General features: G+C 49.0%; 2 protein-coding genes across 7 annotated transcripts; one reads left to right on the forward strand and one right to left on the reverse strand.

The window, feature by feature from the left end:
• The first annotated feature begins 17,760 nt into the window (after positions 1-17,760).
• Positions 17,761-57,681, forward strand: Adcy7 (adenylate cyclase 7). 5 transcript variants are annotated; one of them, XM_027939137.2, is made up of 26 exons: positions 17,761-17,863; positions 31,567-31,968; positions 34,058-34,261; positions 35,151-35,312; positions 36,027-36,176; positions 36,473-36,621; positions 37,538-37,649; positions 40,424-40,551; positions 41,830-41,988; positions 42,190-42,322; positions 44,970-45,161; positions 45,527-45,561; positions 46,038-46,121; positions 46,322-46,394; positions 47,427-47,524; positions 48,325-48,409; positions 48,677-48,802; positions 49,558-49,659; positions 50,760-50,953; positions 51,704-51,794; positions 52,059-52,214; positions 52,826-52,972; positions 53,781-53,885; positions 54,143-54,257; positions 54,814-54,938; positions 55,157-57,681. In XM_027939137.2, the coding sequence occupies exons 2-26, from the start codon at positions 31,798-31,800 to the stop codon at positions 55,301-55,303; spliced, it is 3,243 nt and encodes a 1,080-aa protein (XP_027794938.2). In that variant the 5' UTR covers positions 17,761-17,863; positions 31,567-31,797; the 3' UTR covers positions 55,304-57,681. The 5 variants fall into 5 exon arrangements, with proteins under 5 accessions (XP_027794938.2, XP_071460780.1, XP_027794940.2 ...); XM_027939139.2 differs by lacking the exon at positions 17,761-17,863 and adding an exon at positions 22,692-22,711; XM_027939138.2 differs by lacking the exon at positions 17,761-17,863 and adding an exon at positions 22,723-22,865.
• Positions 57,682-58,803: 1,122 nt separating this feature from the next.
• Brd7 (bromodomain containing 7) lies at positions 58,804-97,420 on the reverse strand. Of its 2 annotated transcripts, none has more exons than XM_027939141.3 (17): positions 97,173-97,420; positions 96,562-96,770; positions 82,523-82,652; positions 82,169-82,226; positions 78,262-78,406; positions 75,130-75,240; positions 70,560-70,744; positions 69,451-69,574; positions 68,750-68,825; positions 66,532-66,639; positions 65,855-65,990; positions 63,941-64,052; positions 62,495-62,551; positions 60,213-60,327; positions 59,768-59,911; positions 59,405-59,548; positions 58,804-59,026 (listed from the first exon to the last, which is right to left on the reverse strand). In XM_027939141.3, the coding sequence occupies exons 1-17, from the start codon at positions 97,219-97,221 to the stop codon at positions 58,965-58,967; spliced, it is 1,965 nt and encodes a 654-aa protein (XP_027794942.2). In that variant the 5' UTR covers positions 97,222-97,420; the 3' UTR covers positions 58,804-58,964. The 2 variants fall into 2 exon arrangements, with proteins under 2 accessions (XP_027794942.2, XP_027794943.2); XM_027939142.2 differs by having other exon boundaries at positions 60,213-60,324; positions 97,173-97,418.
• Positions 97,421-141,816: the final 44,396 nt, after the last annotated feature.

Here is a 141,816-nt window from a genome sequence, read left to right on the forward strand (position 1 = left end):
TGTGAATTTTGCAGTTCTGCTAGTTTGTTCTTCCTTTCCAAGTTTTTTTTTCCACCCCCAGATGTCCCTCATTTAAAAAAAAAAAAAAAAATCCAGTGGCTTGTGCCTGTAATCCTAGCAATGTGGGAGGCTGAGGCAGGAGGATCACAAATCTGAGGCCAACCTCAGCAACTCAGTGAGACCCTGTCTCAAAAAATAAAAAGGGTTGGGGATGTTCAGTGGTGAAACACCTCTAGATTCAATTCCAGGAACCAAAAGCCAAAAATATGGTTTCAGTATATTTTTGGAGTCTCTGAGGATGTGAATGATACCATTTTGTTATCAAAAGTCTTTTGTCTTTCATTGTTTTGAACTCTTTGGGGTTAGAGGCTTTCCTTGGATTTCTGGTTGCCTTTATTAAGAACCAGGGCAAGCTTCGTGAGGCAATGTGGCCCTTCATAGGGGTGAGCAGGTTGTGGGGATCCCCAGAGAATCTGTCCAGCCTCTGGGGTTTGGCTGCCAATATCCTGGGAGAAGGACTGCATTGGAGATGGGGTCTCAGCTTTCCATATAGAATTAGCTTCTCAGTGTCCCTGTTCTCAGTTGGGTAGCCCTGCCTGAAGCTAGGCTTGGTTTTCCTCCATTCAGAGATTCTTTATTTTACCTTTTCCCAGAGAAAACCTCTCCAGCCTTCTGCCAGGCGTGGGAGACACTGGTGCCCCTGTGGTTTAGATGTCCCACCTGTGACCATCGTTCCAGCTCCTCCCTACCCCCACTCCCCCCGCCTCCTGCCAGCCTCCTAATTCTGAGAATTTGGAGCTTGCCCAGGACAACTGGGTTGGATTCTTGTCCCAGCCACCAGCGTGGGCAGGACTGTTTGCTGAGGCACTGAGTCAGTAACCCCAAACCACCTGCCTCCCCCTTCCAAAGCTCTCTGATTTCTCCATTCTTTGGGCCTTGAAAAAAAAAAATCCTCTTATTGCCATCTGACTGGTTTGGGGAGGCAGCAAGAATAGATCAGGGCTCAGTCTGCCATCTTCCTGGCCAGTTTTCCAACTAAGTATGGATTGGCTGGAGAGAGGAGTGGGACCGAGCATCTCCCAACCTTTAGAATCAGCGTCTCGGGGAGTGGCACAAAGGAGGGATGGGCGGAAATGGCCACTTCTTCTCTGGACTGTTTGCTTTTCTACGGTGAAGTACAGAATCCCCTTTCTGGTTAACAACGTGAGCCGTATTGCCTGCGCTCAGGTCCCCATGAGCCTCGATAATCACCAGGCGAGCACTTCTGGGGGGGGAGGGAAAGAGGAGACCCCTTCCTCCTCAGAGGTGGGCAGCAAGGGCCACTTGGCTGGGAAGGCCATCCCCAGGCCCCCCGAGTGACAAGAGACAAAGTGGAAGGATCTGGCAGGACACCAGGCTGTGTGCTCGCGTGCTGTCCACCTGGTTGTGATTTCCGTTGCCTGGTAAAGGGTAGGATTGAGTTGACTGAAGTGGTTTTCAGCTCCCACTGTGATTGGTGTGGTGGGCGAGTGGGCTTAAGACCCTCTCCCTGCACTGTGAGGCCAGGCCCCCAAACTGCTGCAAACCCCAGACACTGACCTGAGCATTCAAAGATCTTCAACTTTTTTTTTCCTTCTTTTTAAAGCATGGGTATGAGGTGGTATCAGACAGTTTTTCCTCAAATGGTGGCCGACTCATTCAACAGAAACCATGCCTTGTTTGTCCTTCCGGTCTGAAGTGCCATCCTTAACTGAACTCACCTGGGTTTTGAAATAATGCCTATTCCCTGGGAGCAGACTCTGGCAGTAGGATCCCAGTCCTGCTGGGAGACTGAGCTTCAGAGCCTGGCTCCCCCATTTCTGACCCGAGGCCCCGAAGTGGCAGAAGGCTTGCTCTCTCATCCCACATCTACTGAATGAGAAGTGGGGCCAGGCAGTGGGTTTCCATTAAACGTCTGGGAGACTGCTGGTGGCCAGTTTGAGCTGAGGAGCCCCAGCAGAGGCAGGAGGGGGATGTCTTACAGCTGACCGGGGGCTACCTCACTTTCTCCAGGTCTTTTTAACTGTCTGCTGTCAGAGGAGTTGGTCATGGGTTTGTGGGAAGATGACACAGAGGGCAGGGACGGAAGTCACAGCATTGCTCCTGGACGAGGACCAGGAGCACCTTGGGCACTTGCTGTTCTGGAGGCCTTGGGCCAAACAGGTGGGTTCCCTGCTGCGTGGGTGCTGTTGGAGAGGGCTGCGGGTGCAGGATGGGCTGGTCAGAAGCTGCCCTGATGAGGGTCACCATCTGCCTACTGCCAGGGTCCCCTCCTGGGAGGCCTAGCTGCTCAGGAGAGTTCTTGGGAATGCTTTGGTGACCTGGCCAGGGTTGTCGGTGGTGGGGGTTGACAGTGGAGCGGCTTGAGCCCAGACAGCCAAATGTCTTACCTTGCCTGGCGCTCAGAGGAGGCCAGAGGAGGTGCCGTGGGGGAGCTGGGAGGATCTGCTAAGGACAGGGGTGTAAGCCTCAGGGAGGACATCTGGAGTGGAGGTTAGATAGATCTTCACTTTCCTGCACTCCACCATCTGATTCCTCAGCGTGGTTTCAAAGTGAGTGTCGCTGGGCTGGGTTCCAGGCCCGCTGGGGGTGACTGACTGTGATAACTTAGGGTGTTTGGCCTGTAGGGAGAGCTAGGGTGCCTGGTCCCAGTGTCCCACCAGAGAGTTCCAAGTAGTCCAGGCTTCCTTCAACCTGTGTGTCACAAGATCGCCTGGTACTAGCTGCCTGAGCAGCTAGGCCTCCATTTCCAAGGAATGCCCTGGGAATCCACCCGCAGTGAGGACCTCACTCAGGTATCGGGAGCTCTGGACAAGTTGGGCCGGAGGGACCTGGGGAGTCTCCAGTTAAACACACCCCTTAGGTTGATTACTCCTTCCTTTCATCTCCAGCCCTCCCAGCCTGACTCAGAGGTGCTCTCCCAGCCTGGGTGCCTCGGAGGAAACCCAACAGAATTTTTTTTTTCTCTTCTGCCAACTCTGGGCCCCACCCTGGTTATAGGGCTGGGTTATAGGGGTCACTATGCGGTTGCACACTACTTTCTTAGGCAGCCTTTGTCCTGGTATCTGCGAAGGCCAGGTCTACAAAGCCGGTACTCACCAGGGCGGCGAGTGGGCGGCTCCCACCCCTGGACCCTCCCGGGAGGTCAGGGCCTGAGTCAGAGTTGGGGCCAAAGCTTCCTCACCTTGGCCGGAGCGCACCCCCTGGAGCGCCTTCCAGAACGCGGCCTTACTGGAGGGCGGGCCAGGTCTGGAGCGAGGGCTGAGAAGCGTTTGCTCCTGGGGACCGGGCAGGGCACGGGGCGGGGGCGCCGGGAGCTCGCGAGCCAGAGCGGGAGCTACTCGGAGAAACAGTTCCGAGGCCGCAGTCCTGCCGGCCAGCTCGGGTGGGCGGCGGCGCGGAGCGGGATGGCGGTGCGCCCTCCACCTTTCCGGGGACGCGGCGCGGGGCGCGGCGGGAGGGGGCCCGGCCACCCCGGGCTGCGTCGCCTGGGCAGGGCGGCCAGCGGGGGGCGCCTGCGGCCTCTCCGCCCCCGCCCGGAGCGCCGGGCCCGCCCGCGGCCACTCGGGCGGCCACTCGGGCGGAGGCGGCGGCGCGGAGCGGCGGCTGCAGGTGAGCGCGGGCGCGGGGCGCGGGGCGCGGTGGCCGCGGGCGGGGGCTCCGGCCAGGCCCGGTGGGAGCGGGCGGGACCCGGGGACGCCCGAGTCGCGGGGGGAGGAGGCCCGCGGGCGCGGGCGCGGGCGGGCCCCTCCCGGGTGTCCTTCCCCAGCCTTGGGGTGCGGGACTGAGCGGGATGCCCGGCCACGGAGGCTTGGAGCCCTCAGGTGGGTCAGGGCTTCTCTGTCACCCCCTCCCTCTCAGACACTGCCCGAGAGGCTTCCCAGACGGTCCCCAGCGGCAGGGACTGGGGACGCTCCACCTTAGGATGACAAGACAGAGACCTGAGGGACAGCCGGGACTGCGCTCAGACCCTTCCCTCAGGATGGCACCGGCACCGAGGGGCCTGGAGACAGGGGCTAGGATGCAAGAGCTGCTGTCGTTTGTGGGCGGGTGGCCCACGGGGGACGAGCTTGTCCACCTTGGACCTTGGCTTAGCTGGGGGTGGGGGTCAGACCCAGTTCTATGAGAAGGTCCCGCAGGAGTGGCAGGCGGAGCTTGGGAAGAGCCACGGGCAGCGTCACCTTGGTGAATAGGGTCCCCATGTGTAACCTCTAGCCCTAAAAGGTGTGCGGCCACCCTCAGGCAGTAGTAGATCCATGCGCCTGGACATTTGAGAGTGGGCGCCCCTGGGCCTGTCATGGAGGGCTGAGCGGTGGGACCTGCTGGGCCTCCCGTGGAGGCTCTTTGCTTGTAGATTTTGCACATCCTTTGATCATAAGTTAGGAAGGGGGTGGGGGTGAGAGCACTTGCCCAGCAGGGTGAGATCCTGGGTTCAGGCCCCAGTACTGGAGAGAGAAAAAATGTCGGGACTGGAAGCCCTGTTTATGGGGAAACCCGTCTCATAGCAAGTTAGTCCTTCACGCAGTTTGAGTCGAATACCCACAAGTGAGCCCAACTCACAGACCTGAAGGCTGAGTCCCAGATGGGCCTGTTAAGTTACCCACCAAGGGAGATGTGCATTGCTTCTGCCCGTCCACCTCTCCCATCTTCCTGTTCCTACCTATGACCTGGTGGCAGTTCGGGCCTTTGCTTCCCATCCCCACCTCTTGGATCCTCTTCCTCTGCAGCTGAGCAGACAGAACTGCTGATGCTTATGTCAGGCCCTGGCTGAATGCAGCTGGGGGTCTTAAGTGGGCTGCCTGAGCCAGGTGGGGCCTGCCCTCTGAAGGCCACTGGCCTATGAGGAAGATAGAGTGCAGCCTGCAGGCCAATCTGTCTACTGTGAACCAGAGGAGAACAGGGAGGGGTCTGTTCAGGGGTATCTTTGGGGGGGTTGTTGACAGATCATCTTCTTACTTATTCATGCTTTTTGTATTTTCACCACATCAACAATAAGGAAGAAAAGCAATTATTCCTCTTGTGTTTGTTTTAGTAAGTTCTCAAAAGCACTGCTGTAGTGGCTACTTGGACTTGGGTTTGCAGGTGAGGTCTGGGGGCTGACGCGAGCTTCTGGTGGAGTCCCAAGGTTGTGAGGTGTTTCCTTACAAATTAGCTGTGAAACCTAACAGAAGGGCCTGGGACTCGGCAGACCCGTTGGTCAGTTGCAGAGCTTCTCATTGCAGGGTCGCCTCCTCTCCTCCGCTGTGTAGCTGGAGAGCCTTTTGATGGACACGGCCTGGAGACTGGCTAGATGGGGAGTGAGCGATGGCAGGTCCTCTCCTGGGGGGCACCAGGCCAGGGGCAGTGGCACTGAGGTCATTGACAGCTCCAGATTTGGGAACCAGTGTTGCCCAGCCTGGAATTGTGGGGTGGAGCTCTGGTCCCCAGGGGACTGGATGATTTCACCTCCCTGTGGCCTGGGCTTGGGTCAGGGACCTGCCGATCTTGCTGAGGAGGCTGAGTTTGCAGGATCCACCTGCAGGCCCCTCTCCTCTACCCAGGTGCTGCGGACTGTGTGTGACCCCCGTCCTCTCGCCCCTCCCGCCAGCGCAACCCTTTCTAGTGCCATGACGGACCTCAGTGGGCCCTGTCAGCCTGGGTGGTCTGTGGTGAGGGGCAGGACCTGGGGACTCTTAGGGCTTGAGGGCTTCAAGCCCCGTCTCCAGGGCGTTTACCACCTCTGCCTTTTGGACATTTGGACCCGGACTGTGACTTTAAGAGAGAAACAGGGCGGCTCTGCCCTACCCTCTCTGTCCCCCAGTTTGCTAGAGGCAGGTGGCTCCCTCCGCACCTGAGCACACTATTTGGAAATGGTTAAATGGGGCCCACGGGGTCGAGGCGTGGCATCCAGCCAGGGCCAGGTGCAGGGAGCCAGCAGCGGGAGGCCCTGTCATTGTGTGCGGGAGGGCCCTCTTTCAGCAGTGACCACCTGTTGCATGAGGTGGCTTCCACGTGAGCAGAAGGGGCCCCTGTTTTCAGTTATGAACACAAAGGCTGCTATCTGCCAGCTCCGGGGCCTGGGGATGAGGAGGGAGTCCCCAGGCTCCACACTTCCTAGCTGTGTGACATCGGGCAAGCGCTTCCACCTCTTTGCAAAATGGGAATGAGGAGGACGTCTATCTTTAAGGCCTAGGATCAGTTCCAGATGAAAGGAGGCCAAAAGTCATGGCAGTGAGATGCAGAATGTGAACTGCAGCTGGAGAAGACCCTAGAAAGCTCTTGTCGACACTGACGTTGGTAAGCCTGGATACGGACCACAAAGTACTAACGTTGGTGTCTCATCACTGTTCATGTGGATCCACGTTCTTAGGAAATATGTGCAAACATATTTAGGGGTAAATGGACACATCCTAAGTCATCTATGCTCAAATGTTAAAAAGAAGCCCGTAAGTAGCCATAAAATAAAGAAAATGAGGCAAAATAACATAAAGAGACAAATCTGGGTAGAATTCAGGAGCGTTCTTTGTACTTAACTTTTCTGAAGTTTTTAAAATATTTCAAATTCAGGGCTGGGGTGGTGGCTCAGTGGTAGGGTGCTGGCCTAGCATATGTGAGGCACTGGGTTGAATTCTCACCACCGCATAAAAACAAATGAATAAAGATCCATCAACAGCTAAACTGGGGCTGGGATCTAGCTCAGTTGGTAGAGTGCTGGCCTCCCTGGGTTCAATTCCCAACACCACAAAAAGAAAAAACAAAACAAAAAAAACCCTACTATTGTGTATAATATTTCAAGTTCAAAGTTGTGATCCCAGCAACTCTAGAGGCTGAGGCAGGAGGATCATAAGTTCCAACCTCAGAACAGGACTTAACAACAATTCATGTCACTTAGAATGGTGCTCAGCCCTCTGTGAATGTCAACGTGTTATTGCTGCTTTGTTACCATTAGCCTTGGCAGTTTGACTTGTCTCATTGTCACAATAAACCAGAGGCAGGTTTTGGTTTTCCCCCTTACAGATCACACTACTGAAATCCAGAGAGATTAAGTGGCTTGCTCAGGGCCACACAGCACTAATAGAAGTTCAGGCACTAACAGAAGGGCTGCAGAAGTACAGTGTATTTTGGATAAATGGCCAACATTTGAAAACCACAAGATTTTGCATAGAAAACCCAGATTTCTAGTTTCCTTTGCCAAACTCAGAAGGCCAGCACCTCCAGCCATGTGGCTGTGTGGCAGTTGCTGGCTCATGCTCAGCGGCCTCTCCTCCTCACACAGGACCTGGTCAGTGTCCCCTATTGGCGTCCAGGGGTTCTGGGTTTGCCGTCGTGGGGAAGGGACCCCAGGTTCTTCTCTCCCCCGCCTGCTCCTCCATCCAGCCGTGCTCCGTGGCCATGTGAGCACGCAGGGTATGGGTGCAGGGCTGGGGGGCCGTGGGGATTGGGGTGCTGTGGGGGCTGGGCAGGGGAGCTTGAGGCTACAGTCTGCCATGTCCCCTTGTGTTCCTGGTCCTCGCATCCTGCCCGCAGCCCTGTGTGCCTGGCTCTGAAGAAGGGGTACAGGGTGGATCCCCGTGAGGAGGGTACAGGAGGGGCTCCCAGAGGGGTCCCGCGGTGGCTTTTGCCATGGTCTGCTGTGTGAGCCTCTGGTTCCCTGAGCCCCGGGGTCTTTCCCTAAGGACTGGGCATCCTTGGGCCTCCCTGGAGGGTGGCAGGGTCCTCTCTGCATGTGAGGCTGGGATGGTGGCTTTCTTCAGTACTGGGCTCTGACACAGCGACTCCCACCAGCCTGGGTGAGGGTGAGCAAGGCTGGATGTGGGCACCCCTGTGTGTGGGGTGGGCAGTGGCTGGGTGGCATTGTCTGGGTGCCCTTGCAGATGTGCCCTGCGGTCCCCATCTCACAGAGGCATGTCAGTGCAGGTGGCAGGAGGAGTGTAGTTTGGTGACAGGGGACACTGGGGTTCAGAGGCCACGTGACCCTCACAGCTCTCCCAGCCCAGGCAGCCTGGTGCTGGGGCGGAAGCCGAGCTCTGCCCTGTCCATGGCTCTGAGCGCCCCTATTGGGAGGAGGAGAAATGGTTCGTTTCTTATTTCTAAATGACTTTAGTATGAATTACAGAAAGAATTCACATTTGGTTCTTGAAAAATCAGAAAATACAGCAGGTGGGGGGAAACCTTAGAATCTTTGCTGTTTAAATAACCCATTACATATTGACATATGTCCCTGCAGATGACTTTTTTTTTCTCAAACATATGATAAGAAAAAAAAATGTTGAGCCTCACAACCCACCTTATTGTCCTCTGAGGAGGGTTTTGTGTGTCCCAGGCTTTGTGGGGGTTGGGATGGAGAAACCAAGGTTCTCAAGACAGACTTCAGGGTCAGCTCAGCACTCCACCCAGGAGGAGCCCCAGATGATTTCCTCTGTCCCCTATTGCTGGACATATAGGTTGTTTCCAGGATTCCTGATGCATGCGGCAGCCGGTAACTACTACGGTCTCCATCCACTGGGGATTCTTAGGGTGAATAAAAGCAGGTCCGTTTCCCAACTGTGGCGCCCGCAGACTGGATGCAGGTTTGCGGTAGGCCGTGTCTGGAGGCCTGTCTGTCCCAGGCGCTGAGCTGGGAGCTTCCAGCTCCTGGGTAAGCTCTTCTGTGGTCAGAGGGTGAGCTGGGGAGGGGCTCCCAGGAGACAGCGCCACCAGGAGAGGTGTTAAGATGCCGCCCAGGCAGCTGCTCGCCGCCTCTGAGCCCCTGTGGGTGAGGTGGGAGGCCCTGGGGAGAGGAAGGTGGCTGGCAGGTGACCCGGAGGCTTCTAGGAGGCAGTGGGGAGGGCCTGTGTCTGTGTGTCTGTCTCTGACTGCTTCTAGGAGGCAGTGGGGAGGGCCTGTGTCTGTGTGTCTGTCTCTGACTCTACTCTGTCTCTCCCCGACTGTCTTCCTCCCTCCAGCCGGGGGCAGGGCTGACGGGGTTCTGTGCTGCTGGCTTGGAGTCCCCCGGTGAGTCACTTCCCTCTCAGGACCACACATTCCTCATCTGTAGAAAGGGGCCAAAAATGACCTCTTCCCTGTATGCCACTCGGATGAGACAACAGATGGGAGAGCTCTTGTGCTGGCAGGGTTTCCACATTTCCTGATGGAAAAATTAGACCTACAGAGAGGGAGGGGGAGAGTATGCTGACCCCACAGACTCCCCCGGCCTCAGGGTCTCCAACTCCTGACTCTGGCCAGCCAAGAGGCATCTCTGTGTCCCCCTCCAGATAGCGTATCACTGCATCTGTGAAAATTGGCCCTACGTTTTGAAAAGATAAGGACGCTTAAAAAAAATACAAAACTTGTGACCATCAAAAAACTGTTAGAACTGATAAACGAATACAGTAAAGTTGCATGATACACAATCAGCACACAAAATTCAATAGAGTTAAAATAAAATATCCCAAAGAGAAAAATGTAAAGACCCTATTTATAGTAGCGTCAAAACCAATAAAAGTCAGGGGGACGGAGGCTGAGGCAGGAGGATCACGAGTTCAAAGCCGGCCTCAGCAATTTAGCAAGGCCCCAAGCAACTCAGTGAGACCCTGTCTCTAAATAAAATATATTTTTTAAAAAAGGCGGGGTGGGGGTGCTGGGGTTGTGGCTCAGTGGCAGAGCACTTGCCCAGCATGTGTGTGGCACTGGGTTCGATTCTCAGCACCACATATAAATAAATAAAAAAGGTCCATTGACAACTAAAAAAATATTAAAAAAAAAAGGCTGGGGATGTAATCCCAAAGACTCAGGAACCCGAGGAAGGCGGATTACAAGTTCAAGATCAACGCGGACAATTTATCAAGACCCTGTTTCAAAATAAAAAGGGCTGGAGATGTAACTCAGTGGTGGAGCCCTGGGGTTCACTCCCCAGCATGGGGAAGCAGGTGGGGAGGAAGCCAACAGACTCATGACAAACGCTGAATGTCGCTATTCATCAGGGAAATGCACATTAAAAGCACCACGGAATGTCACCTCACAACTGTCAGGATGCTGTTAACAAAAAATGAAAGACACGTGCCGGCGAGGATGTGGAGAGAAGGAGACCCTCGTGGGCTGCTGCAAGGTGCCGGTGGGAATATGATTCGGCCTGGCCATTGCCAAACAGCACGGAGGGGCATAGAGCGACTATGTGATCCAGCTGTATCCCCTCTGGAGACCTCCCCAAATGATTTGAAATCAGTATGTTGAGACGTGGGCGCTTCCGCACTCACTAGCCAAGCCATAGAATCAACCCAGTGTCCATCTAATAAAAGGTGATGTGGATTCATGGTGGAATACTATTTAGCCTTTAAAAAGAGGGAGATTCTGTGATTCACACCAACATAGATGAACCTGAAGGGCATTTTGCTAAGTGACATGAGGTGAGCTCAGAAGGAAAAATGCAGCATGATCTCCCATACATGTCCTCTGAAACGATCAAGCCCAGAAGCAGAGGTATGATGTAGTGACCAGAGGCAGGCAGAAGCCAGAAAGGTGTTTGTGACAAGATGCAGTTTCAGTTAGACAAGGAGGAATTAGGTTCAAGAGTACCATGGCAGCTGGGTGCAGGGACTCACGCCAGTAATCCCAGCAGCTCCAGAGGCTGAGGCAGGAGGATCATGAGTTCAAAGCCAGCCTCAGCAATGGCGAGGCCCTAGGCAACTCGGTGAGACCCTGTCTCTAAATAAAATACAAAATAAGGCTGGGGACGGGGCTCAGTGGTTGAGCATCCCTGGGTTCAATTCCTGGTACCATTAAAAAAAAAATAAAAAGCATCACAGCACAGCCCACAGTGTATATTTCCAAATTTTAAATGTTCTCACCACAAAAATATGGTAAACATCTGAAGTGGGGGATATGTTAATTAGCTTGACTTAATCATTCCACATTGTATAGAGAGAACTTTGTATTCCATAAACACAGTCAATTTGCAATAAAAATGTAACATTGTGTCCAAAAATTAGCAATAGTTTATAAGATCATAATGAGTCAGGGTTCCAATTGTTTCATAAATCTCAAAAAATGTACTTTTTTAGTTTTTTTTTTTTTTAATAAAATCAGGATCCAAATCCTAATGCACCTAATGAGGTGGTTCTCCATTCTGTCGTCCGTGGAGGTTTGGTGGAAGCAGGTGTCTTTACTGCAGCAACTTCCTGTCTGCATGGTCCTGCCTCCTGCATCCTGTAACTGGGTTGTAGCCATAGGCTCTGTCTAACTTGGAGATGGCATCACACACTTCTGGAAGATGGGCTTGTCTTGTGGAAGCCCCTTGTGTAGTCCGCCACTGATATTTGATGGCTTTAACATAATTTTTTTTTGGGGGGGGACTCCAGGTTTTGCCTGGCCTTGGAGGGATGCCGAGTTTGGTGTTGGCTGGGGGACTCCTGATCTCGGTGCATTCTTTCCCTTTATTCCTGCTCTTTCTTCCTTGTAGTTGCTTTTCCTCCTGTTATCTTTTAACTGGTTGGTGTAGTTTTATTAGAGAAAATTTAAAAACAGACAAGCAAAGAGTGATGTGAGCCGGGCGCGGTGGCGCACACCTGTAATCCCAGTGACTCAGGAGGCTGAGGCAGGAGGATGGAGAGTTCAGAGCCAGCCTCAGCAAGGAGGCTCTAGGGAACTCAGTGAGACCCCATCTCTAATCTCTAAATAAAATACAAAATAGAGCCAGGGATGTGGCTCAGTGGTCAAGGGCTTCTGAGTTCAATCCTTGGTACCAAAAAAAAAAAAAAAAAAACAAAGATGGAATTTAAACAAAAAACCCTTCTAAATTCTATCATTTAGTAATAATTCCCAAGATTTGGAATATTTTTTTGTGGGGTGCAGGGCCCGTGCCCTGGCCCTGAGCTGCACCCCAGCCCTATGTGCCGGGCCTGAGCCGCTTTCTTTCCTTGGCAGCATCCGTCCCCCCTTTCCCAGGACCTTCTGGGAGGACGCCATCTTCCTCCCTGCTCTTCTGGGGTCACGCCGGGCTGGGTGCAGGGAAGGACAGGCGTCTGCCCAGCTGCAAAGTTTTCAAAGGACATGGGCCTCCTGGTTGGCAGGCCCTCGCTCTCACATCTGTTCTTTTCGGATTCTCTGTTACTCAACCCGCCGTGACCCCGGCTGCCCTGGCCCTCTCCACAGTCCTGTCCCCCACGCCTGGCAGACCCTGGGGCCCTGGGCTGTGGGGCCACCCCCGCTCCCCCAGGCCGCACCACCCACAGGGTGCGGGCTGCATCTTCCTTCTCCTGCTGGGCTGGAGGCCGGCCGTGGCCATTCAGAGTCCTACCTGGAGGGAGGGCTTCCAGGGAGCTCATTCTGATAGCAGAGGTGTGGGGCTCCCCAAGGACGGGGTCCCTGCTCATCCCCGAGCCCTCAGTGGGACAGAGGACAGAGGTCCCAGAGGACGTGGGCGGATGCCCTGGAATGCCACCCAACCCCCGGGTGCAAAATCGGTCTGAAAGGACACTGAGTGACGGGACCACCAGGCTGGGCCTGACCCAGCGAGGTGTCCCAGTGTGGCGGGGCTGGGGACCCGAGCCAGGACTGAGCCTGCTCTGTCCTCTCGCCTGGGGGGGGTGAGCCTCGGGAGCCCTTGCCCCTGGCCGCAGAGCGGGCTCCGTGTTCTCACTGGAGAACCTGGGTACACAGTTCAGTCTGGCAGGAAGGTCCCCAGGGCTTCCTGAGCCCCGGGTGCTGGGGAGCTGTCCTCGCCCTCTGTGAGCGGGTCAGGTGGGGGAGCCAGGCTACGTGAGAGAGCCGGATGAGACCAGCTTCTTTGAGCAGGAAGAGCCAAAACCCTCCTCTGGCCCAAGGGCGGGGGTGAAAGGGGCCCTCGTGGCTGCTGTAATGAAGGTCTTGGGGAGCTGGTATGAGTGACCTGGGGCTCCCCGTCTCCCTGCTTCATTTTAAGGTGCCCATTGTCCACTGCTGCGTGACATTCTGCAGTTATCCACAACCTCTGTGGGTCAGCAACAAGGCTCGGCTGGGTGGCCGTGGCTTGGGTCCCTGCTGAGGTTGGCATCTGAAGGCTTGGCATGGGGCTTCCCGGGGGCTCAGTCTTGGGGGGGCAGAGGCCTTGGCTCCTCCAGCACCACCCTTGCCACAGGCCTGCTGAGCGGCCTCCTGCCGTGGCGCCTGGCTTCCTCTAGAGGGGACCATCTAAGACTAGGGTGCAAGCCGTGATGCCTTTCAGGACCTCAGAAGCCACCCGTGTGACGGGTCACAGGTAGTGTGGGGACTAAGGCAGGAGGCTGACCACCAAGAGGGGCCCGGGGCTCCCGGCTTCCATCCTAGCAGCCTGGTGAAAGGGCAGTGGCTTAGGCCTCAGTGGCCCTCCCTGAGTCCCACACCCGTCCCTCGGGTACCCTGGTCAGGAGCCCACCCTGGAGGGCTGAGAGCTACTTCCTGTAGGAATAGGAGCTGCTGACAGGAGTCAAAATGGCCGCCACAGAAAGGGTGACCATGAATGTCCTCCACAGGGGGGCCAAGGGGAGGTCTGTGGGACTGTGACCCGGTGATGGTGACGATAGGACCCTGGGGGACATTTTCTGGAAGAGGTGGCATTTCTGCCAGACCCTTTCAGGAGGTAGAAAGGCCTGAGAAAAGGCCCAAGGAGAGTCCGGCAGCTGGACAGTGGGTCAGGGGACACAGGGTGGCAAGGCGAGTTGGGCTGGGTCTGGGGGCCTGAGGGGCCAGGACCTGACTCAGGAGGCATGGGCAAGCCGTGGAGATAGGCAGGAAGTAGAGCCCGAGTCTACAGAAGAGGTTTTGGTGGTCCTCCCTGGCCTGCTGGTGTTAACTGAGCACTTACTCTGTCCCCCCACGTGCTTCTCACTTGGCCCTTGAGCCCCCATGGAGCTGGACTGTGAGGTTGTGACTTCACAGATGGGCTCCCGGGGTCCTGTGCCTCAGCTGAGGTCATCCACGGAGGCTCCGACTGCAGGGTGCTCTTCATCGCCCCTGGGCCGGGGGCTGGGGTGGTGGCCAGTGGCCAGCCTGATTGCTCAGACCCCTGCCAGGGCACTGCTGGGGTGTGGGGAGCCTGCTCCCTGCCTGATGGCGGGAGAGAGGTGACTGGTGGGGACCCTTGTTTCCCTCCCACACCCCTGCCCCCTGCAAGGCGCTGGGGGGCGATGGGCTTCCTCCCGCGGGGGAGGGGCTGGACATCTGGGTTTGTCGAAGGCGCCAAGCTGTTTGCTCAACGCTCAGCCTCATTTGTCCCTTGGCCGACTGACAACTCTGTCCGCCTTGTTTTTTGCTGCAGTTTTATTCCTCCTGCCCACTATTTCGCGGCCTGGTCTTGGCCCCCCCAGACCTTCCCCTGGCGGCTGAGGCCTCTCTCCTGTGTGTCGGACCCCATCACTTGCCTTTAGAGCTGCCTCTCTGCCCTCTCTGTGCCATGCTGTTGGTGAGACCCTCCCCCAGGCTGGGAACTTGCACAACAGGGTCTGTGCCCAAGTCACTTCTGTGTCCCTAGCACCAGGAACAGGGCAGGGGGCGAGGAGAGGGCTGGGCTATGCCGCAGGCCCTGGCCCCTTGAGCACACAGAACCTGACGCTTCCTGATGCTCTAAGGGCCGGAGGCCCCCCTTCTTGGGGGAGCTGGAGGAGAGGGGGCTGCTCTGTAGACTTGGGGTCACCACCTGTCAGGGCTTGGTGATCTTGTTGGAGGCAGTTAGTCCCCAAGGAAGCCTTTCCTTTCTCCCGGGAGGGTCAGCGATGAGAGTCAGAGAGCTCAGGCTGTGGAGTGGATGGGGTGAGACTGAGTCCCGACTGGGCTTCTGTCTGTGCACTTTGGCAGGTGGCCTCTCTGAGCCTCGGTTTCCTCTTCTGTGCAGGAGCGACGGTAGCAGGTCCCTCCTCGTGGGGTTGATGAGGGATCATGTGGACCCATGTGTGTGAAGTCTTGGCGTGCCGCTGCTGACCACAGGGGCCCTGGCCTCTGCACACTGGGAGACCTCATGGTGGACACAAGGTGTGGTCTGTCAGGTGCAATCGGGGTCACTTGCTCCCCACCTGGCCATTCCCTGGAGAATCCCCAGCCCCCTGGGCTTTGCCTGCCTTGGAGAAGGACAGCTCACCCCTGCTGACCCCCAGCCTCCCTGCTCGCTGCTGTCCCTGGTCAGCTTCCACACACCCTGCCCCCCCCCCCCCAAGCCTCTGGGCCCGGCTCACCCTGGCTTTGGCTCTGCACCTGGCTCTGGCCAGTCAGGCCCGTGTTCCCGCAGCCTACAGCGAGCGCCACAGCCTCCAAAATAAACAAAGGGATCAGGGATTAGTCAATCCTGTTAAAAAGTGTGATTTACACACAGTCAAGAGTGCACACTGAGCGGCCAGAGCGGTGACTTTTCCTTCTCACACACCCACGTTCCCAGCACCAGCTTGAGACTGAGAACATCGTCAGCCCCCAGAAGGTCCCCTGTGTCCCTTCCCAGTCAGCATCCTCCTGGGGTGAGCCTGTCCCGCTCTGTCACATCGATGAGGTCGACTTTTCTGAAGTCTCATGTTAGTGGAAACAGGTAGGAATGAGCGGGTCCTCTGGCTCTGCCCATGGCGTTGGGGGTGACAACCTGCTCCTGTCTGTGGCTGATTTTCCACTGTATACATCTGTGAAACGTGTTTCTCTGTTACCCGTCGCAGGGCATTTGGATTGTTTCCAGTTTACTATTATGATGGAGCTGAACCTTGGGAGGCAGGTCTTTTGTGGGCACATGTACCCACTTCTTTCGGGTAAATGTCTGAGCTGGATTGCTGAGTCACTAGGGAAGCCTATGGTTAGCCAGTCCACACTGCAGGAGGATTTTCCAGTGGGGAGGCACTGTTCTACATTCTTACCAGGGTACGTGGGATTGGAGTTGCTCCACATTCTTGTCAACACTTGGTATTTTCCTTTTAATTTTAGTTATTCTAGTGGTGTAATGCATCCTTAGGTAGGGTCCCCCTGCCCTGGTCCTGGAAATCAAACCCAGGGACACTCTACCACTGAGCTACATCATTCCCAGCTCTTTTTATTTCATTTTTAAAGATTTTGAGACAGGATCTTGCTAAGTTGCTGAGGCTGGCCTTCAGTTTGCAATCCTCCTGCTTCAGCCTCCCAAATCATTGGGATTACTGGTGTGTGCTACCATGCCTGGCATGGTGCCTCCTCCTCTTCCTCTTCCTCCTCCTCTTCCTTCTTCTTTTTTAAATATTTTTTTTTTTTAGTTGTAGATGGTCACGATAACTTTATTTTATTTGCTTATTTTTTTATGTGTTGCCAAGGATCAAACCCAGGGCCTCCCACATGCTAGGCAAGCCCTCTTCTTCTTTTTTTAAAATATTTTTTTAGTAGTAGATGGACACAATATCTTTTATTTATTCACTTTCATGTGGTGTGGGGATCGAACCCGGTGCCTCATGCATGCTAGGCAAGCGCTCTACCACTCAGCCATGACCCCAGTCCCCCAACCTTCTTCTTGATTTGTGGGTGATCTTTATATATTCTGGAGAGGAATCTTTGGTCAGACATATCGACTGTGAATCCCTTCTTTGGGTCCATGGCTGATCTTTCTCCTCTAGTGATGTCCATTCCTTTTCTGTTTTGGAATGCCCAGCCCTGGGAGATGGGTGTTAAAAGGAGGGAGAAGCAATGGCCAGGCTCCCTGTGAGGTCCTTCACCCCCTCCTTTGGCTTCTGGAATAGCCCAGAGCCCTGTGCGAATCCCATGCTTGTCTTTCCCCCAAGGTGACAGACCCTTAGGTCACCTGCTAGTTCCCAACACAGGGTCTGGCACTGAAAGAGCCTTGCTGTGTGCAGTCCGACTCTGTGTCCGACCAGGGCTGGGCGCCGGGGACAGAGGTGCTGGTGGTATAGCCACCTTCTGGGGGACAGAGCAACAGAGAGGCTGTGGTGGGACAGGCAGGGGCGGGAGGCCCAGGAGTGTCTGACACCAGAGGTGGGATGTGGGGAGACCCAGGCGCATCTCAGCAGGGGTCCCTGAGGAGCAGCCGGAGCCCCCCAGCCCCCCTCTGTCTCGGAGGTCCCTGGTCACTGCTCTCTGGTCCTTCCTGGTGTCTCACCACTGGGCCCCCCCATGACCCAGCAGGGAAGCGGAAGCCCAGCAGGATGGAAGGGGAGCTAGGCTGATCCCTGGCCTCATGCTGCCCGTCTGCGGGGCTCCCCGGGCTCCAGTGCTGGGAATGGAAACTCCAAGGCTGAGCTTGGCCTTCCCCACCCCCTGGCCGCCCTGGCCGCTGCAGCCAGGCCGATGTGAAGTGGGGGGGCAGCAGGCTGTCCTGGAAGACTGTGACCTCTCAGGCCATCTCCTGAGCACCCCACTGTGGGTGGGGAAACTGAGCCCAGGACACGGAGGGCGTGAGAGGCACGGCCAGGCGCAGGCCCCAGCCCAGCTGTCTGCCTCGGGCCGAGGAGGGTGGGCTTCCTGCCTAGAGCAGGCGTCCTGGGGCCCCTAACGGAGGTCTTGGTTCTTTTTGTCCCTGTGGTGTCGGGGATCAACCCGGCCTCGCTCACCAGGCGGGCGCCTACCCGGGCTGCAGCTCCAGCCTCTTGGTTTTTGTTTTATTATTTTTTTTTTCAAAATTGTTCCAGCTTCGAGCTTCAAATTTCCGTGAAGTCACTGGAGCCTGGCCTGGGCTGGCAGCTGCCCCGCTCCCGTCGAGGGCCCGGCTGGCCAGGCGGGGAGAGGGGCCCACACACCCCGCAGCGCAGGGCGCAGAGCAGCCTTCCTGGGGCGCCGCCAGAGCAGGAAGTGGCGGGTCGATGTGACTCACTCCCATTAGGTAGCGGTGGAGGGCCTCCACATGGTGACCCGGGAGCCCTCTGAGGACGTCCCTGCAGGCACAGAGCCTGGCCTGACCACTGAGGGGCACCCGGAGAACCAGGTAAAGCCGGGCACGGGTGTGGGGACAGCGTGCCGTCTGCCCTGCCGTCTGGCCAGGGGGACGGGCGGGACAGGCCCTGTGCCCTGGCGGGTGGCAGGAGCTGAGCGCAGCGGGCCTGGCTTGGATGGCTGGCGGGGGAGGGGGCTTCCCGGGGCTGGCCGGTGGCTCCTTCTCAACAGAGGACCGGAGATGACAGCCATCAGGCTCTAATCGTGGTGCTGCGCCTTGGGCCCCGGCCTCCTGGGTGCTGGGAACCTCGGTGCTCAGATGTTTGCTTTCAGGATGGAGATTTCACGTTTTCGAGCACATTTCACTGTTTTCAAAGAAAGTAAAACCTGGCCAAGGATCCGACTCAATAAAACAAAACAAAAAACCCTCCGAGAGTGGAGGCGGGGGTGTAGCTTGCTAGCCCTCGGGGACCGGGTTCCATCTCCAACTCTGCAAATCAGAGAAGGAAACAGCTTTTAAACCCTGAGCGTGGCACACACCCAAGACAGAGGCGGCTGCAGCTGCCTCGGGAAAGGGAACAGCCCTCCTTCTGTCCCTCCCAGCCCAGGGCCCTGGAACTAAGGTAGACCATCAGGACCAAAAGGGGTCCGTCTTCCAGACCTTTCCATGCACTCATCAAAGCACATGTGTATGGACACACGGGGAGCAGGTCCCTCCTCTTCTGTCGTCTCACTGGGCTTCAGGGTCAGCACAGCTTGGCTAGGGTCTGCTCCCTGGCCAACCCTTGGGGCAGTAAAGAGCCTGAGGTGCGGAGGGTCCCTGCTCCAGGGCCTGGACTGGAGGCCATAGTGGGCTGGCTGCTTGGAAGGGCTGTCACTCAGCTCTCAGGCAGAGGTGGCCAGGCGGACGGTGCCGGGGCGGGGGTCTTTGCTGTGTGTGGGCGGCACACTGAAAGCTTCAGGGTTCGCATTCGTGCTTGTTAGGGGAAAAGGTCTGTGAGGAGGGCACGGGTCTGCGACACGGTGAATGTGCTCTGGTCTTGGACCAAGCTAAAGGGGCACTGAATGGCAAGCCCGCGCGCGGGCTGAAGAGGAGGCCAGGGCGCCTGAGCCTCTCCCTCTGCTGGGGGTGTGTCCTCCCGTCTCCGAGAACCTGGGTATTCTGGAATTTTGTGTGGGAACAGGGGTGGGTGTGGACAGGTGCGATGGGGCAGGAATGATGGACCAAAGGAAGACCAAGGTCCACTGTGGCGTCGCGTGAGGGGCGGGCACCACCCTTTGCCATCCGTAGCTGTTAGTCTGGCCCATTCCCCGCCTCTTGCCCCTGTGGTGGGTACCAGTCACCCTGCCCCAGGTTACGGAGGTGGACGCAGAGACCCGGGGTACCGTCCTCTCTCGGATCACCCCATGAGCTGGTCTCTGAAAGCCTCCCCATATTCGGGGTCTGGAGTGGGGTCTGGATACCACCCCTCATGTTTGGCGAAGCTGGGACAGGGGCTCTGGTTGGTGCTGAGGAGTTAGTGGAGGGGAGGTCCTCCCCGGCCAGGTGAGAAACCAGCTTCCTCTAAGAGAGTCCCCTGTGGCTGGCCCAACGTCACTTCAGGGCAACTGGGATCACACAGGGCCTCTCAGGTGGCTGGGCCAAGTGAGGGCCCTCATGCCCCCGCTGGGCACTGCCTTCCTGGACATGAGGTCAGGTCCCACACATCAGGGAGGGGGATGATCCGGACACTGGGGTTGTCTGCCCTGCTGTTCCACCACTGCTCAGGGTCACCCCGAGTGGCTGGTGGCCTGACCCTTGTGCTGCCTTCCTCCCCCACATTCCCGGAGGAAGAGGAGGTGGGGCCCATTCACACTGAGGTGGTGGCCACCTACCCTCTCCTCTTGCCCAGGCAGAGGGCTGTCCTTAACCTGGCTAGAGAAAGTTCCAGGGCCTCCAAGGGAGCAGGCCGAGGGGCAGTGGTCTGCCAGGCCCTCCTTCTGCCAGCCCTCCCCACGCTTCAACAGAGCCGCGGAGCCAAGAGCTGGGGTCAGTTTGGACCAGTGGGTGGGGCGGTGCACGACCACCAGCCGGAGAGCCAGGGTCTTGTGGAGGTCACCAGTCCAGCCCCCACCTCCCGAGACAGCCAGGTGGCACCCTGGTCTGATTCAAGTGCCACTCTGCCCACGGCCAGCAGCGTGTGATGGAGGTTGTCTCGCATCTGTGACATGGGGCTGCTGGTGGTCCCCAAGGCCTCAGAGGGCCAAGGGATTCAATGGGGTTTATGTACTGCCCTGGCAAGAAAGAACTGGCACCTAGTGGAAGAGCTGTCATTGTCATGGCGCTGTCCTCTGCCTTGGCTGGACACTGGGAGACTCTGGGGGACCTAGGAGGTGGGGATGGGGGGGCAGGACCTCCCCGAGAGCCTGCATTTCTTGGGTCAATCGCTGTGACTCTCTGTTCCTCAGTTGATCTGTAAAATGGGGCTGATGCAGCGTCCAGGTGGGTTCATGAAGAGTCAGATGCATGAAAAACACTTCCCCGTCCCCGAGAGGGTCCGCAGCCCCCGGAGCCTGGGTGTGGGGAGTTCCGCCAGCCTCCTCCGTCCAGTGGCCCTGGTTCCACTAAGGAGGGTGGCACAGCACCCTGGCTAGCCATAGGCATCTGGCCCGACCTGCCACTGCCTACGGCTGTCACCTCCTTGACCTGGCCCACCTCCCTCTCAGCTCTGTCCCTGTCCCTTCTCATCCACTCTGGGCCAGTCCCTCCTCAACTTGCTCCTCAGACCACCTGGCTGTCCCCTGGCCTCGTACCCTGGAATGTGTCCCCTTTCGGGGGGGTTTGAGCCCGGGGAGAAGGGAGGCCCATTGGCACTTGAGTCAGCCCAAGTGACACCCCCACGCCCGCAGCCGCCCCTGGCCGTTACTGGTGCCGGGGTGCTGGGGGGACCCTCCTCTCCGCTCCTTCCCTGTACCTCTGTCCCTCTGTCCCCTCTGCCATGCTGATGGTCAGAAGGGACTCCCCCCTGAGGGAAAGGGGCCCGGTGACGTCCTCAGCTCTGAGCCATGCTTCCCCTGAGGCCCACCTCCGCCCCTGGGCGATGGCACCCTGGTGGTGAGGACAGGGAAGGAGTGGCCACAGTCTTTGGACGGAGTTTGGGGAGCGTGAGGTCCCTGGTAGGACTCCTGTGGGTGGTGTCACTGCTTGGCTCCGAGGGCCCAGAGCCCCCGTGGTCACGGGGACCCACAGTGCCCTGCTTGGGATCTTTTTGTTTTTCGGGGTCCAGGCCCCTCTGGCCCCCCCTCTGGTTCTGTCCTGCCCCAGGTCTGGCCAGCCCGCCCTGCGGTGGGCTCTGGGGCTCAGCCTCGGCCTCAGTGGTGCTGACTGGCTGCCGAGGAGAGCAGACAGGACAGGGAGGACCAGGCGCACCTCAGGCGCCAGCCCAGGGTGAGTCTGCCGGCTGGAGCCGAGTTGGGGGCGCTGGGCCCTCGGCCCCCTGCCCCTTCCCCCGGTCTCGCTCAGGAGGAGGTGAACTTGGGGCTGGTCACCTGGGCTCCTCCTGCCCTGCTCCATCCCCGGAGCCATCGCCCCTCCTTCGGGCCTCAGTGTCCACCTCTGCAGTGGGCAGGCTGGTCCTGCATCCTGGGAATCTCCTGACGGTGTGGGCGGGGGCTGGCCACCGGGCTGGGACCGAGCTCTGCCTGCTGTGGGCCCAGCCCTGCCGCCTCCCACACCTGTCTCCCTCGGCCCTCGGCCCTCGGCTGGGGGAGGAGCCCTTTGAAGCCACTGGAGGCTGCTTTAATAGGGGCCTGGGCAGTGGGAAGTGGCCTCCTCTGAAACACCCAGACTCCCTGGAGCCACCACTGTGTCCCTGAGGAGGGGGTGCGGTGGTGCCAGGCAGGGCCTGGGCCAGGGCCAGCACTTCAGCAGGCCCAGTCCCTGAGGGAAGAGAAGAGTTACTTCGGGGGCTGCCTGGAAGTGGAAGGGAGACCCCTGGGACTTGAAGTGTGTTGCTGGAGCCTGTTTCCCAGGCTGCCAATCCCTTGTGTCTGGAGCCGGCTGACATAATGCCGTGTGTTGGCACTCACTGCGTACCCTCCTCTGTGAAGCCCCTGAGAGCTAGGTACCATTACCGGTGCATTCCTCTGGTGAGAAAACTCAGGACCAGAGAGGTTAATGAACATGTCCAAAGCCACACAGCTCCTCCCAGGTGGATCCTGTGTTTCCAACCACTAGACTCTGCGGGCCCCGGCTTCACCCCGGCTTCACCCCTGCCCACCTGGGCATTTGCCTTTCCTCACTCAGCTCATCTGTGGTGTGCCTCCCGCCCCAGCGTGGACGGCACAGGGACCATGTCTGTCTGTCTGATTGTGGCTTCAGCTGCTCCCCTGTGCCCCGTGAGCCCTTGGTGGGCGGGGCCTGGAGGCCCTAGGCCGACTCCCTGTGGCAGGTGGGCCCCTTCCCTGGGCGGTGTTTCTGGATTTATGAGGAGGTTTACAGCCAGGAGGTGATTTCACCGTCAGAACAGGGCGTGGCGGGAGGGCAGGTTCCTCTCCATCACTCAGGCGAGAGCTTGGGTCCTCAGAGGCTAGTGACCTGCCAGAGCTCAGGCAGACAGGACGGGGGCCCGGGTTGGAGCCTGGCCCGGAGCCGTGTGTGGCCGCGGGGTCTGATGGTCCACCTGGTGCCGTGGGAGGCTCGGAGCTGGGCGTGGGCAGTCGGGGGAGGGGCCGGCCGCCTTCCTGGAGGAGGTGGCCGTGGGCCTGGCTGTGACAGGCAGCAGGAGTCCTCCCAGCCGTGGAGGTGGGAGGCGGCAGGAGGAGACCCAAGGGTGGGGCTTATTTGGGGAAGCGAAATCAGTCAAATCGCACACCCACCCAGGAGGCCTGGGAAGCTCTGGAGGAGTTTTTGGGCCAGGGGGTGAGCCGGCACTGGGTGGTGGTTCCTGGGGCTCTGGACAGGTGTGGGGAGCCCTGGCGGGCCGCCTCAGGGGGGCCTGGGTTCGGGGTACACGGGCTGCTGTGGCCTGAGGCTCCATCAGCCCTGCCTGCCCGGCCTGGAGGCCACCCTGGAGGTGAGAGCTGAGGGCAGGGTGAGCTCAGGAGCAGGGCTCGGCCCGCGACGTCTGTGGTGGGGCCTCCCAAGCCCCCGTGTGGCTGCAGTTCCGGAAGCCGGGGCTGTGGTTTGGTGGGGGAGGCCGGGTGGGGCTCCTTCCCCTGCACAAGGCTCTTCCGGCCTTCAGCCTGGCCTCCCAGGGCAGCCCCTGTCCCTCACATGGCCCTGTCCTGAGGGAGGTCTCAGGAAGCCCCAGCAAGTGGGCTGGGAGCTTGGGCAGGTGGTGGCTTCAGGTCTGCTGTTGGGACGGGGAGCCCGGCCAGGCAGTGACGTCTCAGTGGGCTCGGGTGGGCTGCGTGCTGGGTGGCGGGTGCCTCTGCCACCGACGGGTGGCTTCTCTGCTGTCTGAGAGGGAAGGGCCTTAGGGGGCGAAGGAGCCAGCCTGGACAGGGTGAGGAGCTGTCCAGGTCACACAGCTTGGGGAGGCAGAGCGGGGACAGGACCTCGGGTCTCCTGGTGCTCAGCCCAGGGCTCTGTCCCCTGCACCGACCTGCATGGGGCCCACGGGGAAACTGAGGCAGGGGGCCATCTCCCTGCGTGGCACGGCAAGTCAGGAAATGTTGACAGGAGCGCTTAACTGGTTGGCATTTAGAGTCCTTTTCCGTCTGGCTGTCCCCAGGGGCAGGTCACTTCCCACCTGAAGACTGAGGGGGAGGTCTGGGAGGGAGGCCTGGGAGGGAGGCCGAGCCCACTTGCGCTGGAGAGCCCTGGAATGCTTCCCAGGCCCTCTTCCCCAGTGCCCCCTCGCCCTCACCCAGGGAGGCCACGGTCAGGACTGGTCCCCGGCCCACAAGTAGGGGCATGGGCCTGTCCCCCTCCCCACCACGCAGCCTTCTAGCACAACCCAGGGTCAGGTGGAGGTGGGATAATGGGGCCCCAGCCTGAGGGAGCTTCCCAGCCTGTCAGAAAGGGAGAGGATAGTGGCCAAGTCACCATGGGAACTCCAAGTGAGCATGTCCCTAAAGGAAGTCCACTAGATATTCATTGCAAGAAATGAGTCCCGTGAACAGGGCGTCGCTGTGATTGATTCAGGGGGTTTCCTGCAGGACTTGTCAGAGCCTTCGATTTGCTAATATGTGCAGGGGATTCCCCCACCCCCCAGTGCTGGGGGGTCAACCCAAGGGCACTGTGCCAAGGGCCGTATCCTCCACCCTTGATTACTTTTTTATTTTGAGACAGGGTCTCCCTCAGTTGCTGAGCAAGGCTGGCCTCAAACTTGTGACCCTCCTGCCTCGGCGTCCCGAGCTGCTGGGATCACAGGTGCGCACCACTGTGCTGGCTGCCCTTTAAATTTAAAAAAAAACCTTTAAATGGGAGAGAGGAAGGAGTGCGCCCAGCACTTCCTTGATTGGGGACTGCGTGGAGGTGTGTGCTCAGTGGCGTCACTTTCCCTGCTGTGGGGCAGAGGGTGGCACAGGACGCCCCGGTGGAGAGTAAGAGGCCCTGAGCTGGGACTTGCAGCAGGGCAGGCCTGGGTTCCTGTCCCAGCAGGAGCGCTGTGTGGCTGGCAGGGTTTGGACCAGCGGGTTAGGATCCGGGGAGGTGGGGGGGGAGCCCTGGGAGGGGAGGCCCCGCCCCCCGCCCCCCCCACTTGGGAAGGTGAAGAGGGGCCAGGCTGGGGGTTCTGCTGTCCAGTTTCTCCCCCTGCAGGGCACGCCGCGAGGGCCCCGTGTTGTGGCTCCTGTCTTGCTGGTGGCCTGGAGCTTGGGGAAGGCTCTGTGTCCCCTGGGATGCCATCGGGGAGCCCCCCTGGCTGGGGCCAGCATCCTCTCCTCCCCCGCCCTGGGTGGGCTTCAGGGCTGCTCCCTGGCCCAGCTAGTGTCACCAACCGGTGGGGCCACGCATGGCACCAAAAGCCATCCCGAGATGGTGACCCCGGCTCTCTCCAACCAGAGGCCCCCGGGGGCAGAGGGGGGAGCTGGGCCTGTCCCACCCTGCACTGCCACAGGCTCAGAGCAGGCTGCGGGTGACGGGGAAGGGCTGCTTCTGGGCCACTCACTTCCACGGCCCTTTCTGCCACCTCGACAACAGGGGCCACCCAGATTGGGCATTCTGTGACAGACGCAGGCTCAGCACCCTCCCTACAGGACCCACGGAATCCTCTCAGGGCCCTGGGTGCTCAGACTGGTATTCTCTCCCCTGTATTTCAAAAGTGGAAACTGAGGCACAGGGTCCCGCAGCTTAGAAAGGATAGACCTGGGATTCTTTTTTAAAAAATATGTATTAAGAATTTTTTTTTTTTTACACTTGCACAAGCAACACAACAATAGGAATGGAAACTGAAAATGAGAAGTGCGATCTGGCCTCTCTGCCAAAGCAAGTTTTGGTTTTCTGTGTTCCTTCCTCTGCTCCTTCCTCTGTTCTGCTCCGTGCTTTGACTAGGAGAGGTTTCCACAGGATCTCAAGCTGCATAGTATTCCACTGTAGGAATGTAGGGTATCATGATTCATGTCGCCAGTTCCTGACAGGTAGACACCTTGTTTCAACCATTCACTATTATGAAGAATGCCATCATGAGTCACCTTGCACGTATGTCATTGCACACAGGTGAGAGTGTCTGTAGGATGAATTACTTGAAGTAGATTTGCTATGTCAAAAGGTATGTGTATACAGTGGTGCCTTTGTTAGGAATCCCCAACCTGCCTTCCCAGGGGTTGTGCTGACTCAGTCGTGCCCAGGAGGGGATGTAAGTACCTGTTTCAAACACACATTTACGGCCGGGCACGGTGGTGCATGCCTGTAATCCCAGCGGCTTGGGAGGTGATGGCAGGAATATTACAAGTTCAAAGCCAGTCTCAGGAATGGCAAGGCCCTAAGCAACTCAGTGAGACTCTGTCTCCAAATAAAATACAAAATAGGGCTGGGGGTGTGGCTCAGTGGTTGAATGTCCTTGAGTTCAATCCCCGGTAGCAAAAAAAGAAAAACCAAAAACAAAGACCTCATTTAAGAAATGCAGTGATCTTTGCCAGTTGACAGTTTTTCATGGTAGTTTTGTGTTTATTATTATGGGGTAAAGTCATCTCTTTTCCAAATGTTTAAAAGCCATTTTAATCGCCTTTTCTGTGAGCTTCCTGATCATATGTTCTCCTACTGGGTTATGGTCTTTATTTAATTGCAGGAGCTCTTTACATATGAGGGAGATTAGCTTCTTGTGTATGAGTCACAAATTTGCTTCCCTTATCTGTCACCTGTCTTGATTATGCTTTTGTTAGTTTTTTTTTTTTAACCATGTAGTAAATTGTTTACTTAAACAACTGGATTTATCCGTCTTTTCTCTAGAGATTTTGGGTTTTGTTTCAGGTTAGAAACAGCTTACAGACAACAGCATTATAGGAGTCTTCTCGGGGTCTCTTTGGAATTCCTCCTGTTTAGGTTATTCCGCTGTCTGTCTGTCTGTCTCCTGGACTGTCACTTTCCAACAGGCTGCTTCAGTAGGAGTTGAGACTCAAATGTGCGTCCTTCCTGCCCTCCAGGTCCCTGGTGCCTGTCTTTCCCCACATCCCACCCCTCTTCATGCCTCCTGGCTGCGTCCTGGGCAGGCCGGGCACCGAGAGCTCCTGAGAGGCCTTCTGGACTTCCCCTTCTGTTCTTCCTTATCAAGGGAAGGGGGGTCAGAAATCTGCTCACTGTGGCTGAGAAAGTGTTTCCAGTCTACAGAAGTGAACCCTCAATGGTGGAGTTGGGCTGAGGATGGGGTACATGCAGCTGCTCCTCGCAGCAGGGGAGCCTGCTCGATGGGCCGGTCGCTGGAGGAGCACTGTTGCCCGGGCACCCGCCACCCACAGTGTGCAGAGTCCTGGCTGATGGGGTGGCGGCAGGGGCCAGGTCTCTGCCTTCTGGAGCTGGTGCCTGCACAGCTAGATGGCTGCCTGCGGGTCCCAGGCCTGGTGCCCAGCACATAGTAGGTGCTCATGCACATCTGCTGAAGGAAGATGAAGAGGGGAGAATGGATGGCCGACCGCTTCCTGAGCAGGCTTTGTTCACGGGAACTGGCAGAGATGGCCGAGCTGGACTCATCGTGTTTGCATTTTAAAGGAGAGAGGACTTCAGGTCCTGCTTAACCCAGGGAATGACGCAGAGGGAGCATTTCAGCTGTAAAGAACAGCTCCCCGCCCCTCTGCCCGTAGAATTAGTCCTTCTCGTTCGGTCCACTCCCGTCCAGAACCTCGTTCTCCACGGAGCCAGTTGGCCTCCCCCAGCCCAGTCTGACCCAAGTGCCCCTTAGCAGGAAGGTAAATGGAGGCCAGGTCGGGCCAGGGGCTTGCTCAGGACCACGGAGCAGGTTGGTGACGGTCCTCAGGTCCAGAGCCTGGGGGCTGAGGCGGAGTCCGCTGGGGGTCCTGCAGGGTCTGGAGGACAGCAGTGCTGGCCCGGGTCACTCACAGCTTTGTCCCTAAAGCCTCGGCCCGACACGTGCAGACCACTGGGTCATCAGTGCCGAGGGGAGCAGGGCCCAGGTCAGTGGCGGCAGAGCCGGGCCGGGATCTGGGCTCCTCCCTCGGGTGCTGGCCTCCCTGGGAGAGGTCGGCGGCAGGTGCCCCCATTCCTCTGCCCCGCGCCCGCCCTCCCCGCGCCCAGCTCGCCCACCCACGGCCGCTCCTTCCCCACCCTCCGCCTCCTGGCCCTCACTCTGCTGGCTCACCCCCAGCAAGGGACAGGGGTGTGCAGCCCCTGCTGGGGGCAGCTGCGGGGGTGTGGAGGAAGGGCAGGGGGAGCAGAGGTGGCAGAGGCCTGAGGCCAGGGCTCTGGGGACAGGGGGTGAGGACAGGGAGCGTGCGATCCCTCCGACCCTGTCGAGGTCGCCCCTTGCTAGGCCTGGTGCTGGGCAAAGCAGCTTCCCGGAGTTCAAGGTCTCTGAGGCGGGTGACTCCTCAGCAAGACCAGGAATCTGCCCTTAGTCCCCAAGGGGGCTAAGGGCCCAGCCAGCCTGGAGGCCAGACTGCTGTGGTTTGGTCACTGGTGTGATTGCTGGGCGGGGTGTGGGCCCCAGGGCCTGAGCAGAGCCTCCCGCTGCAGGCCCGCCTGCCCTCACGCCTCCGGGCCCCCACTTCCCTTTCCTGAGGCCACCAGGGCCCCAGGCCCTGGGCAGCCCGGGGCCTACGGAGCGTGGCCAGAGGAAGCAGCCGGGGTTCCTGCCGGCACGTTGGGGTGAGGAAGTGAGGGCCCGTCTGCATCTGGGACAGCTGGGGGTGACAGGAGCACAGCACCCGCAGCGGTGGGCTGAGGGAGCTGCCAGATCAGCCAGGTCCTCTGCAGAAGGGGCTCGTGAGCACCTGGGGACCCAGCCTAGGGGGTCCCAGCCTCCTGTTTCCAGTCCTTCTTCCAACTGGGGAAACTGGCCTTCAGTCAGCATTTGACAGAGACCGTGTCCCCCGCTGCAGGTAAGGGAGGAGTGAGGGGAACTGGGGCTCCCTGGAGGAGGAGGCCTTCCGGGATCTCAGTGCTGACCTCGCTCCTGCAAGGCAGAAGGGATGGTCTGATGTCTGCTTAGCTCCCCACCAACACCCCTTGGCCATAGTTCTATCCTGGGCCTTCTTGGGGCAAGAGCAAGGAAGGATTTGGCATCTTCAGATGTTAGGGCTTTGTGGATATCAGCCCCAGAGGGGGGCAGGCAGGACAAGGGGTGACCTTGGGTGGCCGGTGTTCAAGTCCTACCTCTTTTACCGTCTGTGTGAACATGGGCAGCAACTGAACCTGTCTGTGCCTCAGTTCCCTGTCTGTGAAATGGGAGCAGGCGTCATGCCTACGGGGCAGTGTGCAGGTTGAAGGGTAGAAAGAGATGTCAGTATCTAACAGGAAGACGCTGTTCAGGACCTGGGCTGCAGGGAGCTGAGGGCCACCACTGGCAATTCTCCTTTGTGCCTAAGGCTCCCTCTGGGCTCCCTAGGTTCTCCCCGGGGAAAGCCTCTCTGGAGGCCCCTGGAGAGGACCGGAGAGCTCCTGCCTGCCCCAGCCTCCCGCAGCCCTGGGTCTCCTGCTTGTCTGCTGCCTCAGGTCTTCTGTAGCCTGGCTGAGCCGAGACTGCGGAGCCTGGGGCCTGGTGACAAGGCCTGAGCTGGGGCTGTGGGGGTGGCCCAGCTCCCTTGCAGAGCAGGACCAAGCCAGAGTGGGCTGCATCTGCAGGTCACTCTCACTGTGTGCTAAGTGGGTCCCTTGGTTCTGGACACACGGAAGGGCCACAAGTGCTTCTGGGACAGAGTAGACCGGGTCAGGGAGCCGGATGTGAGGCCTGGGGCTGAGTTGCAAGTGACAGAAACTCACACTGGCTCAAGCTGAAAGGGACCTCGATTACCCAGTGTTTGAGGGGCCCTCGGGGGCTTGAGCTTCAGGCCCTGGGGGGTCAGGCCGCTGGATCCCCAGTTCTCCATTGGGTGTCATTTCCAAGGGGACTTTCTCCTCATAGGGGCTTGGGGACCTGCTAGCAGCTTCATCCCTGGGGTAGCAAATGTCCCAAAGAGGATTCTCACTGGAATGGCCTTGGTGACTGGGGCTTGGGCGGGCCTGTGCTGATGGGCCACACCTCATCAGGTGATGCTGGAAGCAGGGGTCCAGGGGCTGCCTGGCCAGAGCAAGAATCGCCGTGGCAGCATCCCCTCCTCCATCAGGTGGGGCCACTCTGCCAATAGGGTGGTCAGGAGGTGTGATGGCAGTACGGGTCTCTGGGACCACAGTCCCTCCAAGTGAAGGGGCCCCAGCTCAGCAGGTGGCTTTGAAGTTTGGACAGGACTGTGGGGTGGGGGTGGGGAGCAGCAGGGAGTCAGGGCTGGGCTCGGCCTAAGGTTGGGCCAGAAGAAGTACCCGGAGGGGGAGCTGCCTGTCAGGAGTGCGCAGGCCGAGGCTGCAGGGCCGCTGGTGGCAGATGGGACAAGGGGCCTCCCCGTTGCTGGTAAGTCAGCGACTGGTAGGAGAGCTGCTGATGGCACAGGGGGGCTGGAGCCCCTCCCTGGCCGGGGCCTCTGGGTCTGGCGTTGGGGGCAGTGCGCAGAGGAGCTGGCTGTGGAGACGCCCCCGGGGGTGGCCCCGGGTCTTCTCTCCAGGACGGCCTCCTGCCGCGCTCCTCCAGCCCCCAGCCCTGCGCGCACTGCCCGGCTTGTGGGGGAGCTGGATGAGGTCCCTGGATGGGCTGATCCTGTGCCCGGGGCTGCCCATTGTCCACCCCTTTCCCTCCCACCGTTGCCCAGGAAGTGGCCCAGTTAGAGGCCGAGAGGAGGGCTGGCTGGCCTGGGTTCCCACGGCCCTGGGACCTTGCTCCTGTCTCTGTGCCCGGCTCCGTGGGCCTCGAAGGGCAGGTCAGTGTCTGGACACTAGGTGACCCAGGGTGAAGGGATGAGCATGTGGGTGGGGATGTGCGCGTGTGCACTCTCACGCCTGCGTGCACGCGCCCTCGGCCCGTGGCTCGGTCTGTTTCGTGGCCTCTGGTTTGGTCCCCTGGGATGTTTGTGGGGAAGCTTGGGCTGAGGATCTGTGATGGGGAGCTGGTAGACCTGGGTCTGACTCAGCCCTCCCCCAACCGGCGCCCACTGTGTGATCCTGAGCAAGCCACTGTGCCTCTCTGGGCTCAGTTCAGCATCTGTAAAATGGCTGGCCTCTGTAGGTTGCGAAGTATGAGCGTGTGGGCAGAGGCCTGGAGTGACAGGGCTGCTGCCTTGGTTACTGCAAAGAGCTATTTGGATCGGGCAGGGGCCACATCTCGTTTTGCGGGCCCCACAGCATGTATGGCCGGGGTGTCTGGTAAAAGTTCAGGAGACGCCTCCCGTGGAATAAAGACTGATTACATTTAGAGGTGCTTTTGGGGGGTTGACGTTTTCCCTTTGGACCCTGGGAGTCCTGGAGAGAGTCAACCAGCCACATACATCAAGACAGAGGTGTCATTAAAGCCTTTTGGGAATGAATGGATGTTCTGATGAGTGGACGGTGCTGGGTCCACTCTGCTTCCTTTGACTGGGGCTTGCAAACCATTTAAATTTATCAGTGGGTTCTTTTAAGAAAAGCAGACTCCAGACTTCCTGTGAAAGCTTAATGTCTCTCAGATGCAGGGGGATTCCCTGGTTGAAGCAAGTGTGGGGCTCTGAGCCCGGGCCCCTCAGCCTCCCAGTCCCCTCTGGGCCCTAGGCAGTCCCCAAATCCCAGGGCTGCCAGGATCATGATTGGGATCCCCTAGACCTAGAGACCCAGACTCACTAAAAAGCCCCAGGATCCCAGGGGACAGGACAGAGCCTGGACACAGCCACCGGCCCGTGCTCCTGATTTATGTCAGAGGTAGCTCTGCCGAAATTCAGTGACCAAGGATTTGCACCTGACCCCGGGTGCAGAATTCATCGAGGTGGGTCACAGTCCGACATGGGGACAGTAGCAGACCTCGAGAGCAGCAGCGTGCTGCCTTGCCTGCCGGGTCCCCTCCGTGGTAGGAGGGCTGTGTCCACGGCACCCGCTGCAGTGGCTGCCAGCCACGTGTGGCTTGGCTGTGGGACCTTTGAAAAGTGGCTTGTGCAATCTGATTTTTAGTTTTATTTTTAATTACTTTAAATTCACTTTCAAATAGCCACACGAGGCCAGCAGCTACTGCACCGGACAGTGCTGTCCTAGAGAGGCCCAGCCTGAGCCCCGGGCTCCCCTGATGCCAGCCCGCCTCCAACCCCGGGTCTGCTTTGTCTCCGCAGAGCTGAGGACGCGGGGTGTGCCTTCAGCCGGTCCTGGACACCAGGGAGGAGGCTGGAGCATTGCAGGTCTGTGTCACCCATGGCGCTGCAGGCTCAGGGGACCGCTGGCCAGCCCGGATCGCCAGCTGGGGAGAGGCCCTTGGCCTAGACCTGTGGGGAGGCCGCTGCAGATGCCCCCGGGCTGCGGGGGCTCCCGAGTGGGCGGCAGGACCACGGCTCCAGAGGAGGACGATGCCGGCCAAGGGGCGCTACTTCCTCAACGAGGGCGCGGAGGGCCCCGACCAGGCTGCGCTCTACGAGAAGCACCGCCTCACCAGCCAGCACGGGCCGCTGCTGCTCATGCTCCTCGCCGTGGCCGGGGCCGCCTGCGTGGCGCTGGTGGCCATCACTTTCAGCCACGGGGTGAGTCCAGGGGTGGCCCGGTCTCTGGGCTTCAGATCTGAGCTGGGACGCGGCTCGAGAGGCCTGGGGCCAGTTGTCATCTTCTCGAAGCCTCGGTCCTGCTGTGTGAAGTGCTGACCGTGGCGGCCAGGCTGCTGGGAGACGGGCTAAGCTGGATTGCACCTGGAAGTCTGAGTTGGTTTTAGACGCCACATTAACGGGGCCAAAAAACTACCCTCGCTTTTCTCCACCATGAAACTGGGTTCTGCGGGGACCTGATCGGGGACGGCCTCTGAACCACGTCCCCAGCCACAGCAGGCGGCTCCCGTCATCCCCCGGCCGGGCTCTGGTCTCACTGTTCTCTGCCTCCTCCTTTTGTTCTTTGGTACTTGGGACGGAACCAGGAGCAGTCTGCCTCTGGGCTACCTCCCCAGCCCTTCTGTTTTTCATTCTGAGATTGGGTCTTGCTACGTTGTCCAGGCTGGCCTTGAACTGGTGATCGCCCTGCCTCAGCCTCCTGAGTAGCTGGGAACTAACTCAGAGTGCGCCTGGCTCAGGATCCTCCGCAGCGCAGCTCCCCGGGCAGACAGCTCCGACGTCCTCTCTGAGCCGGGTGCTGGCCTTGCTGCAGCCACGAGCTGTGTGCGGCTGGTGAGCCCCTGCAACGTGGCTCGGGTGACTCAGGAGCTGCAGCTTTCATTTTCTTTTTAATGAATAGAGATTTAATTAGAAATTTCTAGAAGAAAGCAGCAGAGACTACAGGGTGTCCATCTGTGCAAGGTGGCTGGAACCCTTCAGGCCTTCTGTTAGCCTGGCCCTCTGTGTCTCTGACTGCAGGGCACTTGCTTCCTGTCACTCCCCAGACAGCTAGCTTTTTTTTTTTTTTTTTTTTTTTTTTAGAGAGAGAGAGAGAGAATTTTAATATTTTATTTTTTAGTTTTCAGTGGACACAACATCTTTGTTTGTATGTGGTGCTGAGGATCGAACCCTGGCCACACGCATGCCAGGCGAGCGCGCTACCGCTTGAGCCACATCCCCAGCCCCCAGACAGCTAGTTTTTGAGGGCTGACTGCATGGCAGTAGGCCTCTGCCCTCATGGACCTTAGGATCTGTGCGGGGACCTCTTGGCACAGTGCCAGCTATGCAACTTTCTTCCCAGGCCCCTCCTGTTACCCTCTGCCCTTGCTCCAGCACCTTCTCTATGCAGGATGCCTGCTTTCCTCACCCAGAAACCACTATGCACTAAGTCAGGCTCCATTTCCCTTCTTCCAGGCACTTTCCAAGTGTGTTAGTTAGGTTTCCATGGCTATGACAAAATACCTGAGAAAAACAACTTAGAGGAGGAAAGATTTATTTTGCTCATGGTTTCAGTCCAAGACTGGCTGGCTCCATTGCCTTGGCCTGGGGTGAAGCAGAGCATCATGGTAGAAGGGTGTGGTGGAGCGGAGCTATCACCTCCTAGTGGCTGGGAAGCAGAGAGAAGGACCAAGAAGGGGGCTGGAGACAGGATGCACTCTTCCAGGGCACGCCCCCATGATCTTCCAACCAGACCCCAATTCCTACAGTCTCTGCCGCCTCCCAACAATGTGGTCCCTTTATTAATGCGTCATTGGGTCAACCTGTTAATGAGGTCAGAGCCTCCTGATCCAGTCACTTCCCGGAGCCCCACCTCTGAACCCTGCTCCTTGGGAACTAGTCCTTCAACACATGAGGCTTTGGGGGACAATCTAAATCCAAACCATGACACCAAGGCTTTGCCGGGGGAGGAGCCCTGCCCTGGGCTCCTGTGGTCACACCTGTCTTCCTCAGGTATGCACAGGGTGCCGCGGAACTGGAGGATGTAGAGGCTGCCTCGTGGGGAGGTTGGGTGGAGAGTCCTCACGGGGCCTGGGAAGGGAGGACGCTTAGGCCCCCGAGGTAACTGGGGAAAGGAAGTCCTAGTGGAGGTGACAACTCAAATACAGGCCTGAGGGGTAGGAAGAACCAGGTGTCGGGGCACCGCCATCCCCCACATGGACGACCTCAGAAGTGAGGCTGGGTGGGCTTCCTGGAGGAGGTGGCCCTCCGCTGGAGAGAGCCAAAGCATTTACACGCCTCTTGCTCTGTCCAGGACCCCTCCAGACACCAGGCTGTCCTGGGCACGGCCTCCTTGACCTTCGCTGTGTTCGTGGCTCTGTATGTGCTGGTGTATATTGAGTGCCTCGTCCGGAGGTGGCTCAGGGCCCTGGCGCTGCTCGCCTGGGCCTGCCTGGTGACGCTGGGCTACGTGCTGGTTTTGGACTCTTGGAGGAAGGCAGCCTGTGCGTGGGAGCAGGTAACAGGGCAGGGACCGTGCCTCTGGGGGTTGGATGCTCCCTGCCACCTGTGCGCCCCGCAGCCCTCACCGGGCAGCGGGTCCCTTCTGGAGAATGCGTCTGCGTGGACACATTGGCCATGGCCTTTCCGTTCCACGGGCTGTGACTCGGAGACCTGGGGTGGGCCCAGCTCCCTGCAGAGGGAGGGGGCTGAGGTGTGAGGCGTGTCCACCTGATGTCCGGCTCTGGCATTTCAGGTGGCCCCTGTGTGGTCAGCTCTAGAGGCAGGGCGCACCCTGGCTCTCATGCCAGGAAGGGTCAGGCCTGGGCCAGCAGGATGGCCAGACCTGACTATCTCCACTCAGATGGCCGCAGCACTCCCGGGCTGCTCACCCATCCGTGTGCCACCCCAGCTCAAAGAGCCCTTTCTCTGCTGGCTCGAGTCCCAGACTTGGGTCTGGGCCTGGCCTGGGTGGCCTCTGTTGCCACGGGGTGGCACACTGTGACCAGAACAGCCGGGGCCCGGGACCCTCCTGTGGCTGGGTGGGCTGAGGCCCAGGGAGACCATAAAGACTGAAGGCTCCTGGCTGGGGCTCCACTCCCAGCAGGAGTCAGGGCAGGGGCTGGAGGGAGGGCCAGCGTCTTCACTGCCCTTCCTGGGGGAGGGTGCGTGGCAGGGGGAGCCAGGCCGGGGGTCCCCAGGTCACAGGGGTGAGGAGCCTCCCTCCTGGGGAGGTCGGCAGGCGGGAGACCAGCAGGGCAGGCCAGACCTTGCTCCGCTGTCTGTGGCTGAGTCACCACACGAGAGCCGCGGGGCCATCCAGAGGACCCAGGGATGAGGCTGCAGGGCCCCCGCTGTCAGCTCCCCCAGGCCGTGCCCAGGCCTAGCCTCCCGCTGCCTGTCCCCAGGTGCCCTTCTTCCTGTTCGTGGTCTTCGTGGTGTACACGCTGCTGCCCTTCAGCACGCGGGGGGCCGTCGCCGTGGGGGTGGTGTCCACCGTCTCTCACCTGCTGGTGTGTGCTGCTCTGATGGGGGCCTTCACGACCCCCAGCGTCTGGATGGGGCTGCAGGTGAGGGGCAGGGGGGTGGGGAGGGGAGGGGAGGGTCTGGTGGGGGGAGGGTGGCTTTCACCTCAGGGCAGTCAGGGGGGGGATGAGCTGCACCCCAAGGCCTTGGGGCCATGCTGACGGATGGACGGCTGCCCAGAACTTCCCTGGACAGGGCTCTGTCCCGCTGGCCTTACTCTGCTAGCCTAGAGTGTCCCTGTGGCCTCAGGCCGACCTGCTGGGTTAGGCGCTGCCTGAGTGACATCTTGCTCCCGAGGTTTCTCTCTCCCCCGGCTCCGGCCTGACGGGGCTGGGGAGTATCCTGGGGGCTCTCTGGGTTTGTGTGTTGAGCGAGAGAAACCTTTATTATAGTCAGTGGGGACTTGGAGATGTGTTCTCCTTCCTGGCCTGGGCGTCCGCACGGGGTAGAGGCCAGAGCCCCCGGAGAGCCAGCAGGTGCTCTGCTCCTGTCCCTTGGATGCTGCCCTTGGGCCCTGGGCTCCATGAGCCGGCTGCCTCCACCTCTCGGGCGCCCAGGCCCGGCCCCTGGTCCCGTGATCCCAGCTACTCATCAGGAAAGTCCCGGCCTCCCTGTCCTGGCCTGCCCCGGGAAAAGTGCTCATCTGACTGCATTGGGGGTCAGGGATGTGAAAGGGGGCATCGTCACCCGCCCAGGGGCCTGGGCAGGGTGAGGGTGGACAAGCCAGCCAATACCGAGCCCTGCCCTGGGTCTCCCAGCTGCTGGCCAATGCCATCATCTTCCTGTGTGGGAACTTTGCGGGCGCCTTCCACAAGCACCAGATGCAGGACGCATCCCGGGACCTCTTCACCTACACCGTCAAGTGCATCCAGATCCGCCGGAAGCTACGCATTGAAAAGCGCCAGCAAGTGAGGACCCCCTTCCTCTGTAGCTGACCCCTGACTTCTCCTGGCTGCCCCCCAACCCCAGAACACTCTAGTTCTCCTGCTTTCTCTGTTGGGCTGCGGACACTTGGGCAGCTGTGCTCCTGGGGTGCACACCAGACCCACCCAGTGTCACACAGGGAGCTGCTGGGGAGGGCAGGTGCCTGGCTGGGTTGGTGCTGGACGTCAGTCTGCCAAGAATGAGGGAGGGGCCAGGTGGGCCAAGCCTGGCGCCTGATGCCACCCTGCCAGTCCCCACTGCCCCCCGCCCCCGTGCCTAGGAGAATCTGCTGCTGTCGGTGCTGCCCGCCCACATCTCCATGGGCATGAAGCTGGCCATCATCGAGCGGCTCAAGGAGCACGGGGACCGCCGCTACATGCCCGACAACAACTTCCACAGCCTCTATGTCAAGCGGCACCAGAACGTCAGGTGGGCAGCGGGCCAGGGCTGCATTCCGAGTGGGGGCTTCCTGCCAGGACACTCGGAGGCCAGCCCACCCGGGAATGGGGGGGGGGGCTCTCCCTGGTCTCACTCTTCCCTTGTCTCCCCAGGAGTAGGATCAGGTCAGGGTTCTTGAACAGGAGGCTGGGCTGGTGTTGGGGGAGACCGAGTGTCTTCCTGCAACCATAAAGCCCGAGTGAGCAAATGTGGCTTTGGGAGGGAAGGGTCCTTTCAGGTGGCTCTCCACAGGACATAGCCCCAAAGGAGGTGAAGCCCCCAGGGCTCAGTGAACAGGAGCCCCCCAGTCCCAGTGCCTGTGCTTGGCTGATTCTCAGGGGCCACAGAATCTTCCTGGGAGTTGGCAGTCGGTGCGGCCCCTGCCCAGGGCTCAGCGCTGGGTGCCAGCACCCCACCCCACTGCCATCCATCTGGGCTGAGGATCGGTCAGGAGATCACAGATTTTGGCACAGGGAGATGAGGGGGAAAGCACAGCTGTCCCGCCTGAGCCTCAGCCTCAGTTTGCTGACCTGTGGGATGGGAACCCGCGAGGGCTGGGTGAGGACGAGGTCCTGTGAAGAGCCGGGCGTGCAGGTGGCTGGGGCAGCGGGAGCTGCATCCAACCAGGGGGTGTGTCAGGGGGTGTTCCTGCTCAGGGCCGTGATCCAGATTCAGGGAGGGGGCGTGCCCTTGGCACTGCAGGGGCCCTGCAGCCGTGGCTTCTACTCCGTTTTGCTGTGATCCAGAGCCTCTGGAGTCTTCGGGGTCTGTGGCTGGGAGGGTCTCTCCTGTCCCTGGGAGAATGAGGAGTGGCAGAGGCCCACGGTGGGCTCTTGGAGACCCCGATGGCACCCTGTTTGCTGCCTGCCTCGCAGGGCTGAGCCCTCACGCCCTGCCTGTCCCCCAGCATCCTGTACGCGGACATCGTGGGCTTCACGCGGCTGGCCAGCGACTGCTCCCCCAAGGAGCTGGTGGTGGTGCTGAACGAGCTCTTCGGCAAGTTTGACCAGATCGCCAAGGTGAGCCTGCCCGGCTGCCCCACTGCCTTGGCAGGGAGCCGTGCACTCAGAGCTGTGCTGGGCTCAGGGGCAGGGGGACCTGCTGAAGTCGAGCATCCCGCCACCCTCTGGTAGAGGTGGGGTCCAGTGGTGGCCGCAGCAGTCAGAATCCTGTGGCCCCAGAGTGCGAGGCCGTGGGGAGGCCAGCAGTGCGTCCCTGGGGATGGATGGGGCTCAGGAGCTCAGGTGGGACTCCGGGCGGCTGCCTGGAGGAGACGGCTTCATTCTTCTGCATATAGCCACAGCTTCAGCCTCACCTGGGAGGCCGGGAGGACTGCGGAATGTCTGGCCTCCCCTGGGTCTGCTTTGACAAGATCCCTGGTGAATCGCCTACGCGTGAAAGTTTACAAACCTAAAAAAAGAGACCTGAGAAAGAAAGGGAGCAGAGTCCCAGGCAGGGGGACAGCTGGAGCAGAAGCCTGGAGGGAGTGACCGCTCTATGTGCCCATGGAATGAATGTGGCCGTGTGCATGGAGCAGGGGACAGTCACCAGGATGCAAGGACCTAATGGCTGAGTGAGGAGTGTGACTTGTTCCCAAGATGCTAAGGAGCATGACCAGTGCCCGGGGAGAACCTGGCCCAGCCTAAGGTGGTCAGGGCCAGTTTCCTGGAAGCGGTGGCTGCTGAGTAGAGATGGAAGGGGACGTGTAAGGGGGTGACTGTCTGTCCTGGCTGCACATTGGAACCACCTGGAAAATCAAACCTGCCAGTGCCTACACCCTTCAGGGCTTTTAAGAGCCTCTTGGGCCACTGTAGAGGGTCAATGTCCAGAACTGGATGAGAAGCAAGTCTGGCCCCACAGTCTTTTGTAGCCAGATGCTCAGTCCTGGGAGGGACTGCCTGCCCAGGAGTGGGCTCCCCAGTGCAGGGGGCAAGCTCCCACTGCTGACGGTAACCAGCCGCTGGGGGCCTGCGCTGGCCAGGGGAGCTCTGGTGGCTGTCGCATTATAGACTGAGGACTCCGAGGGCTGTGTGACCTGGGGCCTTCCTACAGGAGCTGTCCAGCTCCAAACCAGCAGGTGGGGCACCCTGGGTGGCACCATACGTGAGGTTGCACCCCAGGGGCCAGGGTCTGGGGCACAGCTGGCCTTCCTCTGACAAGAAGTCCAAGGGCCTGCCTGTCCCCTTTGACACAGCCTTCCCTTTCCTAGCGGGGCCCAAGCTGCCCTCATTCATATGGAACGGGAGGCCCTGGCAGGTGCAGGCCTCCCAGCCTCTCCTCCTGTGAGTGATCAGAGTCTAGAACTTTTCCCTCCTCCCAAGAGCCGGGGCCTTGGGACCCTGCCCCCCCCACCCCCAGCTTCCTAGTGACAGCCACATGCAGGAGCAGCTGGGGACCTGTGGCGTCTCCTGAATCCTGACAGCGGGGGCTGGGTCCAGGGCAGTGCCTGGCCCTGAGCCTGTGCTCTCCAGACACCTGCCCTCTAGCCAAGCCACTGTCCTTGTGCTCCTCTGGCCACCCAGTCAGGACCCCGCAGGAAGTGTGGGCACACAGTCCAGTTGGGTCACTGGAGGAGGCTGGGTAAAGGGCAGCTCTCAGGGCTGGACAGGTGCTGGGAAAGGCTGAGGAACAGCTGGGCCGTACCTGGGCGTCAGGGTCAGTGACACTGGACAGTCACTTCCAGGTCTGATGGATGACGGAGGGAGGCTGGGCCCAGCACAGGGCCAGACCTGGCGACGGTGTGTGGCAGCAACAGTGGTGCTGGCCAGCCTGCGGGAGGGACTTGGGGTGTCCGTACTCCAGCCCCTCGGCTCCTCCCTACCTGGAGCGCCCAAGCACGAGGGCAGAGGGCAGGGTACAGGTGAGATTGCACGTGAAGGCTCGAGTCTCTCTGAGGCTTCTTCTCAGATCCCCCCATACCCCACCCACAAGGCTGGGGTACCTGTGGCTGCTCTTGCTGAGGGCCTAGGGGGTCTGCTGGCTGAAGCATGACCTCAGGTGGGCCCAAGACAGTTCTCCATGAGCATTTTCCTATGAGGACTCAGCCTCACTGTCTTCTGGCCTCCCTCCCAGCCTGCCTTTCCTCTCTGCTCTGTCCCCACTCCCCAGAGCCTGGCAGCAGGGCCATCGCTTGGCTTAACCCACTGACCCTTGACTTGAGGTCCCTGCTAGCTCTTCTCCTCCCTGACTCCCTCCGCTTTAGCCTTGCTGGCTGCCTGGTTGTGTCTCAGATAACTTCCTGGCCTCAGGGCCTTTGCATGTGCTGGAATGCTCTTCTTCCCGGCCTGGCTCACTCTATCCCTCCGGGTCTTTCTCATGTTCTCTTCTCAAGAGGTCTCTAGCTTCCTGGGCACTTCCTCTCCTTCCCGGGCCTCCCTTTCCCGTAGCTCTTCTCACCCTTGGGCACCCTACAGATGAATCTGTCTGTGTCCAGGGCTCCTAGATGCCACAGCTACAGGCATCTACTCTGTCTCCTTCACTGCTGTGTCCTATCATCTGACCCAGGGCTAAGTATACAGTAGGTGCTCAAACATTACATGGACAAATGAAACCAAGGCCCCCCCTCCCTAGAGGCCCTTACTAACATTTGCTTTCACTCCCCGGGCTTCCTCCTGGTGGGTTGGGGTTCCTCCTGGTGAGTTCCCATGTCTCCAATCCTTTGGCTGCTTTGGAGGTAACCCCTGGTGGCTGGTACCCTGCCAGCAGCCCTGGGCAGAAAGGCCTCTGGCTCCCCCAGAAGGGAAGAGGGGGCCGCGCACAGCTCCCACCAACCAGGCCTCTCCTCGCCCCGCAGGCCAACGAGTGCATGCGGATCAAGATCCTGGGCGACTGCTACTACTGCGTGTCGGGCTTGCCCGTGTCCCTGCCCACCCACGCCCGGAACTGTGTGAAGATGGGGCTGGACATATGTGAGGCCATTAAGTAGGTGCAGGCCAGGCGCTGATTCCGCCTCCCAGGGCAGGACCACTGCTGTTTTACAGATGGGGAAACCGAGGCCCGGTGGGGGGTGGCTTCCCGGGCAGGCCATAGCAGAGCGTTCAGACCTGGTCCTCTCGCCTCTCTCCCCTTGGCCCCCTGGTGGCTCTGAGTCTCAGATCTCAGAAGCTCAGAGCCTGGTGATATGAGAAGGAGGCAGCTGGGCCCAAGGACTGAGTCTTAGCAACAGCATGAAGGTCTAGGGAGACAGTGGAGGACCTTCCAGAGTTAGAGTTAGGACCCCAAGGCTCCATCTGCCTCCTGCCCCCTGGAGTTGGGGGACCCACCTCAGGCTGCAGGGAGACTCCAGCCCCCCCGGGCTCCTGCCTGCACCATGCAGCTCCCCATGAGGCTCTCTGGGAAGCACTTGCTCGGTGGTCAAGCAGTGGAGGCCAGGTGGAGGCCAGGTGGAGGCCAGGTGGGCTTGGTGAACTGCCCAGTGTTGGTGGGGCCAGCTGCCTGTGGCTCCCAGGTGTCAAACCCACACCAGTGGACTCTCCTGCCTGAAATCCCACCCAGAATGACTGTTGCTACAAGGACAGTCGCTGGACAGAATCAGCCTGTTGCATCTGTACCTGGGGCTGTACCCCCACCGTGTACCCCCACCGTGTGCCCTTGGGCAGGTCCTGCCCGTACCATGTGCGGGTCCCCCATTGCTCCCTGTGCTTATGACCTTGGTGGGCTGGGCCCACCCCTAGTCCTGTTGGTGGATACATGGTACCAGCTGTTCCCTGTCCCTCACCCACTCGTTAAAGGGCTGCAGAGGCCCTGCTCCTGTTTGGGGGTGTCACATGAACTCGATGCTCCTTGTACCAAGTGGTTCCAGGGCTGCTTTTCCCAGATGCTGGGGGAAGGGCAGGCCCCTAAGGGCTGACCCCCACGTCCTTTGTCTGTGCTGGGTAGTGGGTGGTGCCTGGGCCCCCTCTGTCCACCCTGGCAGCCTTTTCAGACTCAGAAGTGCTACCAGGCAGGGGACACCCGGGGTGGAATGGATGGACACCCAGGCCCATCAGAATGAGCCACGGTGACCAGAACATTGGAGTCTCCACTCCTACCCTGCCCTCAGGGATGGCCGTATCTGCTTGTGCCCTCCCAGGGACGGGTGACAGCTGTGTCAGGCCAGCCCTCCCTGTTCTGGGACCTCCAGCCTCTGAGGGCTCAGGAGGCTCAGGATGCACCCTGCAACCCCTGCTAAGGTGGGGTAACTGGGCGGCTCTGCCCCAGGCAGGTACGGGAGGCCACGGGTGTGGACATCAGCATGCGTGTGGGCATACATTCTGGGAACGTGCTGTGCGGGGTCATCGGGCTGCGCAAGTGGCAGTACGATGTGTGGTCCCATGACGTGTCCCTGGCCAACAGGATGGAGGCAGCTGGAGTCCCTGGGTGAGGCTCATTTTGGGGGCAGGGACAGAGGCCAGGGGCTGATTCTGGGCTGGGGGGGGGTCAGGGTGGGGTCAGGTGTGGGGTAAGGGGGGAGTCAACGTCCTTGCAGTGGGGCAGCTGGTCTGGGGCCCGGTCCTGCCTGCTGTGCATCTCAGGTGGGGGCCAGCCCTCTCTGGGTCATCTGACTTGGGTCTCCCCCAGCCGGGTGCACATCACAGAGGCCACGTTGAATCACCTGGACAAGGCGTATGAGGTGGAGGACGGACAGGGGCAGCAGCGAGACCCTTACCTGAAAGAGATGAACATCCGCACCTACCTTGTCATCGACCCCCGGGTACGAGGGCCCTGGGCCTCAGGATGAGGAGCTGGGGGAGGCTGGGATGGATGGTCCACGCTGGGGAGATGCCCACAGAGGGAGAGTTCTTTTCAAGGCTGTGGCCAGGTGGGAAAGGGACCAGCCTGGGCTGGGGGTGAGCTCCCTGTCACTGGGCCTCAGTGCTCTTTGCTGTGAAATGGGAATAATGCCAAGGCCTCCCTCCCTAGGGGAGGGGCTAAGCCAAGGGAGGCCTTCCCCGCTGTCACGGCACATCCTGAACCTTTATACATAGTACTGCCCGTAGCTCATTTTCCTGAGGTTACATACTCCCCAGTTTCCAAAAGACATCTTTTCAAAAGCGTGCTTTGGCCAAGACTCGGGAAAGCAGGTAGACAGACACCCCGAGGGTCCTGGGCTCTCAGCTGTGCCTGGCCCTGGCTGGCTAGTGCTGGCCACCCTTCTCCTGGGGCCCAGCTTGCCCCAGGCTGCTCTCCATGGTGGGGCAGGTGGGGTCAGCAGATGGGCCTCCTTGGCCTGTTGGCTGCCTGCCCCCAACACAGGTCCTGCTTTTCTGCTGGAGGGAATGCCAGCCATGGTGGGCTCTTGCTCTCTTGTCTTGGCTTTGCCTGGGAACAGCCCAGGGGGCACCCAGCATCTACTGCCTGACTTGGCTCCTCCCAGGGTCCCCGCTGGCACATCCCATTCACGTGGAGTTAGCCTCTCAGATCCCTCCTGGTCCTCCTCACTCCTCCTCTGCCCCGGAGGCTCCTGCTCAGTTGTCCTTCCCCGTGTGTGTCCTCCTCTTGAGTGCCTATGGGCAGGTTCCCTCTCCAGCCCTGCAGCCCTGCACCCAGGCAGTGCTCAGCACAGAGCAGGGGCTTACGTGGCTTCAGAATGAACAAAGCAGCGCCCCCACCCCAAGGGCAGCTGCGGCCAAAGCTCCAACCCCCCCCTGCAGGGCTGCCACATTGAGCAAGTAAAACCGTGGGACGCCTGCTCAGACCCGACTTCAGGTGAACAGTGATGGCGTTCAGTGTGTCTTGTGCAGTGCGTCTGCGTGATCGGCCACCCCACCTTCTTCCCATCTTTGTTTAATTCTATTCATTCACATAGTTGAAAATTTAAAAGGCATCCCTGGAATCCCAAGGACTTCAGAGGCTGAGGCAGGAGGATCACAGATTTGAGGCCTGGACAACTAGTAAAACCCTGTCTCAGAATAAATGAAAAGGCCTGGGGTGTGGCTCAGTGGTAGAGCATTTTCCCAGCAGGCATGAGGCCCTGGGTCAGTTCCCAGCACCCGCACCGTGCTCCATCCCTTGTCTGGATGCAGCTCCCCTGGGTGGACAGAGGTTGTTTGCCAGATCTGGCATCTGAGGCCTCGGGGGTGGGCCGCCCACAGGTGCCCTCTGTGGGGCAATTCCCACACGGTTCTGAACAGACACATTTTGACTTGGGTCTTTAGTATACACTTACTTTTTTAATTCTTACGCTAAGTCAGTGACCTTGAACTTGAACTTGAGTGGCTGGGTGCTGTGTAGGCAGAGTTGCCAACAGTGGAGGGGGTGACAGAAATGTCCCCACTCTAGACCAGTGTGTTCCTGCTTACTGTAGGGCTTGGTGCCTCCTCAGACCCTGGAACCCTCTCTGAGGTCCACCTCGCGCCTGTTCCTTGGGGGGCGGGCAGACAGCTGACCGAAGGGCTTGAGTGTTTCATCCCCAAAGGAGGCTAGAAGTTTCCAGGAAAGTTGCCACTTGTGGCTTAGCGAGTGTTTGCGGCTGTAGGTGCTCCTTCCTGTGGGTATTGGCAGGGGCCCAGGGGACAGGGCTCCTAGAGGGTGAGACAATGTTAGGAATGTTGGGGTGGGGTGAGGGGACTCTCAGAAGGCCTTAAGGTGATCGGTTGGCTCCAGTGACCTCAATTTCCTCTTTTCCAGCCCCACCTGGCCACCTGATTGGAGGAGGTCCCAGTGGGTTGTTTTTATAGGGGGAGGGGCTGGCCCAGTGGCACCAGAGGAGGAGGCAGGACTGGCCCCTCATTCAGGGCCTGGCTCAGCACTGGGTCCCTGGCATGGTGCCAGCCCTTGCAGGCACGTGGCAGGTGATGGCCCCATGCTGTGGCCGGGGCCGTGCCAGGGGAACTCCCTTGGAAGGCTGCCCTGAGGAGGCTGGCACCTCGGTTGGCCAAGTCTCCGGGTGCTGGCCGGCCCGGCTCTTGCTCCTGCTGCTCCCCTCAGGAAGGAAGGAACACGCGCTGAGCACACAGGGTGGGCACGGCAGGAGGCCCGCTGCCTGCTGCTCCTCCCGGGTCCTCCCTGGAAGGGGCTCTGGGAGTTCAGGCCCAAGAGTGGCACGTGGCCTTAGGAAGAGGACCTTAGCCCTTTCTTTCCCTGTGGAGGGGAGCAGGGGCTGGGCACGGGGTGTGTGAACACCAGCCTTTTCCTGGCCTGGGACAGGAGCGGAGCCGGGGTCCCCACAGCCTGGCCTGACTCCTCATGTGGGAGAGCAAAGGGACAGATGAGTCCCACTAAGGCCCCCAGAGGGCAAGTGAAGGTCATTTCCCCTTTTTCACAGATCAGCTAGTGCTCCAAGCAGGGTCACACTCTGGAGAGCTGGAGGGTGGGCTGGGGGAGCAGGTGGGACAGGCCTCCTCTGTGTCTGCCTGCAGAGCCAGCAGCCGCCCCCTCCCAGCCCACACCTGCCCAAGCCCCGGGGGGACGCGGCCTTGAAGATGCGGGCTTCCGTGCGCATGACCCGCTACCTGGAGTCCTGGGGGGCTGCGCGGCCCTTTGCACACCTCAGCCACCGCGAGAGTGTGAGCAGCAGTGAGACCCCTGTCCCCAATGGGCGGAGACCTAAGGTAGGTCCCTCCTATCCAGAGAGCTGGGTTCAGGGGCCCCATAAGGGCCTGGGGGAGCAGAGGCAGAAGGGGCCCCTCTCTCCAAGCCTCACTTCTCCAGCCGTAAAATGGCTGTGGTCTCTGCCCTGCCTCCTCCCCCGGGTCTGCTGGGGAGGTGCTGGTGTTCAGAGCCTACTCCGGGGGCCGGCAACGTGCCTGTCCTTCCGGTTGCCCAGTCTGAATTCAGAATGCCTGCCACTTGGACATTGCCCCCACCTCCACCCCTGTGACCCCTGTCCCTAGCTGGCAGTGCTAAACCCAGCCCGTGATGGACCGAAGGCCCAGGTGCTGGGAATAACTGTCCCCGCTTCTCCCTTCCCTTTCAGGCCATTCCTCTGCGGCGCCACCGGATCCCTGACAGGTACGTGTGCTGCCCTCACCTTGCCGCAGTCACCTCCTCCCGGCTGGTGGCCCTAACCAGGAAGGCAGCTCCTCAAGGCCCAGCCCAGGACCTCTGTGGAGGCCAAGTCAAAGTATTCTAGCACTTCTGGTCCCTGGCTCTTCTGAAGAGCCATGATTGAGCGCCTGTTGTGCGCCCACCCTGTGGTGGGTCAGTGGGAGGTGCCTGGGAGGGAAGGACGGACCCAGTGCTGGCCTGTGAGAAGCAGAGGTGGCCCTGGGGGCTCTCTCCTCTGCTTCTTGCTGGGAGATGCTGGACTTTCACTTGCCCTCTGGGGGCCTTAGTGGGACTCATCTGTCCCTTTGCCCTCCCACACGAAGCTGGGGACCCCTGTTGGACACCTGGTGATCCCGTGGCGACTCAGCTCATCCACACTCCTGCCTCTGGGCCAGTGGGTGTGGCTCCCAGGATGATGCAGTTGGGGGGTCTGATTCCAGGAGCGCATCCCCCAAGCGGCGGGCAGAAGATGACTCCTATGACGATGAGATGCTCTCAGCCATCGAGGGGCTCAGCTCCACGAGGTGAAGCCCAAGACCTGTGCCTCCCCTTCCCCCTCTCCCATTGAATGGGGTCCCCCTGTGGGTAGGCCCACCTCATGCCCTGTGGCAGGTGGCCTAGCCCCAGCTCTGGGCCCCATAGCTCCTTCCCTTTCCTGGTATGGCCTCCCCTCAGGGTATGGCCTCCACTCATCCAGGCCTCCATTTCACGCTGCCACCCCCAGGCCCTGCTGCTCAAAGTCTGACGACTTCTACACCTTTGGGTCCATCTTCCTGGAGAAGAGCTTTGAGCGTGAGGTGAGGGCCCTGGGCAGCCACCACTCCAGAGGAACAGGGTTGTCCAGCCTGGGGTGGGAGCCCGAGCCATAGGGCAGCCAACAAGGTCATGGGAGTGTCCACAGCTGGCTGCTGGGGGTGGGTGGGGGCCCAGGACAGCCCCAGCTTGGGGGCCGCCTCTCTTTCCTATCAGCCTCACTCCTTGACCTGGGACCACCCCACTAGGGATTTGCCTCAGGGTCTGGAAAACTTGCTCCATCCGAGGCCAGAACTTAGCTGCCGTGGGCCAGGGAGGCCTCAGGGATGGCACGGTTCTCCCCATGAGAGAAACCACCCCGGATTCAGCCTCGGGGGTGGGACCTGCAGGGTCTGCGTTTTGTCCAGTGGTGCTGTGCTCGTGGGGTGCTCTGGGTTCTGGCAGGTCCTGGGCACACATGTCATTATGTAATTAAACTCTTGCCCACATGGGGGCCGCTCCCCATTTCATAGACAGTCTCAGAGGTTCCAGAGCCTGTCCTTAGCCTTGGGTGTGGCTGTAGGAGGGGTTCCCATCCCCGGGGACCTGGATTGAAAGGGAGGGGCCTACTCTTCCCTGGGGCTCCCCAGGGAGGTTACCAGGAAAAGGGCCCTGATGGTGGAGGAGGGCCTCGGCTGGCTGGGGAGCCTGCCCTCTGAGCCTCGCCTTCCTTACCAGCGCCTGGCGGGGCTGTGACTGTGCAGTGGTACCTGTGTAGAGGGCTAGCACTGGGGTCTGCCACCTGCCAGCTCAGGGACCCAGGCCCAGCTTGCCCCTTTGGTGTATGGTAACTTACTGACCAGGTTTCTGTCCGCGGGGACATGAGTTCTAAGTCAGAGGCCTGGGTGGGAGGGGGAGGGAGGCAGGGCTCCCCTCTCCACATACAAAGAAACTGAAATGCCAATGGGCGAAAGTCATCAAATGTCACGTCCCTTGGAGCTGGAGGAGGGGTGTGAGGTAGTTCTTAAGGTGTCAGCCTGGACTGGGAGGCACTGGGCTCCACAGGCCGCCGCCCCTCACAGTCCTGTCACTCTCAGTACCGCCTGGCCCCCATCCCCCGGGCCCGCCATGACTTCGCCTGTGCTGGCCTCGTCTTCGTCTGCATCTTGCTCGTCCACGTCCTAGTGATGCCCAGGTCAGTCTGAGTGGGGGCAGATGGCCAAGCCCGCTGGGGTCCTGCTGGAGGGGTGGTGATCTGGGCAGGACCCAGCAGGGACACCCTCCAGGAGCCTCAGGTGTCCCTCAGGATGGGGCTGGAAGCACCTGCTGTTCAGAACCCACAGACCCTGGAGTCCCCGCAGCTAAGCCCAGGGTGAAGAGCTCTGAGCCCAGGACCTGGCCCTGGGCCTGCGTCTGGCATTGCTTTCTAGTCCCCTGTCATCTGTGAAACCTGCAGGCATTTTTGGGTTTGGAGTCCCTGAGGGGCGGATTTGGAAAACATAGGTAACGTCACCTCCCTCTCAGAGGTGGGAGATGGGGCCTAGAGGGTTCATGACATCCAGCCAGGAGCAGGAGTCCTGAGACCTCTGGCTGCTAGCTCTGGGACCTGCTGGTGAGGGACAAGAATGAGGGGACAAGCCACTAGTGGTTTCTAGAAGGGCAGTTAGGCCAAAGGATGGACTGAAATTGAGGTTTGGGATGCATAAAGACAAAATGGGGAATGCTTTTCTACAATTTTTGTGGGCCAGGGTCCACAGTGCCACTCGTTTCTTGCATACTTGGCCCAAAAGGCACGTGACATTGACCTGGATGTCGTGACTTGGCCAGGCCCTGAGTTTTATTAGCGGGGCAGTCGGACACAGGTTTCAAAGCTCCCCTTGCTGTGTGTGCAGTGGCAGTTGGGGAGGAGCAGGTGACTGTGGGCTGGAGGAGTGGAGCCATGGGGCAGGCCCGGGGCACATGACCCCCTGGCACAGGTTTTTTCCTCCCATCTAGGATGGCAGCTCTGGGTGTGTCCTTCGGGCTGGTGGCCTGCCTGCTGGGACTGGTGCTGAGCCTGTGCTTTGCCTCTGAGTTCCTGGTGAGTGGCCGAGGCCTCTGTGCTGCGGTCTGTGATCACTGGGTCCCCGTGGCCCTTCCTTCCCTCCTTGCCTGGGACCCTCCCAAAAGCCCACCCTGGTGAGCTCTGTTGGTCTGGCCCCTTGCTGTGTCCAGGGGCTGGGGGGCTGCTTCTGCCTCAAGGACAACCTCCCCCGCCTGCTAGTGGCTCTCCATGGCTCCCCCCGGGTGGCCTGTCCCTCCTGTCCCGGCTGCTAGCTCTGGATGACTTGACCTCTTGTGTCCACAGAGGTGCTGCCCAGCCCGGGGGGCGCTGCAGGCCATCTCTGAGCGGGTGGAGACCCAGCCCCTGCTGAGGCTGTCCCTGGCTGTGCTGACCATTGGCAGCCTGCTCACCGTCGCCATCGTCAACTTGGTCAGCTTGGGGTGTGGGAGGGAGGCCCTGGCAGGGACCTGGGGTATGCTTCCTGGGTGGAGGAGCCGTCTTTGACCCTGGGACCTGTAGATTCTAGAATCCTCTAGCGGGTTGCCTTAATGGCTGCATCTGTTTAGCTCCTCAGGAGCTCAGTGGGGGCCCTGTGAGGTCCTGGGCTCAGAGCTCTTCACCCTGGTCCAACAAGGACTCGGGACACCCAGGGCACTTTTGTGGCTGGCTACACAAGGACATGGTGCTTGAGCCACAACAGTGTCTGATGTTCCTTCCTCCTCCTGTCAGAGGACAGCCTGCCTCACTGTCTCTGGGACTTGGTGTCCTGGGCTCTTGCAGGCTGCTGCGGGGATCATGGCCAGCTCCCTCCTCTAGAGCCCAGGCCCCTCTGCCCCATGCCTGACCCTCTAGAGCGTGGTGGGGGAGTGTGCTCCGTGTGTCTCCCTCAGGGTCCCTGCAGAAGGGAGCTCCTGGGAAGTGCTGACCCTCCTCTCTGCCTCTGATGCACCAATGATTTTTTCCGATGCCCTTCTCTCCCCAGCCCTCTCTGCACTGTGACGGGGGGATTGCTGTGGAGGGCGGGGGAGCCGCTCACAGGACTTAGAGCTGTCTGTCGCACAGCTTCAGGCTGCCTGGGGTGCCCGTGGTGCCTGTGATTGTCTTGGGCCGGCTTCTCTTGGCCCTGGCAGGTCCCAAGATCCATCCTTTGGATGTCCCCTAATGAGGACCTGTCTCCTCTGTAGCCACTGATGCCTTTCCCAGCTCCGGGGCTGCCTGGTGGCAATGAGACGAGCCTGTGGGCCACAAGCAGCAGCAGAAACAGAACCGTGTGTGAGCTCCTGCCGGTGAGTGTCGTTCTGGCTCCAAGTGGAGCCCAGACCCCAGGCCAGCCCTTTGGGCACTGTGTCCTCCCTGGGATGCTCCTGGCACGGGATGCAGTCTGGCATTAAGAGCCCTGGTTCTGAGTCCATGTGACCATGGGGTATGGAGGAGTGGGTCCAGTGTCTCCCCAGAGAGGCGGAGGAGACGGCTCAAGCAGGTGGTGCTGGGCTAGGCCTGGGGACAGGGAGGGTCTGGGTCCTGGCTGCTTGCTCTTAGCTGTGAGGCCTGGGCAGGGAGGGAGGGGTGAGCGTCAGCTGTGCTGGTGGGTGTATCCCAGGTCCCTTCCCCTGCCCAGGCCATTTTATCAGAGGTCGATGGATGAGGTCCACAGGGCCCAGGCAGGTCACTACCACACCAAGGTCTGTGTGGCAGGGCTAAGACAACCTGAGTGAGACCGTGGGACTGAGGTGTGGGGAGCGGCCATGAGTTTTGAGCAGGTCTCCAAAAGGCAGACAGATTCTTGATGGGAGAAGTGAGGGGACAACGTGAGAACTGGGTGCCTCGGTAGGGTTTCAGGGCATTTGTACCCTGGGTGGGGAGAGTTGGGAGACACAGCCGGAGGGGTAGGTTTGGTCCAGGTTGTGTGGGGCAGGAATGCCAGGGAGAAGAGCATGGTCTTTCTTCTGGGGCCAGTGGGGAGCCACAGCATGATCTTGAGCAGGAGTGTCCTATGGATGGAGAAGCCCTTGGGGCAGGTGAGCTCCAGCAGGACTTGACAGGGAAGCTGACCAGGTGTGCACACCCCTGCCTCCACCCTGGTCTGGAGTTTTACTTACCAGTTTTTTTCCTTAAAACAAGCTCACTTGCCACAAGTGGCAAAACCACAGAGCAGTGTCCTGCCACAGACTCTCCGATGTGCGGCTGCTTTTTGTTGAGAGGTGGTCAGGATGAGTCATGCTGCAGACACCTGGCTCTGTGAGCCCACAGGTGGAAGGGACCGGGCAGCTGGGGTGTGTGTTGCTATCCTATTTCCCTTTGGTGACTGCTCTGGAGGTGAGCTTCCTGGTAATGGGACTGGTGGGGTGACTTCTGCCACCCTGAGTAATGCCTCCCATCTCCCCAGTATTATACCTGCAGCTGCATCCTGGGTTTTATCTCCTGCTCTGTCTTCTTGCGCATGAACCTGGAGCTGAAGGTCGTGCTATTGACAGTGGCGCTGGTGGCCTACCTGGTGCTCTTCAATCTCTCCCTCTGTTGGAAGGATGACTGCTGTGGCCACGGTCTGGGCAACCTCACCAAGACCAACAGCACCTTCAGGTAGGGCCAGATGCAGCCTGCTATAAGGCGTGGGGTACCGCTGCCTGTGTCCCCGTGGCCCGTTGTGGCACACTGGGTTGTCTTGGTGCGTGGTCAAGCTGGGGCATGTCTGCATTCATGGTCTCATTTGGGCTGGACATTTTTGAGAGATGGCAGGGTTTCTGTTTTATTGAAGGGACAGTCATGGCATAGGCCACAGGTCTCCTGTACTCAGAACTGAGAATGTGACTCACTGGGGGATTCTCTAGGGGAAGTGCTAGTCCAGCAGAAGCCACCAGGGCCATCTATTCTGGGCCAGCTTAGGGGTGAGGGGAGACTTGAGCCAGGTCGCCCGTCTTTGAGGCATGTCCTGGATTACCTGTTCCGCAAGAGCAGATGCTTTTGGTCCCTTCTTGGACAGGTGCTGATGGGGAAGCACGGGGAAAGCTGGGGTGGGGGCTCCCTTGCACTAAGAGGCCGGGAGCTTGGAGACACAGGGAGAGATCTGTCTGCCCTGGCCCTGCTGGGTCCTTATGCCCATCTGCAGGTTCCTGCCCTGACTGCCCCCTCCCTCCCACAGGGAACTCTTGGCTGCCTTCATATCCCCACCACAGCTGCCTCTGGTCCTTCAGGGACGAGCTCCAATGTCCCCTGGGGCCCCCACCCCTTCCCCCATTCCGCTCACCTCTGCCCGCCCCACACTTGGCATGTGCAGGGCCACGCACACTCATACTTGGCCGATGCTGACTCCTACCCTCCTGCATCCAACAGTACCACTGGCTGTTCTCCGAGTGACCTGAAGACCATGATCAACTTCTACCTGGTCCTGTTCTATGTCACCTTCGTCATGCTCTCCAGACAGGTGCACATGGGCCCTAGCTCGGCCCCTAGCCTCCTGTAATGGGCAGGCAGACAGGGCCTTTGGGGGAGGGGTCTCGAGCATGAAGACAGCAGAATCCTGTCGTAGAAGCTCTGGTCCCCAGTCCTGGCCTCCCCAGGTCACAGTGGGATGGGCTGAGCTGGGTTCAGGCTGGGCAGCACTGTGGGCTGGGTAAGGTCAGAGCTGTGCCCACCAGCTCCTTAGGTGGGTGTTGTCCTATGGATGGACACTGTTTTCCATTTGCAGATTGACTATTATTGTCGCCTGGACTGTTTGTGGAAGAAAAAGTTCAAGAAGGAACATGAAGAATTTGAAACTATGGAGAATGTGAACCGCCTTCTCCTGGAGAATGTGCTGCCGGCCCATGTGGCTGCCCACTTCATCGGCGACAAGCTGAATGAGGTGCAGTGGGAGGAAGGGGCTCAGCACGTGGTTAGGAGACAGAAGGTGCAGACACGGAGCCTGGGCGCAGGTGCAGAGCCGCTGAGCGCTGGTTTGCATTCCTGGGTCTTGGCCTCCGCCCCCGTGCCCAGGAGTCGGGCTAGACGCCTTACTTCCCTGGGTCTTGGTGTGAAAAGTGGGCTGACTGTCCTGGATTGCTGTGAAGTCCATTATGTGTTCCAGTGTTAGTGATCTGCATGTTCCATACTGACGAAAACATCTGTACTCCCTCCAGCTCTGTGTGCAGAATTTTCTAGATAAGGAAACTGAGGTCCCATGACTTGCTCAGTATAAACCCATCTCGTAATCTAGGGGCCTCAGCCCCAGCTGTACACAAACACCCAGGGTGCTCACAAGAGCATCACATCAGCTTGATCCTGCTCCTCGACCAACCAATTCAGAATCTCCCCGGGTTCTAACAATCCTGGCATACTACCTGCGCGACCAGGGCTGGGAACCATGCTCCGTGTCCCTTTCTGGAAGCTCAGGGGCAGTTTAGTATTGTCTGCATCCCTGTCCCCTTCAGATGCTATGTAGCCATCAGGGCCTGTTTCTTCCCTACCCTGTGCCAGGACTGGTACCATCAGTCCTACGACTGTGTGTGTGTCATGTTTGCATCTGTGCCGGATTTCAAAGTGTTCTACACAGAGTGCGATGTCAACAAAGAAGGGCTGGAGTGTCTGCGCCTGTTGAATGAGATCATCGCTGACTTTGATGAGGTACGCGTTCGGCCTAGTCCTGGGGCTCTGGGCCTTCCTGCCTGCACGAAGAGCAGGGTTGAGGCTCAGGCATCTGAACTCAATTTAAACACGTGACGTCACAGGCACCAGGCGTAGCTCTGTTGGCAATGTGTGTACCTAGCATGCATGAGGCCCTGGGTTCCATCCCAGCACCAAACAACACAACATGAGGCAGCTTCCCTGGGGAGGGGAAACAAAGGAACACATTTGCCGGGTGCGATGGCACATGCCTGTAATCCCAATGACCAGGAGGCTGAGGCCTCCGGAGGAGGATCACAAGTTGGAGGCCAGCCTGGGCAACTCAGTGATGCCCTGTCTCAAAATAAAAAGGGCTGAGGATGTAGCTCTGTGGTAAGATGCCACTAGATTCAGAACTCAGTACTGCGAACACATTTGTCTTTCTTGTTTTACTTGGCAAATGCTTTGCCAAGATATTAACCTCTGCGACAGGCAGCTTGCTAAGATTAGATTCAGGTTCTTACTGAACAGGCTGATTTCCAGTTGTGCCCAATGCTATCGGCTGTTTCAGAGGTCTGTTTGGGTTCAACACTGCTGGAGACAACTAATCCACCTTCCTAAAGCAGCTGTGTGTTCGATGCTTTAAAGGGTTGAAGAGAGCTGACGGGAATGGAAGGGGTGAGGGAGGCAAGGGGAGGCCATGTGTAAGACTATACTTAGGTCAGAGCCTCAGAGACATGGCCACTTAAGTGGGGAGGGAGCAGGGTCACATGTTCTTTCTTAGCACCTGGGTGCCTGGGGCTGCAGTGTGCCTCCCCTCTGTCTGCAGCTGCTGTTAAAGCCCAAGTTCAGTGGCGTGGAGAAGATCAAGACCATTGGCAGCACCTACATGGCAGCTGCGGGGCTCAGCGTCCCCTCAGGGCATGAAAACCAGGTACTCAAGCCCCAGGAGGGAATGCCATCTTACTACTTAAAGGAGATGCCTTCCTAACACTCCTGTCCTGTGAGGGATGGGCAAAGGAACTTCCATGGCTCAGCATGGAGATCTTGACTGTGGGACAACCCTCTGCCCATAGTGGCCACTGTTGGAATTCACACTGATGCCGGGTACACCAATGCCCACAAGCCTGATGGTCGAGGGATCTGTGGAAGGAATGGTGGGGAAGGACTTTGCATGTCTGTGCCCTGCAGGACCTGGAGCGACAGCATACCCACATAGGTGTCATGGTAGAATTCAGCACTGCCCTGATGAGCAAGCTGGATGGCATCAACAGGCACTCCTTCAATTCCTTCCGCCTCCGAGTTGGTGAGTGTCCGGGTGGGCTGGCAGGCTGGCCTGCCAGGATTGGGAGGAAGATGGTGCAGCTCCTGCTTAAGCAAGCCTTCTCTCAGTCTGCATGGCCAAGCTGCACTGGCCATCACATTATTAAGTTCCTGAAATCCCTCTGATCTGATGAGCCTGGCAGCTGCATTATTATCCTGACCTTTGCATATTGCATGTATAGTTACCTCTGGAAGTTTTCACAGCTGTAAAGAGGTGGCCTTAAAATACACTAAGAACAAAGCAAAGTTATTAAAGCTAACTGGTGACTGCTAGCTCAAGATTGGCCTATTTACTTGTTGTTAAAAGGGAGACTGGCAGGTACTAGAAAAGTGTTAGCAACAAACCCAGACTTCCTGTCTTGGAGAATCTGAACAAGAACAGGCCAGGACTTGCCTTTCTTACATTCCAAGGGCTGTATCACATTGCAGACTGTTTTGTTAACCCTTTCTGTGGTTGGGGACAACTCTGTGGCTTCCCCTAAGGGCAGAGGCCTGAGGCTTTGCCTCTGTGATCAGCCAACTGTAAACATTACTGGCAGGCATAAACCACGGGCCTGTGATTGCTGGAGTAATTGGGGCACGAAAACCACAATATGACATCTGGGGAAACACGGTCAATGTTGCCAGCCGCATGGAGAGCACTGGAGAGCTTGGGAAAATCCAGGTAAGAACCCACTGGGGAGCAGTGACAGAGGGGGAAGACCCTCCCCAGAGCTGAGGTGTCCTGAGCCTAAAGCTTAAGTCTACCACCACTTAACTGTGACTCTTAGCCATCACGTTCTTGAGAGAAAGCAGACATGAATGCTGCTTGGTGGTCAACTTCTATTTGTCCCCATCACCATCTCCCTATTTCTGAGGACCGGGCTTTCTTTTCCTTTTCAGGTTACTGAAGAGACATGCACCATCCTCCAGGGACTAGGTTACTCTTGTGAGTGCCGGGGACTGATCAATGTCAAAGGCAAAGGCGAGCTGCGGACTTACTTTGTGTGTACAGACACTGCCAAGTTCCAAGGGCTGGGGCTGAACTGAGGGCTTCTGGTGCAGCCAGAACGCACTGGGAAGCCGACTTCCTGCCCTGAGCCAGCCAAGGAGAGACTTGGCCCCATGCCAGTGGCAAAGGCATTCAAACAGGTTGTAGCCGTTGCCACCTCCTGGCCGATGGCTTTGTGTGGCTTCTCTGGGCTTGCACTAAAGGGTCACTTAGACATACACCAGATCCTGCCTGAGTGACTGCTGGGTTGTGACCTGGGGCAGCAGGTGGGGCCTCTGTGCCCTCAGTCTGTAACAGTGTCTAGGTTCTAGGTAGCTGGAAGAGGATCACTGGGAGGTTGTGCTTGTGACTTTGAGAACTTTGTTCCCAGGGTGCTATGGAGGTGCTCAGAGGATGACTAAGGCAGATATCCACTTTGGTGACCTGTAAGCATGTGCAAGGAAACTCACTTTTCCTAGGTACTTAGCCAAGCCGCCTGGCATGGGCTGGAGCCGCCCTTCTCCCTAGCAGGGCTGGCTCTGGGCTTGTTTTTCACATAAGCATTCTGGTAACTGGAGTTGACATGTGTGAAATCGTTATGCTGACACGAAACCAATGGTAGAGAAAACCTGTAAATGACACTTGCTACTTCTTGTCATCTTTGGCATGCGTTTGCTTTAAATGGATACATTATTGGAGTTTCATCCTTACTAATGACTTCTCAGACCCTAGACAAAACTCTCCTCCTTTCAGTGAATTTTTTAGTCAATGACTCATGTATGCAAGACTACTGTCCAGTGTCAGTGTGTGGATAAGCTTGGCTGTAGGGACAGAATTCCAAGGAAAGCAGCTCACAGAAAGCAACAGTGGCACAGGCGTGTCTCTGAACCAGGCAACCTTGCTGCAAGCCTTCTGATCAGGTTCAGTAAGCTGAAAGCCTAGAACGGGGGTACAGTCATGTGCTCCTCCCTGACCACTCATGCATTTTTACCTCTGCCCTGCAGTCTTCACCCGTATCTTGCTTTTCTTAGTATAGTGAGAACCTGGACAACCTGCAGCACGTGTCTCCCTTTCTTTAGTCTGCATAGCTAACTATGAAGAGCTTTAAAACCAGAGGATCTACTTTAAATGAGATGTGTCAAGGTTCCTATTCCTGGAAGCCAGCCCCTCATAAATGCTGAGATGTTCTTGCTCTAAACCAAATGAGTCTTGACGCCAGCTTTGTGAAATGGCGTCTTATGGTGCTTCAACTCCACAGGGAGCCAAAGAAGTCTACCTGTTTCAAGGTGAGAAATAACCAAACTGCCTGCTCCTGCTCGGAAATGACTTCACTGCTACCTTACAGCCAGAGCCTCCCTAGGATCCAACACCACTGAGTTTCACTACATTGCAGGAGATCCATAACTAAAAGTCATCCACAACCCCCCGCCCCCGAAGTTATTCATAAAATCTTACTGGAGCCTTCAAAAGATTATACAGGGTTGCAGCAGTGACGAACCAGCTAGGTTTACCTGTGACTGGAGATCCTGGAGGCTGCTGCCACCCTTATTGCAGAGCAGCGTATAGCCAAGTGGTGTTGGAGGGGATCAAAATGTAACCTGTCTGCTGTGTTGTCTTGTGGGGCTTTATCTGCCTGAGGAAGGCGGGGGGGCTGATCTAATTTGTAAAAGGTGCTGGGGTGGGCTTGTGGCAGTCTGATGTATTATATACAATCAGAATCAGTATGCATTTGTTATAAGAATTTGCTTTCTGAAAGAATTTTCTGACAAAAATGATGGTAAGGGAAAAAAGCCTTCTTTGACCCTGACATTTCAAGTAAGGGCTGATTTCAGGTGAATACTATACTGAAATCTGTGTTCTCAAAACCTAGCAGCGTCTAGAGCTCCCCTGAAGAATCCAGAAGGTTTATATTGCTGATGAAAGGTAGACATGTCAGTACATTGGCCTCAAATTTCTACTTTCAATATTCAAGTTACTTTTTTCCTTCAGTAACAGAATCCCCAGACAGGAGTTTTCAATTAAAGTGTTGTGCTCAGATAAGAATACTTTAATGTTCAGGTTGTGACCATAAAAATCACTTGCAGGTTTTTTTTTTAAAATCTGATAGGAATAAATATCTTTTCTATAGGTCGAGCACTTGCTTAAAAATTTCTACTAAGGCAGCGTCACTGCTACCGAAAATTAACACTGACGTCTTCTGATTTACTTACCAAGGAAATTTCCCAACAAAACAGATGATCATTACCCACTGTATACTTTGTGTATATAATAGGTCATTGTACAGAAATTTGCTCACAGTGCATGCAAATAACAAGGATTTGTTCTGTATATTGAATATTTGTAGATCTATAATATTTGCTTTAAATCTTTTATTTTTGTAAACTGCCAGTGATAGGCTGCTTTTCATACATTAAATTAGCAATGTGGAAAACCTGAACGTCTCAAGGTGTTCTGATTTAAAATATCCTTTTGATCTTTAGGAACTTACTTAAGCCAAGTAGATCTAAGTGAAGGATGGTCCAAAATTATATTTTAGAAATAAAACACCTGATTAAAAAAAAAAAAATTTCAAATAGGTTTTTTTTAACTTTAACACAAACTAGGTCATGTTTTAACTTCCTCAAGAGAATCAATTTTCCTTTACAAAATGGATTTTCTGAGTTTTTACAGAACTCTGTATTGAACTTTATGCTATGTTTTTTCATTTCATTTTTACAGTGCTGGGGATCAAACCAAGGGCCTTGAGCATGCCAGGCAAATGCTCTCCCATTGAACTCCACCCCAGCCCTAATTGCCTTTTAGTTTAGACAGGTTACATTCAGAAAAATCACCATTCATCTCAGCCTAGTGGCTGGTGATAGAGGGGTGTGTTTCATGGTCTCTGCTTGGTATGTGACCTTTGTATTTTTGATAAAAATGATTATTAGTTTAGGGGGCACTGCTGAGGCACAGGTGATCTTTGAGAAATAGGAAATAAACTTCCTTTTAAGTTTGGTAATTCCCTGATCTATTCTGGGATGATTTAGTATCTTATCTGGTTTATCCTTTAGCAGTTCCCAATTACTGAAAAATGAAAAACAGAAAATCAGTGTTATAAATCTCATCTGCTTATTCTAAGGGGTGTGGGGCACCTAATTACCACACAAGTACATCATTCCCATCAGGTATGCAGGGAGCACAGCACATCCTAAAATTATTTTAAGGATTTGTTTTCATGGTATAATGATGGAAAATCTTCACTGGATGGGGCTGTTGAAAAAAGTACTAGCATTATTCTGAAAGAACGCTGCCTAGGTATGCAATAGCCCAAAGCCATATTGCTTCTTCTGAAGGCCACTTTAATCGAGATGGAATCTGATAGGTTAGGAACTATTGGTTTTGATTTCTTTAGTGAGAAATTAATTATGGAAAATGTGAAATATGAGGGATTTTGATTATTTTGAGGACTTTCTTTTTAAGGGATGACCATGAAAAAGGCTATGTTTCAAGGTTTCCTATCACATCCTCAGATATACTCTGGGAAAAGGCCAAGAGGTAACTTAGCTGATATGCACAGTAGTCTTCTCAGGTTCAGCTTTATTACCTAATAGAAGTTCAATCTCTGGAACATTAAAATTAACTGTTCCAAAGTTTAATTAAAAACACAATTTACAAATAGTTAATATCTTCTCAAATGCATTTTCAAGTTCAGAATGAAAAAAATATATACATAATATATAATCAAATACCAGTGGCTTCAGGTCCACACTCAGCAACATCAGTCTTCTTAGGTTCTTCAAAATCTGAAAGACAATACCACATCACTAAGTTTTTTTCCTTTTAATTAGAAATGGGAAGTGAAGACGAAGGTAGCATTGAGTAGACTATTGATAGCCCTCTGTACCATACTCAAGGATAGAGAATAGGTGGCATTATTAGGTCATCATTGTAAAGTAAAAGTAGATTTATACCTTAAAATCAGACAGACAAGGTCCTAGTTTAACTTAGTATAGGGCACTTGCCTAGCATGTGTGAGGCCCTGGGTTCTATCTTTAACGACAAAAACCCTCGACATATTCAAAAAATCCCAGACAAACCTTTCCAATGCTATCTCAAGGGAATGGACCGAGACGTTCCTTTTACTTGCACCTCCCACACTCACAGGGAAACAGGGTACGTACCTTCTGTTAAATCTACGAAGTTGTTCTCTATGATGGGGGAAGGAATGGAAATCCCCATTGCTTTTCGAACTCCATACATGCTTACAATGTCACCTGGAGTTACTTGCTGGGCAAGTTCTTTAAGATTATTGGTCACCTGTTCAGCTAGAAATAAAAATAAAAACAGTTTCAGGCATTGAAAAGCAGTTTTTTCAGATAATTAAAAAATAAATAAAAAAAATACAACAGAACATGAATGCATTAATGCAAAAAACACACTTTCCATGGTATTCATTCCAGAGTCACTTTATAGTGATGTCATTACTTGGAAGTTTTTTCCTTTAAGCAACCCCCAACTCTCCTCTTACTGGAGGTGCTACATACCGAGGTGCATTTCTCTGTATGATGGACCCAAAAGACAAATCATATTGGGAGGGGGTCTGGTGCTCAGCCGCTCATTCTGAGCTTCCTGAAGCTCCCTGAGCAATCTCGTGGTATCATCGAGTTTCCTCTGGAACACTTCAGCCTCTGTGAGGTAAGAAGAACCAACACACTCAGGAAAACCTAGGCATACTTGTGTTTGATCTTATGTGATAAAATGAGTCCAGTGCTTCAAGGCTTAGCTATTTATTGGTTAGACTTCTCCCCTCAAAGAAGTAATGTCCCTCCAATGAACCCAGTACCACAGCCATGTTTTACTCTTTGTTTAACTTGGCTACGCAAGATCTTGCTGTGGCGAGTGGCTTGGTTAATTTGTACCAACGTAGCATTGGTCTCGACTGACTGTGGTGCACAGTATTTCCAGCAACCTATGGTCTGCGACCCTCACCTTCAGAGTCAAAGACTTCAATTGGAGCGCCAAAGTTTGTTACTGCTTTGAGTGCTGTGAGCCTGTCGTGAGTGCCAGAGTCCAATCGCCCTGCTGGCTCTACTTCTGTAATCTGCTTCAAAAGAAAAAAGGAAATTATTTGAACTTGCTAAGCCATGAGAGTGCTAAGTAAAAATTAGTAAGATGGCTACGTTTATAGGCAGTTATTTTACTTCGTTATGTCGGAGTTATCATTTTGATGACTTTCTAAAAATGTCTCCCCAGCATACCATTTTAAAATGCTATTCCCAAATTTTGGCAAAATAAGAGTTCATAAATCCACGCTTTTCTGTAATGTAATGAGGTCTCATACGGTTTGCAGCATTTGCTTCATATGGCAACCATTCCACATATAAAGTAATGAGAAATTACCTAAATTATGAAGTACTTTTATCTGATGTCTCTGAGACTCAAAGTCCAATGTTTCGGCCCACCCAGTCCATACACTTGCATCTCTATAGTACATCTTTAATATAAGATGCTTCCTGGGCCTTGTCCAGGACCCAAAGCTAGGCTATTGGGATTGCATGGAAAAAACAAAATCTTATGCAGGGTGGAGTTTTATTTTTGGATCCTAAGACTCAGAGTTTCCATAACCTCAACACTGCTTTTGAGGAGTACATCAATCCAGATAATAAGTAACCAAAAGCTGGTGATTCCATTTATGTTTGGTATTGTAGTCCAAATGCAATTTAAAAACCTGACTTCTCTACCTTCATATATACGGGCAGAAAGTGTACAGTGGAGAAAAACTCTAACTACAACCTGGCACTGGTATTATGGTTTGCCATTTCAGCTGGATAATCTTTTTTATTTCTTAACCAACTTCCTTTCCCAGTCTTCAAAGATTTTTCACTCTTGTTCCCTAAGCACACGATCTTTCTTGGCTCCTTCCCTGAAAACAACATGGCTGTGTAAATAACAGCTTTATCTCTATTACTCTCTCAGAGAACTCAAGTCTGTACAATTTTTTTTTTTTTTTTTGGTGGTGCTGGGGATTGAACCCAAGGTCTTAGGCATGTGAAGCAAGCACTCTACCAACTGAGCTATATCCCCAGCCCCTGCACAATCTTAAATCTCCATTTAACCCAATTTTCTTCCACTTACTTAATTCACCAAAGTCTACCTTTGGTCTCTACCATTGTACTGAGATTGCTCTGATCAAGATTACAAATACACTTGTGGGCCTCCTGTTCTTGGGTTTCCATGGCATTTGATATTGTAAACTCTCTCCCTGCTTAGCATTCTTCCATGGTTTTCCTTCCTGACTCAACTACTTGTCTTCTCTAAGGTTCTGTCCTTCAACCTTTTTCCATATTCTCCCTGTAGTCTCTAATGACTGAAATAAATTCCACCTTTACACCAACAACTTCCAGATCCAAACAACAGCCCAGATTTTCAAGTGCCAGGCCCATACCTCTGGCAATGTCCTCACCACACTTGTCACATCTGAAACCAAATATGACTTCTTTCCCTGTCAAAGTTGTGCTCCTTTTCCTTCACGTCCTATGAGTTAATAATACTATCACCAATATCAGGAACTAGGTAATTTTAATTTTCATCCCACTGCATTTCCCAAATTTTATTCTTTATTTTTTAAAAATATTTTTTAGTTGTCAATGGACCTTTATTTATTTGTATGTGGTGCTCAGAATCAAACCCAGTGCCTCACACATGCTAGGCAAGTGCTCTACCACTGCCACAACCCCGCCCCCCCATCCTTATTCTGTTCCTTTATATTGGTATACTAGTCTAAGTCACTATATGCCATAAGATTTCAGCTTCTCAGCACTATAGAGAAGACTTCATCATGGGGTCCTCACCTACACAGGCTTACCACCTGTCCTCCCCAGGGACTGCTGGTTATATTTTCTGAGCTTGCTGTGCACATGCCCTCCTCTCTCAGATTCATCTGTCACATTCACTGTCAGATACCTGCTCCAGATATCTGACCCCACTGCTGGGAGACGCCTTTGCATCCTGCTAGCCCTGTTCAGAGCTACCTGACCAGTGAGCTCCTCCACCCTGGGTGTCCACACTCCATGCACTCACTCCATGTAAACTGGTTTTGATTCCATTGTTTACATGCCCGAATACCTTACAAGTACTGCTAGGCTCCACAGGCCAAGATAAGCTTTTCTACCATAGGTAATACTGAATATTTTTACTTTAAAATACATCACTTAGGTCTTTCAGCTTATTCTTCATTTAAACATTTCTTGAAAAGAATAAAATATAATCACCTCCATTTCTTTTGCTGTGTCAAGTGTCCTAGCCTGGACTTCATCTTCAGGCAATGACTGTAAGAATAAAGAAAAACAACATTTTAAGAAAAAAAGTATGGATTGACAAATAGAGAAATGAGAAAACAAAGTTTTGTGGCAAGAGAAAAGAAATTAGAGTGTCTATTATTAGAATATAACTTTTTAAATAAAAACGAATTAAATGTAATTAGCATTTTGAGAGTACTCTGTGAGTTGTTGTACTTTTATTGGTGATGCTGAGCTCCATGCCTGAACAAAAACCTATCCATATATTTAAGAAGGTGTTTGGTAAATAGCATATAACTAAATAAATGGAATCTGTTTTTAACAATAGGTTCAGTCTCTTACAAGAAGGGAACTCTAGGGACTACTGGGTAGCAATCAAGCAATATTCTCAGACAGTAGAGAATTATTGTAAAATATGCAAATGTTAACAGAGAATATAGTTAATTCCTATAATCCTACTTGTTAAGAGATTATGCACACGTAAACCATGGAAATATGCATCATGGACATCAATTAAAATTTTATCTTTCTTTGAAAGGTTGTATTGTGATATAACTAATTTCCAATTCCTAAAAATCATAAACAATGTATCCTCATATAAATCTCTTATTTTCTAGGATAAATTATGAAAAGAGGAACAGCTGGATCAAAGGGCAGAAAAATTACATTTTGAAATATATTGCCAAAATCATCAAAGGAAAGTTCAAGGATCACAAGTGCCAGGCCCTAAGCAATTTAGCGAGACCCTGACTTAAAATAAAAAGGACTAGGGAGGTAGTGTGTGTAAAGCATCCTGGATTCAATCCCCAGTACTTAAAAAAAAAAAGAGAGCAATGATTTCCAAGACGTGTAGGGTCCTCTAATTATAATGACAAGAACATTCTGAAAATACACTCTCCTATACATCAGTAGGGACATATTCTGGTTCCAATTTTTGAGCTAAGATTGAATTACTCCATATTATGAACTGAGACAGATTATAAGTGTTAATATAAAACAGTAATAAGGCAGTTTTTACTTTCTAACCCAAGGTTCCTACCACTAGGCTATTAACTGTATAGTAAGGAAAAGGGCATTTCCTATTGTTTTAGTGAACCTAGTTTCAAGCCAGTGAGAAGACTTTCCCCTTTTTTGTTAGGGTACACAGTACCCACTGACTTCTGAGTTGTAAACCCCAGTTTTGAATCCCACATTCCCAAGATCAGGAGATATTAGCATGTTCTGCCCTTCCCAGGTCCTGGTAGCTGGTGACTCCTTTCCGCTCATTGTCTTCCACCATGGCCTCCACCCAGGCTGGGTTGTCTGGGAGGGCCATGGAGTTCAGCTGTCACACTAGCTAATCCTTGGTTTCATAACACTGAGTGACTAATGTTTCTGAGCCAGTAATAAATCGCCCTGTTTGTTTAGCAGCGTTCTTACCGTCTCCAACTCCTGTAGGGTCCTGGAATGCCCTCCTTTTGTTAAAACATCCAGTAAACTATCTGCCATAACATATGGATAATCTTGGCATGTGGCCAAAAACTCATGGATGCTGAAAAAGAGAGAGTTGAGAAAGTCACTTCCGCATAAATCATCTCCATTGTTAATCCTTCTGTCATAACCAACTGTTTCCATTAGATGTCCTTGGTTTATACATCATGATATAAAACTTTCTCTCTAGAAGCAAGACTATACTTACATATTTACCAGTAATAAATTCATTGTCACCAGAGAACTAAACAATATCAAGATCACAGTGAAAATGAAATTATTCTGAAGGCTCTCCAAGGAAAAATAAGACCTCAGAGATAGCTCAGTCCTTGGGGCTTCATGTACTTCCCTTTCACACCCTGTCCCCTTACAGATATCGTTCACCTCAGAATTTTCATGTGTACTAAACTGTCCAAGTCACACCTGGGTTTGAATGTCTCACCAGCATCTCATGCTCATGCACTGAAAGCCGAAATGCTGAATCCCAAGCAGTGCTCTAAGGCCTTCCCCTTCTCAGCATGTTTCTTCAGTGAATGGCAACTACATCTTTTAAACTAAGTCTGAAAATGCTGGACTCATGCTGTCTTCTCTCTCTCATACCCCACTTCAACCAGCTGAGAAATCCTACTAATTACTGATCCTTTCTTAACACTTCAATGGCTACTCCCCTGGCCCATTTCTCATCTGGTTTATGACAGCAGTCTCCCAACTTCTGCCTAGTGGGTGGAAGCCAGAGGAACCCTTTTAGAATTATAAGCTCACAATCTACCAGTGGACTCTCATCTTATTTAAAACTCCAAGTCCAATCTATTCTCACCTATTACCTCTCTGACCACTTTCCCCTTCACCCTAGCATTCTATCTTCCTTTTTCTTTCTCCAAAGCAATGTTACCATCTGACAGGAGGGCACAGGACTCTGACACTATTCTTTCCCCATGGAATTCCCAGCATCTAGAATAGTGGGCATGCTACTGCCTATTTGTGGAATGTACAGATGAATAATCAAAAAAAAATCTGTTTAAGCTGCTGAAGTCTAAGTATATAGATGGCTTGATCTGAAACAGCCAATCTCTAACTTAGGGACCTACCTATAAAAACAGCAAAACCACATATTTCTGTACAAGTAAACAGACTTTCCCTTTGTCAGAAAACTAGGGAACTGGTTAATCTTTAGCGTCAAGTTCTTTTACATAATAACAGTTTACAAGGTACCAGTGCTGAGAAGGAAATATCCAAGCTCAATGCCTCACACTAAGCCACAGTCCTGGTAAATCAGCACCGTATCTCATTATGTTAATGGGATGTAAAGCGTTCAGTATCCTAAATAGGATCACAGAAGTTACTGTCCCACAGAAAAATGCAACAAGGGATGGATGAATATAACTGCAATGGTCTGTCTGGTAGACCACTGGTAGGTGCACAGTAGGCAAACAAGCTTGTATTGGGTTGCCTTAGGAATCAAGTCATCGTGTCCTATGTCTCAGAGCTTGGGGAAAACGTGCCATGGGTTTCCAAACTGATCAACTGTGGAACATAACTCATTGACACACAAAATGTCACAGTAGAGCAACATGAAACACATCAACATTCTGAGGTAACAAGCTCCTAAACTTTTGTTATTAATCAAGGTACACAGCATCTGATTTCTGTAAGAAACACATAAGAAGGACATATGTTCTCTTTAAAATATTTTGTTTCCATCAAAGGAAGGCAATTATGGGTCTATTATTGTCAACTTAAAAAATTACTGAGCACATTTTCTACCTTTTGGATAACTCTGTAAGTCTATCCACAAGTCACATATTGTATATTAATATTTTAGAGAAATGTTGTGTTCTGAACATTGATTAACTAGTGACTCACCTGAAATCACTTGGAAGGTCAGAGTCTTCTCCATAGGTTGAGTAGATTAAATCAGAATCATCCTTGCTGATATTTGCAAATGTGGAGTCATAATGTGGGGCATAAGAACTGTAGGGTCCATAATTCAAGTATAACACTGTTGAAAAAATTAAACACATTATTATAATACTATTTTTTAGTTTATATGACAATCTAATTTCTTACTTTAATAAAAGTTTATTCTCTTCTAACTTTTACTACTTCACTGACTGGTATACAAATCTAGGATACAGATGGTAAAATGGTTGTTTTATATTATTATATTATTTAGAGATAATAAGAAAAAAGGCTCACAGCACAGACATGATTTTTTTTCTGAATATTTTTGATCTGTATTTGGTTGAATCCATGGGTATGGCATCCACAGACACAGAGGGATGACCCTACCTGTGAAGTTGCAATTCAAGTGAATTATTTTCCACAAAGGGAGAGGAAAAATAGAAAGAACAAAACTCATTTTGAATACTAATACCTAGTTTTCTAGTTTCTTTTGAAGTTAATGAAATATCTAATTCATATTGCAAAAAAACCACCAAGAGAGCTGGTGAATAAAGCAATGAATGGTAATTACGTTTCCTTTCTCTAACTCCCTGAAGCAAGAGTAGAGAAAAAACTTGGTAACTATGTAGAAGCCTCACCTGGGGTTACTTTGTTCCTTTTATCCTCTTTGAACCCCTGCAAGGTATTCACTCCAGACTGAAGTCTTCCAGTTGTCATTCCCAGTCTTACAGGGCAGTAGCCTGGTTCTGAGACATAAAACCAAGTACAATGAAGGAGGCATACATGGGAAAGATCCATAGGGTATTCTGCTGAGTGCTTTCATGTACTTCATCTTGTCTACACGACTGTGAAGGAGCTGGGTAGCTCTTACTATATTCACTTTTAAGACAAGTAAATTTCAATTCAGAAAGGCAGGATTGTGGACCTGGGACCAAAAATCTGGACCTTTTCATCATACTCCATTGCTTCCTAGAATTCTTTACAATTTTTTTATACTTCATCTTTAAAGATAAGATTTTGCTGGGGAGGGGGAGGGTACTGGGGACTGAACCCAGGTGCACTTTACCACCCAGCTAAATCGCCCCTTTGTGTATATGCGTGTGAATACATATTACATATATATGTATGTGTGTGTGTGTGTATGTGTATGTATGTGTGTGTGTGTGTGTGTGTATATATATATATATATATATATATATTTTTTTTTTTTTTTTTTTTTTTTTTTTTTTTAATTTTGAGATAGGTTCTCACTAAGTTCTGGCCTCAAACTTTCAATCTTCCTGCTTCAGTCTCCCAAGTCGCTAATTATAGGCATGCAGATTTAACAGATTTAAAAGCTGGGTCTTTTAATGTTAAGAAGATGGAGGGAAAAGAGTAGGAAGGTTAGAAAAGACTAAGTAAAGAAAAATACCTGGATTAAAAATAAGAGCTCATAATGCATTAAGGATAAATTAATGTCTATAACAGGTATACTTTTACTGTAATGACACATAGCATTTAAAAAATGTGATCTTGGTAAACCAGGAATGAATTCCTATACTGGAACTGGGAATATATGATATAAGCAGAGATCATGAGGAGGGCACCTAGCAGGATGATTTCAGGAGAAAAGTGGTCCCCAATAATTTCCAATAGAAAGAGTGATTTCTCTCCTAAAGCTGGTTTGAGGTTATTGCCACAAGTGATCAGTGGGATGAAAGCACCTATAAAAAACTTCAAACACTGAAATCAGAAGACCCTATCTTCTTGGTGAATCATCTGCAATATGTCTTCCTAATATGTACTGGCACCTCCACCGGGAGGCTAAAGCTAAGATAATGAGCAGGGCTGTCTTCCACCTTAAACCAGCCAAGTGGCCTCTTGAGAGAGCTGGCTGTATGTGTGACTCAAGTTAGCTTTGGCCATATCTGATTATGCCCACAGGAGCAGGAAACCAGACTGAGAGCAAAGACCAGACAAAGAAACGGGTACATCTCAGGGAGTCACTTAAATCCAGGTTAGCTGCATTTTCCCTTACCAGATTTTCACCACAGCTACACTACAAAGAGCAATGTTTTCAATGCTGTGGCATCTTTTGTGGCCAAAAACCATAAAACTCTACTATGAAAAGTTCACATGAAAGGAAAACATGAGTCTTGTTAAGAAAAATGCATTCTGGCTCCCTTTCTTCTAGTGATGTTCAGGGAGCATTAATATTAACAGACTTGCCCACTTAGTCTTCAGCTGCATTAAACTCTTCCCTGCTTCAGGTTTTTTTCACCTGTGGTTCTGATAGTCCGTTACCTGTTCCTTTGTCCCTTACTTGCTTAAATATCATCTCCTAAGTAAGTCCTCCGGGACCCCCAAACACTTGGGAGGAACTTTCTCTTATATACAATCATGGCTGATCTATTCCTCTCCAGTACTTTGTTTATGACAGACAAGTGTGTAGTATTTACTACAGACATCTCCTTATATAATTAGTTTGCACACCCTCCTTCCCCCACCCACAGAATCTAAGGGGAAGGGACCCATCTCTTCTGTTTTGCTCCCCACTACACTCCCAGCTCCACCTATAGTTCCTAAGACAGTGCTTTGCCACAGTAAAGACTATTAGAGACTATTTCCTAAAGTGTAGGAATTGTGTCATTATCAATTTCTGTATTCCCAATTATCTTTCTTATAACATTATAAAAATGGGTATTTGTTATATAAATTAACACTAAGTGAAGGCAAGCCATTATCATGAAATGCATGATGTCTAATTCTTTGAAGATAACGATATGGTTGAATTTAGGTTTGCAACTTTAAGATGTTAACCCAGATTACTTTTGCCAAATAGCATAAAGTTCATGTGCAGTCTTGCTGTGATCCTACCTCCTACAATGGGATCCACAGGATGGATAAGTCCCAATGTTGTTGTTCCATCTGGTTTTCTTCTTTCAAATTCGCACTGCAATGACCCAAAATATTCAAATGGAATAAAGTTTTACCTATTTCCCACATAAAAGAAGCACACTAGAAAGTCATGCTTTAATCAAAGTAACATTATAGGTGTCTATTAAACTCAAATATTGACTTTCACACCTGTCTTCCATGTATATAGGTGTTGACAGGCTTGACAGTTGGAAGGTAAGGACATCTCAGAATTTTAAAGGACTGTGTAGATTATAGAAGGCCACCTCCTGGTTCTCCCCAACTCTCAACAAAGGAGAATACTGCAGACTGGAGAAGGGGAGTGACTTGCTCACTCAGGTCTGAGTCCACTTGGTGCTTGACAATGTGCTCAACAGTATGATTTTAAAGGGCCAGGATATAAATGTTTTCTTGTAAGTTTAAAGTATGTGGTTCACTTTCTAATTTTGGAGCACATTAAATTCACTGGAAAATACAAACAATAAAACAACATCCTACCAAAAGAGGACACAGTAATCATAAATTTTACAAACATATTCTTTTTCTTCTGAGTGTTCCAGTGATGAAGAGCTCTATGGCAGCATGAATTAAAAACACAGAAGAAATTTAAAAGCTAACAGTTTTAGAGGCTCCAAGTTGGTGGGGGAAGAAGAGTCCCTTACCTGACTGTTGGCTGGCCGCCGGGTCAGCTTCCCACCAGACTCCTGGACGGCCCGGTCAATCTGCTCCTGTTCCCTTTCTGAGTTGCTGCTTCTCCACTTATCTTCAAGCACATCTTTGTCTTTCCTAAAACACACATTAAGTTAAAAAGTATAAGTAAGACAAAACATCAAAATGAATTCCAAATATGAATATAGTAAGTGGAGACATCTGCACCACTGTCACTATTTAAGCTTTGCTCTCTAATGACCTGATAAGTTCCTTAATGATGCACAAACAGGAAGACAGACCTAATACAGTGATTACTTCCCTCCACAATTTTTGTCCAGTGTTACTTGTCTGAAATATTTTTCTGGGTACATTAACAAAAATGAATTCTACTTCAGATATTACCTTGAAAGGGAGGGAATATACAGTTGTTTAAATTCAATTTTTAAAAATTTAAATAGAAAACAAGACATTTGAAATGGGTAAACCTTAGAAACAACAAAGAAACTTGTCACATATTTACTTTCTTTTTATTCTGATAGGAGAAATCCCAAAGTGCTAATGTGGGCCCTCCCTGAAGTGCACAGTGCAGTGCTGGGCAGTCAGGGCTGTAAGCAGGTGGATATGCCTGCTGTTCAGCCATGCTGGACAGTGCCAGGAGGACCAGAGGCTTTACTGCTCCCACTAGCTGACGTTTAGTGGAAAACATGCACACATCTCAGTGACAGACCATCTGTCTAGGAAGGCACTCTAAATGTGCTTATGCTGAACTCCTTTCTCATTAGGAATGAGGTTATAAATACACATTTTTTTCCCCTGAAATAAATAGTTCTATTTAAATAAATTTCCTGACAATATGAGTTCCTAAAGATTTTTATTGGCTTTAAAAATAATTTAGTAAATGTATATTCAGAACTGTTTACTGAACTGTCTGGACAACTCCATACAGTGCTCTCTATGAGAAGGAGGAAACATCAGATGATCCAAATGGACATTCATACAAAGCAACGGCCACCGATAGACTGGGACTTATCTTTCCAAGTTAGGTTCGAATCAGTATTCCCTCCCCCCTTTCACTAGCTTGAAAATGACTGTTTAACCTTAATATTCCAAAATTCTTTACTTTTTATTGTCCTTATTGGGGCTTTTAAAGGCTTGTGTTTCAGCATCTCCAGAGTCTTCCCGCTCTCGTAACCAGCAGCCGCTGTCTTCCCCACTCTGAGAGGCCTCTGTTCTATCTTTCTGCTTTCGAGTTTTCTGCAAGTCTGCCATGAAGTCTATGCTCTGCTTCAGGCTCTGGATTCTTTCCTAAAAATATTCAAAAATACTTATTGTATGGCTGTCACTGACTTTAAAAATAATGCATTGTTTTTCCCCAAGAGTTTGCACTCATCCTATCATTAAATAGGGAAGAAAAATAATTAAATGTAATTACACCATAAGAGTATTCTATTTAGGAACCAGGACAATGATGTCTATTCCTTTAATTCAGATCATTTAATTTCCAATGTAAGAGAAGGCTTTACAACTTTACTGTACCATTAGAAAGTTAACAGAAGAGTGTGAATTAAGACTAAATGTTCTTTGTTATTAATGAAATTAAAAAGTAAATTTTAGCTTAATAGTATATTAAAAAGAGCACAGTAAAAAAAAGTATATTTAAAGTTTATATTTAATAGACTGGCCTGTCTTTTGAAACTTAAGAATGATTAAGTATTTAAAACATGGAGCATGTGAAGGAGTTTTATAATCTGGTATCCTATAGGGATCACTGATGACTTTGCCATTTTGCTTTGTGTGAAAATGACATGCCTCTGGGAGAACAAATGGTTGCTAGCATAATTCCTTTCTTAGAGTGCATAATGTTCTTACCTATCAACAAACCTTGTTTCTACTCTGTGAAACATGCTTAATTTTCCACTGCAATGATGTGCTGTGAAATTTTCATTGTGGTTAAGGGTTGAGGTTTCTGGGTAAACTTTAAAGACGCAAATTTGTTCTTATTGACTGTTCTGCCTTTTAACTCTGAGAGTTGTCACTGGATAAACTGCAACAGTAGGGAAAACTTTCACAGAATAATAAAAACTGGAAAGAACTAGAGGTCAAACAAGAAATGTAGCACCGAAGCTCTAAATGACTCACCAAAGGTTACAGAACCAGTGAACTAGCATCACACCTCTTGTCACTCATGGGGGCCTCTTCTCATCATGCTATGCTCTACCAGTAACACAGATGGTGAAGTTCCCCCCAAGAACATGCATCCTGCCATTTTTACTGGACTTTTAAAATAATCTTAAAACTATTGAAAAAAAAAACATATTTTACATAGACAAGTAACAATATAAGTAGAGAAAATAAAACCTTGTTAACTGATCATCTAGAAGGAACAATACTATTCTAAGCTATGATAAATTTTTAGCAAATTAGAATTATACTAAATATCTGGAAAAAAAAATATTTGTTTTAGTTAATAAGTTACAATCAGTTCCTCATAATATCTCATTAAATATTTTTAAAAATGTTTTTAATAGCTATAAAGTATTTAGTCCTATGTAACTATAATGATTTAATAAACCCTATAACTGGACATTAAGATATCCAAATTTCCACATAAATATTATAAATAAATCTCTATAGGAATTTTTTTCTCTCTTTGGGATAAGTTCCTAAAAGCAGAGGTCAAAGGGAATGAGTATTTTTAAGACTTTTGATACTTACTGCCTTCCAGAAAAGTTTTATCAGTTTATACTAGTTATAAAGTTTCCTGGAATCCTTGCCAAATTGAATAGTATCATTTAAAAAACCCTGAAAGACCTCAAAAATCCCCTACCCAATTTTACTACATGTCTAATTTTACTACACACTTAAAAAAAATACCTAGTACCTAAAATAGGTTGGCGCCAGGTATGGTGGCACACACCTATAATCCAAGCAACTCAGGAAGCTAAGGCAGGATCATGAGTTCACAGCCATCCTTAGCAACTTAGCAAGGCCCTATGCAATTGAGCAAGATCCTGTCTCAAAATAAGGGCTGGGGATATGCTCAATGGTAAAGCACCTCTGCATTAAATCCCCAGTACCAAAAGAGCAAAAATGGATTGGTACATAGTAGCTACTAATAAATCATTAAACAACTAAGCTCAGATCACAAAGTTCTAAATAACCTTTTTATTTCCACTTTATATTTTATGAAGCAAAAACTACAATAAGAATACTTCTGAACTTTAAAAAACACAACATACACAAAATAAATTCAATTAGAGAAAATTTTCTAAATTTACAAACAAGTCATAGGGAAAAGTACAATAATTTTACTTTGCAAGCATGTCTTTTTCTCCAAATTAAGCATACTGTTGTTTTTTTTTTTTTTTTTTAAACACAGAAGAGTTTATTTGTCAGAGCTGACAAATAAAGGCTATCTCACGGAGAAAGGCCAAGCATATTGTTTTGATCCCCAATTTTACAATATTAAATGAAGGAGTCTTTGTCATGAATATAGCTTTTATTGAGTGCTTCTCCCAGACATAATTCTATGAGGTAAGTGATATTACTTCCTTATAGGAAAAAGGCCTAAGGCATACCACTTGTAAATGGTGAGGCTGGGACTTGAACTTTGACCTGTCTGATTCCAAAGTCATTATGTTAAGAATAGTACTGTTTGTACTATCATTTAGAACTCTACTCAAGTTATTTATTCAGGAAATCAAAAGAATTATTCATCTGTACATTCTTTATAAAAATAACACAACTACTAATAGTCACTATCTGGGTGTAACTGAAAAAAAAAAAAAAAAAAAGACAATGACTCTAGTACAATCTTTTCAATGGACATTCAAAAAAACGTTATCTCTGAAAAGACCATTCACAGAAGGATGTGATGGGCTCTCTTGGGCATACTTTTATTAGTACAGTTAACTCTAACAGTTAAGTCTAAATTTAAACATTTTAAAATCACTGCTGTAAGGATCCCTCCCATTTAGGGTGGAGAGAAGAGTCAACAGGAAACTATAACACAGGATGGGTAGGGCTCCTGCCCAGGAAGACATCTGAAAAAAAGGGAAGACAACTAAAGGGGGAGAGCGGGGGTGGAGAAGAAATGGGGGAGAGAAAGAAAGAGGAGGAGAAGGAGGTGGGAGGGAGAAAGGGGAGAAGTTTACTTTCTGTGCTTCCTACCATCTCAACCCTAGTGAAGTTCAAGAGATATCAGAATCTTTTTCATGTTATATTAACTGCATTAAAGAAAAAAAATGGTAAATCAGAGTTGTTAACAAAAAAATTAGACTTTCCCACCAAAATTCAATGTACATATTTTAGAAGGAATAACTGGCTGAATGCACTTTTTTACTTTGAATATAATGACAACAAGCAAGCACTGTCAGGTTTTGAAACTTGGAATGTGACTAAGATTCTGAGCATCTTCCTGTAAAAAGTGGAACAAATATTTTATAGTGTTGTTTTCTGTGCAAATTTTGTCAAAGATGTATCACTGGCTCACATCACAGTTTCCCAAGTCTTTAGGAAAGGGAGGGAACTGATGTTTAAATATTAGGAGTGCAAATATAATCATCAATCCAAATGTTTTTCTTTCCTTAGTTTAAGTGGATCCAAGAATCTCTCAGAGAGAAGCACACAGACACTCAGACATCAGCACACCAAGGCATATTTTTAAAATATAAAACTGTAATACCAGCGAGCACCATAAAAATCAAAAAACCATATGCAAAACACATGGTTCATTTTTGCCATTCCTTAATTCTCCAGGGCCTGCACTCAAGCTTTTAATTCAGATTCCTTTCTCCTGTATTGTACCTTGCCCACTCACTTCTTTGCAATATCCTTCCTGTAGCTGGCTGTTATCTTTCAGTCTTCCCCTATTCTAGTTCTCACCTGGAATAAGAACTTTTATGCTAAGCATCATCTTGGAAATCACAATTAAAACTTTCTTTATGTATGGTGCCAGGGTGGACCCTCAATTTCCTTGAAGTAGTTTCTAAATAGTAGGTTCATCCTACTCAGAGCTGTGAGAAAACCTCAAAGATGAGACTTATCTTGCAAGTTTTTCTCTTCTCCCAGCAGATGCAAAGTGATCAACTTGGCTTATTTGCCAAGGGCTTTCACGTAACTTTTTGTTATTATCTGAAGTATCATATATTTAAGCTCTCTTATGTAGCTTGACAGTGATGGGTCTGTGCTTTTGCAAACCTTCCTCCCACCATTCTATGCACTAATTCGTGTCCTTCAAGGTATGCAGAAGCACAGACAATTCAAGTTGTGTGGCTGTGAGACAATTCCAAATTACTTCTCATTTGTTTATTTTGTTTCTTTCCACTAGAAGGGAATTAGAAACAGGACTGAACGCAACATTAGATTCCATCACTATAAAGGGAAACAGCTTTCCTCTGGAAAGGTCTCACACTTTATCCAATCTTATCCTGGAATCCAGTTTGATGTTTCTCCCACAGCAAATAAATCTGTCTGATGAGTAATAATTCAGGAACCTCTTAATTATAAGTGAATGACAATATTTATGTATATCAACTCCAAATGAGAACCTTACTACTTTAAATTTCTTTATTGAAATTTTGTTTCAATTTTTCCTACTTTAACATGATCTGTCAACAAGACAAATCTGTATCCTCATAAAACAAAGGGATATAGATTAATAATTATTTATGACAAAAAGTTTCCTTTACCTGGCTAAGAATTTTCATTCCTGAGTGTAAAAGCTTCTTTGCAGCTTTATAGTAAATGGTCTCTGGCTTGTTATAAATCATGGCATTAGTACACATTAGTTTGAAGTTATCCTACAGAGAGAATATTAAACGAGAAAACACATTAGAACAAAACAATTCCTGGCCTGAAATTACCCAGACCCTGCAAGAATTTTAAAAACAACATTCTTTTCTGTCAGTGTTTCTTAAAAATATACTCATAGCAAATTATTAAGTTTTAAGACTCTCCAACAAAGCAAATACTGCTAAATTTGTTTCCAAATCTTAAGCATTTTATAGTACCTCTGTATAAACTTTAGATACAGATGAAAAGTTTAAATAGGTTTTCAGTATAATCTAATGTACACAAAAAGAATGTGAAGAAAACACTTCTATCTCATATTTAATAGTATCAGCTGAATAGTTTCACGTAGTTAAAAATATTACTATTAATTTTAAAACATATATTTTAAGTTTCCATTTGGGTATTAAGTATTTTATTTCAAATTTTGACTGAAAACTGGGAAGGGTCTAAATTACCACAATATTTCCTGTCAAATTCAAGTCATCTGACCAGAAATGTCAAACATACTATTTTTCTTTTAAGTGTTTGGATGCCATCATAAATATAATAATTGCAAAATATTCTAAAATGCCAATGAAATAAACTATACAACCTCAAGGAGTTTAAACATGTTGACTAGAGTAGCCAAATTATCAAAACTGTATTTTTGGCTTAAATTGCAAAATGTGTGTGTATACACACAAATACACATACTTATGCTGAAGCACTTGATTCCACTATTCTTTTCATGTTTAAGAAATTTATATATCTATAAGGAGATTGATCATGCCAAGGCCCTACTAAGTCAAAATGTTAAGAACCCAACAAAGAATTGCTCCTATAAACTCCTCCAAATTTAAAACAAAACATTCAAATCTCACTATTTAATAGCTAATGATGATAGCTTAGATATCACACTTAAATGGAATGAGACTAGGTAGACCGAATTGTATTTAAAGTAAATGAAAAAAATAAAAAATAAAAAAATAAAGTAAATGATAAGACTGGTTCAAGGGTCAAAATAAATTTGCTATTACATTTAAAATAGATGAAGAATATATGGCCAAGTCTCTAATAACTCAGGATTTTGCTGGATCCTGGACTTCTAAGAATTTGATGAAAGATACAGAGGTAGGTACTCCTCAAGTGTTACATATGTATGTATCTGTATATACACACACATGTACACAAGAAAGAATTTTCATGTAATTTTAGCAGGCTCCTGGTTCTTCCAAACACTTAGCCACGGCTACTCAGAGGACCCCAGAAAAAACTGTGGCTATAGGTTTTCTAAAATGCTTCCATTCCATCAAGAATTATTAAATATATATAATATATATAATAATTTTGGGTCAGGCAAATGAGCAGACACCAGACGACTATGACCTTGGCTCAAACTGGCAAGAAAATAAATAAGCCTATGAAATGACAAGAAAGTACTGGATCATACTAATGATAACAGGTCTGATCTGTTAAGGTGACTTTATTGATTGATTTGTTTTGTGTTTCTGGAGCAGACCCAGGAACTCACTGAGCTACAATACCCAGCCCAAGGCAACTTTTAGATTCCTTTTTCAGTACCAGGGACTGAACACAGGGGTTCAACCACTGAACTATACCCCAAGCCCTTTAATTTTTGTTTTGTTTTGTTTTTTGAGATAGAGTCTTGTTAATTTGGTGAGGCTGGTTTTGAATTTATGATCCTCCTGCCTCAGCCTCCGGAGTTGTTGGGATTACAGGTGTGTGCCTCAGCCTCTGCATTACGACATTCTGTTGCTCAAAAAGACGAATCTTCCTACACACTTTTCTTAATGTGGAAAACTTCAATCTTAAAAATGCCTTATTTCAGTTATGCTTAAAAACACTCAGGGGACAAACTTCTACTCCTTCCTGTTATATAGGCAAAAGATCAGAGGAAAACTGTTAACAAATACAAAAAAAATCCCAGACTGTGAAATTCTTTTCTATTAAGCAACAATAACATCTGAAATATGCTGAAATATACATTTTTAATCTAATTTTCACCAGATGAAACACTGAGAAAAGTTTCCATTTCTCCAAATAAGAGATAATGGATTTCAGGCTTTTCAGAATTAAGCAGAACCTTACCTACACATAAGAATTAAATGTTGTTGTTTTCCATAATTTCAGTTGATCAACATGTAAATGAAAAAGAAAAAAGGAAACCAAGTGAGGACAATGTTTACCATTTTCCTCCTGTAAATGATTTGGATCTAACCTTTACATCAAGTGAGCAACACCATGTTTATGGGGAAAATAAAGGTAAAATAGTTATTATCTAAACCATTGAAGTTTGTTGTGGTTCTGTGCAGATTTTAAACACATATGGTTTCTTTTTTTCTGTATAATTAAAACAAAAAGTGTAACCCTGAAGTAAACAAGTACCAAAATGACTTAAATATGAAAAAAACTTCAACTACAACATTGGACATATACATTAATTTTTGGTTGTATTTCAGTTCTTTTACGTATTTTATTTTCCTCTTAAAGCTGAAAAAAAATGTGCTCAGCAAATACAGCAGAATTGAACACAGGGAGCAATTCACTTTCATCAACCTAGAAAATGTAATTAAACTTAGTATTTTTACATAAGCCAATTTATTCTTTTATTAGAAGACACACACATCTTTTATGTTTAGAAATAGAAAAACTCAACTTTTGTTAAAATATTAATTTACTTATATTGATTTCAAGTTAAAAATCTAACATCTTTTCATTATAAATGTTGGGGAAATATACCGCACAACACATTAAAGTCTTCACTAACATAAAAATAATAAATAAAAGATAACAGAAGGCTTATTTTCATCTGATTTTCTATCACCAAGGTCATTAATTCTTCTAAAGTAGAAAAATGCAAGATTTTGAATATTAAAATAAACTTTGTTTTCTGCAAAATAAAAGGTCAACCAAAATTCTTAATATCAGATATGCAAATTTCTAATGATCTCAATTTAATAAAGATGCACATTATTTTGTATGATAGCTTGGTCTATTTCAACAATTAAAACACACATAATTACAATTACCTTTAGTTCTTCTATGGACTGGTAGTCATTGTTCTTGATCTTTTCTTTCATGGTACTAAAATCCATCGGGTGTTTAATGATCATGGAATAACCAGGAGCAATAAAATCAGTCACAGGAAATGAAAAGAAAGCACTTGGGTCTTTTCTGTGAAGATATGTAAAAGGCAATGCTATTTTTTACTTCCACTACAAACAAATCTATTGGTCAATGAGAAATCAGGAGAAAACTTTTTTAGATGTAAGCTGGGCATGGTGGCGCACACCTGTAATTCCAACTCAGGAGGCTGAGGCAGAAGGTTTGCAAGCTCAAGGCCAGCATAAGCAACTTAGCAAGACCCTGTCTCAAAATAATAAACAAAAAGGGCTGGGATGAAGCTCAGTGGTAGAGCACCACTGGGTCAATCCCCAATACTGCAAAAAAAGAAAGAATTTACAGTGTACACTAGTTGTACCCTTAAGACAGAATCTTTCTCTTTAAATACGTAGCCTAAATCAAAGCACCTTCTACATAGAGAAAAAATGAAGCACAATAAATTTCCTACTAGACTAACTGACCAATGTCTCAGGCTTTGGGAGGTTAGTGCTGCATATCTTTTACGAAACTATGGGGAAAAGGCAGAAGTAATAATTATGAATGTACATCTGCAATTCTTCATGTTAGTTTTTAAACTAATACGCTTGCACCAGGAAGGTCCACATGTACATATTTTGTAATCAATGGATATGACTTCTATTCTGCGTAAAAAACTGACATTGTTTTAAGATCCTCTTAATACCCTCAAATTTTTAAAAACCAGTGTTTTCTTTTTTTTTTTTTTGGTACTGGGTATTGAACTCGGGGCCTTGCACATGTTTGGTAAGTGCTTTATTAGTGAACTACATCTGTAGCCCCTAAAACCAGTTTTCTATCACAGGTTTGTTTGTTTTTGGTACCAGGGATTGAACTCAGGGGCACTCAACCACTGAGCCACATCTCCAGCCCTATTTTGCATTTTATTTAGAGACAGGGTCTCAATGAGTTGCTTCGCCTGGCTTTTGCTGAGGCTGGCTTTGAACTTGTGATTCTCTTGCCTTAGCTTTTTGAACCCTGGGATTATGGGCATGCACCACCACACCTAGCTATCACAGGTTCTTAACTTTGGCTGTACATTAGAATCAGAGCAGCTCGAAATAAATTCCAACAGGGGTGGGATGGTGAAGACTTATCCTCGATCTATTAAATCAGAATCTCTTAAGGAAGGTCCAAGCATTGGTATGTTCAAGGCTGAATTCTGGTATTGATATTTGCGTATTAGGAATTGGTATTTCTAGTGTTACCAGGGTTGACAATCAGTATCTTTATGATTAAGTCATTAGGTTGACTTTTTTTAATCCCTTTGGACTCTCGCAGATCAGTTTTTCTTTTCACTCCAAATAATAACAGCAAAAATGGCTTAAAAAGTCATAACAGCAAGAATTTTTAAAACATGTTTACCCTGTTGCCAGGTCTGCATGATGTATTTTATATCTGATCTTCACAAAAACCACCAAGGTAATGGTACCTTCACTGATAGATGAGGATACTGAGCCTCAGAATAGTAAAATCATTGGTTCTAATCTAAAAAGGATAGAGTTAGAATCTGAAATCAGGTCTATGTATATCTGCCTCTATTTTCCAAAGGATGCTTACACTTAAAAAATGCCAGACTAAAAAAATGATAACAAAAGGCTGGGCTGGGGATGTGGCTCAAGCAGTAGCGTGCTCGCCTGGCATGCGTGCGGCCCGGGTTTGATCCTCAGCACCACATACAATCAAGATGTTGTGTCCGCCGAGAACTAAAAAATAAATATTAAAAAATTCTCTCTTTAAAAAAAAATGATAACAAAAGGCAAAAAATATGAAGTCTGGAACTTACACATCAAAATCTGAGCTTTCCATAGTAATTACTATTTATAAACCAGTCTTCATCTATGGATAAACTCTTACAACTACCTTTCAGAGCAAATGATCTATACTCCCTAAAATTAGACATTTTAATATACAGCCCCACATAGTTTTGACTAAAAATAGCATTACCAATTTCTTTCTTTTTTTTTTTTTTTAAACCAGGCTTAGCTCTGAGTCTCAAGAATGAAGTCATCCAGTCACTAAGGCTTAATAAAAGAATGTGGCTCTGGGTTCTAATTCTCAAAATGTTCTGAGCAATGGTAACATGTTTAGACAGACTCTTAAGTAGATTTATTTAGGGTAACATTATTAATCTATGTTCTGGCCTTATGTTACAACAAATAAAACTAAAAGGCAAACAAATATTTTGTAGCCACAACTTCTAATTGGGATAAAATGAATACCCAATACTTACCGGTTCAGTCTTTTGGGATAATAAATGAATGATTTATTCAAGACTGTTAACAATAAAAATGAGGAAAGACCAGTAACTTCTGATCTTAATTATAAAGCTAAACAGGTACTGAGAATATAGACCACACTAGAGGCTTTATCTTCTAAAAGTATTTATGGTATATTCTGCATTGACTTATAAGGACAACACAGTGAGATGAAAGGGCAATACAGTAATAAGCAAGTAAACTATTAGAATGCAAGGCCTGTAACTATGAATCTTCTGTCAATAATGTAAATAACTTTGAGATAAAAATTCAAATTCTGAGTAAAGAAGAATATTAAAATAAATGTTCTAAAAGTGAGTTCTTATTTGCCTTTCAAGAAACATTTGCCAGATGTGGTGGCATACACCTATAATCACAGCTATTGGGAGACTCATGAGTTGGAGACCAGCCTGGGCAACTCAAGACACTTGTCTCCAAAAAAAAAAAAGGCTAGAGATATAGTTCAGTAATAGCTAGCTCAGTGATACAGCACTTGCCTCAAATATATGAGGGCCTGGGTTCAATCTCTAGTATCAAAACCCCAAAACAAGCAAACAAAAATATAAAATGAAAAATTTTAACATTGGTTTAATTTACCTGCAGAAAAAATTTTAAAAAAATATTTCTCTTTTAGTTGTGGTTGGACACAATACCTTTATTTTAATTATTTTTATGTGGTGCCAAGGATCGAACCCAGGGCCTTGTATGTACTAGACAAGCGCTCTACTGCTGAGCCACAAGCCCAGCCCTACCTGCTGAAGTTTTTAGAAGGAATTTCTGTATTTAAGAAAGAGGCATCCTATTTATGGTATTTTATTTTTTCTCTTGCACTTAACAGCTGCTTAACACTCATGGCATAGGTGCTCTACAAATATACAAAAGGTACTTCCATCTATTAGCAAAGTGGAAATATCTGAATTATTCCTGGATTTAAAGTTTTAAAAAAATTTTTACTTTGAGCCAAGCACAGTGGCACATGCCTGCAATCCCAACAACTTGGGAAGCTAAGGCACGAGGATTTAAAGTTCAAGGCCAGCCTCAGCAACTTAGAGAGATCCTGTCTCAAAATAAAAAATTAAAAGAGTTGGGGATGTAGCTTAGCAGTAAAAGCCCTCTGGGTTCAATCTCTAGTACCCTCAATTTTTTATTTTGAAATAGGGTATTACTATGTTGCCAGCAATCCTCTTGCCTCGGCCTCCCAAGTAGCTGAGACTACAGGCAAGCACTACCAACTCTGGCTTGAAAGTTTTTTAACATCAAAAATTACTTTGGAAAAAGAGAAATTTGTCATTAATGGTATTATGTAACCCTTACAAGCTGCCAGTTAAAACAACCAAATAAGAACATCTAAAAGTTCTTATGTAGTATTTCTATTGCCAGGCAAAATATTTACCAACCACTTTAAAAGCAGGTACATTTGGATTCAGGTCACAAAATGTGGCTTTAGAGAATAAAAAAAAAAAATATGAAAAAGTGATTTGGAACCTCTCTGTTTACTATTTTGATTTCTACTGTATAAAAATGTTGGAAAAACATTTACCTTTGTAATTGTCTCATCAGTTGATTCAAAGCTTCTTGAAGGGGTGTCTGTTCTACTTCTGAAGCAAAGAAGACAGGAAAGGGTATTTTAAAAAGGAAAATTCTAGAGAGTACTATTTCATTTCTATGACTTTATCTACATTCATAAATAATATCTTATACAGAAATTCCATTTATCTTAATATGCTGAAGATTTACAATATCAACGCAAAAACCAAAGCTAATTTAAAGCTCTTATGCAGCAAGAGAAAAATAAGAAAACTTTAGGGAAAATTTCATCAACGAAGCCCACTTTCCCTAGTTGTAACAATATCAGGCTTTTTATTCAGAACAAATAATTCAGAGTTATTCCTACCTTCTTGTTTGGCTAAAGAGCTTGTGAGAGGCTTCTCAGGGGGCAAGTCTAATCTTACAGGGGTATGACCCTGGAGGTCTTTCTCTGCTTCGTTCTCCACACGGTCTCGATCTCGCTTCTTTTTATCCTCCTAAATGGGACAAAGGTGGATAATTTAGAAATATATCAGAATCAGTACCTTTAAATATATAAGTTGTTTTAATTTCAGTGAGGAAAAAAAGGAAAATACTCTTGTTAATGAAATAATGTATTTTACTGCCATCTACTGGAAAAGGAGAGAATAACATTCAAATAAAAGGATAAAAAAATGCTTCTCTAGGCCAGAAACAACCAATTAGAAAAATAACAGTATTCAAAAAGCAATACAACATACTGAATAAAAAGTATACTAAAAGATGCCCACAACCTTTTGGGACATACCATAAAACATTATTGAGAGTCATAGTAGAAGAGCTGAATAAAGGAGATATACCATGTTCATGAATTCTCTCCAGAGTAATTCATAAATTCAAGATAATACCAATGTAAAACAGAAATTTTCATGGAATTTAACAAGATGAATATATAGTTTACCTTAAAGAGTAGGAGAACAGTTAAATTAGTTTTGGAAAAGGTCACAATAATGTGTCTTGAAAAAAAGACAATGTGGGTTGGACATAAGCATAGGCAAATAGACCAACAGAACAGATTAGAGAGCCAGAAACAGACCCATGCAGATAGGAAAATGTTGGTATATCAGAGAGATGACATTATAAGCCAATAAGGTAGTGGTAGGATAATTGGTCATCTACATGGAAAGAGAAAATAAAATTAGATTATTTATGCAATACTCCAAAGTAAATTCCAGATAAAGATATGTATAACACAAAGCTTTAAAACTTCAGATAAAAGAGTCTTTAAGACCTAAAAGTAGGAAAAGATTTTCTCATATAAGATACAAAAAATAATAAATCTTTAAGGAAAAACTTGATAAATCTGACATTAAAGTTTGGTGCTGCATTAAAACCCATAAACCAAGCCAAAAATCTAGCCATAGACTGAGATAAAGTACTTGAAACCCAAATACTCATAAAAGTACGAACTTTTTATTAAAGCATTTCTTTTAAAAATCCATGTAAAAAAGGCAAAAGAAAATGAATAAAGGGTATCAGGGGTAATACACAGAAGTAAGTTGAAATGTCAAGAAACATAAAAACTAACCCAAGCTCCCCCAAACTAAATTAATAATAAACTGAAAAACTAGAAGGCATTTTAAGTCTCTCTGATTGGCAAAAAATAAAATACATGAAAACGACAAGTTTTAATAAAAATGTAGAGAAATGGGGACTTTCATACCTTGCAAATGGGTAAGTAAACAGGGATAATCATTCAGAAAGCAATTAGCACTATCTAGCAAAGATTGCAAAAGCTTTTACCCTATTCTCAGCTATTCCTTTCCAAAGCATATACTCCAGAGAAATTTCTTTTCATAACACATTAAATATAAGTACAAGAATATTACTGAGTAGTTTAATAAAATAAGTGGCAACTACCCAATGACACTAAAAGGAAAACAGATTAGTAAATTATGGCATATTTAAATAGCCAGTAAATAATAAACTAAAATACTATATCATCATGGGGTATATTCTGAAAATTTCTGGAGAAAAAAACAAAGTTATGGAATCATATTATAAGATCAGTTATTTAAAGTTTAAAAATGTCTAAGCATATATTCTGATGGGTTTTTTTTTCTTTTCTGGTGGTACTGGGGATTGAACCCTGGGGCACTCTATCACTGAGTTACATCTCCAGTACTTTTTATTTATGAGAAAGGGTCTTGCCAAGTTGCCAAGAGTAGCTTTGAACTTGCGATTCTACCTCAGTCTCTTGAGTCACTAGGATTACAGGCATGTATCACTGCATCTGCTCCTATAAGCATTTATTCTTTAAAGATGTATGCAGAGCTAGTAAAATTATTCTTAAAAAGGCATGTGATGCACACTAAATTCAAGACAGTGGTTTTCTCTAGAAAGAGAGCGAAATGGGATTCTGGAAGGCTACACAGGAGAATTTCTTCACCAATGTCTGTACTCTCATTTCTTAAAAAAAAAAAAAAAGCAAAATAAAAAAAATAACAGAAGGCAAAATGCTGAACTCTATCAGTAATTTTGAAGGCAAATGCTAAAGCTGAATGGTTGGTATGCAGGTGTCAGTTTTGGTTATTCTCTCTACATTGCATTTTTGTTTTGGAGATGGGATCTTACTATGTTGTCCAGGCTAGTCTCAAACTGCTGTGCTTCAGAGATCCTCCTACCTCAGCTTCCCGAGTAGCTAAGACTACAGGCATGTACTATCACACACAGCTATTGTACTTTCCATTTTTTAAAACTAAATTTTTTTAAAATACTTTTTTAGTTGTACATGGACACAACAGCTTCACTTTATTTTTATGTAGTGCTGGGGATTGAACCCAGTCAGTGCCTTCACATGCAAGATGAGCACTCTTCCACTGAGCTACAACCTCAGCCCTAAAACTAAATTTTGAAGTAAAATTGTCCCAAATACCCATTTTGTGCTCAAGAGTTCTGAATAGGATCTTATTAACTCAAAAAACAAAAACAAATAAACACCCAAAACACCCCACCAAAGAAAATAAAACCCAACAAACTCAATTCATCACCACCATCTAAAGGTCTTGATAAAAAAACAGAAGGCTAGGCCTTGTTCCCAGAATTACTGGTCCAACAGGTATAGGGAAGAGCCTGAGGGCATGTGGGTATTGCTAGTGCTGAGAATTACTAACAGAGTTTTGCACTCCATTTTCAGGCTCCAAAGCATCTACTATAGAATATGCAATCAGTTTATATTATACAATACTTCCTATTGTGTATTCTGTACCTAAAAAGAGATATTTTATGTCCCTAGACATGGTTTCAAACTGAATTCATCATGCATTTGATCCTGCTATTAATATAGGTTGGCTGGCATCTGGTTCTTACGGCCTTACCACATATTCTGTAGCAGTGATTTTTGTTTTGTAAAGTATGTTACTTTTGCCTAGAAAAACTAGCATAAATCTTTTGTACGTTGGCAGGTTTAGAACATCTAGTCTGTAGAAAAAGACCCCCAGAGACACAAGTTCTTTCCTATTAAATGTGAAATGTGAAGAAAGGACAACTTAAAAGCACTCTCCCAGGGATACAGAACTAGGATCAGGTGCCAGTGCAGAGTCAGCAAACTTTTTTGTAAACATCCAGTTAACATTTAGGCTTTACAGTTCATAAGGTCTTACAACCACTAAACTCTGCTGTTATAGCAATGTAAGCAGCCATTGACTGCTTTTATAAATAAATGGGTGTGGCTCTTTCAATAAAAATGTATTTAAAAAACCAGATAGTGTTGCCAGTTTGTTGACCCAAAGTCTAAGAAGTCCAGCTTCATTCTTAAAATACCCTATGACCTTAAGCAAAGTCATTTACTCTTATTTTTTGTAACTGTAGATGAATGGCATCCCTTTTTTTGTTTATTTTTATGTGGTGCTAAAGCTTGAATCCAGTGCCTCACACATTCAAGGCAAGTGCTCTGCCACTAAGCTACAGCCCCAGCCCAATGTCACTTACTCTTACCAGATCTCTTTACCCCCCAAGATGGAAATTTCATTGTTGATTATTACTAACCCCCATGGCGTTGTAGTGGGGATTGAACCCAGGGGCACTTTAACACTGAGGTACATTCCCATGCCTTTTTATTTTGAGGCAGAATCTCACTACTAAGTTGCTGAGGCTGGCCTTGATCTTGCAATCTTCCTGCCTCAGTCTCCCAAATTGCTTGGATCACAGGCATGTACCACAGCACTCAGTTAAAATGGATATTGTAGCATGCTAGTACTGGTTGGGATCTGGGAGAACTAGCTTCTAATTTACCAACATTTGACTCTGAACAACTTACCCTACTGTTTTAGTCTGTTTCTCATCTATACAAGAGGCTTTGATCTCCACAGGTCTTCTCTACCCCAAATTCTGATCCCATCCTTCTAATTTTCTTTTTTATGATTAAAAATATACTATAGAATCCTATTGTGACTGTTCTGTTGAAGTAACACATTCATGTAAAACCACAAGTTTATGTATGCTTTTATCAGTTATGTAGCTGTTTTATGAGACCCCAGTACTGGTTAGCAGCTAGTGTATCTTGTTATCTAAATACAGAAAACTAAACAAAAATACTGATGCCATTGTAGTATAGCTTTTAAAATGGGTTCAAATTCTGGTTTTGTCACAAATAATGGCAAAGCGATGAGATTACGAATAAACCATATCATTTTTTGGAGTCTAATTTTCTCATCTTTAATACAGATGTAATAATTCAGGACTGTTTGAAGAATTAAATAAGATAGTGTATGTGAAATTTTAGTGTGTTATCTAGCATATAATGAGCAATTATTCATTCATGAGGCTCTATTGTACAGATATAGTGTGATAGGTAAAATGCACATGGTTTTGCTCCAAAGCAGCTCATAATGTAAGAGCAGATTCAGACATTACACAACTCATTAAAAAAAAAAAAAAAAAAGATTTCAAGGACAGAATAATTATTGGGTGATCTAATTTGGATTGAAGAAATGGGAAAGGGCTTTTGTATACAAGTTAACATCCAAATTAGAGCTAATGGATAAAGAATCCAAGCAGATTGAGAATGGAGGGGGTGAGTAGGAAAAGTATTGCAGGCAGAGGAAATATCCTTAGTACATGAAGGTCTGAGGTAGGAGAAAGGAACAATAGTCATATCCATAATTACAAACACAATGTTCTTATTTCAGACTAGATTCTAATTTGTCCATGACTCAGTGGAAAGTTATCTTATTAATCTGTAATACTTACAAAGCAAATTTCTGCTCATAGTATTAGTATCACAACACTTGTTGCACTATATTAGAGAAAACATTTGTCTTTTACTGGAGTTTCCTCCAGTAAACTAGAGGCCCCTGTCTTAGTCAACTTTGCATCCTAAGCTCAAAAAAGCCTAGTACATAATATTTACTAAGTATGTATTTGTAGTACTAGTTAATTTCAGAAGACAGTATAAAATAGGAACATGATATATACACCTAGCTGAAGTCCTCAGTAATAAGTATTGTCCTATAAACTGTCTACTTTTGGAAGCAACAACAAAAGTAGCATCCCCTTCATGTATTGTGTGCTTGAAAAAGAGAGCTACTTTATGTCCCCTGTATACATACTCACACTTGCCCATCTTTACACTACTTCATGAAGTAGCCCACAGCACTTATGACTGTATCCACGTATTTTAAAACACAGAAGTGAATAATGTGGCCGGGCATGGTGGTGCACTCCTGTAATCCCAGCGGCTAGGGAGGCTGAGATAGGAAGATGGCGAGTTCAAAACCAGCCTCAGGGCTGGGGATGTGGCTCAAGCAGTAATGCACTTGCCTGGCATGCGCAGGGCGCTGGGTTCGATCCTCAGCACCACATAAAAAAAAAATAAAAAATAAAGATGTTGTGTCCACCGAAAACTGAAAAATAAATATAAAAAAAACCCTCTTAAAAAACAAACAAACAAACAAAACAGCCTCAGCAGTGGTGAAGCACTAAGCAACTCAGTGAGACCCTGTCTCTAAATAAAATACAAAATAGGGCTGGGGATGTGGCTCAGTGGTTGAGTGACCCTGAGTTTAATCCCTGGTAGCCCCCTCCCCCGCAAAAAAGTGTAGAATATGAATATCTAATGTGTAAATTTTTTTTAGTTGTAGTTGGACACAATATCTTTATTTTATTTATTTATTTTTATGTGGTACTGAGGATCAAACTCAGCGCCTTGCACATGGTAGGCAAGTGCTCTACCACTGAGCCCCAGCCCCTAATGTGTAAATTTAATGTGCAAAACAATTTCAGAATTCCCCTTTAAAAGCTGATTTTAGAATCCAATAAAAATTTAGTTCCACTACTTTGTAGCTATGCCTCATTTTTGGCCTTAGGTTGAAAGCAGCATTCACTACACAGGTGAGCTGTTGCCTCTATGATGATATCCCCTAGCTTTCCAAGGCCGAATGAGAAACACATCTCCTTGGACTTCTGGAACATTTTATTCAAACCTCTATTAGGATTAACAGGCTATAAAGTTTATTTAACCTTTGTAGTTGATTCCCCAGCCCAACTCTGAACTCCTGTAGAATTCATTCACCCATTCTCCCTTCCTTTTCTATCATCTATCTTCTTCATGTAAGCCTAGTACAGTCTGGCTAGAAGACAGGCATCTGAACCAATGAATAAGCACACTTCTGTCACAGGAGCAACACTACTCATCTGCCCTTAGTCTGAGTTCTTCCTTCTTGGAAGATCTTCTGTGATTAAAAGGACAATCTCAGGAGAGATGCACATTAGAACAGCATTGAGAAAGAGCGAGGATTTTCTGTCAATCTGGGAAAGCCATAATGGCTGAGATCCTGGGTGTGGCAGATGTGACACCAAATGAGTCAATGAATCGTGTTTTGACGGAATTCCCATCCTGTTTAGTACCATCAGTCGTCTGCTGTTCTTTTCCTCACTAGGGATAAGCTACTTTATATTCTGTGCCTCAGTTAACTAAGCAATTCAATGAACTACTACTAATAGTACCTACCTCATGGAGCTGCTTTTAAGAGTTAAAATAATAAAACTACATTAAGAACTTAGAATACTAACTGGCATACAGCAAACACTCAGATGTTAGTTTTTATGAGTATATAATAACCCCTTTGGAACCTAGTATAGTGCTTTAATAAAACAGTACTTATTGGAATTTATTGTGTAGTAGTTTTAAATTTTCATTATAAATTTTACTCTCAGCCTTATAAATAAGAATATATCTGTCAATGCTTTCAATTTTTAAACAATTTAAAAATGACTATCCTTTCTTATTAATTTCCCTAGAATGAGACTAATTTATTATCTTTAAAACATCTACACCTGCAAAGCCATTAAGACATCATTTGGGTCAGGACTATGCTTTTTAGAAGAGTAGGTGCGTTTCATAAAGGAATGCAGACCTCTCACCCGAGCTATTTCAATAAAATGTTTTCAAAGTACATCCCCTTCCGCAGACTCTACTCTTTTCAACAGTATTACATACTGTTAACACATTAGTAAGTCTCAATTTTTATCACAATCACTCTTCCACTAGGAAGTTTCTGACTCCCCACTTCCTACATAATCAACTTCAAATTCCTTACTCTGTCATCTTTACTGTCTTTCAGATCATATTCTATACTCTCCTTCATGTATTCTATGTTTAAAAAGAGAGCTACTTTATGTCCCCTGTACCTATCCTCACACTTGCCCATCTTTACATTATATGGACTTCATGAAGCAGCCCATAAAGTACAATACTTATGACTTTATCCCATCTGTGAAAATACAAAAGTGAATAATGTGAAACGAACACTTCTACGATTGGGCCATTTTCCTCAGACCATACAGGTGACATCATGTTAACTGAATATGCAGAGGAATACAGTAAATTCTGATTTCTAAAGTACGATTTAAATGCTACTTCCTAAGTCCTCTTGATGATCCCTGTGACTTCTGGAGCTTCAGAACTAGAACTCTGTTTCTGTTAGGGCAGACTTTATTCTTCCACGTATGTGGGGAGAGGTTGTTGTTCAACTCTATTAAAAAGACCTCTTTTTTTTGAAAGTGGTACTGAGGATTGAACCCAGCGCCTCACACATGCTAGGTGAGTACTCTACCACTAAGCTCTATCCCCAGTCCTTTTTATTTTATTTTATTTTGAGAGAGGGTTTGCTAAGTTGCCTAGGCTGGCCTCAAACCTGTGATACTCCCGCCTCAACTAAAGATCTAAGAGGCAGTTCTTGTTCTGTTACTAACAGCATGACTCTGGGCAAGTTATTTAACCATGCTGAGCTTCATTTTTCTTATTTGTTAAAAAAAAAAGAAGAAGAAAATAACATGATCTAACAATTCTACTTCTGGGTATACATTCAAAAGAACTGAAAATGGAGTCTCCAAGAGATTTTTGTACAATTCATGTTCATAGCACCATTATTCATATACTAGCCAAAAGGTGGAAGCAAACTGAATGTCCACCAACTGATGAACAGATAAACAAATTGTAGTATATCCTCACAATGGATTATCATTCAGCCTTAAAAAGGAAGGAAGTTCTAACACATGCTTCAACACAGATGAATGTTGAGGACATTATGCTAAGTGAAATAAGCCAGTCACAATAAGATAAATATGATTCTATTATGTGAGGTATCTAAAATAATCAAACTCATAATAACAGAAAGTAGAATGGTGGTTTCCGGGGCTGAACAAAGGGAAAAAAATTGAAAGTTGTTTAATAAATTTGAAAAAGTTCTAGACATCAGCTGCACAACATAAATATACTTAACACTGTACTGTACATTTAAAAATGGTCAAGATGGTAAAATTCTATGTGAATAATACAATTAAAAATAAAGAAATTATGATATCAGATCTCTCAAAATTATGGTAAGACAATATATATAAAGCACTCAGTATAGAACCTAGCAATGTAATATGTGCTAAATAAGTAGCAATTGTTATTTGTAAATTATACGTGTAATTTTTAATAGTCACAATGGAGCTACAGATGTGTGTACACATGTATGTGTGTGTATATATCAATGGATTAAAAATTTTTTTTTTTTTAGTTGTAGTTAGACACGATGCCTTTATTTATTTATTTACTTATTTTTATGTGGTGCTGAGGATTCAACCCGGCACCTCGCATGTGCTAGGCAAGCACTTTATGCTGAGCCACAATCTCAGACCTTAGGGATATTTCACTTAAAATAATTTTATAAACTCTTCTACTGGAAATTGAACCCATGAACTTGCATGCACTAGACAAACATTCTGTCAGTGAGCTACAGTTCCAGCCCTTATTTGAGACAGAATCTTGAAAAAATGTTGTCCAGGTTGGCCTTGAATTTACAGCCCTCCTGCTTCAGCCTCCTAAGTAGCCGGGATTAGAAGAATGTGCTATCATACCCAACAATTGTCATTTTATCAACATACTAGCCTACACAAAATTTTACACATTGAACCTTAGTTTTACTTAACTATTCTCTTGTGCATATATTACTCAATCAAATGATATGAACACCTTTTATTCACAAGTGATTATTTTACTTTTTTTGGGGGGGGGTATACCAGGGATGGAACTCAGGGGTACTCAACCACTGAGCCACGTCCCCAGCCCTATTTTGTATTTTATTTAGAGACAGGGTCTCACTGAGTTCATTAGGGCCTTGCTATACTGCTGAGGCTGGCTTTGAATTCACTATCTTCCTGTCTTCACCTCCTGAGCCGCTGGGATTATAGGTGTGTGCCATTCCACCCACTTATTTTTACCTTTTATGAGAATATGTGACTTGAAATGTTAAGTATGAATTTCTAAAAATGTTAATTTTTAGTAATGTTGTAAGACTTAATCCTGGGCAGGGGATGTAGTGTAATTGGTAGAACATGTGCTTAGCATGCTCAATAATGCCCTGGACTTGATTCCTCGTACCACAAAAAAACCACCACCAAGAATTAAATTATACAATTTTTGGCAATTGCTCAGCATCCAAACACATAAGGAAAAAATAATTCAACCCACTTCTATAGGAATGGTATCTAGATTATGAACTGATTAAACCAAGGCATGCTGTACTCTTAATGCTCTGGTCAGAATTAAATTCTGCAGCTCTACAGAAAGAAATACTAGTGATCGTATCTGTTGAGGCAGTTTAAACTTTAATGTTGTCAACAGAGCCTTCCTAATGAAAAGAAAATCACCACTTAACTAAGACAACTTTGAAAAGTTAGAGGGTTTTGTGTTGTACATTTGTGTGTTTCTGTGTGTCCCCTAAACTATCTTATTTTTCTAAGTACCAGATTTCTGATTTTTCTTCCTGAGGTTTGGGGGATTGAACCCAGGGCCTCACACAGGCCAAGCAAGTGCTTACCACTGAGCTACATACCCAGCCGTTTCTATTTTTTAATTTTGAGACAGGGTCTTGCTAAGTTGCTGAGGCTGGCTTCATTTGTGATCTTCCTTTTAGCCTACTGAGTAGCTGGGATTACAGGTATGAACAGCTACACCCAGATTCCTAATTTCTGGCAGGGTACCGTGCCCTCACTCATTCTTTTCAATTGAAAGACAAGATCTCCTGGATTCCCTATCAACTAGAGTGGCCACGTGATTAACTTCTGCCTAATGAAACAGAAGCAGAAGTCATGTATGCCTTTTAGAAAAACATTTTAAAAAGAAAAGGTGTAATTTATTCTTTTTATGTGCTCTTCTTCCATTCTACTGCATGCAACTAAGAGTCACCAACTACTCAGAACCACACTTCATGGGCTGCTTTGATGATGGGTGTCACACAGCTGAGTTTTCAAGAAGAAACCAATGACTCCTAAAGCTCCCTGAAGATCCAGAACACAGCTCAGAGAGCCAACCTCTTCTGGAGACTTCGTCCCTAGGTAACACCAGCAAACAAAACAAAAAAGAACCCCAAACATACCACTCTCCCCATGACCAGTCTGGTCTAGAAAAAAGGGATAACCCAAAAAGCTTCTACAGAAACTATAATACCCCAGAATCTGAAAATGTCCTGTGGTTCCTAGTCTTGAGTCCTGGAAAAGTGGAAATTTGGGCAAATGTGCTTCACTCCTCGTCCACCTACTTATTCTACATTATTACAGCCAGATGAAACTGTGGATGCAAATACATCTTAGTTTGCAATGGCATCAAAATATAAGGTGGCTAACGATAATCACACAGTTAAGAAAGGGCAGCCTGGGGGCTGGGGATGTGGCTCAAGCGGTAGCGTGCTCGCCTGGCATGCGCGGTGCGCTGGGTTCGATCCTCAGCACCACATACAAATAAAATAAAGATGTTGTGTCCACCGAAAACGAAAAAATAAATATTAAAAAAAAAAAAAAAAAAAAAAAGGACAGCCTGGTTAGAACACAGAGGGGGAGATTCCAGGATCCTATCCTGAAGATATCCTTATAAAAGTGTACAAAAGTTTGTTAAATGAGGCTCAATGCAGCACTTCTTACAACAAATAGTAGTATTAAATAAAATAACATCTAGCACACCCATAAACTAAATATTATGTAGTTAATAAAAATGAGAAAGTTGATAAAACAAGTTAATAGTGTTATGGCAGTAGCTGCCAGAACTAGAACCAAAAATAGATAAAATGGTCACTGCAACTTCTATTTAATCAAGATGACAGCAAGAACAGGGAACAAAAGAGGCAACAGTAGATGAAAGGTGTCAACTCACTTGAGAGATGGAAGGCAAATGGAGGAGTGCAGAACAGAGAGAGCAAGAAACTATCTATGTGCAAAGTGCTGGATGCCTATGACAATAGCCAAGATCCTAGGACCCTGGAAAAGCTCTGAACTTGGAGACATGAAGAATCAGAGTCTCCAGACCTTGAGATGAGTCAAAAGTTGGGAGAGATGCTTGAGTGAAAGCAGAGAATTTAATAGTAAGAGTAGTAAGAGCTTCGGAACTCTTTCCCCTGGTTGCTTTCAGAAATTCTAGCAGTCAGGTAAAATCGTACTCCCAGGAAGAGGGAACTTTTCTCTGGAGAAAGTGAGAAACTCAAAGAAAATATCTGTAAGATATAAACATCTGGGGGCTGGGGTTATGGCTCAGCGGTAGAGCGCTCATTTAGCACATGCGAGGTGCTGGGTTCGATCCTCAGCACCACATAAAAATAAATAAAATAAAGGCATTGTGTCCAACTACAACTTAAAAAAAAAAAAAAGATGTAAACATCTGAGGGATTTCCCCATCAAAATATCAGATCCCTATTTGGTCGCTCTATAGGGAAATCCAGCAACTGATAAACTGTGTCTAGGCACAAAGTATTTATCAGCTCGCTCTTCTATGCTATAGGTTTAAATATAAATAGATAATTACAGGACAGTTTTACCATAATAGAGACATAGCCTGAAGAACTTGGGTGATAAAGACAATATGATGGGACCAAAAGAAAACTAAAGGGGAAAAAAGGGAAAAAAAATACTTTAATATCTTCAGAGAAAAGAGATATACTGCATATAAAATAAAAAAGAAGATGCTATTTAAAAAGGACAACAGTTTCTTAGAAATTCAAAACATAAGATTTGAAATAAAATACAATAAAAGAAGATAAACTTCAGAGGCTTTCCTTGAAGAACATAGAAATCCAAGAGAGGGATACATAAAAAAATTAAGAGGACTGATTCAGGAGTTCAATATCTAAATGACAAGGGTTCCAGAAAGAGAGGAGAGAGAAAATGAAAGGAAGGAAATTGTGATCCTTCCAGGAAACATCTCTGATGGCATAAATAGCCACTGTGAAAGTTAAAACACTGAAGACAAAAGGAGGAGTATCCCAAAAGTCCCAAAGAAGCAAATATAGGTCATACACAAAGGACTAAGAATCAAAATGGCACCAGACTTTTTTTTTTTTGCAGAGGTGATTGTGGTGCTGCTGCTGCTAGAACTTGAACCCAGGGCCCTGTACATGCTAGGCAAGAGCACTGTCACTAAGCTAACCCCCAGCCCTATCAACACTCTTTTGAACAGCAAAACTGGGAAGCCAGAAGAAAATAGAGCAAAACCTCTAAAATTCTGAGAGAAAGTAATTTTCAATCTAAAACTCCATACCAATTTAAACATTCAACCCATATGAAGAATCTACAGGGAAAGAGTAAAGATTTTCAAACATGTAAGAACTCATAAAAAATGTAACTATGCATGCTTTCTTAGAAAGTTTCTAAACCAACACTCTACCAGAGCAGAAAAAGGGAAAAATGAAGAAAGAGGAAGACATAGGTTCTAGGAGACAGGCAAAAGGAGCCCCAGTGAGTAACTAAACCAGTTTTCATCTGAAAAACATGACACAGATGGGTTTTTCAAAGATATTAGTTTGGGAAGCATTAATAAGTGATAAACCAATGAAGCAATTAACTAGTCAGTCAAGATCAGCTCTGTATTTGTACACTGTACTTATCTCTAGAGAATAATAATTTAAAGTAATTACAAATATTTATTTAACCAATACTTGTGATTCACCAATATGGTAAGAATGGAGGTAGGTGATTGGGGGTGTGGAGCAGTACAAGAATGCAAATTTAAATTCTTCTGTAACATCAGTAAGATATAATAGAGAGGATTGCTTGTTGTTAAAAGCCTTGAATACTCTTAACTTTTTAAAACTACATTCATGAATAATTTAATTATTAATAAAAATTAATTTAAAAAACAGCTGGTTGCTTCTGGAAATGGAGATGATATAAGGCACTAGGGTGAAGAAAGGATATTTAAAATTTTGTCACTTCTGTATTACGAAGTATGAAGATTATATGTACATATGATTTTTATAATTTAGAAAAGATAATGGAAACTTTAGATAAACTGTATGTTGACACAGTATAGCTAAAGTCAATAAAAACTGGATCAGAAATTAATAGATTTAAGAAATTCCAAAGAGAAAATCTCTAAGACTGGGTGACTTACCAGTGTTTAACCACACGCAATAAGACACTTTTGTTGTACAAAATCAACCTATGCAAAGATTTACCTTCAAGATAGAGTAACTGACTTTACTAAGCCACTCAGTGGCAGGTTAAACTTGGGAAGTACCCGAATTCTGGGATAATTCCAGATACATACTTGTTTATCCTTGGAAGGAAAGTTAATTAGATTCCATTCACTTTGGAAAGGACTACTTTCGACAAACCTAGAACACAGAGGCTTTCTTGAGTGTGACTTTTTACTCTTCTTAGATGTTTAAAAGTGTTCTTGGAAGCAGTTGCTCCAAAGCCACTTAAACATCTGAAGCGTGAACACTGCTGAAACTCACTGATTCAATTTTCTACTCTGCCCCGCTCCACCTCAAAACACGCCAGATTTTACAGGCGCTTCAGTGTCGCACTGGACACAGAGATGAAGCTGGGTGGGCACTGGACAACTGAGCCAGCCGAGCCTTCAGCAAAGCTGAAACAATGCAACCAGTTTACCTTAACTCTTCTCCGTTTTCTCCCCTTTTCTTCCCCAGGAACCTGCTTTTCTCCTTTCTTCCTCTTTTTCCGCTTTCTGTCCTTATGTTTGTCATGGTCGTTTTTGTCTTCGAAGAGGCTGGAGTCGTGCCCCGAGCTGCCGGTGGAGAGCTCGGTGACTTCGTTCCCTCCCACTTTTAGGACCAGCTTCAAAGGCTTCTCTACATACTCTGAAACAAAAGGAGTGCGCCTGGGTTAGAGGGGGCACTGGCCGTCCAGCGGGGCGCCAAGGCGCAGCCAGGCCGCGGAGCTCGCACGCGTGGGCACCCGAAGCACCTGTTGAATGACAGACCCTGGCCACCCGGGGCTGCGCCTCCCGCCCGAACGCCCCCGGGCCTCTCGGGCCGACCTTCCAGCTGCCCGCCTGACGCCCGCCGCGGCAGGGGGCCCGGTTCGAATGCCGCCCGCCGGGGGTCCGCCGGGGGTCTGCGCGGCTTCGGTCGGGCCGCGCCCCCTCCACGGGTCGGGGCCTGCGGTGGGACCGGCGGCCCCCTCGAGCGCCCGAGCCTAAGCGATTTCGAGAGGACGACCACCGCGCAGGGTCGCCGCGCCCACGGCAGCCCACTCCTCACCCTCGTAGAGGTGTTTATCCGACTTGTGCTTCTTGTGCTTCTTGCCCATGTCCGACCGGGCCCCGGAGCCCGCCCCCCGCGCCAGGCCCAGGCCGTGCGACGCCGCTTCCGGTCCGGGCCAGGCGAGCGGAGGGCGGGAGCGGGGCCCGCGAGACCCCGCGCCGCGAGGCAGGGGGACGGCGCGCGCCCGGCGGCGCGAGGCCCCTCACGAGAAGACAGCGCGCGAGACGGGTCGGAGCCGGACAGCGACAGCGGAGCGGCGAGCGGCCGGCGCACGGGCGGGAGAGAGGGCCCGCCACGAGCTCAGGGTAAGGGCGGCTGTGCATGGCGACCCCTGGCGGCTGGAGGTGGCACTGCAGCTTGCAGACCGGGGGCGGGTCCGGGGCGGGGCCTCCTGAATCTCCCTTTTCTCCGTTGCCCTCTCTCTTTTCCTCTTTGCAGGCTCTCCTCCTTTTTTCTCTTTTTTCCCCCTTTCCGCCTTTCTCTTTCCCTCCTTTCTTCCTTTTCTTTTCCACCCTTCCTCCTTCCCTCATTCCTCGCATCTTCCCACTTTCCCTGCTTCTGTTCCGCCCTCTAGCAGTACCCACTGAACCCCGCCGTACAGAGGCCAGGCCCAGCGAGCCCCGCCCACTGGTGACTGGAGGGTTCTTATTTATAAAACAAAGACTTACCTGACGGCCTTAGGTGAAGGCCTCCAGGGTCTGAATTAAAGACCACCCCCACCAGGTGTGGAGCTGTATTGTTTCGTAAGATCTGTTTGTGAAAATAAGTGTTGACATCTGCATTCAAAGGCTGTGGATGGACACTCCGGACAGTGTTGCTCTCAGGGGGCCAGCGCTGGAGGTGGAGGGAATTATTTTAGTTTTATACTTCTCTCTGTTAGAAATATTTCTAATGTATATGTCAATTTTTTCAAAAAAGGAAAAGAAAAGATAACATGAAAAGCAAAGACAAGATGAAAAGATAGAATTTAGAAGTTAAATTAGCTGGAATTAAATTAAGCTGAAGGAAAAATAATAATGAAAATGTACCTGCTGGACTCACACCAAGCCAGGGTGCAGACTATAAATTGTATACAGATGTTCACTTCTCAATCCGGTTTTAAGTTCTTTTCACTCTTTCTTTTTTCCTTTCTCTCTCTCTTTTTTTCATTCACTCTTGTCTTTAGATGCTGAGTCCTCCTGGAGGGCTGGGATACTCAGGTTACTTGATTGACATTTACTCATGGTACATGCAGGGGTGTTGGCTATAGGGAAATAAAATAATGTCAATATTTGTCTATATGACAACCTTGTAAGATGGATAAGGTAAGTAATAGTCTTTTCTCATTTTACTAATGAGGAAATGGGTGCCCAGAGAAGTAAGTTGCCAGTTAGTGGCAGATTAGGATTCAAATCCAGGTTTTTACAAGTCCTTTTCATTTGTGAACTTGGTAAGCTGTCTTGACTGGCTTGCACTTTTAGCCTTAGGGTTACCCTGCATATTAGCTCATAATCACTGCCTTGTCTCAAGAAAGGATCTAGTGTCAGTCATTTATACCTTAGTAAGTGTTATCGTTTGGATCTGGAATGTGCCCCAAAGCTCCTGTGTTGGAGGCTTGGTCCCCAATGCATGAATATCCCAAAGTGTGGCTGTTAGGAAACAATTTGATCATGAGGGTGCTAACCTCATTAGTGGATTAATCCCTTTGATGGTTTAATAATTTGAATGAACTATGGGAGGTGGTGGAAACTGTAGGCAGGTGGAGCCTGGTTGGAAGAAGTAGGTCACTGGGGACATGCACTTGGGGACCATATCTTGTCCTTAGCCCTTTCCTTGTATGCTCTTGTTCTGTTTCTTGGCTACCTCGAGCTCTAGCCATCATGCCCTTCCGCCATGATGTTTTGCCTCACTTCAGTCCCAAAGCAATGGAGCAGCCTCCTATGGACTGAAACTTTTAAAATCATGAGTCAGAATGATCTTTTCTTTTTTAAGTTGCTTATGTCAGTTATTTTTTAACAGCAATGAAAAGCTAACACACTAAGAATTTGTATTCCTGGATCACCTCTCCCAGAAAGATTTGTAGCTTTATCTTGATTTCCAGGTTTATATTTTAGAACCCTATTGTTGGCAAGTGGTAGAAACCCAATTTGAATTACTTCAAGAAAGTAAAAAAGAGATTTATTGGTCTACATGCCCAGCAGGGGCCAAAATGAAGCTTACCTGAGGGAAGATGGGAAGCAATTATTTGGTGCTATTGGTCCTCTCTTTCTTCGTCTTATCTCTGTGTATGTTGGTGTGATGGTTTGGATCTTAAAGAAAGAAACTTGGAGTTGGTTCTCTTTTCTCTGACCTCCCCCTGATGGAGGAAAAGGATCTGCTTATCTCATCTACACTATACAACTAGTAGCTTCCCTTTAGAGCAATCTTCCTGTGTGGCAGAATGTTCACAAAAGTGGAAGGTAAGAGCACAAAGCAGAAAAACACCTCCCAGAAAAAGTTTCTGCAAGGCAGGAACCCCAGCTCTTCCACTGGAATTCCCAGCCCCAGTCCTCTACCTGGCTCACAGAAGGCACTAGAAAACGCTAGTCAAATTGCACCATGCTCTACCAGGTGGACTCTAAGACGACCCCAGACTCCTGCCCCCTGGCATTCATGTCCTTCCATTGAGCGAGGACTTACTTCTAACCAACAGGATTCAGCAGAGTCGATGGGCAGCCCCTTCTGTGATGAGGTTGATCACATTGGCGTCTGTCCTGCTAGCCAGCTCTCTACATTGCCTTCTCATTTGCATGTTAAGGTGAAAAGAGCTGCCGTGCTTGGAGAGGCTGATGTGGCAAAGGCTTGAGGATCCAGCCTGTGTCCCCCAAGGCTCCTGGCCCAACAGCCCTTGGGGAGTTGAATCCTCCCAACAATCACCCGAGCTTCAAAGTGACTCCTCCCGTGGTGGAGCCTTCAGACGGGCTCGGCCCAGGCCAACTTCCTGATTGCATCCTTGTGAGGGACCAGGAAGCTGTGCCCAGACCCCTGACCCTCAGAAATGTGGAGGTTAGGAGTGTCCATTTACTTAGAACATTAAGTTTTGGAGTAACTTTGGTCCAAAGTGGTGACAGCTTGGACAAGAGCCTTCCCTCAGAAAGAACTGTCTGTCCCTGCTGTGGATCTCAGCAAGAAGGACTAAAGTGACATCTCGAGAGCTACTGTTAATGAAGCAGTTGCCTAGGGAGGGCACTTGGCTGAGGTGTTGCCCGTTACCCGCTTCTCTCCTTACCCTGGCCTGTTATCCCCATTTCACGGATGAGGAAATCGAAGCCCGAGAAGCCAAGTGGTTGATCTAAGATCACATGGCTTGCTTACCTGGACTTTGAATCCATGCCTGCCTACCTCCAAATCCCACCTTCTAACCCCCTCACCACACTGCTCTTCAAAAACAGGACCAGATCCAATCAGCTCCATCTTCCCTTCCTGCGAGTTTGGTACAGGGTTAAACTACAACCAAGTCCAGAAGAGGATGCGTATGTGTCTATACAGATGAGCATGCATTGAAAAAGATCAGAAGATAATCTGAACAATGACAGTCATTGTTAATTGATGTTTATGGATTGTCGTGGGTCCTGTGGAGCTACAAGGAGCACTGGACCGAGAGAAGATGGCTGCTTAACCTGATGGAACAATTCTTTAATCAGGGAGCTTCAGGTTTTGTGAGACCTGGGGAGGGGAAAGATTCTGACTTGGTCCCAAAGAGGAGGTCTCAGCAGCAGCAAGATGCTGACAGATTAAAGCTGTGGAGCACGCCTACAATCCCAGCAGCTCAGGAGGCTGAGTCAGGAGGATCGGGAGTTCAAAGCCAGCCTCAGCAAACAGTGAGGCACTAAGCAACTCAGTGAGACCCTGTCTCTAAATAAAATACAAAATAGGGCTGGGGGTGTGGCTCAGTGGTTGAGTGCCCCTGAGTTCAATCCCTGGTACCCCCCCACCCCGATCCGCCACCAAAAAAAAAAAAATGGTGGCAGAGGGAGACAGACAGAGCCTTCTTGCTCCAACATACTTCCTGGCTGAAGAACAAGAGCATGATCCTGGGAAGGGGACAGGCCAGCTCTGTACTTGGGTTCCTCCTCCCGCCATCTGCATCCTCTCTCACTTCCCTCGCAGCCTGGTTTGCTGCTGGGCCCTGTTGTGGAGGCAGAAGGGTTGCCTTCTGTTCTCAGGATGGACTGACTGGCAGATAGGTCCCCAGGACACAGACCCCAAAGCTTAGGGATGAATAACTAACGCAATGCTGTCAAGTCCTTGCTCTCCACCTGCCACCAGTTCAGTCCTGTGGTCAGTGTCCTCTCTGCGACTCCAGGAGGAGGATAAATATGTCCATCTTGCAGAAGGTGGAGCTGGGGACAGTGGCTCTGAGGTCATTTCCAGAGCCACCGAGCTGGAACTGACTACAAGTCTTCTCTGCAGGGTTGAGAAGACCCTGCCGATGTGGTGACAAGTCACCATCTAACAGATGGCAGTCAGGACTGAGACCCCGGCCAGGGAATGCCTCCCTCTCTGGAAGGAGAGCAACAAACCTTGCTCAGGTCCTGGCTTCAGACTCAACAGCTCAGTGACCTTGGCTCGTCCTAAAAGGGCTTATTCCCCCACTCTGAACCTCTGTCTCCTCCTCAGCACAGGGGAGTTTAATCAGGTCTGCTTTGGCAATGAGGAGGTTGTAAGGATGAAAGAAGATAATGAGGTCAGAACACGGAGTGTAATACCTGGTGTATAGTAAGTGCTGAATAACTGCCACTGCTCATGTTAATTTTTAATTTGTCATTATTTAAGAATGTAATTCAGGTGATGTCATTTCCCTGTGCAATGCTCATGGCTCCCCATCTCACTCAGAGTCAAAGCCACATTTACACCTTGGCTTTCAGGTCTGGCCCCACTATCTTTCCAACCCCCATGGCTGCAACTCAGCCACACTGGCTTCTCACTGGCTTCTGGCCACTTTCTGCCCCAGGACCTTGGTCTCTGCTTTTCCGTATACCTAGAACACTTCCCTTTTAGCTTCTGCCTCCCTATCTTCCTGATCTCCACTGTGACACTTCAGAGATGCTTCTCTAAAGCCACAGCAGCCCTTTCCTGCCTCTGGGCTCACACTCCTTGGGTTCTCTTTGTGACACTCACATCCTCTGATGTCATGTTACCTGTCTGTGCACCTGTTTCTTGTCTTCCTCCTACGCAGGACTCGCAGCACCCTGAGAACAGGGATGGGGTCTGTCTCTTTCCTAGCTCTGTCACCTGCACTTACCACAGAGTTAGCTCAGCACAGACCTCAAAAAATACCTGTTGAATGCACAAACGAATACCTTCCCTGTGTTGCCACAGTGCCCCTCCCTCCTTTCTCCCTGGGTTCTTTCTGGGACAGAGGTGACCGTCTTAGTGGTCTCAGGGAGAGCCTATGGAGGAGAGAGGCACCGTGGAAGGCTGGCCACTGGGGGGTGTGGCATTCCCAGGAAATCTCTGCCTGGCTGAGCTCGGAGTTGGCCCCACTCCCGCCTCGCCTTTCGGCAGACGAGTGGTGTCCAGGGGCCGAGGCCGGGGCGGGCTCCGGGCCTCAGGAGTCAGCTACTCTGATGTGTGCTGCGTTTCCCCTGCAGTGGGCCCGGCCTTGGTGCTCCTGTGGAGGGGTCACTCTGGGACACAGCTGATGTCCTAGCCACCTGATCCTGGGGTGGAGAGTGACCTCCCATGGTTGGGGCAGGCGTGGGGTGTGTGAGCCCAGCTCAGTGGCCTGGTTTCTGGAGACCCCTCGGTGGCCCTTCACTTCATAGATATCCCTCTAGAGCCAAGTGATAGAAGGGACTTCTGGAGCCAGCTCCCCATCCAGATGGACCCAGAGTCCTGAACGTCACGGGCTTCTGAGCCTCTCACCTCTGCTGGCCTCGTTCCTCAAGCCCCCCTCGGGCAGCAGCAGAGTGGGGCGAGGAACTTCCAAGCGGGGTGTCCTGGTTTACTTCTGTCTTCCTGTCTGAACCCCAGTTTTGTCCTCTGAGGAGGGGGGGGGAACAGCAGCTGGCAGGGGGTGAGCAAAAGTGGGGAATGTGGGGCTCCTGGTCGGGAAAGGCCTCCCCGAGGGTCAAGGAGCAGGACAGGCCGGGCAAGGACCCGGTGTCCTGGAGACTCGGGGCAGGGGAGCTCCGGCGAGGGGAGGGAGGTGGCAGCTGCCCCAGTTTGGCAGCAGGGGCCAGTCTGGGCCTTCATGGTGCCAGCTTGTCAGGGCCGCCGGGAGAGGCCCTGAGGGGCAGGGGCCAAGGCCCGTTCAGTGGGCAGCTCTTTGGGGATCAGTGGCCTGAGGTGATTCGCTGTGACAGGTTGTTGACAGTGCAGCTTCCAGGGTTGCTCACGGTCACTGGCAGAGCAACCCCGTCACCTGCTTTTGAGTGAGCAGAAGAAAGGCAGCAGATGGCAGCCGTCCATGTGGGGCCCCGCCGGGGCTGCCTGCACCGCGGGGTCCTGAGCCGCTGGCTGGCTGCAGGGGGGCACGCCACGGGGCTCCTTGCTGTCAGCCCCGGAATCCACAGGGACCCAGACCCTGGCCAGGACAGGGATGAGCTTGGAGCTTTTGATCAAATCAGAAGGAGGCAACGTGAGCTTCTCCCTCCCTCCCCACCTCCACCCGGTATCTGTTGTGTGCCTACTATGTGCCAGGGGACCCTAGATGCTAGGAAGGTGATGGGAGAAAGAGATCCGATCTGTCCTCCCAGAGTCCACAGCCTCGTGAGGGAGACTCATGGCCAATTTGAGAAATAAATTGGAAAATATCTGGAATGACATATACCAAATGTCACAGAAAGTGGTGCGGTTATAAGCAATTTAAAGTTTCTTTCTGGACCGCATGGGAAGTTACTGAATTCTGTTGGGCTGTTCTGTAGGAAGGCCCCAGGGCACTGTTGGGGTTCAGCTCTGACCCCCTGGATCTGGTGAGGAGTCTCAGGTCGGGTGCCCTAACTGGAGGCCTCGTAGCGATAGGGGTCAGCTGGGGCGGCAATCAGGGACAGCGAGATTTCAGGAGAGGAGCAGGCAAGGCCAGGGTGGAAGTGAAGTCAGGGGCTCAGTTTCAGCCTGATCCTGTGGTGGTGGCAGGCTGAGTGGGGCCGTGGGACACAAATTGCACCGAGGAGTGGTCCCTCTGTGGGGGGGAGGGCTGACTTTTCATAGTCTGCACCTGCTAGTGGGGTCTGCTCTGGGGTCCTCAGCTGCAGAGGGGACTTGGTTTGTCCCAGGGCCATTCTCCAAAGCAGCTGTTGGCTGGGGCCACTTAGCAGCCAACAGTCGCAGCTGAATACCTCTCTGGGGGGGTGCCCCTCTGGGAAGGTGGGCTTCTTGGAACATCAACTATACCCACCAGACAGACAGAAGGATCCACAGGAGCCAAGCTGGGTGCATTCAGGGCAGAGAGACAGCCACCCAGGCTTGGAGCAAGAAGGGGAGGAAGATATCACGGAGAAGTGAGGCGGGCTGGGCAGGGCCTGGGGAGGCACAGCCCAGCATGGCTGGATTTGCATTTTATATGGAACCTGTCAGCTTCTGCAAGGAGGAAGAAAGGGAGGGGGTTTAGGAGACAAGTCAGAGACTGGCTGGAAAGTGTCATGGTCTCCAAGTGGGAGAGGGTGGTGGCTTGGACCAGCCTGGGGGCATGGCTGGTGCAATGGATACTCTGAGAGTTTAGGAGGAAGACTTGGGGGGTTAGGGGTGCCTTCGAATGACCTGAGAGGTGGTGCCAAGGAGGAAATTGAATGATGGGTCTGGGGCTCGGAGGAGGGGGGAGGCCTGAAAATAGGCTTTGGGACCTCTGGAGTGAATGAGGAGGGCAGAGTGAGGAGATGGAGCCGGGGGGACCTGTAGATGGACTAGCTGGGTGGAGGACAAGATGGAAGCAGAGGAGACTGGAGGAGGGACCTGGGGCAGGCAGAGGATGCAGAGAGCAGGGCCAGCCGTGGAGGCTCTGTTCAGGGCTGGGGAAAGGGGGTTTCGGGGCACAGAGGCACACATACTGGCGCACTGAGGGGTGACGAGCAGGTGAAGCAGAGTTGGGATCACCCAGGCCTCGAATGCCAGGAGACAGGGGGGGTGTGGACGCCACTCGGTAAAGTAGGGGAAAACTGGATCCAGAGATGGAGGTGGCTGGGCGTCTTGTCTTCTAGGAGCCCTGGGCTGGGACACCGGCTCAGGCCTAGGCTCGTGTTCACCTTTTGCTCTTTGGAGTTTGAATTCCCTCTGTAGCAAGTGGCTGTGTGCTTGGCCAACTCCTACCAGACTGTGGCCCTGGGCCGCTACAGGACACCAAAAGGACTTTGACAGTCGCATAAACTCAGGTACCTGTTAGTTTTACTCACATAGCCCTGGCTCTGCCAAAACCCACTGTGAAAACTGGGCACGTCCCTTCCCTCTCTGGGCCTCACCATCTCCAGGGCTGCAGAAAGAGGGCTCGGCGGTTGCTTTTAAACTCCGTTGCCGTGGAGAAGTGCTTCTCCTCTGTCAGTGTCTGAAAACAAAGTTTTATTTTAAAGATTTGTGTGCATCTTAGATTTTTCTTGATTCTGTTAAAACTTAGTTTTAAACTTATTTTCTGCCTAAGCAATTTGTGTTCCTCATAGATATATTTGAAAATACAGATGGGCCTGGAAAGACATTTTAAACTGCTCATAAGCCCATCCCTTTCTGTGACATTTTGGTATATGTCATTACAGACATTTTCCAATTTGTTCCTCAAATTAGAGTTTGGAAGTGATTCTCATTTCCTTGACTCAAGGATATACTCAGGATGCTCCTCTGTGGTGTATCCTAGAACCTGGCTACTCAAAGTGGGGTCTGTGGACCAGGTGTATCTGCAGCACGTGGGAATTTGTTAGCAATGCAGGACTTCAGGCCCTAACTCAGAACGGTGGAATTGGAATCCACATTTTTAACAAGATCCTCGGGTGATTCATATATATGTATTAAAGTTTGAGAAGCACCATTTTAGAACATTAGATCATGCCTTCACTTGATATTCTTGGACAAGAAAAATGGAATCTCTCTATAAAGTTAGAACAGGACACCAAAAGATCTTTGACAGTCACACAAACTCAGGCTCCCATTATTTTTACTCACAAACCCAAAGAAAAAAGGAGAAGAGCTAAGAAACTTAAAAAAAACTTTTTAAAAATACTTTTAACTATTAAAAATAATAATTAGGGGTTGGGGTTGTGGCTCAGTGGTGGAGCGCTCGCCTAGCACGTGCAAGGCCCTGGGTTCGATCCTCAGCACCACGTATAGGTAAATAAATAGATAAAATAAAGGTATTGTGTCCAAGTAGAACTAAAAAATAAAAATTAAAAAAATAATGATTAAAGTATGTTGACACCCATACTTTAATCATTATTTTAATAGTTAAAAGTATTTTAAATAAGATTTTTTATGTGTAATAAGAATTATAATGCAAAAAAAGTACATGTATAAATGCATGAAGTGGCCTGAACATATTTTATGTACAAAGATATAAAGAATTGTGCTCTGTATGTGTAATAAGAGTTGTAATGCATTTCGCTTCATGTATTTAAAAAAATAAAATCAATATAAAAAGCTTCCTTCAGCCATGAGTTATAGTGCTGTCTGCCATGAGTTCAGAGTTAATGAGTCAACAATACAAGGTGTCTTTACAAAGAAACACACATAAAATAGGTTACATATTGATCAGTTCACAAATGTGTTCTAAGAAGAGGATCACAGGAACTTAACCCAGTATATTTCCTAGGAGCAATGGTTTGGTATTGGCTAATTCAGTTTTTGAGGTGACTTTATATAATTGCTGAGAATAACCAGGTTCAACTATATATTTTTTAAAAAAATAATGATTAAAAGAGCCCCACACATGCAAAAGTATTATATTATCAAATTCTATACCTTAAAAAACAACACATTAAAATTTGAGTCTTCATTGATTATAAAAGTAAAAATTAAAACTTTTAACTTCAAAGATAAAATGCACTTGAATAAAAAGATACCATTTTTATTTCTTATACATGGGAACTCTGCTTAAGATTTCATTTGAGACAAGGAGTTGCTAAAAATCTTTGAAAACCACTCAATGATAAGATCTCCAAGGACCCTTCCATGGCTCTGTGATTCAATTAGATAAAACACTATTGTGATCAAATGTTTTTATTTTTGAAATACCCACATTTCAGCGGACTATAAAGCCACACTGTAGATTAGAGGAGATGTGTGTGGCTGGATACAGTCACCTGGAACATGATGCAGGTGAGAGTACTGAACTGGAAATCCAGATGCCTAGTTCTTTCCCTTGTATTGCTTAGTCTCTGTGTGACAGTCAGAAATTCATCCCTAATAAATTAAGCTTCAGGCAGGGCTATATCCAGGAGCTCAAATGATGTCACAAGATTCAGGCATGCTTTGTCTCTTGGCTCTTTGTCTGTACTATCTTCACTGATCCACTTGCCAATTAAGCTCTAATAGTGTCCAGGCTGTCATCCTTGTGGATTACAATCCAGAATGAATGTTACTTTGTCTAGTGGGGCATCAAAAGTCATGGCTTTATCTCAATGGACTGATTTAGATCATGTGCCTACCTGGAACCAATCATCATCAGGGGGCAAGGGTGGGGGTGGAGAGGGTGTAAATGGTGGTGGTGGGATTCAGGGACAATTCAAACCTAGATCACAAGTCTTCTACCCCTTGGAGCTTGGGTGTGAGTCTATTGGCAACTAAACTACCTGGTCTAAATTGAGATCCCTAAGAAAAATTAGGGTGCTGTTCCCACAAGGTTGGAGAATGGAAGCTGAACAGGTAATACAACCAAGCAGAAAACAAAACCAAAGCAATTTCTAAGCCCAGTCTATCAATGTGCTGGAGGGGACTGTATTTGGGAGAGTCCAAGGAGAAAGGATGTACACAACAAGGAACTTTATCTACTCAGAGATGAGTGGAGCCCAGAGGCACCTCACCAACAGGCACAAACTAGGGCTGACAGGCAGATTCCTTGCCGGATAGAGACATGCTATATTTAATAAACATAATGTGCTTCACGAAATGCTAACACCCCTTGTGAGACTGGTCACCAACAAAGAGCTGGCAGGAAAGCTCTTTGCTATGAATTAGATTCTGATTGGCTGGGTTGACACTTGCCCTGGTCACCAAAGAGGCAAATGTGCTCATTTGCTTAGGGAGCTGCAACCAGGGAGGGATTTTCTACCTGTTCTTCAGTGCGATCTTGCCTTTTGGAGGCCTGTGAGGATCAGACGTGAGGCTGCTGACCTTGTCAGCCCTGAGCCAATTATGCCAATTTTTGCAGCATTGATGAGTTATCTGCATTTGGAACTACTCTTGGTTTGTCATTACTGGTGTTTAACTGTATGCACAAGCATTTTGGAAGACACAGACGAATGGGCATTTCTTTTTTTTTAAATATTTATTTTTTAGTTGTAACTGGACACATATCTTTATTTTATTTATTTATTTTTATGTGGTGCTGAGGATCAAACCCAGGGCCTCGCACTTGCTAGGTGAGCACTCTGTTGTTGAACCACAATCCCACAATGCCCCCTGGGCATTTCTTTACATGGGGCAGAAGAAGGAAAAAGAAGTCCTTCCTTTATTCAGAAGGGAAATGCTTGGAGTGGGATGCAAAGCCTTCTCCTTCCTGTCCAACTTCCACCTGGGGTAAATTTCCTTCCTCAAAGTCTTCCCAGATGTTCCCATTAGGAAGAAACAGCCCCCACATCTGTGCACCCTTGGTGGTGACTTAGCAAGAGCCACGCCATTGACAAACAGAAGCTTCCACTCTGCCCCATCGTCAATCTGCTCTGCCCACCACAGCCAGAGTGACCATTTATTTTAAATTTTTGAGATGGGATTTTGGTAAGTTGCTCAGGCTGGCCTTGAACTGCAATCCTCCTGCCTCAACCTCCTAAGTAACTGGGATTACAGGCATGCACCACCGTCTCCAGCCAGAGTGACCTTTGAAAACATACATTGGATTAAAATACATGGTTGCCTTGGTCACCACCCTTTGGTGGCTTCCCATGCCACTCAGATTAAACCCAGTCTTTCCTCCTTGGCCCACAAGGATCCCTGTGACCTGGCCCTATGCCCTCCCTTCTGACATCATCTTCTGCCACTGTCCCCTATAGTCATTTCCTTTTAGACATCTTTGCCTAGTCTAGTCTTCCAGTGTCACAAGATGCAGGGCTTTCAGACTTGCTCTTCCCTGCTTCTAGAATGCTGTTCCCACCCTCTTCATAAAACTGGCTCCTTCTCATCTTTTGCCACCTGAGAAAATTTCCCTTTAAGGATTTATAAGATCTTGCATAAACCAGTCCTCTTTTAGTTTCTCTCATGGAACCCTCTGTTCTTTTCCTGTTTCCTTTAAGGACATCCCGCTTGCAATCCCATACTTAATTGCTTATTATCTGTTTCCCCCTTTGATGGAGAACTGGGCTGTGTCTGTCTTTCTGTTCCCCTTTTCTGTAGCCCCTACAGCTATTACTGGTTTTTTTTTTCTCATCTAGCACCAAGTTTCCTCTTTCTCTGAGAACAGCATCCTGACTCCCACCCTGAGAGCCTCCTCTCCCCAGAAGCAGGGAGAGCATCATGTGATTGGTCCAGGTGTGGGCAAGTGATGGGCATCCAGCCAATGAGAACATCCCAGCCTCTGGCTTAGCGATTGGTGCAGAAGTGGGCATGTGACCGAGGCTTGTCTCTGGTGGGAACTTTGCATGAATCACCTTCTCCTGAGGGTGCTAAGCTAGTGGTATGTCAGCCTGGGGGCTCTTGGGCCCTCCGAGGAGATGCTGCCTGAGAATAGGCAGTATGAGAAAGCAGAGCCAAGAGCCAGTGCCCTGGTGACAGTGCCCTTTGTTCCTCGATCCATCTGAGCCTGAAGTTCATCAAGCTTTTACACTTTTCAATCCAGTGAGTGAGTCCATGAATTCCTCCTTTGAGTTTCATCTTCTTTGAACTGGATTTCTGTCACTTGCATATGAAAGAACATAGACAGACGTGTGTATGCGCGCCCGCACGTGGGTGTCCTGCGCAGGCCTTCTGTTCACCCTTTTATCCGATGCTCACTGAGTACATCCTCTGTTCAGGGAACTGGGCACCGCTGCTTTCCAGAGCATATAGAGGGCACCAGGACCTTCAGTGGCTGACCTCAGAAGTGCTAGGAACAGGGCAAGAAAACCACCTCCTTGCTCAGGTGACTTTAGGAGCAGTGACATACATGGTTCTTCGCAGGGTCAGCTACCTAATTTGCAGGGTCCAGTGAAAAACGAAAATGCCAGGTCCTTGGTTCAGACTCATTAAGCAGGTGAAGGTGGCAACGGCCGAGCACTGAACCAAGCGTGAGGTCTGTCCCTGCACGTGGGGCTCACTCATCCACCAGCCCTGGTTCTCAGCGTGGGACACGGAGGCATGTCCATGAGGAGGTTATCAATGTACACCATCATCCAGCATCTCTAATCAAGTGCTCCGAGGGGCAAGGGCCTGGCTCCTTATAAACAGAGTCTCTGGCAGGGGCCCAGGTTTGAGAAGTGCTCCCCTACAGCCAGAGCCTGGAGGGGAGCTGGGAGGGCGTGAGTACCATCCATCTGTGGCCATGAAGACGGGTTTGCCTGGAAAGGAAGAGTGCTCCCGGAACCGAACTGTCTCAAGCCTGCGCCTGTGGTGGGTGGGGCAGAGGGAGGGGGTGTTGGGTAAGGCAAGCAGAGCTGTGAGGAGTATGGGTTTGGTTAGAAGGATTAGGAGAAAAAGAAGTTTGCCAGAGAAACGTGTCAATGTCCTGGTTCTGAAAACAGATCTGGGGTTGAGTACCACTCTGGTCATTCAGTAGTTTAGTGATCTTGGGCAAGTCCCTTGACCTCTCTGAGTGCTATTGTATGCAATGCAATATAAATAGCAGTGACGTCACCTCTGGTATGTTTATGGTGAGCACTGAATGGTATAATGTTCATGAAAAATTCTTTATACTCTATAAAATATAAGCATAATCCATCTATTCTAAGGTGCAGGCTTTTTTTTTTTTTTACATTTGATAGCTTTGAAATTAGGATAAATCTTATAATCCACGATGTGACATAATTTAATTGGCAGTTTTTAGTTTTTCTGGGCGACTCAAAAAAAATAATTGTGTTGCAACCTGTGGTGTCTCATTAACAGACTGGATGAAACGAGAGTTGAAAGAGGGGTCATTATCATTTCCGTCCTCCCTGCCACCCTTGCTCTCAGAAAACAGAAATGACACCACCTTTTCATCTGTGCCCCCTCAGAGCCTGGCGTAACTCCTGGCCCAGGTCAGTGCTCGGTGAATGCTTTAAACTTTGATAAGGACAAGTGACAGCAAGAAGGTTTGGCTGGAAGGGCTTTTCACAAGCCAAACCCAACCTCCTCACCTTCCAATTAACTTGGCAGCCTGACGTTTGTGTGTTGTTTTTCTGCTGCCCAAGGTCCATCACCTTATTTCTGAGAGCTGCTGCCATTTATATCATCCAGTTTGATAAGGTGCTGAGGGAACACACCCTGACACCTTCTCCTTCCCCGCATCGTCCTACCTTTCACCTCCTGCTCTATGAATAATTCAATTAGCATATCACCGCCCTCTGCCCTCTGTGATCCATCAAGGCATGAAGACCTTACCCATGCCCCTGCACGCAGCCCCTTGGCATTTGCCTTTCTGGTGCACACTGGCAGAACTTCCAAATGCCAGTCTTTGGGTCTCTGCCTGAGGGTGCTCTCAGGCTCCTGGAGCCAGCTCTGTCTTTGTGTGTGGCAGGTCAGAGTGTCAGGGAGTTAGTGCCACCAAGGAGGAGCCACTGTAGCTAGGAAGGCAAATGGAGGCAAAATTTAAGAAGCTCTAGTCTCAGCTCTGGAGCAGCCCTGGGCCACAGCGAGGAGAGCTGGTGGGTTAATACTCCAATTCCCTCTGAGGCGCATGCTCTTCCCTGCATCTCACAGTTCCCTGGTGGGGTCCGGCTCTGGGTGCCCGCAGAGGTAAGTGGCTGGATAAATTCCCTCACAGACCCCATTGCTTCCCTGGCTGACTTCCCCTTTATCCTGCCTGGGACCATTTCCCAGGGAAACCACTTGTACTCCAACTCAGGGCACACTTCTAGGGAACCCAAACCATGACACCGAATCCCTCCTGTTGCCTGTGTGGTTTATGGGACAATGTAGCTCTAGGTACTGGCAGTTGAGTCCCCAGAGGTGTGCGGCAGAACCTCCAGGAATGGAGCCCCACTGAGGGAGAGCAGAACCGAAGGACGGCAGGGTCTGTGAATTTGGTGACATTTTGCTCTAAAGATCATTCACTTCAGTTCAGATACTTAACAGAACCCTCCACTGGATCTCTCTGGGATCCTACGTGTATTTTCCTCCTGCAGCCGCTGCGTCTTCTCCACTCTCCACCCTCTCCTAAAATTCTAGTGTCCCTCATTCTCTCAGTTCCCGAGTCTCGCTCCACAGAATCAGTCTCCTCTGGGATTCACCATTCTGGAAGTTGTTCAGATGTAGGTGGGGGCTTGTTAGGAAAGTAAAGAGGGATGAATGTGCGTGGGGTGGAGGGGGATACGCGTATGTGCCTTAGTGCTTTGGGGCAGAAGTCATCTCATAGGTACAGCCACGTTTTCTGGAAAGTCACAATACAGGACAGGAGCCCTCTCCTCTCCTTTCTGTCTCTCAGGAGACTGTGTCTTCTTCTTACTCCTCTCTTTCCTCTCCTCTCTGACCCCCTCCCTGGCTTCTTCTTGCCCCAACACAATCATCTCTTGACCCCAGTTCACAGTCTCCACAAAGAATCTGATAGGCTCTGCTCAGCTGCCAATAGATGAGCTTCCCTTGGGCCATGCCTTGCCTCTTGTCCAATCAGCTGTGGTCTTGGGGATGGGGGCGTGGCTTTGGCTGGGGTGGGGTGGGGCAATGAAGTAGCCTGGGTATCTACCCGTTGCGAATGCCTGCTCCAAAAGCTTCTGGTAGCTTCAGGATGGGAAGGATGACGGCGATGATAATAAGAGGCAATAGCGACTGAGCACTTACTGTATCAGGGGTGGGACTCGTATCACCTCTTTTATAATGAAATGTATTGAAGTTTAACAATGCACAGCTCAATACAGGTTTACTTCTATTCTCATAGCGAGGCTGCTCACAGGTGCGATTATCAGCTCCAATATACAGATAGGAAAACTGAGGCTGAGTAAAGTAATCCACTCATCCAACAAATAGGTCTGGGATGTGAACTTAGGTAGTGCGACTCTAGAAGTGCATGCACTACTGCACGCTGCCCCCTGTCACCAAGTCACCTTTGGGACAGGCATGACCAAGTATAGTCCCTGGCGATGACAGGGAGACAAGCCAGGTGACATTAATTTTCAAGTGCATGGGGTGCCAGGTGGAAGAATTTCTGCCCAACTGCCCGTCTTGGCCGTCCTTTTCTCGTCCTGTCCCTGCCCCCACCTCCTGGCCGCTTGGTGCCTTCCTCTGCCTTTCCCGGGCAACACAGCCGCAGCTGGAGGCAGCCCCTGGGAACCACCAAGTGGCTTTATGATGTGCAGATGGTGTTTCCGCCAAGCCCCTCGCTTTTTATGTCGGTGGCCTCTGGGAGCTGCGCCAGCCCAGATGTCCCTGATCGTGAGAAAACCTCCCCTGGCAAGGCTGGCATGCGATGCCAGGGACGGGGCTTCAGGCCAGCTCTGGCTCCATTCTCTGGTGAGAGGACTTGGCTGCAGGCTTGCGAGGCGGATGATTCTGTGTCATTTGTGTCCAGCCCTGTGGATTAGGATGGTGATCTTCAGAGCCAGGAATATCATTTCTGAGTTTACAAACAGACACTGCACCACCAGCTTCTCAAAGGGACCCTAGATTGGTCTTATTTCCTGCCTCCTAGGTGCTGCTTCATCTGACTCTCAAGCTTCTGCCATCAGAGGGGGTGTCTCCTCGTGACAGGAACAGTCTCGTCCCCACCAGTGATAGCTTTGGGCCAGGGTTAGGAGCTGTGTGTCTCCTCCATCAGGGGAAATGGGACTCCTTTGACTGCTATCAGTCTGGGAAAATAGGACTTGCCAGGAAAATAGGACTCCTCCATTAGATTGGGGGTTTTCCAGGTTGATAACTGTGTGTCTATCTCTTCCATTAGGCTAAGAACCCTCCAGGGATGAATTGAGCATTTCCTCCTTTAGACCAGGAACTCCCCAAGAGTCACTGTCCTCCCAGGGCTCAAACAAGACACTGCCCTTAGAGGAGGGCTTGTGCAGGAGAGGGTCCCGTCGATGGTTGACAGTGGGTGGGCAACTTTCAACCTGGCCTTCCCTGTGACCAAACCACCTGGGAAGGGTAGAGATAGTGCCAGCCCAAAGAGGTGATGGAGTTGCATGGGCGGAGAGGACCAACTGTGAGATGGATGCGCCAGACAGAGAGTCTGCACCGTGACCTGCTGTGCAGCCCTGCAGCTGGCTCAGGGCTCGGTTCTCTGTAGGAGTTCTGTGATCCGGGCTGAGTGAATGAACAGAGACGGGTCCTGTCCTCGAGAAGCTCACATCTACTACAGAAGACATGAACTCACATCTCTTGGGGCTTCTAGGTGTTGGATATGATTTTAGGCTCTGTTGCATATGTTACCCTATTTAATTGACAATTTAAATTTGAAAAACAACCCTCGAGGATAAATTTTCTCTTCTTTACAGATGAGGAAACTAAGGATCAATGAGGCAAAGGGACCTGTCCAAGTTCTCAAAGCTGATGAATAAGGGAGGTGACATCTGATCTGAGATCCTTTCACTTCCAGACAGGTGCCCTCTTCCTGGGGGAAAAAATGTTGTCATTTAATTTCTGAGATCCCTGAGACAGATGAGGATGAAGTGACATGTGAACGGAGGGAGAAAGCTGAGAAATGTTCCTCAGATTGCAGGACACTGGAGATCGGTTTTGAAGGATGAGTAGGAGTTTGCCATAGAGTGAAGGTTTTGGAAGCACAGTTAGAAAAGAAGAGGAAAACTGGCTATTGGGTAGGTTCCCTTCAGGGCTGGATGGACAGACTGCTCTGCTCCTCTGGGGAGTTGAACTTAATCTTACATGGGCACGTCAATGTGAAGATGCCAGGAAATCCTGCTGCCAGGGCCTGCTGTGCCCCTGGGAGGAAGGAACACAGTGAGAGCCAGCTGTGAGGAGCCCTTTCCCCTGTGGGTCCTCTAATGGGGCAGGAGTGGAGGAAGAGCTCAGATCCTGGTCCTGCATTTGGCCAGAGGAAGTAAGTAGACCACAAAAGATGGAGGTGGTGGGTTGTCTCCAAGGCCTGTGGGCAGAGGTCTCCTCTCCCTGGGTTAGGAAACAGGTGGTGGCTTGACATATCCCCCGTTATCTGGGCTTGGTGTCTGAGGACAAGCAGGTCTCACATTTTCCTAGTGTCAACATAATAGGTCTTTAATAGATTCTTGGTCGTTGATCGATGGTCAAACTTTGTGAATTCATTATTTTGCTAAAACTGGATAGAATGCAGTTTGGTTCTTATGGAGCTCATCGGGGTCTAGTTAGAACGGCAGGTTCCGAAGAGGTCAGAGGAAGGATCAGAGACCCTCAAGGCCTGCGGCTTTTAAGTCGTGTGGATGTTTTGATCAGCAGAACCTTAAAATAAGCCTGGGGATCACATTCTGAAGCCCAGTGTGTGGAGCAGATAAAAGCAGAGCAGCTGTTTGGAGCCAGAGGGAGAACCTGAGACCACCTGCTCTGCTCCCTCGGACTCCGTTGAGTCCTTCAGGAGTGTCCAGGGCACCTCAGTTCTCTGCAGTACCTGAACGTCTGGTGCACTCCAACCACAGAATTTTACCACCAGAGCAACAGAGGCACCGGGAGAGGAGCACTTTATCTGGGGTCACATCAGTATGGGTGTGTAGAGTGGTGTCCCCCAAACTCCTGGACGGAAGTTGAGTGCGGAGGGGCTGTTCAGCTGTAGCGCTAGCCGTTACTCCCTCCAGATTTCCCACCCAGGCCAGCGGAGCACCCACGATCCAAGGCTTTGGGCTCCAGGCACTGCCTCCCAGCAGGGAAAGAGAACTCTGCCTACAAGGGCAGGCCCAGGTCCTTTTGGAAAGGAGGGCAAGCTAAGACCCAGAGAGGGTCTCATTCCTGATGACCTGAGCATCAGGCAGCGTGTTAATGCAGAATCGGGTCAGAGTGCTTTGTTTCTGTGTCTTTAGGATCTTTGCTGGTCCCAGGATTGGTCTGCCCAGAGAGACCCTCTCATGGGCCCTAGTAGTCGGCCATCTGCCCAGGTGGGAGCAATGAAATCGGATTCTGATACTAAAAGCGGCCCGGATGTCACTAACACACTGTTGGTCGCAATCAGGGCAGTGGCCTTCCATCTCTGGCCACTCCCCTTCTGCTCAGGACAGCTCTGTATCAGCTTCCCAGCCTGACCCCTCGGGCCGGCCAGCCAGGCGCCCTCCTCAGGCAGGACAGCAGCAGGTGGAGCTGGGGTGAGCAGGCCTTCCTGCAACCACGGTCCAGGCCCTCTGAATCCGGTGGTTGAGTTTCACGGTCCCCCTCCAGTGGCGTTTGGTCTGTTCCTCAGCCCCTGCCAGGCGAGGCCCGGCCCCTCTCCAAGCCTCCTCCTGGAAGGCTGCATCCACTCCAGTCAGGCCTGCCCGAGATTACCTAGGTGTTCTGGTGACTTCTGAGGGCCTCGCATGAAAGATAACGCCCAAATCAACAAATCTGCCATTGTGGCTTTGAAGAGACTGTTTCAATCACTTTATTTTGTCTTTATGTCAGGTTTGCCAGATGGCTTGGGTCTTTCTGAGGTCCTGTACCGAGGGGGCGCAGAGAGAACTGGTGCAGCTTCAAAGCTCCTTTTTAATCTTTAGCAACATCACAGCGGCTGGGAAACTGCCTCGGCTCCCTCAAGTCTCTCCCACAAAAGAGGCGCGGCCGAGGCTCTAATGAAAGCCAGATAAAGGGATGGCTGGAATCAGAAACAGAGAGAAAAGAGCAGTCGTTAGTCTTTCTTGTAGCTGTTTCAAAAGAAATTCTAAGACAAATTATGGCTTTGGGTGTTTTTCTAAAAGGGCTGAAGCAGGGAGAGGCGCTGGGGGAGGATGCTTTGACCCCTCAGCACCCTTCCCCTTGCATGAAAGCAGAGGAGACTGAAAAAAGGCCGAAATACAACAATAAACTTTCCGCGTGCGCGCGGCGGGGATGAAAGCTGCTGCGGCATAATTATGGGCGCGGGTGCCGGGGCGGGCGGGCGGCTTTACCTTGCCGCCAGCGCTATTAATGATGAAGCCCCCTCTTTCTCTTCTCCAAAAGGGGTGCCTTTGGTCCTCGGGAATGGGGTGGGGCACTGGGCGATGCGGCTGACACCGTGGCAGGCTGGGGCTGTGCGGAGTGGTGATCTGTCACATAAAGGTCCAAGTGCGCCCACGGGGCTGCCCTGCCCTGTCACCCATGAGAAGGAGGCCCCTGTGCCCGAGGGTCATCCTCCCACCCACTGCCTTAAAGGTTTCAAGGACTGTGTCTTGACGCCCAGGGAAGGGTTGTTCAACCTGTCATCCCAGGCACACGCACGCGCGCACACGCCACACACACACACACTCTCTCTCTCACAGGGTGGGGAGTGCTACTTATCCGTCCTCCCTCTGGGACTCATGCTGTCTTAAAGCCTCGCTGCCAGCCAAAATGTCAGTGCTGCTGAAATCTTGGGATGGGCCAGGCCATTGTCTCCTCCTGTCCCACCTCTGATCCCACCCCAGGTGGTGTAAGTTCACATGGATGGTTGGTAGCCTCTAGGCAAGGCCTTGAGGGAATGAGACAGCTGAAGTTTGATGGGCAGACAGGCAGGTAGATAGGCAGAAACTGGACAGTGTGGTGGCAGGGGTGTGGGGGCCCTGGGGAGGGGCAGGTGGACTAGGTAGGGGTCCTGAGTAGTATCCCCTAGGAGGGCAGCACTGGCTTGAAGTTGGTGAGGAGCAACGGAATCCTGGGAGCCAGGGGTGCCAGCCCCAGCAGGGCCCATGCTATAGACAGGCAGACAGAGGTCCCAGGAGGGGAAGGGAGGGTCACACGACTGGTTAGAGACAACAGAAGACAACCCCGTTCCCCCGAGGAATGGAGTATGGAGGGGTCTTATACGATATGGAATCGGGGACAGTCCAGAATCTGCGAGGAGAGAGGGGGACATCTGGTTCCCCTCCTCACCTCCCCTGCCATTTGTGTGGCCTTCACCTGCTGCCTGGCTTCTGGGCCGTTTCAGGGCAGGTGACCTGGTCCAGATAAGAGGCCGTACCAGGCGGAGAGGCAGTTCTGCTTCCTGTTTGCGCAGGGTACGTGGATGGCATAGCTCTTCCTGTGGAGAGCGCTGGATAGCAGGGGGGCCCCGCTCCGGGACCTGGCTCCTGGGGTTTGAATCTGGTTCCTCCACTTCTTAGCCAGGGAACCTTGGACAAACGATGTACCCTTTTTGGACCTCACTTTTCTCATCTGTAAAATGGGATGAATTGTACTGACCTCCAAGAGTTGTCATGAGGAATCAGTGAGGTAGCACATGTAAAGTGCTTAGTGTCTGGCCCACGGGGCTCAGCAGAAGTGGGCTGTCACAGGAGTGGTCGTTGTCATCCCACCTGTCACTGCCATCACTGTCAGCAGCAACCAGGTTGGTAATGCCCTGGGTGAATCAGTCATGCTTGGGGTTTCTAGGGCAGAGGGCCAAAGGAGTATCTTTCTCTCGCTTTTCTTGTCTTCTGACCATAGACCCCTTTTTCTTAGCGTCCCTGTGACCTAGGCCTGGGCTATTAGGAACCTTCCTCCTCAGGTCCAGTGGCTAGCTCAGGGAAGGTCCTGTGGCCCCAGCCCAGCTGGACTCCTATCCAGAATTTTGGTGCAAGATTTGTTGGGGGAGATAGTCTTCCAGTTTGTAAAGATGGTGAAAGTTGGAGTCAGTAGAAGGCACCGTCTCCAGTGCGCCCAGGAGACTATTGACAGTGGAGGAAATGAGGCCATCATAAAGCAAAACAAAAATGAGATGAGAGACAGATGGATAGAGAGAATATGAACATCCATCCATGTCTGCAATTCTTGCTCTATGTGTGTGACTGAGCCAATGACTTTTGCATTGAAAGAAGTTTTGGTTGAGTTTCTTGCAACTGAAAGAGTCCCGATCAACACAGAGGCTGGAGTGATGTGCTGCTGCTCACATTTTGGTCTTATGTGAACTAAACCATGACAGGAGTGCTGGGGACCAGGTGATGGTGCTGGGACCATCAGAGGTGGGACCAGTTGGATGAGAGAACTGGAGGTGGTGTGGATGCTGCAGACATGATTCTTCTAGGGTTGGCTTGATTTCAGGGACTGGAAGAAATGAAAATGGGGGTTGGTGAGCATTCCAGGTAAAGGGCACAGAAGAGAGCAAACAGAAGGTGCACTGGAAGGATGGCAGCTAGTCCTGTTTGGCTGAAATGCCAGGCACTCAGTGAGTGGAGGAAAGACGGTAATGAGGGTGAGTTATGATAGGGTCAGAGCGTGAAAGCTTTGGGATTTGTGTCTTGGACATTGGATCTCATGGGCTAGACAATAGGGAGCCATCAGAGTACTTTTTTTTTTTTAAGTTGAAAATATTCAGGGCTGTTTAGAGTTGGTTAAGATGATGGAGATACTGAAAGCTGAAGTCAGCATGAGCTAGACTTCGAGGGTGGCCAAGAGTGAAAGGGACATCATGGTGGTTGCTGTTTCCGTGCTCAGCATCTACTCTCACTTCTTCTGGTAAGAACCTCCCAATTTTCCTTAGGGATGTGATCTGGGTGGGACCCACCTACCTAGGATGTCTACCTAGGGCATGTCATGTGACCCTGGCCTAAGCTAACTGCCTGTCCATCCTTTCAGTCTGGGCGAATCAGCCCTGTTATTTTTTTTTAAACATTTATTTTTTAGTAGTAGATGGACACAATACCTTTATTCTACTTTTACGTGGTGCTGAGGATTGAACCCAGTGCCTCATGCACACTAGGCAAATGCTCTACCTCTGAGCCAGGACCCAGCCCCAGACCTGTTATTTTTGTCAGGTGAGTCAGGGAGAAGGACTTCTGTTTTCCAGGGGACTCATGACTGCCAGGAAGTGAATCTAGAGCTTACAGACACCCACAAGGCAGAATGGAGTCCCACAGGTAAAAACTGAATGACAGATGAGAAGGGAGACCACGTCCTGAGGCCATCATTGGAACCCCCAGGTCAGACCTATCCCTGGACGTCCCGGGCACCTGGGGTGATGAGTTGGAGCTGAGCTTTCCATAACTTGCCAACAAGGGTCCTGAGACTCACGAAGTCACAGGGACAAGCTCAAGGGACTAAGCAGCTCTGTGCATACTCCTGTGTGCTCAGGGAAAAGCGAGGGGCAAAAGGGAAAGAAGGGGTTGGTCTTGAGTAGCTGAGATGGTGACGATTCAGCTGGCAAGGGCTGGGCCTGGAGCAGAGGCATCCATTTTTATGGGCAGGTGCAGACTCCCCCAGAATCCCTCATACTCCCATGAAACAAAGGTGGCCAACTATTTCTCCATTGTCAGGTGAAAGAAGCAAATTCCAACAGGTCATGCGCATCTTGAGGACATTTCTGGGCTAGAGTCATTTCCCTCCGTGGAGCCTAGACACAGACCCAGGCTGGACAACTGGCTTTGGGGCCCACAGTTTACTGACCACCCGTCATGCATTTCAGCAACATCCTGCAACATTTTTCTTCCTGTTTTTTTCTCAGGGTTCTCTGGGAAATTACTTGAACTTGAAGCTTCATGCCTAAAAGGCAATTAGAAAAGGTGACATAGAAAGGTATTGATCAGGTTAAAGACCAGGGTTCACACTCCTGGCCCTGCTACCCTGGTGATCTCAGACAAAGACTTAGTTGTTCAAAAAATGGGAGAGAAATCACCGGGAGGAGTTGTTTCCAAAGCCTTCTAGGCAGAAGGACTAGCTGGTGGCTAGATTGAGAGGCCTAGGAGGTGGTTAGTGAATCTGGGTTTTCCTTCTGGCTCAAACAGATGTTCTTGAACAAATAACCCAATTGATAAATGGGTGAAGGGACTTTACAGAAGAAATATGAATGGACAACAAATATATGAAAGAAATGTTCAACTTCTCTGGCAATTAGAGAAATGCAAATTCAAGCTACATTGAGATTCTATCTCACTCCAGTCAGAATGGCAATCATCAGGAATACAAGTAACAATAAATGTTAAATGTTGGTGAGGACGTGCGGAAAAAGGTGCATTCACCCATTGCTGGTGGGACTGCAAATTGGTGCAACCACTCTGCAAAGTAGTGTGGAGAGTCCTCAGAAAACTTGGAATGGAAACACCATTTGACCCATTTATTATCCCACTCCTTGGTATATACCCAAAGGACTTAAAATCAGCATACTACAGCAATATGGTCACATCAATGTTTATAGCAGCTCCATTCACAATAGCTAAGCTATGGGACAAATGTAGGCGCCCTTCAAAACATGAACAGATAAAAAATGTGGGCTGGGGATGTGGCTCAAGCGGTAGCGCGCTCTCCTGGCATGCGTGTGGCCCGGGTTCAATCCTCAGCACCACATACAAACAAAGATGTTGTGTCTGCCGAAAACTAAAAAATAAATATTAAAAAATTCTCTCTCTCTCTCTCTCTTTAAAAAAATGTGATTGATATATATATATATATATATATATATATATATATATATATATATATATATATGACTTAGCCATAAAGAAGAATGAAATTATGGCATTTGCAGGTAAATGGATAGAGCTGGAGACTATCATGCTAAGTAAAATAAGCCAATCCCCCCAAAACAAAGGCCAAATGTTCTTTCTGACATGCAGATGCTAACATACATCGGGGGTGGGGAGAATAGAATTCATTGGATTAGACAAAGGGGACTGAAGGGAAGGGAGGGGATGGGAATAGGAAAGACAGTAGAATGAATCAGACATAACTCTCCTGGGTTCATATATGAATACACAACCAGTGAGACTCCTCATCATGCACAACCACAAGAATGTGAAGTTTTGCTCCATGCATGTATGATATGTCAAAATACACTCTACTGTCATGTATATATTAAAAAAAAAAAAAACAAATAAAGAAGAAAAATCCCAAGTAGATGACTTCAAGGCAAGTCCTTCAGCCTCTCTGTGCCTCGTTTTGCTCATCTGTGAAGTGCAGCCAGTGACATCTATCTTGTCAGGCTGATATGAAGATGACTGGGATAAATTTTCTATAAAGTTTCTGACACATAGTTGGTTCTCTAAAGGTGGTTACTTTTCCACTATTATTATTTTTAATGGTTTAATCTTATTCTTCAAGGCACCAAAGCATGGAGGAGCATGGGGGTGTTTTAGTCAGTCTTCTTTCCATCCCCACATCAAAGAAACCCAAATCAAACTGGCTTTAGAAGAAACAAAAGAAAGTTGGCTCACATACGTACGTCTGGGGAATATTAATGGATTTCAGGGATGGCTAGATCTAGCCACTCAAATTGTATTATCAGAATGTAGTCTATCTCTCTATCTTTGGCTCAGCTTTCCATGGCACAGGTTCCATTGCAGGGATGTGAAAGAGCCAATTGTAAAACATTCAGGAATTTGGGGCACCAGTTGTTCAATTATTGGCTAGTATATTTATATCATGAAAATTGGCAAATGCTGCAAAACAGGGCTCTCTTTTTCTGTTTTCTTGTGGGAGGAGAGCTTGTTTGCCAGCACATGGCTGTTCCACCTAGGCTACTCCGGGGGGAGGGAACTCTTCTTTCCCAGGAATTCCAGGGGATGTCTCAGGGTGGTGTCTCTGGTCTAGCTTGGATCATGTGGCCCTTGTAAAATAGGACCTGAGGCTGGAGTGCTGGGGTGTAGAGCTACTGGTTGGCGTATGTCTCCTCTAGAGCTATGAGGTGGGGGTCAGCTCTGCCAGAGCCACAGGAGCCACCTGGCCTGAGGGTAAGAGAGAATGGTCCCTTCACAGCCAGCACCTGGTGGCACACAACAGGAAGTGCTTAGTACTCTCACATCGGCAGGTTGGCTGGACGCTCTGCTCCAGGGCTTTGTGGGCCGTTAGCTGGGACAGCTCTGTTCCTTTCTCTCTTGTTCTCCTCCTGGGACCAGCTAACCAGCCTGAAATGTCCACTTTATGGTGACAGCAAAGTCACAAGACAGCAAGCAAAAACAGTGAAGCCCTCTCAAGGCCTGAGGTCAGACTGGACACGCCATTACTGCTGCCTCAATGCTTGGCCAAAGCGAGTCACGAGACTGAGCCCAGATTCGAGGAGGGGATAAACTTTGCTTCAAACTCTTTACAGTCAGATGGTGAAGGGAACAGGTTTGGAGAAGGGAGAAAAAAATTGGCAGCACTACAATTGACTCCCTTCCCTAAGAAAAATCAGGGTGCTGTCAATGCAGAGGGGAATGGACGTTGGGTGGGTGTAATAGATGTCCCTCGAGGGTCTCAGGGAGGGTGACACACTCAGACCTGGGTGTGGCCTGGAAGTCTGTGTGAGAGGGAGGGGGTTAGAGGAGAGGCCAGCAGAAGCATAAGGCGAGGACCCACCTGGGCTCCAGGACACCACCGTCTAGTGGTGGAGCTAGTGACTGCTGTGGGTCTCCAGACTCGGGGGAACTGTCTTAATTTTCACTTCCCCGGGAGCTTATTGTGGGCAAGGATGTGAGTTCCAGTTAATTTATTTGGGAGGTAATGCCAGGGAATACTATAAGGGAGGGGGAAACGAGCAGTAGAATAAACCGTCTCTGTAAAATCTCCCCTCATGTGCAGGGCTAGCCCACAGTGCCAGTGCGTCGTGAAAATATCCTCCCCGTGGCTGATCTCAAGCTGGTAATGTGGTGAGTGGAACGTGGAGGCGGGAAGGTGTGTGTGGTCGGTGTGTTACTCCATTTTCTGTCACTAGAACAGATGCCGGAGCTGGGGACTTCATAAACTTTTGGAGGCTGAACATCTGATGATCAGGTGGTGAGGGCCTCGTGGTGGACGGCATCACATGGTGGAACCACGTTCAAGAGTGACATGGTGAGAGGGGAAGCAGAGAAGCTCAGGGGCCAGGCTTGCTGTTTCAATTGGCATCTGGCTGTCATTAGAACTCCAGGGACAAGGGCTGATGCCTGTAGCGGGCAGAGTCCCTGGAACTTCCCATCAGGCCCCAACTGTTAAACTCCTGCCACCTCTACTCAGCCACACTGGGGGCCGACCTTCCAGCACAGTGGACAGCCCACTTCAAACCCGCACGGGGAACTGGTTCCCGTGAGCTGGTCCTAGACGGCTGTGGGAAGGGAGCAGGGCAGGAAGGAGGGAGTCAGCCAGAGAGGGTCGGCCGTCAAGCCAGCCGCCCCGGGAGCACTGAGGAAGGCCTCCAGCGCAGGTCTGTAGGGCCTGGCTATGGTCTGATGCCCGACTTCCCCTAGATCAGGGGTTGAGGTTCTTTCCAGTCACTTCTAGCCAGATCTCCGGTTGCCTGAGAGACAGGGTGGACGTTGCAAGTTGGGCCGGTGTGTGTGGAAGAGGCCAGTTGGTCACCGGGGCTTCTTGAGGGTTGCCCGCAGAGAGCAGGCCTTCCTTCCCAGTCCCTCATGGCTGTCCCAACAGGTTGGCCTTCCGGGTCCCCTCGTCAGTTCCAGGTCCCGTTCCTTCCCTCACACTATTTCTCCTTTGAGAAAAACATTATCTGCCTCCCTCAGAGAAGGAATGCAGGAGCCAGGCACATGCCTGTAATCCTAGTGGCTAGGGAGGCTGAGGCAGGAGGATCTCGAGTTCAAAGCCAGCCTCAGCAAAAGAGAGGCACCAAGCCACTCAGTGAGACCGTGTCTCTAAGTAAAATACAAAATAGGACTGGGGATGGGGCTCAGTGGTCAAGTATCTCTGAGTTCAATCCCTGGTACCCCCCCAACCCCCCAAAAAAAGGAGTGTGGGGGAAGGAAGCCTCTTTAACATTTTGAGACCATTTTGATATGTTTTGAATTTGGAAGTGTTTCCCTGGAATAATTTCAGGTTGGTCAACTGTCTGGTCTTCTGTCCAGCCTGTATAAGGGTGGGAATGAAGGTCATGTTATGTTTACTTTATTTCTTGTCTTTTCTCGGGCCCTCTGGTGTGTCTGTGTTGGAGCTGGGCTTTTGCAGAGATTCATTTCCATGGGGTCTGAAGAAAATGCTCTGTAGAAATAAATCACCCAAATCCATCCATTAATTGAAAAAGCGCTAACTTGGGTGCTTTGCTGTATGGGATGGTGCTCTTCCAGGATGTCTTTGCTGCCTTGTGGACCCCTCTAGCCTATTACTGCAAAGAACTACAACTCTCTGAGGTCATTCTGAGGATTCAGGAGGGTGATCAACCTGCACAGGGCAGGATCAAAGCGTCAGGGAGCTGGGACAGCACTTTAGGGTGATCCTGGAGGAGGTGGTGGGCAAACCCCTCATCTTTGTGACCCTTGGGTGGGGTGCCCTTTAGGCATGTCCCAAGGTCCTGTTAGTGACCTGTACTGGTGGCCTTCTCCCCTCATGCCACACCAACTCCCCTCCCACACTGTCTGGATCACTACTCTAATAAGCTGTTGCCTTGGAATCTGTTCTGGGGAACCCACTCGGGTTTGAATGGGTTCCTTCAAATTCATGTGTTAGAAATTGACTTCTCAAATCTTCTATTCGTGGTGTTTGGAGGTGAGGCCTCTGGGAAGTAATTAGGATTGGATGATGTCATGAGGGTGGGACCCAATTTATTTTATTGAAAACTGTTTCTATTGGTGCGTCATAATTACACATAATAATGGGAACTGTTGTTACATATTTGTACCATTAGCGATTTGTAAGAAGATGGAGAGAGACCTGAGCAGTTTTACCATGTGATACCCTACACAGTAGGAGGCCCTCATCCAATGCTGGCACCATACTCTTGGACTTTCTAGCCTCCCAATTCAAGAGACAAATAAACCTCTATCCCCTATAAATGACCCAGTCTCCGATGTTTTATTATAGCAACAGAAAATGGACTAAGAAAGGGGTCAGCCTGGGACATAGTGTGTCAAGATTTGGCTTCTGAGCTAGATGACTCTGAAAGGGGAAAGTCACATCTGGTGGTGCTTTTCATGTCCCCCCAGGGTGTGGCACAGCATGAGGGGCGCATCAGCTTCAACAACTGGCTGAAGAACCAAAGGACATGAGAATAAAATACAGGAAGCTAAAGAACAAAGGGAGGGCTGGGCTGTGGCTCAGCGGCAGTGCGCTCGCCCAGCACGTGCGAGGCCCTGGGTTCGATCCTCAGCACCACATAAAAACAAATGAATAAATAAAGGTATTGACAACTAAAAAATTAAAAAAAAAAATAAAAAAAATAAAAGAATAAAGGGAGACTGTGATGGTCAGGTCTGCAAGCTCTGCGTCCTTTCAAATCTGCGTATCTGGCCCTTCCTTTCCTAAGCTCCTGACCTGGGCATCCAACTAGTGTGCCCCCCTGCTCCCAAGTTCGAAATATAACTTAGCATCTGTGCCCCCCCACCCCCCCGACTCCACACCCAACCTGCAACCCACCTCCTGTCCTGGATGGCTGGTCCAGGCAGGGTCTGGCTTTATACTGTGCATCTTTCTTGAAGCTCCCTACTGTCTCCAGCTCCCCTCACTCCTCTCTAGCCCCTGCTACTATCATCTCTCACCTCCAGCTTTGCCTCCCTGTGGTGGGTCCTGTGGGCCCCAGTGAACTTCCTGAAGCCACCTTGACCACATGGCTCCCTGTGGCAAGGCCCCGGCTGTGGCTCCCCGTTGCTACACAGATGAAATCCAAACTCCTCGTGGCGCCTTAGCATGGTCCTGCAGGAACTGGTGCCTGCCAAACCCCCAGCCTCCAGGTGGGCACTCCGGAATCCCAGTCTAGGTTGCAAGACCCTCAGGACCACCGTGCATCCCCTGAGCTTGCATGCTTGTGCCCAAATGACAAGATCAGTGATTTAGCACGTGTCCCTCCTGTGAATGATCAACTCCCTAGGTGCAGGGCAGAGTCTGAGACTCGTGGCTGTATCCCAGCCGTGTGGCACTGTGCCCAAGCAACACGGTGACTGTTGAGTCAGCCGGTGCAGGGGTGACTTTTCTGTAGCTCACCCCAGAAGAGTGAGTCTGGAGAACTTGGCTTCTAACTCTGTCCCTGACGGGGCGGAACTTTGGGTGCCGGCAGGCCTTTGTGTTCCCCAGGACACCTCTCTCAGGTCCTTCACAGGAAGCGAGAGGAGGGAGAAGGGGCCAGGAGGAGGGAGGGAAGGAGAAGGAAAGAGGGCCTGCTCCATGGCCCAGAAGAAACGAGCATCTCCAAGTTTCCCACATCTCTCATCTAAGTAGGTCACATGGAAGAACTTGGAGTCCCTGTCAAAGTTTCAGGCAAAAACAATAACTTGGTTTTGACCTTGCTCTCTTCAAAAAGCAAGTTGCTGCTGAGCTGCAACATCAAAAAGAATAAATAATTGTTTTTCTTTTTTGTTGTTATGATATGGATCATCTGAGCGGTTAGTGGTAAGCAAGCGGCTTTGATTCCACCCCGGCTCCCCAGCGCTCCAGCCTCTCTTTATGTCAGCAGGCTCCTGTTTCCACCCCAGGACAGCAGACTCCCTTGATTAAATTCATATTTGTTTTAATCTTTCCCTGTGTCTGATCTCAAGCTCAAAGATGGTCAGGGAAAAAAAAGCCGGCTGCCCCGCTGCGGCCACGGGAGGGCCCGTGTCAGGCCCCACGCTGTTTCTTCTGTCCGGTGCGATAAGGCAGCCAGCCCGCGGTGCCCAGCTGGCCCGCGGTGTCAGCCCTGGCCCTCGCACTGCTGGCTGCTGCTGGGCTGCCCACGGGGCCCGGGCTGTGCAGATCGTGAGGAGGCCGCGCCCAGAGGCTGTTGGCAGTGCCGGCTGCAGCCTTGGGCCGGGCTCCCGAGCTGGACTTGGAGGGTCAAAATCCTCCTTCAGATTTTTAAAGTTAAAAAATTATGGATTTCAAGGGCACCGGAGGGGTTCATCACCTGCTCGGTTCAGAGCAGTCACCAACTTTTGTCTGTGTTTAATTTTTTTTTTTTTTTTTAGTTGTTGATGGACCTTTATTTAATTTATTTATATGTGGTGCTGAGAATCGAACCCAGTGCCTCACACATGCCAGGCAAGTGTGCTACCAGTGAGCCCCAGCCCAGCCCCTTGTCTGCATTTTATACCCCTGATCCTGCCGTCCCCCGACTCTTCCGGCACAGACGCAGCTTTCTGATGCATTTGGTAAATGTTCTTAAATATATAATGATGCTTCTTATGTAGACGTGTGTTTCTTTTCTTTTTTGTTGTGGTGAGATACACTGTTAACAAACAACTTACCTTTTGAACAGGTGTATTATTAGACACTGAAAAGTATAGTCAGCCCTCCCTGAAGATGCCAACCACACAGATTAAAAAAAAAAAAATTAAAAATTTTCTAGAAAGTTCCAGAAAGCAAAATTTGAATTTGCAGAGCACTGACCATTGCACTGGATCTAGGCAAATGAAGTGATGTGTAGGAGTGCCCTGAGGTGGCTTCCTGCCTTGTCACAGCCCCTTAGGCTCCCTCCATCACCAGCCCTTCTCACTGGAGCAACATTCGCCTCCAGTCTTGTTGCTGTTCTGTGTGGTTAGGCTACGATGGTTGCATCCGAAAGGAATGGGTACAGACATTTTTGCTTTTTGTTTTTTTGGTACTAGGGATTGAACCCAGGGGCACTCAACCACTGAGCCACATCCCCAGCCCTATTTTATATTTATTTAGAGATGGGGTCTCACTGAATTGCTTAGGGCCTCACTAAGTTGCTGAGGCTGGCTTTGAACTCGTGATCCTCCTGCTTCAGCCTCCCTAGCCACTGGGATTACAGGAGTGTGCCACTGTGCCCAGCTCAGACTTTTATTTGTTTGTTTTGGTCATTATTCCCTACAGAATACATTAAAACAACTATTTACCTAGTACCGACATTGTTTTATGTATTGTAAGTAATCTGGAAATAATTTAAAGTAAAAGGGAGGATGTTTATAGGTTCTACAAAAATACTACATCATCTTATATGAGGGATTTGAGCATCTGCAAATTTGGGTACCTGCAGGGGATCCAGAACCCCTTGGCTGTATTGAGTTCTGCACAGCGTAGAGTCAAGACCACAAGCTGTGGTCCCAACAGAGTTCAAAACCCCAGCTCTGCCTTTTGCTTGCGGTTACTTATCCTTGTGCCTCTGCTGCTCTGTCTGTCAAACAGGATGCTAGTTGTTTCTACTTCATGGAGTTGGCTAAATGAGACAACTAATGAGTTAGTACTCAAAAAGCGCTCAGAGTGCTGCCTGGACAAACTGAATGCTCCGAAGTGTTAGCTTTGGCTGGGTGTGGTGGGACCCCTCCCAGGCCCTCAGGAGGCTGAGGCAGGAGGATGGCAAGTTCAAAGTCAGCCTCAGCAACTTAGCGAAGCCCTAAGCAACTTAGTGAGACCCTGTTTCAAAATAAAAATAAAAAGGGCTGGAGATGTCGCTCAATGGTTAAGCACCCCTGGGTTCAAACTTTGGTACCAAAGGGAGAAAATAAAAGTATTGGCTTTGTTCATTTTTCTACTTCTTGCTTTTTATTTTCTCTCTTACTCAGCCCAATGCTCTTGAGAACCACTTCTGCTGCTGTTCAAACATCTGGTTCCTTGCTTTGACCTGCATCCCATAGGGTACATTGCCTCCATTTTACCATCAAACCCCTAGAGATGGACACCTGGTTGACAGTGCATCTGTGAGCATCCCGTGCAGACTGGTGAGAGGATCTCTCCCCTACAGAATCAGCACCAAGAAGCTGGGTCTCTGGGTCAGGGGTTGACACATTTTCTGTACAGGGTGAAATGGTATATATATATATATTTGACTCCACGGGCCTTTCACAGTTTCCTTTGCAGCTAACAAGGTCATTTTTTGCGTTAACGAGGCCATATACCATATGCAAATGAGTGTGTGGCTCCAATAAAATTTTATTTACACAAGAACGTGTAGCCTGGAGGTCTGTGGATCCCTTTACCAGGTTGTAAGCACACCTGGGGTTGCTGAGCACTGTCTGTTGCTCTCAGATTGGTGGCACAGTCTATTCTGCCAGCAGTGCCTGGGAGCTCCTGTCTCCTTGCATCCTCCAAAAAGTCACTGACACAGAGGGTAAAGAGTAGCCCAAGGGCTCCTCTCTCTGCCCTCATTCTCTGACGGTCTTTCTCGCATTGTGAGCTCAGGCCATTTCAGATCTCTCGGTTGAGACATTGCCCTGTGAAATTCAAATTAATGTGTACCTGGGACGTTTGAACCATTGTCATTACTTTAACCTTGTGCGAGACGTTGTGCTACTTTACATGTATTGGGCCCCTATTGGGCTCCCAATAACACAGAGAAGTAGGTATGAATGAAATTTCCTCTTCAAGATGAGAAACCAATTCTCAGACACAGGAGTGTGTCTTGCCCAACTTTACACAGCTGGGCAAGGTAGAGCCAGAACCTGAAACCGCATGGGTTTAATGCCAAGTTGAATTCTCTTCCTAATTTCTGTCATGGGGGGCTCTGTAAGGAGGGCCAGGGTTGGCCCAGGAAATTCTAGTGGGTGGAGGGAGAATTGGGGGAGCCATGTCAAGCTTGGCAGGAGCAGGTGTGGTGCAGACCGGCTGCCTCTTGCTAAGGAACCTTCTCAGCAGTTCTGACACTCCAGTTTCTAGTGGAAAATCCCCTTCAGAATCAGAACCAGGGGACCCAGGTCTGCAATGAGGGAAACCCTTAGGCCAGAAAGGACATATGTGCTGAGTGTGGAGGATTTATCTGAACCCAGCAGGAGAGGGGACTGTCTCGGGACCACCCTGGATCTCCCTCTGTATTTAGTACTGTACTTGGCATTTCATGGAGAAGAGGAAACAATTTGCCTGAAAATGAATACATTAAAAGCAACACTTTCTGGCCATTAAAAAATGTAAATCAACATCAACATCTAATGTATACATAGAAAGGCACAGGAATCATAAGAGTGAGATGCATCTTTACCCAGCAAATGCTGCACCCACATCAAGAAATGGAACTTCAACAGCACCCAGAAACGCCTCTCACGTTCCCTCCCAGAGATCCCCCACCTCTTAACTACAACCACTCTCCTGCTTCTAATAGCATGATTTAGTTTTGCCTGGTTGTGAACTTGAACGTACACAGAAATGGAATCATCAGCAGGTGTGCTTTCATGTTTGGCTTCAACATTGTGGGAGATTCATCCACGTTGTTGGTTGGGTGTAGTTTATTCTGCTTAGTCTTTAGCTGTGAAGAAGTAGTTCAGCGCACACACACACAATCACATTATTCTCCCTCTTGCTGGGCACTCAGGATAGGTTTTTGGTTACCGTGCACACTGCTGCTATGGACATTCTTGCATCTGTCGCACAGTGACCACACACGTGGTTTTCTGTTAGGTATGTACCCAGGAGTTGAATAGTCAGGTTCCTGAGGGGTGGCTGCTTAGCTCTAGTTAGATGCCACCAGACATTTACATTCTCCTCACAATACCTGTGAGTTCTATTCGCTCTGGATCTGATTGCATTAGGACTTACAATCAGCCCTTGAGTTTTCAGATATTCTGAATGTCTTTGAGATTCACCAATTTGAGGGCCAAAAGTCCAGTGGGCTTTCTTTGACAGGACAGCCCTACCTTCTCCTGCTGCCTTCTGTAGAGCTATAGATAGCATTCATCAATCTCGAATAATGACATTTATTGAGTTCTTTTATTTACCTTATTTTTATTGGTGCATTAATTTATTGAGTTCTTGCTGTGCACAATGTACAAATAATATGCAAGAATTAGCTGATCTAATTCCTACAATAGCCCTTTGAGGTAGGTGCACTCGATATAGCTCGTGTTTCAGTTGAGGGAATCGAGACTCAGGAGAAGTTACTTGTTCAGGGATACCCAGCTGGTGTTCCAATTCGCCATTATGAAGGCTCACAGAGTGTGGCTTCAGAGCCTCCCTCCTGGACCCACGTCTCAGTCTGCTTTGAGCTTCCTTCTCTCATGCCATAGCCTCTGGGCCACCACCTCTTTCTCCCTGGGCTCTTCAGGAAAGCCACGCCGTCATTGCCCTGCACAGGCTCCTGGTCTCTGAATCATCTACTTCCTGGCTGCTCTCTGGTGCTGGTCTGGACCCCTGTCCCCTGGTGTCCCTTAGGCTACCGTCAGGAGAGCTGTTGCTCCTTGTTCCACAGGAAGTGGTAAAGCAATGGGCTCAGTTACTGTGTCAGAAGGGGTTGCTGGGGTGGGGGGCAGGTGTCTCCGCTCCTGTTGCCATGGTGACCAGCATGGGTGGGGCTTGGATGAGAGCCAGCCAGGGAAGGTCTGTTATCCCTCTCCTACCCTCCAGCCCGGTTGCCAAGTCTGGCTCTTAACATCAGGCTTCTCTTTCCTTCCCGAGGATTTATATTTTAGGGCTCCCAGTTCAGTCTGGGTTCTGGTTTCATGTAGAAAGGGGTAATGGCAACCCTGAGCATAAGGGGGAGTCGATGAGTGGAGTGTGGGTGGCCCAGCAGCAGGCTGGGATCCTATTCCTAAGGGAATCCCCAGGGCGATTCCTCCAGAGCAGGAAGGGGACCTGGATCCTGGGGTGTGGGAGGGAGAGACCCTTCCCACCTTAGGATTTGGCATCTGCTGCAACCCCCCCTCATCCCTCTTAAACAGCCTGGATTTTTCTGATCCTGGATTCTAGCCCTGTTCTCATAGAATAAGAGATCCTGGCTCCGTGTCAATAAGCTGGGACGGCTAGGAGTCCGGGGAAGGTCGTGGGCAGGCCTCCCCTCAGAGGAACTTCAGCAAGTCCCAATCTTGAGTTACTTTTTCCCATGGAGGTGACTTTGCCATCTGAAACAAACAACAGTCACAGGAAGGGCTCAGCACTTTGTCTGTGATGACCCGTCCACCCAAAGTCACAGCCCCCTCTTGCAGTGGGGAACACTAAGGATCACCGAGGAACACCGAGGCTGACTGCAGCGCAGCCTCCGATGGAGGGAATGCTGAACTTGAGACATGATGTGTGCGACTCTGTCTCACCTCTTTATTCCACATTCCAAACTTAGGATAACATTTAAAATCTTGACGTTGTTTTCAGAAATCGCCAATAAAAGAAATTGGCCACGGTTTTCTCACTGTTGGAAGTTTTGTTTTTCTTTATGAAAACTCTTTTAATACAAAGTAAATATGTTGTAAAAATGTGAGAAACAGCTAAATATATAAAGTAAGAAGGTTGGGTTTAAGTGGATTTATAATTTAAAAAGGCAAAAATAACTTTCATTGTGGATGGTGTCCTTTCAAGTTTTAGAAAGTTAAAAAAAATAAAAAATAAAAATAAAGATCACCCTTGGGGCAAACAAGTTTATCAGCGAAAATGTTCGTCTTGACCAAATTCATTATGGGCATTTTGCTTAGTACCCGAGACAAATTTGAAGATTCATGACAAGTCGAGCACGGTGGCACACACCTGTAATCCTAGCTCCTTGGGAGGCTGAGGCAGGAGCATGGCAAGTGTTTGAGGCCAGCCTGGGCAGCTTTGCAATACCCTGTTTCAAAATAAACTTTTAAAACGAATGGGGATTTAACTCTGTGGTAGAGTGTTTGCCTAGACTGTGTGAGGCCCTGGGTTCAATGCTCAGTACTGGAGGAAAAAAAATCACAACAACATTGTGACATCACTAGCGCAGACAAGCTTGCCTGCAAATAATTTTGAAATAAAAAATTTCTAAGATGATGAGCTGGGGCTGTAGCTCAGTTGGTAGAGCACTTGTCTAGTATGTGTGAGGCACTGGGTTCGATCCTCAGCACCACATAAAAATAAAATAAAGGTATTGGGTCCATCTACTATGAAAAATATTTTAAAAAAATTTTCAAAGATGAAAATGTAGGCCCAACGTTCAATTATGTTGGCTTAGGAACTGAATTCCTCAACAAGAATCCTATAGGGCAAGAAGTGAAATCAAAAATCAATAAATGGGATGGTGTCAAACTAAAAAGCTTCTTCTCAGCAAAGGAAATAATCAAGAAGGTGAAGAGAGAACCTACTGAATGGGAGAAAATCTTTGCACCTCAGACAGAGCATTAATCTCCAGGATATAAAAGAACTCAAAAAACTTAACACCGAAAAACCTCCCAAATAACCTACTCAATAAATGGGCAAAGGAACTGAACAGACACTTCACAGAGAAAAAATATGAATGGACAACAAACATATGAAAGAATGTTCAATACGTCTAGCAATTAGAGAAATGAAAATTAAAACTACACTGAGATTCCATCTTACTCCAGTCAGGAATACAAGAAACAATAAATGTTGATATGGATGTGGGGAAAAAAGTACACTCATCCATTGCTGGTGGGACTTTAAATTGGTGCATTTGCTCTGGAAAGCAGTATGGAGATTCCTCAGAAAACTTGGAATGGAACCACCATTTGACCCAGCTATCCCACTCCTTGGTTTAAAATCAGCATACTACAGTGACACAGCCACATCAATGTTTATAGCAGCTCCATTCACAATAGCTAAATTATGGAACTGACGGAGGTGCCCTTTAACAGATGAATGGAAAAAGAAAATGTGGTCTATATACACAATAGACTATTACTCAGCCATAAAAAAGAATGGTTTTATGACTTTTCCTGATAAATGGATGGATCTGGAGACTATCAAGCTAAGTGAAATAAGCCAATCCCCGCAAACCCAAAGGCTGAATGTTCTCTCTGATATGCGGATGCTAACATATATTAGGGGAGGGAAGAATGGAAGTTTATTGGATTAGACAAAGGGGAAAGAAGGGAAGTGGGGAGGGTGGGAATAGGAAAGACAGTGGAATGAATCAGACATCACTTTCCTACATACATATATGAATCCATGATCCGTGAAACTCTACATCATGTACCACCACAAGTATGGGGTCCTAATAGATTAAACTCCCCGTATGTATGTCAAAATACACTCTACTGTTGGGTATAAAAAGAAAAAATTAACAAAAGGGGGGAAATTTTTCAAAAATGACCACTAAAGGGGCTGGAATTGGGTTCCGTGGTGAGGGGGTGCTTGTGTGTGTGTGTGTGTGTGTGTGTGTGTGTGTGTGTGTGTGTGAGTGAGAGAGGCCCTGAGCCTAATTCCCAATATTTAAAGGGAAAAAAGAACAAAAAGATTGACACATGCATTCAAAGATGTTGTATGAAAACAGAGTTTGGAGAAACCCAAAGACCCCCAAATACTGAAAATTAGTATTAAAAGAAGATGAATGGTGGCCAGACTACCTAATTGTAAGGAGGGGGGGAAAGGAAGACCAGTGACTAATTCTGATCAGTTAGTCACTCTGACCATTATTCCACCTGCCAATTTACCTGAAACTGTTGAACTTTATCAAACAGGTGAAGGATGCTGGCGGGACCTTTGTGGAGCCAACTCCACACCCATCTCTCAACCTTCAGCAGTGCCAAGTCTGGCACTGCCACTGAGCCACGGCCGGTGCCACTTCTGCTTCTGGATTTTTTGTCAAGATTGCTACGTTTCAGCACTTGTCCTGATTTTTCTTTAGGAACTGCATTTCCATGTGGCCGAATAGCCCCAGTTGGAGATGGAAGGCTCTTCTCTCTAGAATGGTGAAGAAATGATGAAAATTAGAAGATGACCATTTTGCAACCATCAATGAAATAACTCACCCAGGCCAGGGCAACCCAGGGATGTTGGAAACATTAGGTGAAAAGTTGGTAGCGAACTGAATTGTCTGCACAGTGTCAAGTTATAGGATCCTGCAGTCCACTTGCAGAAGCACCTATGTCATTGCATATTGGCAACACCTGGCTGTGGCCGCTTTACCCTGAAACAAATCGAGCATCAGCACCAGGAGGAGCTCTGTGGCTCTGAGTCTTCTGAGTCATATTCCTGGGAAGCACATGGTTTCACCTGATGTGTCCTGGTCAATGATGTTGAACCTGCCTCTACCCACACTCACCCTAATTCTGGTTTCCAGAAAAGACAAGATAAAGGGATTAAATGAGACCTTAAAGAAAAAAAAATGAGATAAACTAATACAGAATGTAGACTATTTCGTAAGATAAAGGTCTAGTGTGGTCAATACAGTTAATGTCATGGGGATCAAAATAGGGCAAGACTGAAGGGATTGTTCTAGACTAAAAAAGATCCAAGAGAGAGAGAGAGAGCTGAATGCAAGATGGGGTCTTTGATTGGATCCTAGTTTAATTAACCATAAAAGACATTGAAACAAATGGGGATCGGGTACAGACTGATTATTAGGAAATTAGTGTTGATTTTATTGGATGGGATAATAGCATCGTGGAAAGTATTCTTTTCCTTCTTCTTCTTCTTCTTCTTCTTCTTTTTTTTTTTGGCAATGTAGGTCGATGTATGATAATCCTGTCATAATGTCCACAATTTACTTTCAAATAGTTCAGACAAAAATGGATGATGCAAATTTGTTCAGTCAAGTTAGAAGTTGATGGATATTCATTTTCCTGTTCTATTTTTCAGCCTGTTTCCAAAATGTCTTCAAAACACTTAAAAAGAGTCATATTCCAGTGCATACGAAAACCTTTAAATCTCTTAATAGTCTGGTCACAAACAGCGAAAATATAGGGGTAGAGACAGACTTAGGGGAAAAATGGGCTATGCTGTAAAATACTGACTTTATGGCCCCCTGGGTGACAGTAACCTGGGGGAGAGGTGGGTGGGGTCTGGGTGTGGCGGCAATGGCTTGGCCTCAGTGTGGGAGACCCTCCACGTTGGTGGCCCGCGGTCTCCTCTGGGAGCCATTGCCAGGGTTTATGGTCGGCTTACGAAATTCATTCAACTCTTTGGCATCTGCACAAGAAATACATGGGTAAAGGTGAGCGCGCCCTTGGAAAATCTTTAAAGACAGAACAACCAAGAAGCCACTAGGCCCATAAAATCCATGTGGAGTCTACAGGTTGTCTCCCCTCTCCTCTACTCCCCCGATTTAACAGCCTCCTTCCTCTGAGGCTGAGGCCAAACGCGGCTCGCCCTTGGATTCAGAAGATGTGCTTTTTTTGACCTTGGCTGCTCAGAAAGGTCTGTGTGGCTTTGAACTAAGTTTCTTGCCTCTTGGGACATTAGATTTCTCCCCAGTAAACAGATTTTTGATTTTCTGTACTGAGATGCACAGATCTTAACCATTTTAGGCAAATGATTCAGTGGCATTGAGCAGCCTCAGATGCTGCAGGCCCCGTCCATGAGCAGAACTTCCTTCTGCCCAGACAGAAATGCCACACCACTCAACAAGGCTTCCCAGTCCCCTCTCACTCCGGCCCTGGAAACCACCTTTATACCTCCTGTCACTATGGATTTACCTATTCTGAGTGTTTCATATAATGGAATTACATAATAGGTGACCTCTGGTGTCTGGTTCCCGTCACTTGACGTAATGTTTTAAGGTTCATCCAGGTGGTTACATGTATGGGTACTTCATTCCTTTTTATGGTTGAATATTGTGTGTATGTACAATTGTCTCCTTGATCTATTATTTTGCTTTTTTTTTTTCTCTCAGTATCCGGGATTTAACCCAGGGGCACTGTTTTTATTTGTTTTTAAACCACTGAGCCACATCCCCGGCCCTTTTAATTTATTATTGCTAAATTGCTTACAGCCTCACTAAGTTGCTGAGGCTGGGCTTGAACTTGCAATCCTCCTGCTTCAGCCTCCCCAGTTGCTGGGATGACAGGTGTGGGCTACCATGCCTGGCCCCACTGTTTTGCTTTCTGATGGTTCAGTTATTCCAGGAATAATCTGAAACTATTAAATGGAAAATTCCAGAAACACACAATACATAAATGTTTGATAACTTATGGCAGCATATTGTTATAATTATTCTATTTTATTAATTACTGTTGTTAATCTCTTCCTGTGACTAATTAATGAATAAAACTTTATCATAAGGACATTATATACGTGGAAAAACACAGTATACACAGGGTTCAGTACCAGCTGCGGTTTCAGGAAACATTGGTGGTCGTGGAAGGTATCTCCCAGGAGAAGGGAGAACTACTGTACCATGCCTTGTTGATCCCTCCACCTGCTAATGCTTGGATTATTTCCAGCCCTTGACTCTTGCAAATAAAACTGCTGTGAACCTGTCTATGTAAGTATTTGAGTCCCTGCTTTCAATTCTTTTTCTTTTTTGATGGTACTGGGTATTGAACCCAGTGGTGCTCTACCACTGAGCTACACCCCCAGCCCTTTTTATTTTTTATTTTGAATCAGGGTCTCATTAAGATGCCCAGGATGGCCTCTAACTTGCCATCCTCCTGCCTCAGCCTCCTGAGTTTGCTGGGATTGCGGGCGTGCTCCACCACACTCAGCCCTGTTTTCAGTTCTTCTGAGTACATCCTTAGCTATGGAATTGCTGGATCAGATGGTAAGCACACGTTTCACTTTTTGAAGAGCTGCCAACGTGTTTTTACAACAGTTGAACCATTTTATATTTCCGCCAGCATAATGTGAGGGTTCCGATTCCTCTACATTTTCACCGACACTTGTTCTTTTCCATTTGTTAAAATGTAGACATCTTGGTGAGTGTGGAGTGGTGGCTGGTGCTTTTGATTTGCATTTCCCAGGTGACAACTGATGGAGCCTCTTTTCATGTGCTTATTGGTCATTTGTACATTTTCTTTGGAGAAATATCTATTCAAGTTCTTGTCCATTTTTTAATTGGATGATGATGATGATGACGACGACGAAGACGATGACGATGACGATGATGATGATTTTGATACTGGGAATTCAACCCAAGGGCAATTTATCGCTGCACCACATCTCCATCCCTTTATTTTTTTAATTTTTATTTTTTTTGAGACAGGGCCTCGCTAAGTTGATGAGTCTGACTTTGAACTTGCGATCCTTCTCCCTCAGCCTCCCGAGCTCCTGGGGTCACAGGTGTGTGGCACTGTGCCCAGCCTTTTCACTCTTTTGATTGTGAATCTTTTCATGTCCACAAGTTTTAATTTTGGCAAAGTCTATTTTATCTAATTTTTCTTTGGCGGTCTGTGCTTTCCTTTTAGAGGCATTTTAAAGAAATGACTGCAAAGTCATGAAAAAGACTGAAAGTCACGAAAAGTTTTCTCTGATTTTCCCCTCTCTCAGTCTCCTAGTTTCAGCTTTTATATCTACATCTTTGAGTCATTTCAAACTTCATTCTTCTCCCTGTGGATATTCAGTTTTCCCAGCACCAATCACTGAAGAGGTGTTTTCCCCATGGAATGGTCTTGTTCCCCTTCTTACCAGTCAATCCACCAGATATGTGAGGGTTTATTTCTGGGCTCTTCATTCTCAACCATTTCCTCATGCCAGCGCCCTATTAGTTGGTTACTGAAAGTTATGAAATCAGAAAGAGTGAATCCTCTAACTTTGTTCTTCAATATTGCTTTGATTATTCGAGTGAGGACCCTTAAAATTTCAAGTGAATTTTAGGATAACACTTTCTGTTTCTGCAAAAACACCATTGGGATTTTGATATAGGAATTGCATTAAATCTGCAAATTGCTTTGTGTAGTATTGTCATCTTAGCAATATTAAACAGCTCAACCTATAAACAGAGGTTCTCTTTCCATTTCCATTTATTTAGGCCATATCTGTTCTTTCAGCCATGTTTTAGTTTCCAGTGTACAATTCTCTCACTTGGTTAAATTTAATACTGTGTTATTCTTTTAGTTGCCATTATAAATGAAAATTTCCTTTTTGGATTGTTTATCCCAAGTGTAGAGAAATACAACTGATTTTTGTGTGTTGATTTTACATCCTATAACTTAGGTGAATTTTTAAAATTTATTTTTTATTTTTTTAGATTTTACTGAATTTGTTAGCTTTAGCTGGTGTGTGTAGTGTATCCTTTAGGGTTTTCTATACATAAGATCATGTCATCTATGAATAGAGACTTTTATTTCTTCCTTTACATTTTGGATACCCTTCAATTATATTTCTTGCCTAATTGTTCTCGATGGAAATTCCAGTCCTGTGCTGCGCAGAAGATGAAAGTTAGCATCCTTGTCTTGTTCCTGGTCTAAGGAGAAGAGCTTTCAGTCTTCCATCACTCAATATGACGTGGGCAGTGGGTTTTTCACATAAAACCTTTATCGTGTTGAGTAATCCCATTCTATTCTTAGCTCAATGAGTGATTTTTTATCATGAAAGAGTGTTGGATTTTGCAGGTGCTTTCCCTGAATCAATTGATATGATGACACGTTTCCCCCCTTCTATGAATATTGTGTAGGTTGATAGATTTTTCTAATGTTGAGTCTTCTTCATAATCCAGAGACAAATTCCACTTGGTTGTGAGGTAGTGTTTTTAACATGCTGCTGAATTCAGCATATCAAGGGTTTTGTATCAGAGATAGTGACCTGTAGTTTTTTTTTTTTTTCTTATACTGTTTTTGTATGATTTTGGTCTCAGAGTCATGAATGAATTACCAAGTATTCCCTCCACTTTAATTATTTTTGGAAGAATTTGAGAAGGATAGGCATTAATTCTTGTTTAAACTTTTGGTAGAATTCACTAGTGAAGGCTGGAAAGTCTTGACTGCTAATTCAATCTCTTTACTTGCTGTAGGTCTATTTAAATTTTCAATTTCTTCATGAGTCAGTTTTGGTATTTGTGTGCTTCTAGGATTCGTCTGTTTTGTCTAGGTCACCCAGTTTACTGGCTTAAAGTTGCTCACAGTATTTTCTTATTTCTATAAAATTGGGTAGTAGTGTCTCCACTTTCATTTTTGATTTTAGTTATTTGTGTCTTTCTGTTGATTTTTCGAAGAATCAACTTTTTGTTTTGTTGATTTTTCTCTATTGTTTTTCTATTGTCTCTCTGTGTATATATATTAACCTCCTTCCTTCTGCCTCTAGAACTATAAGAAATACATTTCTTATCTTTATAAATTATTCTGTCTGTGATAGTCTGTTATAAGAAGATTTAAAAAAAGTAAACTATAGCAAGGCCATATCTCCAAATGTAGTCACGTTGGGGGTTAGGGTTTCAACATATATGTTGACTAGAAACATATATAGCAGGCTGGAAATTTTCAGTTTATCTTCAAATTTGTAATTCTTTCATCTGTCTCTAAATTTGACACCGAATCTCTCCAGTAATTTTTCATTTGGGCTATTATACTTTTCAGTTCCAGAATTTCTGTTTCGTTCCTTTTGTAGTTTCTAGAGTTCTATTGATTTTTCTCTATTTGTTCATACATTTTTCTTCGGTTTCCTTTGGTTCTTTGTCCATTTTCTTGAGTTCGTTGTACATATTTAAGGTAGTTGGCTTAAAGTCTTTATCTAGTAAGTCCTATGTCTGAGCTTCTTCATGAACAGTTTCTGGCAATATGTTGTTGTTTTTTTTTTTTTCCTATGAAGGAGACATACCATTCTAATTCTTTGTATGTCTTATGATTTTAAAAATTAAAGGTGAACATTTTGAATATTATAATGTGGCAAGTCTAGAAGTCAGATTTTACCCCTCCTGGGATTTTCTGGTGTTAAGCCATTCATTCATTTAATGACTTTTCCCAGCCATTTTTTTTTTTTTTTGGTGTGTGTGTTGGGGGGAAGACCATATTCTTTGTTGTGTGAGGTCACT

This window comes from Marmota flaviventris, chromosome 18 (assembly GCF_047511675.1).
Source record: "Marmota flaviventris isolate mMarFla1 chromosome 18, mMarFla1.hap1, whole genome shotgun sequence".
In the NCBI taxonomy this organism is placed as follows: Eukaryota; Metazoa; Chordata; class Mammalia; order Rodentia; family Sciuridae; genus Marmota; species Marmota flaviventris.

Bases quoted from the DNA above. Each gene is read 5' to 3' on its own strand.
- Brd7 (XM_027939141.3), bottom strand. From the start codon at position 97,221: ATGGGCAAGAAGCACAAGAAGCACAAGTCGGATAAACACCTCTACGAG. The intron at 75,241-78,261 runs GTAATTGTAATT...TTCTCTCTGTAG, and splicing joins AGTCCATAGAAGAACTAAAG to GATAACTTCAAACTAATGTG. The intron at 68,826-69,450 runs GTAAGGGACTCT...GGGTCATTGCAG, and splicing joins GGCGGCCAGCCAACAGTCAG to TGCGAATTTGAAAGAAGAAA.
- Adcy7 (XM_027939137.2), top strand. From the start codon at position 31,798: ATGCCGGCCAAGGGGCGCTACTTCCTCAACGAGGGCGCGGAGGGCCCC. The intron at 34,262-35,150 runs GTAACAGGGCAG...GCCTGTCCCCAG, and splicing joins CAGCCTGTGCGTGGGAGCAG to GTGCCCTTCTTCCTGTTCGT. The intron at 36,622-37,537 runs GTGGGCAGCGGG...CCTGTCCCCCAG, and splicing joins AAGCGGCACCAGAACGTCAG to CATCCTGTACGCGGACATCG.